The sequence below is a fragment of the Saimiri boliviensis genome, chromosome 11, assembly GCF_048565385.1.
Source record: "Saimiri boliviensis isolate mSaiBol1 chromosome 11, mSaiBol1.pri, whole genome shotgun sequence".
NCBI lineage: Eukaryota > Metazoa > Chordata > Mammalia > Primates > Cebidae > Saimiri > Saimiri boliviensis.
Genome location: NC_133459.1, coordinates 81,784,887 through 81,904,071, shown reverse-complemented (window position 1 = coordinate 81,904,071; position 119,185 = coordinate 81,784,887). Strand labels below are relative to the sequence as shown.

The 119,185-nt window shown below is 39.6% G+C and overlaps 3 protein-coding genes across 8 annotated transcripts; 1 reads left to right on the top strand and 2 right to left on the bottom strand.

Annotated features, from left to right (window-relative positions):
- Positions 1–299: 299 nt before the first annotated feature.
- Positions 300–17,643, bottom strand: DNASE2B (deoxyribonuclease 2 beta). 2 transcript variants are annotated; one of them, XM_010347024.2, is made up of 7 exons: positions 17,085–17,175; positions 16,582–16,754; positions 14,061–14,238; positions 10,256–10,337; positions 7,612–7,773; positions 6,028–6,225; positions 300–3,996 (listed from the first exon to the last, which is right to left on the bottom strand). In XM_010347024.2, exons 2-7 carry the CDS (start codon positions 16,689–16,691, stop codon positions 3,656–3,658), a joined length of 1,071 nt encoding a protein of 356 aa, XP_010345326.2. In that variant the 5' UTR covers positions 16,692–16,754; positions 17,085–17,175; the 3' UTR covers positions 300–3,655. The 2 variants fall into 2 exon arrangements, with proteins under 2 accessions (XP_010345326.2, XP_003921415.1); XM_003921366.3 differs by lacking the exon at positions 16,582–16,754 and having other exon boundaries at positions 302–3,996; positions 17,085–17,643.
- A 279-nt stretch (positions 17,644–17,922) lies between these two features.
- On the top strand, positions 17,923–65,665 carry LOC101040936 (uricase). Of its 2 annotated transcripts, none has more exons than XM_039473483.2 (8): positions 17,923–18,029; positions 30,679–30,897; positions 33,465–33,581; positions 33,681–33,759; positions 44,267–44,453; positions 46,505–46,628; positions 48,654–48,737; positions 52,324–65,665. In XM_039473483.2, the coding sequence occupies exons 1-8, from the start codon at positions 18,000–18,002 to the stop codon at positions 52,441–52,443; spliced, it is 960 nt and encodes a 319-aa protein (XP_039329417.2). In that variant the 5' UTR covers positions 17,923–17,999; the 3' UTR covers positions 52,444–65,665. The 2 variants fall into 2 exon arrangements, with proteins under 2 accessions (XP_039329417.2, XP_039329418.2); XM_039473484.2 differs by lacking the exon at positions 52,324–65,665 and adding an exon at positions 50,852–51,388.
- SAMD13 (sterile alpha motif domain containing 13) lies at positions 65,646–116,439 on the bottom strand. 4 transcript variants are annotated; one of them, XM_074381092.1, is made up of 5 exons: positions 116,366–116,439; positions 111,707–111,791; positions 86,916–87,027; positions 83,863–83,984; positions 66,790–66,912 (listed from the first exon to the last, which is right to left on the bottom strand). In XM_074381092.1, exons 1-5 carry the CDS (start codon positions 116,373–116,375, stop codon positions 66,885–66,887), a joined length of 357 nt encoding a protein of 118 aa, XP_074237193.1. In that variant the 5' UTR covers positions 116,376–116,439; the 3' UTR covers positions 66,790–66,884. The 4 variants fall into 4 exon arrangements, with proteins under 4 accessions (XP_003921416.1, XP_010345337.1, XP_074237193.1 ...); XM_074381093.1 differs by lacking the exon at positions 116,366–116,439 and adding an exon at positions 112,297–116,147; XM_003921367.3 differs by lacking the exon at positions 83,863–83,984 and having other exon boundaries at positions 65,646–66,912.
- Between the last annotated feature and the right edge of the window lie 2,746 nt (positions 116,440–119,185).

Genomic DNA, 119,185 nt, shown 5'->3' with positions numbered 1-119,185 from the left:
CAGTCTAGGCAAGAGTGTTTTTACACTAGACCTCAAAAGCATGAGCAACAAAAGCAAAAATAAACAAATAGGACTACATCAAACCGAAAAGCTTCTTCACAGCAAAGGAAACAAATCAGTAAAGTGAACAGACAGCCTGCAGAATAGAGGAAAATGTTGATGAATTATACACCTGACAAGGGGTTAATATCTAGAATTTGTAAGGAACTCAGCCCATTAGTAAAAAGCACAATCTGATTTAAAAATGGACAAAATACTTGAGTAGACATTTCTCCAAAGAAGGCATGCAAAGGGCCAGCAGGTACCTGAAAAAATGCTCAACATCATTGTATTAGTCTATTCTCATGCAGCTAGTAAAGACATACCAGAGACTGGGTAATTTATAAAGAAAAAGAGATTTAATTGAATCACAGTTCCATGTTGCTGGGGAGGTCTCAGAATGATGGCAAAAGACAAAGGAAGAACAAAGTGATGTTTCACATGGCAGCAGGCAGGAGAGTGTATGCAGGGGAGCTCCCATTTATGAAACCATGAGATCTCTTGAGACGTATTCACTGTCATGAGAACAGCACAGGAAAGACCCACCCTCATGATTCTATTACCTCCCACTGGGCCCCTCCCACAACACATGGGAATTATGGGAGCTACAATTCAAGATTTGGGTGGGGACACAGCCAAACCATATCAGTCACTAACCATCAGAAAAATGCAAATCAAAACCACAATGAGATATCATATTACCCCAGTTAGAATGGCTACTATCAAAAAGGTAAAAGATATTGCATACTGGTGAGGCTGTGGAGAAAGGGAAACCCTTATATGTTGTGGGTGGGAATGTAAATCAGTACAGCCATTATGGAAAACAGTATGGAAGTTCCTAAAAAAATTAAAAATAGATCTACCATATGATTCAGCAATCCCACTACTAGGTATACATCCAAAGAAAATGAAATTAGAATATCAAACAGACATCTGTATTCCCATGTTTATTACAGTACTATTCAAAAACAAAGATACGGAATCAACCTAAATGCCCATCAATGAAGAACGGATAAAAAGAAAGGTGGTATATATACACAGTGGAATACCATTTAGCTATAAAAAGGGATGAGATACTGTCATGTGCAACAACATGTATGAGCCTGGAGGACATTGCATTAAGTGAAATAAGTCATTCCAATGTTGGGGAGGGGGTTTGTTTTTGTTTTTGTTTTGAGACATGGTCTTGCTCTGTTGCCTAGGCTGGAGTCCAGTGGTGTTACCATAGCTCACTGCAGCCTCAACCACCTGGGCTCAAGGGATCCTCCTACCTCAGCTTCCTGAGTAGCTAGGACTACAGGCGCCCATGACCATGCCTGGTTAATTTCATTCCAGTATCTAAAATCATGATGTAGAACTTAAATTTCATTTATTAATGTCTCCCATATTCTCCTTTTTCCTAAAGTGAATCAATAAAATTATCCCCTATTTTCTAAAATGTATCAGTTTTCCCTTAATGATATTATTCCCAAAGATACTTCCTCAGTCTCCCTGCAGGTATCAGCATGACTGGGTAGCAGTCCTGGGCATATGCCTGAGAAAGATAACACTATTAGCCCTCCTTGGTTTATTGTGGTTGCTTTAGGTTCTACAACAAGGAGTTACCATCACCAAGATATACCAACATCCCTCCCATGGTAAGTATTTGGTATTCTTGACCTACTAGGACTGTTCAATTCCTTTCCAGCATTTTTTTCTGCCTCATGGAAGGTGTGGCCACTTCCCATTGCCCCTTCAGCAGGAATCACATCTGTAATGGGTGTCTCCAGTGGGCCAGCATGTTCTTTTTCTTTGTTACCTTCCTACACTCTTAATTTTATGAATCGAATTTTGATTCTCCTCTCTTCGGATTGTTTAGTTGAGCTTAGGATGAAGCCACTTTTCTAGAGGGTCTGAATGTACCTTTTAGGGAGGAAGGCTTCTACCTATTATGTATTTTTAGTCCAATAGAGTGTTTTTACTTTTGCTTTATTTTGCCTTTTCATTCATCTCTCTCTTTACCATTGGATCAAGTTTTGACCCTCTACTTTTAAAGTCAGGATCTTGTACTTTACAATTTTTCTCTTATATTATTGGGATTACTTATACTTTTTTGGCCTCAGATGCTCTCTCAGAGGCCAGATAATTGTTTTTCAGGCCTCCTTATATTTGCAGGCATGTTAGTTAGCTAGATTACATTCAACGTAGTTTATGCTTGCGTCTGACAGGAAAACCAACTTAGCTTTTCCTCTGTTTGTCATTGAACTAGTGCCATGAATTTTGATTGGTATAGAGATAACAAGATCGATAGCCTCAGAGGTGAGATGGACCTCTATGATACTAGGCAAGTCAATAAAACTCTGTAGGCCTCAGTTTCCTTGTCAGTAAAATGGGGATAATAACAGTTCCTACTACATAGAATTGTTATGAAAATTAAATAAGAATGTAATTAATTCTGAATTATATGGGTTGAATATTTATTACATAGTAAGTGTTCAGTAAGTGCTAGCTTTAATTATTGTGATTACTTTTTCTAGGTTGTAAGCTTCTTGAAACTGTGAACAATGCATATGTCAAATGTTATCAAGCAGCTAGTACTTAACACAAGTTTATTATTATCCATTTATGGGATAGTTACATTTAGTGATAAGGATGCCAGAAAAAGAAACACATTGAAATTAAGATTATTGCATTTGGCTGGGTGCAGTGGCTCATTCCTGTAATCCCAGCACTTTGGGAGGCCAACGTGGGAGGATTGCTTGAGCCCAGGAGTTCAAGACCAGCCTGGGCAACAAAGCAAGACCTCATCTCTATTATATATATATAAAAAAAGGCCTATTGCATTTGATTCTGGTTTCATTATGTTACACTTCTTTACTTCCTTCAAGTTGATGAGTTACATTTGTGCAGTTTTTTCTCTCCTAATGTGATTTTAACATTTTTCTTGAAAAATATTACTCGTTTCTGAAAGTTTTGTCTTTTTTTTTTTTTTTTTTTGCTGGAATTCAAACTCAAATTCCACCAGTATTTTTAAGTGTCGTCTATGTGCCTGGCTCTATGCTAGGTGCTTGATATACCTAGCTGTTATCTCCCTTTCATAGATGAAACAAAAACAAGGTTCAGAGAATCCAAGTGAATGGCTCAACATCATACAATTAGTAAGTAGCAGCTGAAAGAATGACAAATAATTCTTAACCATAAACCAGGGAGAGAGAACTTCAGAAGCAATATGACCAAATCATATACAAGAATATGCAGAAAGAGCTGTTTGTTTTCCTTCAAAAACAGGGTGGGGAAGAGATCAGGGAAGTCTTTGTGAAGGAGATGAAATTCAATCTACTAGGTGGCCAGTCAATCAATAAATAATTGTAGTTGACTAATGTGGAAACATATTGTTCCTTTTATTTCCTCTGTTCTCAGTTATGTATAGTAGTTTATGTTTATGGTATATAAGTGCAAAGTAAATAAATTACTATTAAATAAAAGATTAAATGGTAAACATGAGAGAAAAGTGTTCTATTTTGTGATATGCAGGTTATGAGTATATAAACAGGCTTTTAAAATATAAAGAAGGAATAATGGAAGAAGACCCATTGTCAAGGTTTTCAATGACAGTGCATGCGTCCTTTCACCAAGTTTAATTACAGCTTTCATAATATAATACTAATCCTTGAAATGCTTGGTAAATATGCCAATTCTGGGTGCAAATGAATCCTCCACTTCTGAAGGCTTGGTGTGGACTCCGATTTAGGTCTCCAATGCATGTCCAGTGATTTTTGGTGCCCTTTTGGGAAATACACCACTTGGCATGATCCTGATAAGAACTGAAATAACAGTGTCGTGATAACTTAATTGCTTTGATATTATAGACATGGTAAGGAAAGGAGCAGTTTGAAGGAAGCTCTTGTCTTTTTCGCTGCCAGGTTTCTGTTAACAAGTGTGTCTTCAGCCGTTGAGCCATCCAGGCTGCAAAGATGTCTAGGGTTTAGGAGGAGAAAGATAGTGAGGTTGGTATTTACACTTAGATTAGTCCCTGAAAATATATTCTGGAATGGAAATCATCATTCACCCCTGATATGTGGGTGTCACAAGCACAATAATAACAACACAATTGAGATAGTGGTAGAGAAAACATTTTGTAAATGCTGAAGTGATGTGCAAATGAAAGTTATAATCATCATTACTACGATGATGCTGGTGTTTGCAAACATCTTCTGTTCTATAAAACAAATTAAGCAATATAAGTCTTTGTTCTGGAAAGACCTTTGGAAAAAATTAGGCTAGAGAAGGAATCAGGGCCAGTTTCTAGGGATCTTTGTAAATCATGCCAAAATGTTTGGATTTTCCTGAAATCAATGGAGAGTTTTTAAAGAAATATTAGTAAAGAATTAATAGAAACTGGTTTATGATCATAAGTATCAGTTGAGAGGCAATGGGCAGGATGAATTGGGAAGGATGGATTAGAAACAAGAAAGGAAAAATATAAGGTTGTCACAATAACTGTGTCAATAAACACAGGTGTGACCCATGGCAGTGGCAGAGAGTTTGGAGAAGATACAATAAATGTGAGAGTTATTAAGGATCTGGAACTGACTGAATTTGATGGTTTGATAGAGGAGTGAGAAAAAGAAGAGACGGAGAATGACTATGTAGAAAAGGAAGAGATGGAGAGTGACTATGTAGACTAAAAGAAGAGATGGTTAACTATGTAAAATACAAGAAAAGGTAGGTTTGTGGGGGATGATGATAGGTGAGTTTGGCATGTTGAACTTCATGTGGCTGTACCACCTTCAAGTAGAAATATCCCACATGCTGTTAAATAACTCAGTCAGTATAGAGGTCTAGGGTAGAGATCTAGACTTAAGAATCATTTGAGGGCTTGCTGGAATTGCCCAGCATGGGTATGTAGAATGAGATAAAGAAAGATGGGGGCCACATGGCAACTCAGTCACCTAAAGAGTAGTCAGAGGAAGACCTGGCATAAGAAACTTAGAAGTGGGAGGAAGACTGGGGGTTGTGTATTCCCTAAAACTAGTGAAGGTGAGAGTTTCAAAACGGAAAGAATTTCAACAGTGCCACATTCTGCAAACAGTATCTCTGTCCTTTCAAGTTTGAGATCTCTAGTGCCTAACACAGGGCTTGGCTAGTAGTAGGCATTCAGTAAATTTTATTCAATATATGAAGGAAGGAAGCAAATAAGTAAGGAAAACAGTGAGGTCATCTAAGACAGCCATTGGTGCTTGGGGAGAGATTCAAGTGTCTACGGACAGAAGTAAGACTGCAGTGAAGGAACATTGAGCAACTGAAGGCCCTGATGAGTTTTTAAAAAAATCAATCTGAAAGAAAAGGAAAAATAGAGCTATAGATGCTTTAGAGTTGAGGGAGTGTTTTTAGGCATGTTCGTATGTTATGAGGAAGGAGCCTGGTAGTGGGAAAGCTAAAATGGAACAGGGAGAACAGACCTGGTATGCTGAGGCTGGGATAAGTTTCAGAGCACAGGGGGTGCATCGCTTCTTTGAGGATGGGGGGAAACCTTGCAGAAAGGAAGGAGAGCAGATAAGATTGTTGAAGAGGTGGGGGTGCCATATTGAAGTGGTTTCTCCCTAAGTGATTTTTGTTCTATTTCTGAAGGAGAAAAGGAAGCTGTAAGTGAGGGGGCAGAGTAGTATAAAGGGCTTGAGAGTAAGGAAGGCTTAAAATAACTGCTCAGGGAATGGAAGAAATGGAGATAGCTATGGCCTCATGCCGAGCAGAGGCTGGAGAATGTGAGTTTTCACTGGCCCTTGGCTGGATGATTGTGAGATACTTTTGTGGTTGGCTCAGTAACCTGGCTATTCAAATGTAACAGGCTAATGTTGAAACTCATCCTTGACTTTCCTTTTTCCTTTCCTCTTTGCTTCCTTTTTTCATCTCTCTTTCCTTGAATACTCAGAATATTTCTCTAAGCTATCCCTAATGAGTTCAACAGCAGAGTTATATAGCCTGTTGTTTGAGGATGGTCTTTCATACCGTCAAGAAAAGAATCAGACTTTGCAAAATGGAGGAATTTTTGTCTCTGGGCTGACTGAAGTGTGGTGAGGAGCCTGCCGGGACTCTCTGATGAGCTGGCCCTGGTACACAGCTGGGGCATGTGAACGAGCTCCTGGTGAAAGGTGGCCGGAATGAAACAGCTATAGACATTTGGATTGCAGACCAAGAGCTGAGAATCTGAATCAAGAAACAATAAAAAAAAAGTTGAGAATTAAGACACAAATGGAAATGCCTGCTGATATTATAGATCTTGTTGTGGATTAAAAAACAAAACAACACAAAAACAAAGGAATTTCTTTCTTTAAACCAATAGCCTTCAAATAACTTTTGGTTAAAATAACTGACACCTGTTAAGCACTTCTTAGTTTCTAGACATGGTTCTACAAGTTTTACATGGGTTTACTCATTTAATCCTCACAGCAACCATATTATCAAGTAAATCCTGTTGTTATCATTATCTTTACTTTGTAGATGAATTAACTGAAAATTTACATCATATACCCAAAATTATAAAGTTTGTAATTGATAAAATTGATATTCAAACCCAGGTAATCTAGCCTTGTAGACCATATATTTTTTCTTCTAAATGTACATATACATATACAAAAGCTGAGAATTCCATGTACCAATGCAACAGCTTCAAGAATAATCAGCTCCTCAGTGTGTATGCCTAATCTCTGTGATATTCAGCTCTCTAATCATTATATGATTTCAGTTAGTGAGACTAGAGCTTGACTTGGGTGAGGAGCTCAGTGATCCTTGCTGTAAGATGGAAATTTGATAAAAAATATTTTCTAAACCTCCTATATCTATAGGCAAGTTGCTTCTCACTACTATTTAGCTACTAACCTGTTCCTACTTCTCCTTTCCCACCACAGTTTGCCAAATCTAAGTATTTTTGGCTGAGCTTGAAATCTTAAAGGAAGATTATCTGGCTCAGAAGTGTCATGTTGGTAGCCTACAAGGAACATGTGGCCGGGAAAACTTAAAAAAAATAAGATTGAGCTCATATTTAGAAATCAGTTTTCGTCTCTCTCTTTCTCTCTCTCTCTCTCTCTCTCTCTCTCTCTCTCTCACACACACACACACACACACACACACACACACACACAAACACAGACACACACATACACCCTAGGTTTCTGGTACTTCATGAGAAATATGGAGATCTATAATCATTGGACTTGTATTTCTGTAGAGCCACAGCATGATGGAGCTGAGGCTTTGAGGGAAGCTAGGCGAGAATCAACACCTTAGTTTGTCACTATCCCCACTTCTCACGTAACATCTGTCTGTTTCACTCATATATGTTATCTACCAGCCACCTGAATACATTTGAAACTACTGCCCTGATCAAGTTCAGCAACTGCAGTGGTAGATTAAGAGCCAAAGCCCAGTAAGTGAGCCTGCCCAAGACTTCACCATGGCAAAGCCAGCATTAGGAATCTAGGTATCAGAGTATGAATAGATTAACAAATGAAGTGACACATTTATGAATATTATTTCCAAATGCTTTCTCCAACTTTGTTATCTCTTTTTTTTTCTCACACACTCTAGTTTTACCTATTGCCTTATACTGGTTGTACTTGAAAGTTATGCAGATGCCACTTTGTCCATTTCGTCTCCCTGTGGGTGGATAATCATAGCCTTCTTCCGGAATTGGAGGAAACTGAGGAATAGAATGAATCAGCCAGAACCCTTGGACTCTGTTCCACAGCAGTAAACCTACCAAAGATACATTTAACAAAGATAAATCAGAAAAACAAAGTTTCTTTTAAAATAGGGTTCAAAGTGGCAACATTTAAGCCCACTTGCGCTTCAGGCTGGTGTTTTATTAAGCTAATAATCACAAGGATCATGCTTATTTTTCAAAGATTTCAAATACAATTCTGGCACTTATCACATTGCCTGATTACTGATAAAAAGCCATCACAAAAAGGGAACCAAGGTAGCCATCCTATGAAAAGTTAAGAGGAAATTCATGTTGAAATCACAAGGAAAATTTGTTTTGGCAGAATACAAATTTGCTAAATTGGAATTTGACCTTGTTAAACTATACAGTCACCTGGCAAGATTTAGATAGTGTCTTCACTGCTAAGCAGCTACGCTGTTTTCAAAAGCCAACTAAAAAACAGAGTTGAAAGAGAAAATATCAAAGGAAGAAATGTACTTGCAATAATTTGTTAGAAGAAACTGCTGCCCATTTATTGGCAGAAGAGTCACCATTTCTACAAGCCCAATAAAAGAAGCAAAGAGAGAGAGAAAAGAAGGAAGCTACGCTAAAGCATCCTAGTTAATAACATTTGTAAAATCTCTAGAGCAAAATAAATAATATGAAAGCCAATAAGGAAGAAAATAGAAATATTTTTATAATTTTGTGACATGGCAAAAAGAACTCTGCAAAACAGATGTCTATGACTATTTCTGTGTTTATAAATTGATCAGGATAGGTTTGGTATGATAGCTAGACTTTCCAGTTTGCATGTGACTATGCAAACATAAGATTCACTCATGTTTGCCTAATTGTTAGAGTAAAAACCAAATGCCTTCTAGTTTTTTTTTTTTTTTTTTTTTTTTTTTTTTTTTTTTTTTTAGAGCATATTTTAAGAAAGCATACTGTTGTTCTTTGGGTGGAAATAGAATCAATACCTGTGTCAAGGTGGAAAATATTGAAAGTTTTGTTATGTAACAGAACTGGATGACCTTCAAGAGTTCTCCTCTGTGCAGAAAAATGTGTCAATTTGCTGGAATCCTATCCTCCTGGTACGAATGCCATAGGATATTAGGGCATCTGTTGGCCAAGAGAGCCTTTCCACTTGATCTTGCGCCCTCCTGCCCTTTACAGAGATTTCCCCAAACGCTTATGGCAGCTAGCAGGGTAGAGTAGAAATACTGTGGGAGATTGTTGGAGGAGAAGTTGAAGAATGTAGCATGTTATGAAAATTGTTGGGTTCCCTGTAAATATGGCATTCAGGAGAGCAACTTTGCTAAATAAAAAGTTTTCAATGTTCCTGACCTTTTTCAGCCATTACAAACTGTATTCTAAATCAGAGGCTGCAAACTGGCATCCCCTGAGCCAAATCCAGCCTATGAATACATTTTATTAGGCTTGCAGAATGTTTTTCAAACTTTGAATTTAGTGCCAACATTTAAAAACTGGGGAGATTTCCCACAAATATTAATTTACAACATCTCCTGGAAAATTGTGTCCCTATCAGGCAAGTTGAGTAGTAACCGCCTCCTTTCACTTGCTGACATCATTTGCCTGCTCCCTGAAGGCATTTGAATTTGGAACCTTCTGAATACTTGTTGCCATGGAAAGTTATTTATGACATATTAAATTGGAATAAGGTTGAAAAATAGTCATTACAGTAGTTTTGTAAAAATATTTTAAAATACGTATTTTAGAAAAAGCGGAGAGGATTAAATATGGTTTATCTAATTGGTATAAGGATTGTAGATTTTTTGTTTACCTGTATTTTGAATTTTTCTATAGTGTACAAACACATGTGCAAAGTTTATAAGTAGAAAAATTGTAAAAGTATAATTACTTTATATGGTAATTAAAATTACTATATATGGTAATATAAATAACATGATAAAAATTAATATAAAACTATTTAAACCAGTTTTTAAAAAATGTTTATTTCCAAGGAAACTATATATTAAGAAGAGTTCATTTTACTCTGTATAAATTATACCTCAATAACTCTGACTAAAATGTTTTTGTACATATATGCTATATGCACATATACATATATACAAATATATACATATATGTGTGTATGTATATGTATATATGTGTATGTATACCTATATATGCATATATGTATCTACGTAGATACATATACGTATATGTATATACATATGCACATATACATATATATACATATGTATATGTGCATATGTATATATAAATTGCTGGTGTTTGTGTGTCCTCAGTATCAGCACCTGGATTCCTGCTGCAAAGCATATATTTTAAAATATGTTAAGAAATAAAATGGGATTTCTAAAAATGAGGTTGCCAAGTCAAATCATACAATTATATTATAAGCTGTGATATAGAAATTATACATTTCAATGACTCAAATAAACTATTAAGAAGAAAAGCTATCTATTCAGTATGGAATATAAGAATATTCAAGATGAAATGTTTAACAAAATGTTAATGTCCAATAGGAAAAGAAACCAAGAATCGTTGTCATACCTTTGGTGTGTCCATACTTCCTGCTGTAATTCACAGATTTAGGGACTCCATCATTGTATATTAGATAGGCTGTGTTGTTACTCTGCAGGAATATATTAGGGTTATAATGGCATAAATCTTCCACTTACAAACTCTTACAACGTTTCTACCAGCTACCCAGCCTGCAATACATTGCTTTCATTAATACACTGAGAATTCATCTATTCCCCTAATAGGCAGCTTCCCCATCAATATGAAGCCTGTGACATGTAAGACAGGGGAAAGGAAGTTCATTTTTAACTATGCATGATTTTTACTCATGTGACAGGATCCCTATGCATTGTGATCTGTGTGTGAGGGCAATGTTCCTATTTCTCTTGGTTATTTTGGAACCGAGTTTCTGATTAAGCAACCAGTGTATAATGAAGGAGTACTGAATTATTTGTTCAGGAAATGAAGTAGGAACAACCAACCAAGGATTGCATCTGAGGTTTTTTCCATTGATATCATAGGCACAGTGCAGAACCGGCTGTCAGGATCTGATTTCCTCTGCCCACTTTGTGCTTCGCTTCACTGCTGGATAGTAGCTTTGTGTTTAATCAGGATTCCTCATTATCTGCTCTCCCTTCCTCTCATTATGGGAGGATTTTTCTGCAGTCCATTTTTCAGTGTCACTTCACCTTTCCAACTTGATATTTCCCTGCTTTAAAAAGTGGTGAAATTTACCGTGTGATATTGGATTTCCTCTGTTGAGGCAAAATATGAGTCAATTTTCAAACAGCCAAATCTTAGAGCCAAAATAAAGCTATTATTTCAATAGTCTCTATTTGTCATGTTTTAGAAACTTGCTAATATTTGTTCTGGATGGTTCCATTTAATTTGTGTGATGATACAATGGCTTTTATTGAAGCCAGTAATGTCTATATTAAAAAAATCTCAGTGACATAATTAAAAGCAGGAAAGGATAACCTATCTCCTTTAAAAAGGCCCTTGCTTTTTTCTTTGAAAACAAAGTCAATAAAGAAGTCTCACAGTTGCTTGATTATTTGATGTAATACAAAAATAATGTTAAATGCGCAACATAGTCTGTTGTAGCATTCTTGTCTACTGTGTTTAGGAATACCCTGAAAAGTAAGCTGTTTTCTTACCTTCATTTATCATAACTGATCATAGCTACTCAATGGCATTCATATCATCCTCTGGATAACCCTGAAGAGTTAGTTACTCTATGAGCGGGCATTGAATGTGGTAATGAGGACATTTGTGCACCTTTGGGGTACAACATGGAGGGATTCTGGGATGATCCAGTGAGGGATTTATTCTTTATGATAAATGAAGTTTATTATTCTAACTGCGTGTAGCAGCCAGTTGAGGTTAAGTGGGTTGTAGCATTAGTACGAAGAGAGGCTATTGATAAAGGGAAAGGACCATGGACTTAAGAATAGGTAGATGTAGGCATGTGCCTTTGAATAGCTTTATTCGTTTAACACATGTTTGGTATTGTTTTGACTATTGAGTATAGAACAAGAGGGGTGCAGTCTTTGCCTCCTGTCTAGCAGGAAATATAGAGAGACAGGTATAAGCAATATCGTTTGATAAATGTTTATGAAGGTGCATGGAAGATTCTTATTTTTAAAGGCAAGAGAAGGGGAACAATTCCAAGTGTAACCCAACTATTGGACTTGGTCACCTTGACATTTGAGATTTAAAACCAGTTCGTCTAATCTTGCATTTCACTCTCTGTGAGAAGTTCAGTTCCAGTTACAGGGTGGCGGAGTAATATTCTCACAGTCAGTTGTGGCACATAATTCTAGCTTCCAAAGAACATGGAGTCTCACTTGGATATCACCCACTGCTGCTGCTCTCTTCTTTTGGCTCTATGCCAATCAGGTGTGGAAATCATTCCCTTTACTGTCATTTCCCCCCCAGAACCAATCACTCAAGACATTGCATGTGAGCAGGTTTTACTAAAGATAAGAAATATTGAATGGTTTTACATCACCATGAGGCCTTACCCCAGTCTCTCTTCATGTTTCTCGTGCTTTTTAATTCACAGTTTCTTTCCATCCCTTTTTTGTTTAGCAGAGAAGTTTAACTACATCTCCCTGCTAGGGTGTGGGGCTACCTTTGCACCTCCAAAGATCATTATTGTATTCAGCCAAGCAAAGAGCTGTCTACTCCAACTAAGGTAATGACAGAGGCTTTACAGTGTCACTCTTTCCTTCTTCCTCCCCTAGCAGTCTCAGCATTTTTAGAGAAATTAAAAAGCAAATAGAGAAAAGTCATTATGTATTTTCATATGAAAGTTACACTGAGTGTGTCTGCCTTTCTTGCTTCCCCTTCTACCTTCCCCACCTCTTCCGTCTCTGCCACCCCAAAACAGCAAGACCAGCTCCTCCCCTTCTTCCTTCTCCTCAGCCAACTTAACAGGAAGATGACAAGGATGAAGACGTTTATGATGATCCATTTCCCTTAGCGATGAGTAAATATATTCTCTCTTCCTTAATGATTTTCTTTACAACATTTTCCTTTCTGTAGCTTACTTCATTGTAAGAATATAGTATATAAGATATATAACGTACAAAATATATGTTAATCAACTATTGATGTTATCAGTAAGGCATCCAATCAAACAGTAGGCTATTAGTAGATAAATTTTCAGGAAGTCAAAACTTCCACATAAATTTTTGACTGCATGAGGGCTGGTCCCCCAACCCCAGCATGGTTCAAGGGTCACCTGTCATTTGTTTATTCAAAGCGGGATTGTTGAGACAATTTTAAAAAGCATCTAGAAAAGTGCTTGGCACATCACATGTTCTCAAACAGCCTACAGATAAGTTTTAACTTTTGTAACTTGGCTCTGAAGGCTGGTCTTAATGGCGGGTAAATAACATGAATATTACCACACACAATGACAGTTCCCTGTACATTTTGAGTAAATACTTAGATACACACGTGCAGTAATGCTAGAGGCTAAAACAGTGTTGTTGTGGACATTAAATTACTTGACATATGTAAAGGCTTAGCATACAGTCCAGCATATCATAGGAACAGAGTCATGTTATATATTTACTTCTCTATAAGTTATTGTTAGGAAATGCATACATGAGTATAATTGGATGTTAATCATGCCTTGATTTTATTTGCCGCCCCTGGTTGGAAAGCAGTATCTTGAAACTAAGCAACAGATGGTGCTTGGAATGTTGGGAGCATGCCCACATTAAGCCAGCAGGCCTACTTACCTGTGTCTCTTTGACTGGTTAGCTCATTGCCTGATAAGGTCAAGATACAGCAGGGATAATCCAGGCAAGTTAGTTCTAGGGCCTTGAACTAGAGTCCTAGTTTTCAACATACCATTTTGAAAACAATGAAGTAAAAGGAATATCAAGTAGAATCCTTTACTGAGCTCACCACCACTGATCAACACCATGACATAAACAACCCATAACTCATGGCATGTTAATCACAGATCGGTATTGCCCTATAGCATCAGAGGCTCCTCTCCCTATCTCTACTAGATGAATAAGCAGACTGACAGACATTTTGGCAGCCAGAAGACTTCAATATACAATTAGTTCATACCTTGCCCAGGGATACCACTGGACATGGTGCCAAGTGAATTTGGCATTGCTGTAGACTATAATGACATGTTTCCTAAGGTCTTAGATTGACTCAGATAATTGTCTTGAGCTGGTTCTGAGCTAGCTTACTTCAAGGTGCTAGGATTGGGAGTTGGATGGGTGAACAGAAAAACTCTGTTGAAGGCTTTGGATTCAGCTCTACGCATTTTATATTATTCAAGTGAACAGTTAACCACATCACCTACCTTGGAGGCATATGCTTCATATAGCTGTTGTAATGTCCTTCCCAAAACACTCTTGGTGGTATTCATTAGTTGTTCACTCTTCCTCCAGCTTCTAGTTGTAGAGTCTAAGTACAGGTACTCTAACCCAGTCTCTTCACTTTCCTTGTTTTGTCTTTTAGGTAACTTATAAAAGGTAAACCTAACAGGCAAAATAATTATGAATTACTAACATTTATTGACTGCTTTCCTGTGGCAGTAGCTGTGTTACACACTTTAATATATCTCTCACATTTCATGGAAGGCCTCTAAGGAGAGGGATTTGCTCAAGTTCTCTGCCTCTTTCTTCACCCTTATCTTTGCTCCTCTCCAGAGAAGAAAATACAAATCTGATTGGATATATTCTAAGACCTTGGTTATCCTGGTGGGTGCAGTCCCTGAACTGGAAGTCCATATATATTGAGAGTGGCTTTCTCTGTTGCTTCCATGGTCCATATGGCTACAGTGGGGAGCAGGCCAAGACTCAGACCATGCAATTGGCTGACTGGGTATGAGATTTGGGTTTGGGCTTCAGAAGAGGTAGAAGGTACTTTGAGCCTCTGTTCTAAGCTGCATTCTTCAGCTCAGTTTATCAGAATACTCTTTCTTGGTGATTCAGGGCCAAAACCAAGTAATTAAGGAGGCCCTTTCCTTCCTTTACTATTTGTTTATCTCCCTTGGCTATCTCACAGGGAGGAGAGGTAGCTCCGCCAAGGTAGTATTAAGGCATTATTGGATTACCTAGCTCAGGGTTTCTCAGTGTGCTCTATTCACATTTTCAGCCTGATCATTCTTTGCTGTGGGAGCTGTCCTGTGCATTGTAGGATCCCTGCCCTCTACCTATTAGATGCCAGATGCACTGCCAAGTTGTGACAATCAAAGTTATCTCCAGGCATTATCAAAAGTCCTCTGAGGGCAAAATTACCCTTGGTTGAGAACCACCTATCTAGCCAAATGCTTTCTAATAGCATGAACCCCACCATTAACTCCTAAACATTCATAGTGCACCAACCATTGTAATATACACACTATTACCATACCACAGTGTCACAAGCCCGTAAAAGCCGCACACTCTTCACTTGGTCCCCTTTGGTCTTATACTTTATTTAAGTGAACTCTTTCCTGCCCTGCTATGCTTTCTTACTCACAGGGTCAGGTCATCACATGTGGCAAGAAACATGAAACTATTCTTTGGTGCTGACTTGATGGTCTCTTTCCTTGCCTTTCTCAGTAAATTTTAGCAGCTTGGCAACAAGTGCTTATATTTTCTCTAACAGACATTGCTAAGCAATATGTCCATTCACTTGTGGCAAAAATGATTTACCATATCAATCACAATTTGGTGACCCACCAGTGAAGGGTTTGTGAACTATCAGTGTGCCATGGCACACCAGTTGAGAGCTAGTACTTTTAAACATTTTTCCAGGGTGACTACCTCTAATTATGTACTCAAGAGTCATGAATCTGTTTCTAGCCCAGACCTCTCTGCTGAGGCCTAGAGAAACCCAAATACAAAGATGTTCCAGAAACCTCTAACTCTGTATTTTTGAAACCAAGTTTATAATATTTTGCTCCAAATCTGCTCATCCCACACTATTAGGGAACATATTGACAAAGTCCAAGAAACAGAAACCTAAAATTATTTCTTAACATCTCCCGTTCTCCTACCTGCTGCAGCCTGTCTACCACCAAGTCTTCTCAGCGTGTCCTTCTTTCTATTCCCACAACCATTTCTTTAATTGAGGTGCACACCTCTTCTCACCTATAATTCTGTGAAAATTCTCCTTGGCTCTGTGATTCTAGGCTGCTCCCCATCCAGCCAAGCCTCACAATACTGCCAGTGGGCTTTCTAAAGTGCAAATCTGACCATTCACACCCTTGCTTGAAGTTTTTCAGTAGCTCCCTTTCAACGTCAAGTTCAAACCTTGTAGCTCAGCACACCCTGGCCCTCCCCACCTCTCTAACCTCAACTCTGGTCAACTTCCTGTATTCTCCTGAAGTTCCAGAAATACCAAACTAGTAGCAATTCCCAACTTCCCATGTTGCTTCTTGCCTCTTTTCCTCCTCATTCATTGGCCTGAGATACCCTTGCATATCCATTCTTTTTCTAGCTACTTCGTAATTGTTCTTAAAACTTAGCTCAAAAACTATGTCTTCAGAGAAGCTTTCTAGGCTCTCTGCTCCCTAGTGTTCCACTTATGCCCTTACCACATAACTGTGAGGTCCTCAAGGGTAGGAACCATGTTTTGTCCACATTTTTATTTTCGAAACTCCACACAGAGCTTGGTTGAGCTCAGTAACTGCTGGAAGACAGACTAGTTGCCTTGAGTATATCAGTGTTCTCTCGCCTGAAGTTTACACAAAAAGCTTGACACCAACCGTAATGGCAAACTTAAATATCCCAATTAAAGAGTGAAAACGTGATTAAAGCTTTGGGAATACCCATGACTATAATGCAACACAGTATTTAATGTCTTTGACACTGTTCAACAGGCCAGTGACCTACCTCCCACTCACGGCAACAGCTGCCTGTGCTGCCAAACAAAACAAGGTTAGGCAAGCAGTGCTGTGTGCGACGGGTGCCCTTCTTCTCATAAGGAGACGTGCATGCTCCATTTTCAGAAAAAAGTCATCTGCCTTCTCTACTCTGTCAGTCTTTAAAAGGATGTTGGACGTGTTCTGTTAGGAAAAGCCACGATGTAATTAAAAGAAATTGCCAGCTGACAGAAGCTGTCAGCTCAATCCCATTTCTGTGGCTACCAGCCTTGCCCGGCTGAGAACAGTGAATCAGGCCCAACAGGGGCTGCTCAGCTCTTTCACAGGGGGAACTCCCTCACTCAGAAGCCTACCCCTGCCTGGGAGTTTGCCCCATTTGCACACTTTAACTTCCTTTATTTGTAAAGGAAGGAAAGAGAATGGACTTTCCCCTTAGGAACTTCTCAGTGAGCCAGGCTGACTCCCATACTGAGGCTGTTTGCATGCAGCAATCCTTTCATTTCATTTACCTACCAGTCCACAGCTTTCCCTTCTTCATTTCTGCATGAAATTGTTGCTGTCCCCAGCACCCCAAAGAGGCCAAGGAAGAGCAAAGCAAAAGATGTTCTTAGAAGTCTTGCCGTCATTTTCTGTTTCATTTATTTCATGCCACAGCAGAACACTTTCTTCATAGATTGTGGACACTTTCTTCATAGATTGTGGGATCTGAGTTTCAAGGTGCTCTCAGGCTGTGCTGGCTCTGACGTTTGATTCCATTTACCTGTTCTGTTCGCTGTTCGGGGCATTTTCAGAATGGGATGGATCCCATGTAATTGTGCGATTCTGTCACAACGTGTCAGCGTGACTCTGGATGCCTTTGTGCTGAATTGTTAACTGCTTTGCAAAGTCATCAGAAAGTTCTGCAGAAACAAAGGGAAATATAGTTAACTCTTTGGAGTGAACATTGTGTTGTATAAAATTCAGCGGGCAGGGGAACTTCATTTTAATAAATAGATATTAAATTAAACATATTTCATGTCTTCCCCTCCTGATTGACTCAGTGAATGAGAGCAAATGCAGGTGGTTCATACGTTAAACAGAAATGATAAAACCTTATGTCTTAGTAATAATTAGGATCTGACACTTATAATAAATTTCTTTCTTAAGGAACCAGTTGCTAAGCAGTACTTTAGAGGGTTTCTACAAAGTGACTGTAAATTTAACTGTATTTTACCAAAGATGTTTACATATTCTCTCTGCTTCCCTGGTTTTGGCCACTCAGTGTGCTTTACTTTAAGAGGCCTTGGTGTCCACTTAGCTGCTATGCAATAGGTAAACATATTGATCACCTACTCTTCAGGTTAATAAAAAGTGTTACAAACATCTATTTTGCCCAAACTATGCTTTCTCATTCTTGAAGCTGAATCTGAAGTGGAAAACCAAGAGAAAATGGCCCACTACCATAACAACTATAAAAAGGTCAGACCAATTTCTTTGTAAAGTAGGGAAGGAGTATATAGATATATGAAAATAATTTATTTAATGCCTACTTTTGAATCAATTATTAAAATTGCTATTATAATCAATAGCAGTTTACCTCATGCCTAGAAATAATGCTGCCCCTAATCTCTCTCTCTCTGATAATCACAATGATAACTATAATAGTTCCAGATCAGAGGATCCAGACCAGACTGAACCCTTGTAAATCAGATTACCTGTATGGTTGTACTAGAACTGTTCACAATTCTCAGGATTCCTAGAAAAGGGGAGGGCTTGTGTCTCTATTTCTCCTAAGACAGAGTTTTGGGAGGAGGATTCTGGACCACTTGCCCAGTTACCTGTGGAGCCTGCAAAAAAGGCAGAATTCTAGGCCTTATTGCAAACCTGCTACATCAGATTCTTCCAACTGGACTCAGGAATCTATATTTTTAATAAGCTTATGGGTGATGCTCGTGTACCCTACATTTTGAAACTCACTGCCATGAGGCCAAGACTATGCTGTATTTGGCAGGTTCACAGTTTTCTCTAGGGAGCAGACTAAATTGGTTAAATAAAGAAATATTTTCCTTACCCATTCCTCGATGGATATTATTATTATGATTATTTTTGAGACAAAGTTTCACTCTTATTACCCAGGCTGGAGTATACAGTACTCATCTTGGCTTTGGAATCCGTCCACCTTGGCCTCTCAAAGTGCTGGGATTACAACATGAACGACTGCACCTGGCCTCATTTTTTTTTATATATTTTCTTCTTGTGTTCAGAAAAAAAAAGGACTTCAGCAACCCCAACAGTTTTGTCAATTTTTTTTTTTTAATTACTAGCTGGGTGTAGTGGCTTATGCCTGTAATCCAGGCGTCCCCAAACTACGGCCCACAGGCCGCATGCGACCCCCTGAGGCCATTTATCCAGCCCCCTGCCACACTTCAGGAAGGGGCGCCTCTTTCATTGGTGGTCAGTGAGAGGAGCACAGTATGTGGCGGCCCTCCAACAGTCTGACGGACAGTGAACTGGCCCCCTGTGTAACAAGTTTGGGGATGCCTGCTGTAATCCCAACACTTTGGCATGCCAAGGCAGGAGGATTGCTTGAGCCCAGGAGTTCATGACCAGCCTGGGCAACATAGCAGGACCTTATCTCTCTACATACAATTAAAAAGAAATTAGCTGGGCATGGTGGCGCACATTTGTAGTCCCAGCTACTCAGGAGGCTGAGGTGGGAGGATTGCTTGAGCCCAGGAAGTTGAGCTGCAGTGAGCCATGGTGCTGCCACTGCACTTCAGCCTGGGTGACAGAGCAAGAATGTCTCAAAATATATATATATATATATATATATATATATGGGGTGTGTGTGTGTGTGTGTGTGTGTGTGTGTGTGTACAGAGAGAGAGAGACATTTACTCTTCTCTGCTAAAGTAAAAACAGGAGATGGAGTCTCACTCTGTCACCTAGGCTGGAATGCAGTGGCATGATCTCAGCTCATTGCAACCTCTGCCTCCCACATTCAAGCAATTCCCAAGTAGCTGGGATTACAGGTTTCCACCACCATGCCAGGCTAATTTTTGTATTTGTAGTAGAGATGGGGTTTTGCCATATTGACCAGGCTGGTCTCAAACTCCTGACCTAAGATAATCTGCCTGCCTCAGTTTCCCAAAGTGCCAGGATTACAGATGTGAGTCACTGCACCTGGCCAAAATAATTTTATTTATTTACTTATTTATTTATCTTGTGAGACTTTTTGGTATTAGAGCTAAAAACAGATACATACCAGGAATAGGATTCACTGATGTATTTACAGAATGTAAGCAACTTGTTTTCTGTCATGTAGGGCTAACGACAGTTTGTTGAATAAGATTTAAAATTATTCCTATTGTCTTCTCCTTATTACACGCTTAGCACAGTGTCTGGTAATAGTAAATGATTCATAAATGTTAGCTAAGATGATTCTTATTACAACCTGAGCTTCTCTTGTAAGGTGGTTGGGGGACATCTGTATTAGAATGATATTTGCTAAATCCAATTTTATTTCAAGGTCTGGAAAGACACCGTTAAGTTAGTTTCTTTGAGATGTCATTTTCAATAAACTTCCTTATCTCCCATTGTTGCTAACCTGATCATGATTGTCAGTCAACAACCTTTCTTATATAATTACTACTGTGTCTAACACTGTACCAGACTTTGAAGATCTTCAGGGATTTCAACATTACCTAAACCCCAGAGTCCAGCGTGTTTCAGTTTTTACTAAAAACAGCAAAGTAATTTGGAAAGAAACTTATGAATTTGGTGGATGAAGAAAATGCAAACTGTATAGAATGTTTTTCATAATATTATCTGCTTTTGAAGCCAAAGTAGTATAATAATATGTAAATACTGTAGTTCCTTCATAATCTGATTGCCTCTAAAAACAGTGGAAAATGCCCTCATTGTAACTTGGTCAAGTACTATATAGAGTACAAGTAAGAATTCTTAGCTAGGTAATGGCTTTTAATTTCATGATTGAAGTTTTGTAGTCACCCATTTATTCTGGAAAATCTCAATCTTGAGCTCGTCAAATAGTGCCTCTTCCACGTTCTCTTTATTATGTATTTCGAGAACATTTTATGTCTTGTTCATATATTCTAGCTCCTTGTATGTCAGCATTAATTCTTATGATTATTTATTTGGACTGTCTTCCAGTTCTCTAATTCTCTTTGGCAGCATTAATCTGTTACTTAATCTATCTCTTCCAAATAACTAATTCTTTTAAAAAATATTTTTTTAAATCTTTATTTATTTTATTTAATTTTTTAAATTTTTTTTTGAGATGGAGTTTCGCTTTTGTTACCCAGGCTGGAGTGCAATGGCGCGATCTCGGCTCACCGCAACCTCCGCCTCCTGGGTTCAGGAAATTCTCCTGCCTCAGCCTCCTGAGTAGCTGGGATTACAGGCATGCACCACCATGCCCAGCTGATTTTTTGTATTTTTAGTAGAGACGGGGTTTCACCATGTTGACCAGGATGGTCTCGATCTGTTGACTTCGTGATCCACCTGCCTCGGCCTCCCAAAGTGCTGGGATTACAGGCTTGAGCCACTGCGCCCAGTTAAAATCTTTATTTTTTATTTGTACATTGACAAATTATACTTATATATATTTTACTTCTTTTTGAGTTATGTTTAATATGTTTCTTAATTCACTTATTAATGCATTTTTACAAGTTCTATTGTTTATTTTTTCAAATTTACTTTGTCTTTCTTATGGTTTTGTTTCTTGTTCATACACCCAATCTTCTCTTCTATTTCTGTAAAAATATTAAATATATTATATTTTTATATCTTATTCAAATGTCTGAAGTCTTTGCAGATCAGGCTTTTCTATTTGTTATTTCTGAAGCTCTTTCTCATAATACCTTGGTATTGTGTGTACTTTAGATTTTCGGCAATGAGTTCAGATTCTGTTAGTATTTTGGGGGATTGAGATAAAGTTGTGTTTCTCAAGAACCTGTTCTCTACTGGTTCATCAAAGTTCAGTCATTCTGTGAGGATTCCTGGGAGTCAGGATGCTGGCTTTATTTATTTATTTCCAATAGCTTTTTGAAGTAGTATTTACATACCATAAAATTTAAATGTTAAAGTTCAGCTTATTTTTGCTCATATTTTTACAGGACTGTTGATGGATTGAGTAAAATCTAGAAATTGACATGCTGAAGGAAAAAGTTGATACACTTGTTGTGGGAGGATGGGGAAAGGATTTGAATTATTTTGATGAAAAAGAGTAAGACAAGCAAATGACTCAAGTATTTACAGACTAAAGAATCATTGTTGAGAAATGTGGTTAAAGGAAAACATAAATACAATAAGTGGAAGAGGACCAGAAAATTATGTTTGATTAATTCCTACTCATCCATTAGGTTGCTTTGAGGATGCCAATTTTTCCTGGAAGCCATCCTTGATCTCCCCCAATCTGGCTTAGGTGTCCCCACAATATATTCCCAGAGCTCACTGTATTTTCTCAATTAGAGTAATTACATGATGTGTTACTAATCACTTGCTTATCTTTCTGAGTCTCCCTCTAAAGAGCAGGGGTTGGAAAACTCCTGTGGACCAAATCTGTCTATTTTTTGTAAAGTTTTATTTGAATACATCCACACCCATTCATTTATGTATTAACATATAGATGATTTTATGCTACAGTGGCAGAGTTCAGTTGCAACAGAGATCCCACAGCCTAAAAAGCATACAAATTAACTTCTTGATTCTTTACAGAAGTTTGTTCTAGTCTATGAAGCCAGAACAGTGCCTGCCTTGTTTATACTGTTGCATCTCTAGCACATACCACAGTGCTTGTCACCTAGAAGGAGCTAAATAAATACAAGTGAATATATAGATTGAATGAAAAAGTTTTGAGATCCTGCTGTGATTGAGACAGAGGGAAAAAAACAAGAAAAAGTTTTCAGAGACATCTATTTTGGGGTTATATGGAAGTCAGAATGAATTTAATCAGAAAATATGTAAAAGTGAGTATGCAGTAGGTAAAAATCCCATTAGAAAGAATTTTATCATGATGTTTATAAGTCAGAGAGGCAGTTAAGCATAGAAAGAAGAATCAGCCAGACCCGGGGTCCACGGCTGGCTCTGCCTCTCACTTGCCATGTGGTTTCCATCAAATGATCAACATCAACCATACTGAGCTTCAGCTTCCTTTTCTTTTCTTTTTATTTATTTATTTATTTATTTATTTATTTATTTATTTATTTATTGAGCTGGAGTGTCTCTCTGTCGCCTAGGCTGGAGTGCAGTGGCATGATCTCGGCTCACTGCAACTTCAGCTTCCTTTTCTAAGGGTGGGGCATGTGATTTCTACCTTCATAGAGTGCTCTCGGGATTTAGTGAGACACTATGTGCACAGCCCCTGTCATAACTGAGTCTCATAAATGCTGGTGCCTTCTCACCTTGTTTCCTTTTCTTCCATAACAAAGTAACTTTCTTTTCCTTGCAGTAGACTGGAATCAGTCCTTTGGTGAGGTTTTAAATGACCCCAAGCCCATGTTATTTGTGTTTTCAATTCTCTTTATCAGATAAAAGTTTGTGTTCCACTCAAATGAGTGCCATGTTGTTGAAGGCATGAAGCCAAACTTCCATCTTGCCCCCAGGGGCAACCACCCTAAGATTTTCCTCCTGTTTCCAGCTTAAAACTTCCCACCATAAACACAGAATTAGTGTGAGTTCAGAATCCTCTGTAATTAAAAAAATAAAAGTGACTGAAGTGCTGGGAAAAGGGATGGTTTGGGCTGGAGTGGCTTTCAGTGTGTTGTGGTGAATTCTGTCTGGCATAGTGTCTTTTCCATCTCAGCAGGACTTTTTCTACTCTTATCAGTCTGCCTGTCATCTGTATGACTTTGGGTAGCTTATTTAACATCTCTGGGCTACTGTTTTTGTTCTTTTGGGTTTTTTTTGGAGATGAAGTCTCGCTCTGTTGGCCAGGCTGGAGTGCAATGGCGCAATCTCAGCTCACTGCAACCTCTGCCTCCTGATTCAAGCGATTCTCCTGCCTGAGACTCCCGAGTAGCTGTAATTACAGGTGTGAGACTGGGATTACACCATGCCCAGCCTCTCTGGGCTGGTTTATTTTCAAATAGATTCTCTCTACCAAATCACAGGGTTTGTGAAGAATAGACAAGAAAATATGGATCCCAGAGGTTGGAAATTTAAAAAATGATAAAGTGGTATATAAATGCAAGTTTCTCCAGCAGCATGGCCAATTCCCTGCTTTGTTGGAATCAGAATAAATGCTTCCTTTGTTTCCCTACTGAATGAAGGGGCCAGCCATCAAAGTGGGTGTAGTGTGTATGATGTAGTGGGAAGGAGCATGTCATCTGGGGAGATGTGGGCTGAGCTCTTATCCTGTCTCTGTCACCTGATAACTCTGTGTCCTTGGGATATTACCTAACCCTAATGTCTTTTTTGGTCAAAGTTGGATAATAAGACCTATTTTACAGGGCTTGTAAAGAAGTAGAAGAAATGCTATATGCTGATTTCTGACATATCAAACTCTTAATAAATGGTTGCTGCTATTTCTTTTATCTTCAAGACATACATTAGGAAACAGATATCTTTCAATGTATGAATTTCAGTAAAATATTCTTTCAGCTGCCTTTTTGGTGGTCTCCATCAATTCTTTATTGTGGGATCTTCTGCCCCTAATCCTAGAAGCTCCTGTGGGCTTTGTTCCAGATTCCCTGCCTTAAGGCTTTTGGTGCTGTGAAAGGCTGGCAAGAAAATTAGTATTTCTCCCTGCATTTAGCGATGAGTTTCTCTTTCTTGGTAATAGATGAAAGAATGAAAAGAAGACTCCCGTAAATGGAGTCTTCATTAGGTAACAGGTTACTGTTTCTGCCATAATTATGCAGATAAGTTGTTAGACTCCTCTGGAAACATCTGTTTGACAAATCTCTTTAGAGTCACTCTTTGAACATAACACATATCTTCCCCCATGATAGCAATAATAAGCCACTCTACAGGTTAAAGTAACATGCCATTCTCTACTGGATATCAATATTTTCCCATTAACATTTAGTACGTCCTAGGCAACCAAAAAGATATCAGCTATCACTAAGATTATTCACTATCATTGTTCTTATTATTGTGTATTGTTAAGATCTACCAAAGTGATATTAAGATTGTCCATATGAGTGCTCATTTTTCTCACATTACTTGAGCATTTTCTCTGAAGTCTTTTTGTTCATGAATTCCCAAAAAATAGCAGGCAAAGGAGAAACCTGGGAAAATAATTGGAGCAACTTCTCTACCACATTCCAAAGACAAAAGAGGCTGTCACCATGAATCATTTTTCCTTCTATTATGGCACACCGCAACTGAATTGATATTTATCTATATGTGATGGGTCCTACACAACTAGATTTTTGTATTTCTCTCTATTATGGAGGAGAGAGATGATGCTTATAGAAGCTCTTCTAAAACTTGAGAGAAAATTCTAGGTGTTTTAAAATTTAAATTTATAAGTTTCCCCTTTTCTTTCTGAATATTTTTCCAGTCATTTTTCTCTAATTAAAACTATATACATAAACACACATTTGATAAAGAGACACATATACTAAATAAAAATTTTTATTTAAGTATTGGAAAAGCTAAAATTAAACACAACAATTACCTTAAATATATGCCTTTGCCAGCAGAATTTGATGTTGAAGTATGGCATGCTAGAATCAAAAATATAAGATGATAGCTAAAAGAAGCCTCTAAAATGAGGCAGTTCTGTGAAAAAAAAAAAAAGAGTATGTGTCAAAGGTTTAAGTAATAATCTGCCGATATCTTATGATATAGAGGAGGTTTCACAAAGATTTTCATTTTCTGAGAATGATTTTGAGCTCACAAGCCACACAAGTCAACCTTATATCTTTTCTCTGTAAGAGCTCTTATAGGAAAATATGTGCTGATACAGGCTGAATGTCCCTATACCACTCCACCTCATCCTGTAACTTGAAAATATAAACTTGAAGCTCCATTGATGAGTGACTTAGAGCTGAAAACAATGTCTTTTCTGCCAAAATAAAAATGACCTAAATTTTCTGAACTAATCTGCAAAATGAGGAAGCTTGTTTCTTGGACAAATAATTTATGACAATTTTAAAAGCATTGCCAGGTGCTATGGGGAAATATAAAGATGACTTGATCTTGCCTTCAAGACATTGATATTGGGAATACTAAGACATCTACTCACATGAGAATAGTGATCTCAGCAGCTAGTAACTTCACCTTAAGTGCACTGGGAGTTCAAAGGCAAGAGGTATTATTTCCTCTTGGGGGCATTGGGAATACTTTATGGAGGAGGTCCAATGTGGGATAAGCTACGCTCTTTGGAGAGAGGGCATTCTAAGTGTGTTGGTTAGTGGTTAAAATTACAGAGACTTGAAGTCAAATCCTGATAGTGTGGCCAGAGAAATGTACTTATTTCTGCCTCAGTGCTTAACTAGAAAGTAGAGAAATTCATTTAGTACCTGGCACATGTACAAATATGTGAGTGTTACTATTAAAAGGAAGATGCATAAATACGCACAGTGCTAAAAAGTATGGCACATGGATGGAGAAGAATATTAGATTTATGTAAAGATTTGCCTTCAATGTGCATAAGCAGCTAGGATTCATATTTAAAATATGATTAGTGTTGACAGGGATTTGTAGCACAAAACAGTGTGCACCTGTATGGGATCCTTAGTCTTCTTTATCAAAAAGAGATGAAACTCCTGTGCCAATTAGTAGTGGGATCATACCTATGAATGCCACTATGCTCCAGCCTGGACAACATAGTGGGATCCTGTTTCTAAAAATGAAAAAAAAAAAAAGAGAGATAAACAAGGATGTCTCCCGACCACTTACTGATGGAAACGAATATGAAAAATCCTTTTTTTGTCAAATTGGCAGGTCAGATAATAATAATAGCTAACAGTTACTGACACTATGTGCTAGTCACTTTCAACCTCCCAATAATAGGAAATAGCTGCTGTCATTACCCTATTTTACAGATCAAAAGGGGAAGGAACAAAAAAATTAAGTAACTTACATAGGGCCATACAGCTAGCAGGTGGTGGAGGCAGAAGTTAAACTCAGGCAGTCAGCCATTAGAGCTCTTGGTTGGTGTGCACTCTAGTTATTCATCTCTATCAATAACTGGAAAGATCCTTTAACGCAAAATTTGATGTGATTATTTATCAGTGATAATTATAGCTAATAAGCACTTATTAATCAAGTAGTGATTATTGGTAAAACACTTTTCTAAGTGCTTTATGTTTTTTTCTCATGTCATCCTCACATCAATCCTTAGAGATGGACTCTACTATTATTCCCATTTTATACATGGAGAAATTTGCCTCTATACAGAGCTGATACGTGGCAGAACAAGGATTCTGCCTGGGCTGCCTGACTACAGAGCCCAAAGCCCATCCTTTCAGCCACCTGCCCACTCTGCAGAAGAGAACACCCTTTGTATTTTACTCTGTAAGATCTCTGCACCATTCCCTACATTCTACACAGGGTGGGGAAGGGGAGTCCAACACCTCCTTCTGATTTCTCTGATTGGACAACTGGGAGAGAATAGCCTTGGTTATGGTCCAGGCCATTATCTGCTCTTTGGGTGGAGGGACACTTTTGGGTGTCCCACGCCAGACTTGTTCCACCTGCTCCAGGCTCAGATGATTAGTTCCTTTCATATGGACTCATTGCCAGTAAATGTGATTACCCAACCTTTGCTCAAGGGCAAACCTCTGCTTTGCCCAGTCAGCGTCCTGCTAAGGAGCACTGACCTGTCCTGCACATATCTTGCATGATCTCTGGTCTGGGGTGACTGTGCTTCACTGGAAGGCTGTGTTATTAGCAATGTGAACACTTTGTGCTGCCTCACTGACTCTCTCTATATTCAATTTTGCCCTTCCTGGCTTTTTGTTCTTTGGCCAGCTGTGCCTGTGATCTCCAGGCTATGGTAATCACTTTCCCCACTTTCCCAGGAAAAGGACTTCCTAATTGGGGTCTGAGCTTAAGTGGCTCTTCCTGCATTTAAATCCTTTGTGTGTTTTCATTAACTATTCTGTGTCATCACACAAGCGGTGGAGGTGGTGGTGGCACCATCCATTCATTCATGACACATTTATTAAGCACTTACTTATGTTCCAGGCATTGTGCTGAGTGCCGAGGTTGCCGTGGTGACCAAGATCAAACTTGTTTCTGCTTTCATAGTCTACTGTTTTTGAATGAATGAGACACATAAAGAGGCAGTTGCAAAGTAATTTGATAAATATTCAGATAAGGCAATAACAAGTATTTTGAGAGCACCTAAAAAGGGCAACTACTCCAGACTTGAAGGGCTGGGGCAGATCCCGGGAGAAGTATCATCTGAGACCTGAAGGCTGTCTAGAAGAAGCTAGACAGGTGAAGAGGCTGGTGCTTGGGTAGAGAGGAGGAAGAAGTGTTCTAGAAGGAAGGAACAGAAAATCCAAAGGCCAACAGACAAAGCAGGTAACACTTGGCAGCCGTGATTAGCTCAGCATAGCTAAAGCAGAGTTTGCAATGGTGTGTGGCCAGATATGATGCTGGTGAGCTGGACAGAAATGAGGATATGAAGGGCAGCTATCATTTAATCTTTCTATGTACTGCAGGCGTTCCCAAATTTTTTACACAGGGGGCCAGTTCCCTGTCCCTCAGACTGTTGGAGGGCTGCCACATACTGTGCTCCTCTCACTGACCACCAATGAAAGAGGTGCCCCTTCCTGAAGTGCCGCGAGGGGCCAGATAAATGGCCTTAGGGGGCCGCATGCAGCCCACAGGCCGTAGTTTGGGGACGCCTGAGCTAAGGAGTAACATTTGTTGAGTCCTAGTATGTGTTGGGGATGATGGATAATCTCAGAGACTTTCATTCCAGACTCTAGCCTATACCACCCAAGGGCCCCAACACAGCCAAATGCCTTCCTCCTTCAGGTAGAGTCCCTTGTGGCTCAAGGTACACCAGAGTCTTCCATCTGTTACTGCCTGCAGTACTCTCCACTCTGAAAACTGGTGCCCTTAATCAGGGTCCCCTCTGCCACCTCTGCTGCTGCTGCTTCCACAGCCAGGCCTGACGTGGCCTCTATTGCTGGGGTTAATTTCAGTATACCACTAGCTACTGGGAACTGCCAGGCCTTTGACATTCACCAGCAGTTCCACAAGGTAGAGGTGTTTCTCTCCATTTGCACAGATGGGGAAACTTAGGCTCAGAAACATTAAATTACTTGTTGCAAGCCACAGAGCTCTAAGTGGCAGAGTTGGATTTGGGCTTGGTTTGATTCCAAAGCCACTACAACAACCACACAACAGTTTCTCTTTCCCCATCAGTCTTGCAGTTCTTACTGGGATCCCTTGAGTCTGCTCCTTTGGTTTTCTTATTGACCCTTTTCTTCAGGATGAGTCCCCAAATGTTGGGCCAGAGGTTTTTCAGAGGCCTCTCCAAGAGTTCTCCTTAACTAAGCTCTCACAGGAAAGAACTGAATTGAGACCTCTCAGCTCGCTAGGGGACGTTAAATAACCAACAATAGCCTGCCCTGCCCAGCTGTATGTCCAAGATTGGAGGCAGCCTCCAGCACGCCCCCACTCCTCCAGCCGCTTTAAGAAAAATACTTTCTGACGTTGGCTAGTATTCCTCAGTTCCCCTCAGAGGGTCTGGTGATTTTTTTATTCAAATAGATGTTTAGGCAGCTCTTGGTTTATCTGAATATCCTAAGTGTGATTTGCTGGTGAGGTTCCTTCTTTGTCTCTCTACCCAGACTCTCACTACATGCTGTTTTTTAATTCACTTTTATTTTTGTCACCTTCTTTCATTATCATTTTAATGTTCAATTTTGTGCTAAATAAAATAAGATTTTTCTATTCTTCTGCTCCCTCCCGCCTCTTTCCTCAAACAGCAGGAAAGCCCAGGGACAAATCTTGGGGATTCTACCAGTGGAGATGAATGTGTTCATGAGCTAAGGCTCCAGCTTCAGACAAGGGTAGTAATGAATCCATCACCAGGCTGCTATTAAGTATCTCTTCACTAAAAGCTTAGCTCTCCCTACAGCCAGACAGCCTCGGCTCTGCACTCCTGAAGGTAATCTGGACCCTGTCACTAATTACTCCTCTTCCTGGCAGCAAGTAGAAAAGGCAATTTTCAAATTGTTTCTATTGATCACAAAGCATTTTCTCCGGAATACCACTCTCTATAAAAAGGGCATGCAATTATTTCCAACTAATACAGTCAAGAAATTTTATAGAAGAAAAGCAGTTTGGCCAGGCGCGGTGGCTCAAGCCTGTAATCCCAGCACTTTGGGAGGTCGAGGCGGGTGGATCACGAGGTCGAGAGATCGAGACCATCCTGGTCAACATGGTGAAACCCCGTCTCTACTAAAAATACTAAAAATTAGCTGGGCATGGTGGCGTGTGCCTGTAATCCCAGCTACTCAGGAGGCTGAGGCAGGAGAATTGCCTGAGCCCAGGAGGCGGAGGTTGCGGTGAGCCGAGATCGCGCCATTGCACTCCAGCCTGGGTAACAAGAGCGAAACTCCGTCTCAAAAAAAAAAAAAAAAAAAAAAAAAAAAAGAAGAAGAAAAGCAGTTTGCATAGTGGTCATTCTACAATTTAGAATCAATACACTTGAGTGCAAATCCTGGCTCCGTCCTTTACTAGCCGTATGAACTAGGGCAGATCACTTAATATCTTTGAAACTCACTTTCTCCTGCCGTAAAATGGGAATATAGTTCCCATTTTACACTGGGATTATAAGGACTTTACAGTACTGTTGCAAGAATTAGGTTAGTGGGGATTAAATAAAGCAGAGCAAGTTAGTATAGTTTTGACCCAGGAGGTCCTATTAATGTATTTATTATTATTATCAAGAAAGCCTTCTACCTGTCAGTCTTCAGAACAATCTGATATATTTTCATTTGCTTCTTGGGATTCTCTCTTTTCCATACAAGTTCTCATTCTTTTTCAAAAGTAGAATGAGATACTGCTTCCATATATACTCTGAATCTCATCTTTTATAATTGTCTAATAAAATTCCGGCTTAAATAAATTACACCTAACTTTTGGCATTCATTTAGCCTTCTTCAATAAGATGCCTGTGTTTCCATTGCAGAATGATGAGGTGGAGTTTGTCCAAACTGGCTATGGGAAGGATATGATAAAAGTTCTCCGTATTCAGAGAGATGGAAAATATCACAGCATTAAAGAGGTGGCAACTTCAGTGCAACTTACTCTGAGTTCCAAAAAAGATTACCTGCATGGAGACAATTCAGATATCATCCCTACAGACACTATCAAGAACACAGTTCATGTCTTGGCAAAGTTTAAAGGAGTATGTATCATTCTTCTTAGATGCTGCCTGTCTTGCAGAATTTGCTATAAAACAACATGAGACGTTACTTGCTTATTTCAAGTTCCCTTTGCATTTTAACCTATTGTTACATTTAAGTCATTTTTTGAAATGTTTTTTTCTATCCTAAAGGTCTCAGGATTGAAGAAAACTGCTGAAAAAAAAAAAAAAAGAAAACAACAACAAACCTCACATCTTTCTTGCCTTGGCTCTCATCTCACTACAGTCCTTTAGGTAGAGAATCTTATTGGACAAAGTACATGTTATCTCTAAATAGAATCAAAGGAAAATCAAGGTCCTGAAAGAATTTTAAAATAGAATTTTACACATTTTTAACATGAATTTCTGAGTCTTACCATTTATTTTTAATTTTTTTTGAAATGGTGTACATTTATAGAAAAAAATCATTTCACTTATTAATACAGATGAAGATCTTGAGTATAAGATATATTTATTTATTTATTTATTTTGAGATGATTTATTTATTTGTTTGTTTATTTTGAGATGGCGTTTCGCTGGTTACCCAGGCTGGAGTGCAATGGCGTGGTCTCGGCTCACCGCAACCTCCGCCTCCTGGGTTCAGGCAATTCTCCTGCCTCAGCCTCCTGAGTAGCTGGGATTACAGGCACGCGCCACCATGCCCAGCTAATTTTTTGTATTTTTAGTAGAGACGGGGTTTCACCATGTTGACCAGGATGGTCTGGATCTCTTGACCTTGTGATCCACCCGCCTTGGCCTCCCAAAGTGGGATTACAGGCTTGAGCCACCGCGCCTGGCTGATACATTTATTTTTATTATTAAAATATATTTTCCAAATGTTAATGCCATTCTAACTTTCTCAACTCTCTTACCATTTACTGTTGATATATAGTGGTTAAATGGACTTTTCAAGTGAGATTTAGGTCTGCTAGAACTGATATTTTAGCATGTCCACATCTGGTTTCTTCAAGTGTGAGTGAAGCTGTGTGAGACCACCCAGATTTCTGGGCAATTCAAGGTGATTTTTTTTTTTAATTGCCAAGAAGTCTAAAAAGACAAGAAATTTAGACTGGAAAGCTTCTTTTCTCATGTTTTTTCATGAAAAACATGAGAAAAGAAGCATACCCATGATTCATTAAATGAACAAACATTGCAAAATAATTTCTGCAAGTCCAATTTCCACCCTGAACTTTTCTCTTGCTAATCAGAATGACCCAGCAAACATAGAGAGGGCTATGGAAAAAGGAATTGCACTCTTTAAAAAAATCATTTGAAAGTAGACCTGTACTGTGATGTGGACAAGGGTCAGGTACAACAGATTCATGTATTTCCTGTACTGTTAGGAGTTTGCACAAAAGTGAAAAATGGACCTGAATGTTAAAATCCACTTAAAATCATTCATTATGGATAGAGTGATCATATAACTTCTTATCCAAACCAGGACACTTGAGTTCAAAATAAGATGTTATTCATAATTATTCTGGGCCAACAAGTGTAAAACAGAACTATACTGGGGAAGGCTGTACAAACAGTTTAATTATAGGCAAAGCCATTAATAATTTGCAGACTGTCCTAAGACCATAAATATTGCCTAGGGATTAATATGGAAACTGCATTATGTGGCTGGACAGCTGGGATCAACAGAAGGCCTGTATGCAAGGCCAGAAAGGTGAGGTGGCTCTTCATGAACAATTTTCCTTGGGAAACTCGGAAGCCCATTTGCAAATCTCATAGAGTTCAGAGTGTTATGGTGCGCTGTGGTTGGTACAAGTGATGACTGAGCTCACTGTGAAAAGAATCTGAATGTTAAGTTACTTTTTGCTCATCCACTGACACATCCTCTCCTGCAAGATGGGTGTCTTTTAAAAACAGGAGTCTCACCTGGTGATGGTGATTATTAACTTCATTTGTGAGCTATAGTAAAAATGTTACTATAGTTTTTTTAAAGATAAACACCTTTATCACTTGAGACAGACTCTTTCTATTCTGTGCTTGTCTCATTCTAAAAAGCAATTCATCAGGAAAGACAATGTCATGAGTAATATCAAAGGACAAAATTATAATAAATTTCGTTATAGATTGAATTGGTTTTTATTTACTATTAGGGGCAGCTTCCATTCCATGAAAAAGAATAAGAGCTCCTACTAGGCAAGAACAAAACATTGGGTTTTTGTAAGGTGGGAACCAGAAACAGAACAATGTGGGGGGCGGGGGGGGGAACCCCAGAAACAAACAAAAAAACCTGATTGGTTAACATCAGGTTTCAGGTTACTTTTTTGGTAAGAGTTAAAGCAGAGGGGACTTCCTTACTAGACTGATTCAGGTAGACTGGAATCTCCTGTTTTCAGAAAAAACTGGTCTATTTTGGTATCTATCTACTTCCTTAAAGCTTCAGTTCGATTATATGGCATTTAGCCTAAGCGACTCCATTTTGGTCTGGTCTGCTGGGGCCTAATGCAGGAGCTTAGTCCAAAGCAATGACTTCCCATAATTTCATTTAATAGTATTTATAAATTATTTTTAAATGAGACAGTTATTTCTGGTTTGAAGCATTTTGTTTCTTTCTACAGATTGAAAGCATAGAAGCCTTTGCTGTGAATATTTGTGAGCATTTTCTTTCTTCTTTTAACCATGTCATCCGAACTCAAGTCTATGTGGAAGAAATCCCTTGGAAGCGGCTTGAAAAGGTTAACTCACTTATTTGTGCTCTCAGTTTAATTAATGAAATTGGCTTTATGGCAAGTACTGAATTTTTCCTAGAAATAATTTGTTTCCCTAATTTTCAGAATGGAGTTAAGCATGTCCATGCATTTATTCACACTCCCACTGGAACACACTTCTGTGAGGTTGAACAGCTGAGAAGTGGTAAGAAACTATTTTTTCATGCTTTGATTCTATAGTAGCAACTTCAGGGGGGGTTTGTTTTCTTTTTTCTTCCTTTCTTCTAAACAACACTGTTTATTAACTTGGAGGAAAACTGCAGAGAATTTTTAAGGCTTTTAAATCTGAGATAGAAATGAATATTGTGCCTTGAATTGCATTAAAGAATTATCTACTTTTTGTCTTAAAAGTTTAAAAATGAAGACTGGGCGCGGTGGCTCACACCTGTAATCCCAGCATTTAGGGAGGCTGAGGCGGGTGGATCGCCTGAGGTCAGGAGTTCAAGACTAGCCTGACCAACATAGTGAAACACCATCTCTACTAAAAATACAAAAAATTGGCTGGGCGTGGTGGCAGGCGCCTATAATCCCAGCTACTTGGGAGGTTGCCCCATTGCACTCCAGCCTGGGCAACAAAAGTGAGACTCCACCTCAAAAAAAAAAAAAAAAAAAAAAGGCCAGGCTGAAAAGATCCCAAATCTCTGAATTTTCTGACCACTAGTGTTTGTACCATACCATGTCACAATTGTAGTAACCTTTATAGGAAATATTTACTAAATAGTCAAGTTTTTCTGAAATTTTATTTGTGTAATAAAACCACTAATATTATGATTTCCATAAAATGCATCTAATTTAAGATAGCAATGATAGTTATATAATCCTATTTGCTAAGAAATTTCAAAATTAGGCCAGGCTCGGTGGCTCACGCCCGTAATCTCAGCATTTTGGGAGGCTGAGGTGGATGGATCAAGAAATCAGGAGTTCAAGAGCAGCCTGGCCAGCATGGTAAAACCCCATCTCTACTAAAGATACAAAAAATTAGCTGGGTGTGGTGCCACGTGCCCTACTCCACAGGCTGAGGCAGGAGAATCGCTTGAACCTGGGAGGCGGAGGTTGCAGTGAGCCGAGATCACACCATTGCACTCTAGCCTGGGTGATACGGTGAGACTCTGTCTCAGAAAAAAAAAAATTTCAAAATTAATTCTGAAACATAAATATAATAGAGGTGTTATTAGTACTGATAACTGAACTTAGCAGGTACTAAAATTTCCACAGCTTGTATTCCAGAGATTTGTTGAACATGCCAGAGCAGAGTTCAATAACTGGCTAAGAGTTAAGCTAGAGGACCTCCAAGAACCATGGAGCCAAAGCTGGCAATTATGTCTTTATTCCAGTAGAAAATAAACTTTAATGATTGCTATAAAATGTAAGGGTGGACTCTTAACTTCTCCTGTGTTCCTTCCCTCTTTCCCTTTCCTCTTCCCTTTTTTTCTTTGCTGTTATTTTTTCTCCTCTTGCCTTCCCCTCCTCTCCCTCCCCTTCCCTGCCTTCCTTTACTAGCTCTCTTTAGTAAGAATTTGAAGTGGCATCCAATAAATACCAGGCATTATAAAGTTAATAAAGTATAATGCCCCTTCTCATTCTGAGTTCTTCTGGCTAGAAAGTTCTAGTGTATTCACTATTTTAAAATATTTTCCACTATCTGAATTAAAGTCTAGACATAGCTAGGACCTTCTCAATGTTTGATTAACAGTTATAAAAGTAATGTTATATAAAAGAGACTAAACAGTTGTCGTTTTTGATTGGAAAGATGATCTTTATCGTCCAGGTATGTAGTCATGTGCTATATTAGCTTTCTGAGCTATTTGTTAAGTTAAATTGGAACGAACTTCTTTCTTTTCTTCCTTCCTTTCTGTCTCTCTGGTTCCTTCTTTCTTTCCCTCTTCTTTCTCTTCCTCCCTCCCTTCTTCCTTCATTCCTTTCTTCCTTCCCTCTTGCCTTAGATATATGGCTTTGGAGGAGAAAGGAAGAAAAGTTTCCTGACTCAGTGTTCTCCTACCCACGCTCATTAACATCCCTCGTAAAATTAGAAACTCAAAATCAGTGCTGTCCAACTGAAATATAATGCAAGCCATATATGTAATTTTATTTTTTTTTAAATAACCGCATTAGAAAAGCAAAAGGAAATTAGGGAAATTAATTTTAATAATATATTTTATTTAAACATATCAAAAATATTTCAGTATGTAATAAGTATAAAAATTACTAATGGAATATTTTACATCTTTTTTTACAAAACTGTCTTTAAAATTCTGTATATTTATAGCTCATTTCAAGTTATACTAGCCATAATTCAAGTGCTCAGTTGCCACATATGGTTTAGTGCCTACTGTATTGATCAACACAGCTCAAAACTGCTTTTTGGTGACTTTTGGGATGCTTAGCACATTTTTCAATTATGTAAAATAATAACAGCAGCTAGGATTAGGTCTCAAGAGAGCTAATTAACAATGAGAGCATTTATGAAAAATGCTTATGTCATTCATTCATATACTATTCATTCAGCAATTAGACTTTGAGGACATATTATGTATGTAAAGGGCCGTAGATAAAGAGAGGAATAAGGTGTTCCCTGACCCTACCGAGTTTACAGTAGATTAATAATAGGAGACAGATTGATTGCAATATAAGAGGCTAAAGACTACGATGAAGGAATTAAAGGCATGCTATGGGAACCGAGAGGTGCAAGAAACTCTTTCCAGAGCAATCTGTCTGGAAGGCTTGACAGGGGAGGAAAAATATTCCAACTGACTTTTGAAAACTGATTCAGAATATGCTGGGTATTGAAGATGGAAAGGGAATTATAGGCAGAAGGAACAGGATACATATGAGTACGATTCATGAGGAGTAGAAGAGGGGAAGTGAAATACTTTGAGCACTTGCCTCATGCTGAAGACTGTGTTGGGGAAGTAATTTATTTAACTGTGGAAACAACAAAGCATTTGAGGGACAGTAACAAGTTCGGTGGGTCTGATTTCTAGAATGTAAGAAGTGGAGATGAAGATAAAGAAGTTAATGGTTTGGGCTGGAATCTGAAGGGCCTCATGTGCTATACACAAGTTTAGTGTAAGATGGAGGCAGTTTTGCACAGCGTTAAGCAAGAGGCCTTGAGGTCAGAATGTATCGTATTTGAATTTGAGCTCCACTACTTAATAACTTTGTGATTGAGAACGAGCTTACTTATACTACATTGGAGGGTTTTAATTTGTAAAATGAGGATACCAGTGCCCGCTTCAACAATTGTCTAGAGAAAGGATTATAAATCGTTCTTTTATAAAGACACATGCACACATATGTTCATTGCAGCACTGTTTACAATAGCAAAGACCTGGAACCAACCCAAATGCCCATCAATGATAGACTGGACAAGGAAAATGTGGCACATATACACCATGGGATACTATGCAGCCATAAAAAACAATGAGTTCACGTCCTTTGTAGGGACATGGATGAATCTGGAAACCATTATTCTCAGCAAACTGACACAAGAACAGAAAATCAGACACCACATGTTCTCACTCATCAGTGGGAGTTGAACAATGAGAACACATGGACACAGGGGAGCATCACACACTGGGGTCTGTTGAGGGGGCTAGGGTGAGAGCAGGGGGTGGGGAGGTTGGGGAGGGATAACATGGGGAGAAATGCCAGATATAGGTGATTGGGGGATGGAGGCAGCAAACCACATTGCCACGTATGCACCTATGCAACAATCCCACATAATCTGCACATGTACCTCAGAACCTAAAGTACAAAAAACAAACAAACAAAAAAATTGTCCAGAGAAACAAAGGAAATAAATGCTAAATTTATTTTATTAAAACATTTAGCATAGTACTTGGCACATCGGAAGCTCTCCTTAAATACTAGCTATAATTATTGTTTAGAATGGCAACAGAGAACCAGAGAAGGTCTCTAATGGTCAGATTAGCAGGTACATGTTTTTGTTCAGAAATTCTGACCAAGGTGTGGTGACAGGCTAGAGAAACAGGCAGTAGTGAGACATTTGGAGATTTCTTGCAAAGATGACGTGATTGGGTCTAAACGTAGTAGAAATAGAGATGGAGAGACTGAGAGGTTGTGGGAAGCATTATGTGAGACATTTTTGAAGGGTAATCAGTAGGTCTTAGTGGTTGAATAGGGATGGAAGATTGGAAAGAAAGAGGAGTTAAAGTTGGCCCTAAAGTGGGAGGACTGGGCAACTGACTAAAGAGATTGCACACAGGGGAAGTTTTCAGGTGGGACGCTGGTGAATGTGGGAATATGTAATGGAGATAGATTTGGGGCCCATCAGCAGATTGGTGGTAGGTGAAGCCATAGGGAAGAAGGAAACCATTCCAAAAGAAAACATACCAGCTGAGAAGAGTTTGAAAGAGAAGATGGTCTGGGGAAAATTCCCCATTGTAAGGGTTGGGCAGTTTAAAAAGTGAGACAAGAACTTTTAGAGAGATAGAAGGAAGACGAGGGATGATAGTGTCATGGAAACAGAAGAAAAGACATTTTAAGAAATTAGGGATTTCTGAGTTACTGACGTACCTAGATGCATAATAAATAGACCCATATGCAGTGGCTCAGCACTGGAAGTTTACTTCTTTTTGTAAAAGTCTAGTTCAGTGTCTTTATGTGGGGCTTTGGGTGTCAGAGGGATGCTGTGTTCCATGAAGTTCTTCAGGAACCCAGGTTGATGGTTTTACATTTTTAATCCTTACTTTTTGGTGTCACCTTGAGAGTAGATCTCCATACCAGACAACCAAGGAAAGAGCTTGGAGGAGCAAAAGGAGGGGCAAAGCCCCTGAAGCATAAGCTCCTGGCCTGGAAACAGCATGGATCATTTCTACTAGAGAAAGCTCAGGCACATAGCCACACCTCACTGCAAAGGATACTGTGAAATGTTGTCTAGCTGAGTGCCAGGAGGAAGAGCAAGTAGATTTGGCCTCTGCCATAGGAGAGTTAAGAAGTTGTGGTTATGAGAGGACTGATGAGAAACTACATAGTCAGCAAATAGGCATCATTGGTAACTTCCCAGAATACTTTCAGCAGAGCCATGGAGATGGAAGAGAAATGGCCAAGTATAGGGCTCTGCTGATCACAAAAGGAAAACGGACTTCTCTTTATATCCTGTTCTTTCTGGGAATGACCAGGAGTTGCTATCAGCTTGAATTCTAATCACCTGGCTGCGGCTTAGAAAAACTAGCCACCATAATCAGGTTAAAACGTTTTCTTTCTGCAGAAGACTACAAAGCTTCAGGGTACTGAGATCATTGTGGCAGTGTTCCCAGAAGCTCCAGCTTGACTCATCTAGAATCCAGCCCCCTGCTCTCCCACTGATTTCGTGCAGGGCTGGCAAGGATTGGGATAGGGGAAGAGACATCTGTTGCGTTAAGTGTATATAGGATGTGTGTGCCCATATGTATGGGTGTGAGTATCTTTCAGAGTTGTGTATGTGAAGATGACATTTCTACTGTGTCCCTCTTTGGAGAGTAGGAATGTTTGCTCTTTTGGTAGCAAAGTTTAATTCTTTATTTGCTTATTATCCAAGAGCTGAAACTGTAGGAATTATAATGTGAGAAAATGTTATGATCATTGTCATAAGAAACGCCCTTGTATAGGCTTAACTAAAGAAAATAGTTATTATATTACACACACACACCACTCAAATTCACATGGTGAAGGCTGTTGTTAGAAAAGGAACACCTGAGTAGTGCCTTTGCTGGGGGACTTGCTAGGATGTTAAGACTTCTGCCCCTTCAAACACATGTGCTTAATCACGCGTTCAGTCATGCCACCTCCAAAAGGACTCTTACCAGCTGCAGGTGTGACTGGGTTTCTCCCAATGGACTCTATTCATTCTTACGTAGCAACTGAACAAACGTTTCTAGAACTCCTACTGAACCTAAAACACCACTTTAAACCCTGGGAATTGCTCCCGTTACATGGTTTCTTCTTAGTGGATCTTTTACAGCTACATAACTAGGCTGTATTTTAGTCGTTTCAAAGCCGGCTGATTTCATGGAAGAATCTGGAAGAGAGAAAGAAATTTGTTCACCCAAAGGAATGAGGGCTGGTGTTATATTTGTGGCTTCTCAAGCCCTGAGAAAAGAAGTAGGCCCTACGTGTATGATGCAGGTTGTTGGTTTAGGTATCATATGGAATTGAATCTTTGGAACTCTTTCTGTCATGTATCAGTGAGGAACTACAAGCTTAATGGAGCTTTGAAGTCATTGGTATGATTGAGTCACTAATTTGAACTAAATCAACCCCCAAACCTCTGCACTATTTGAATTATAAGTCACAGTTTTTTAGCATCAGATTTCTCCCACTTGACACTAATTATGAAATTCAGCTGAAGCATTGCTAAATAGAGGAATGGAAGATGGAGAAGAGACCTCAAATGCTAGATTGTGTCTTCTGGTAGTGAAAAATACTTCCTATACAACTATTGACATGAAGGCTAGTAAGGGTAGGGGAATAGTTGTAAGGAAGGCAGCCGATGAAATCTGTCCTGAAGGAGAACAGATTTAAGAGGTGACAAGATGGGCAGATAGAAGAAGTAAGATGGAAGAAGTGGAAGATCCAGGACAGAGATGGCTACTGCCAAAACATCTGTTGTGTCCTTTCGATGTCAAGACTAAAGTGCTTTTCAGTTCCTCTGTAAGAAAATTTCCTGGCAGACTTGTGGTCTTTTAAAATCTTCCTGATCATCACCTCGTTGTACAAAAGCCCAATTAATTTCCTACCATCTGGATGATGTCGTCTCTTTCCATCCAGAATTGCAGAGAGAGCTTTCACTCTCCCTGCATGAGCTAAATAAACTCTCCAAGGCAAATATTTAATTAATCTTTACTTTTTCTGGCACTTTACAAGTTCAAGATTTTCTACTAGAATGATTTAATATGGTTTTAAAATATCCCCCTTTCAGCTATTTGTGTCCTTTTTGGAGGTGTTAAATGTGGAAGCAATTATCTTCTTATGACAAGATCTGATCTTTTTCTTGGCTCAATAAAGCTTTGTGCCTTGTGACACCTGATGCGTAGGTAAGGAATTGGGCTTATTTTCTATTAATTTGCAGTGAGGTACTTTCCCTTAGATAGCTAAAAGGTAGGATGTATGCGTCTCTGAGAGATAAGCCACAATTTGCTAAGTGTGTAGGAGGACACTAAAAGCTAGAAAAGATTATGTTCTAGCAAAGTGAAATGTGAAAAATCTTTCTTTTGCATTACTCCATAACCATGGCAGAAAAAAACAAAAAAGCTGATTAAGTGATTTCATGGGGCGTAACCTAGAAAAGGATGGTCTTTTTGAATTACTTCTTGTTAGTCTAAATGGGAATCTTTTTTACGGTGCGTGAGGCATCATATTTTTAGTTGATGGGCCCATGATTTTGAAAGCCTTAGGTTCTTACCGATGTTCAGAAAGCTGGGGCACTGCCAACAGAGAAGATAAAATAAGCTCTCTGATTTCATCTAGCATGTCTAATGTGTGCCAGGGAAAAATTCTTTTAACATTCAGAGAGAATAGTTTTTGTTGTTGTTGTTGTTTTATAGAATGATGAGAGCACCAAAGTAGATGGTTTGTGTTCTGCCAAAACTGTGGCAATAGTTAATTGTCTTGGGGAACATGAGACATTTTATCTGTGTGAAACTGGTGCCAAAACACATTTTTAAAATGCAACTGCTTTCTCCATTTTAAATTCCAGTGAGAAAGCAGATCATTTCACAGTGGCCTAGTAGGACTGACACTCCCGTAAGGTCAATAAATTCCAGGGCTGGAGATGGATAGGATGGCACATTAGAAGTAGTTTTCAGAACCCAGTGAGACTTTGCGAAACATGGGAAATATTTGCAAGTGGTTGAAGTTAATACAAAAGTCAATTATGGCAAAATCATCATCATCATGTTTGTAGAGCATTTCCTGTAGGTCAGCCATTCTACTAAGTCCTTTATGTGCATTCTCTTAGACATGTAGCAGCTCTAGGAAATAGGTATGATTATCGTCTCCATTTTACAGATGGCAAAATCAAGGTAGAGAGAGGTTAAATTATTCCCTCAGGAACATAGAGCTTATAAAAATGGGGGTTGAGGATGCAGGGAGAGCACTGGGATTTGAGTTCCGGGAATCTGAGTCCCAAAGCTGTAGATTCAACCACTAGGCAACATTATGTCTAGGAATCCTTTTATGATTAACACCATTGAAGAAACCAAAGTTTGATGTGCTTACATGGATGCCAGCAGTCAAGGCCCGATGAATAAAAAGAAAATAATGTAGGTAAAGTTTGCCTTTGGTTCTTTTTCACCTTCTTTTAATTCTCCTGCAAGGGTTTCTACTACCCATTTTAGCCCTACTCCTGATTGCAAACCCATGTTTTATTTCTATAGGATTTTTTTTTCTAGAAAGGCTTACCATGGGAAGTAGTTTATCATAGTATATTACGAAGGCTTAGGGAGTCACTCCTATAAAGGATGTATTTTTGGCTTTCAATAGGAAATTTTTAAGGAGTATAAAGTTTTTTAGATACACAGAAGCCAACTCTAAAAGTGATTATTCAATCTCCATTTCAGACCAATGGAGAGGGTATTTTTCAGGGCTTGGGCTCTATCTGAGGTCCTCAAAGCACACTGTGGATAGGAGGTGCAACCTTGTCTCCTAGAAAGGCTGCTTATGGAACACAAATGGGGAAAGGGTCAAAGGAAGGTAGAAATATTGCATAGATGGTAAGTGATCCAAAACGCAGGAAGAAAAGCATGAGATCTCATAATGTGATGCTGAGTTTAAATTCTGCTTCTGACAGTTTCTAGCCATGTGACTATGGGCAAAAGCCCACCTGCATTAAAATATCTGCTTTCTAGAGTTTTGAGGACTAACTAAGATAAAGACCGAAAACTACAGCAACCAAAGGCATGTCTACAGACAGGAGGTTCTTAGCCAAGGTTAACACCCTTCCTTTCACCCCCTGCCACACCGTGTGTGAGTTGGAGGGGACCAGGAAGGGAAATGGGAAAGATTGATAGGGCTGAGCTGTCTAGAAAAGAAAGATACTAAGTTGTGAGATACTTATTCCTTGACATGAATCAATTTGGTTAAACTCATTCATTCATTCAACAGATACTTATTGATTACTTCTGTAGTTCTGCTGGGTTTGAGGCTTACGCTCACTGCATGTAGCAATGCTGATTTTGTGGGATCATGACTTTATACATTTAAAATCTGATAAACCCAGCCAACCGAAGGCAGCAAGGCATTGCTGGTATCTTTCTCTTGCTCCTTCTTCAGCTATAGCTTCCAATAAGTGCTTCAGAAAGTTGAACAAGAATAATTTCCTGTTTTTGCTGTATTATTCTGGAATGCTCTGCATAGAATATCTTCTTTAATCAGGACATATTTAATCAGCAGATCTACCACTAATCACTGGCTATTGTTCTCTCTGGTAGGTGTACACTAAAGTATAGAAAATACAGAAATACAGACTTTATTTACCTACTTTTGAAATTCCACAGCTCCCAAGTTAACTGTAGCGATAGAAACCACATAGGTGATGTAAACCATTGGATTTTAAAGAACTTCATTGGATTTTAATTGAAGATCATGAATTATATTCTTGTTCTTCAGCTAAGACTGTGTGGTGATACCTGACCCCTCTAACCCTTGATTTTTAGACTAAACAGACCAAGGAAGATAGATATTGGTCAGAACTAATGAAGAGACTGAAAAGAGGTGACCTTAAGAATCATGCCACGGCACTTTGCTATTAGGGTTTGCCAAGTGCTCCCTGAATGTCCCCAGTCCTTCCAGCCTGTGCAGAGAAATAAGGTCATGGTAATGTTAATGCTGTTCTGTTTTAGATGATGCCTGTCACCCTTCCACCTCCCCCATTACCTTATAAACAGGCAGCAGAGACAGAAGGAGAGCCATATCATCCCTTCCATGGTTTTCAACTCCCCTCTCTCCCCCAGGTACTTATGAACCAACTTTGTCCCATCTCCTTCAGCAGAAAAAACAAAAGCCTTTATGCATATCAACTAGGCAGATCTATCCCTTGTGAGTCACCAGCTTCATCTTCACAGTCTTATTTAGGCTCAGGCAGGCCCACGCTGCTACCCATTTATGAAGTTGCCTGGTTTTGCTGAGCTGATAACCGTAAGGGAACTAGGATGCCATCAGGGCCTAGTGGAGATTGGGATCTTCAGCTACCGTAGATGATCAGCATGAGGACTACCCCCAGTAAAGGAGTCACAGTAGCAGGTGGAGGTATGGCTCTTAAGGAGTTTATTAACAAATTGCAGGATGATCACCTGCTGGAGGAGATGAAGCTCAAAATACAATACGGTGACTTGGCTGAGAAGACACTCCCACATGTACTTGAGAGAAAGGTATTCATTTCTGTGGCCTTCGATACAGTACGGAAGTTATTCTTAGACCTTTAGTTTTTCTAGGGCACAACTGGGCAGGGAGTCATGGAATCCAGATGGAAAGAAAGGGACACTGTCCTCCTCACTTGGACTTCAGAGGAAATAGGATGACCAAAATCATGGGGGTGGTGTAGTTTTTGTGCACAATGTGTCACGTTTTAATCACCAGGATCCTCTGTACTAATCAGCAACAAGGCACTGTTTTGTTTATGACCTAATCCACTCCTGACCTTCTACTTGAAACAGGACCCCCAGTTATTCATTCTGGAATCAAAGACCTCAAGGTCTTGAAAACAACCCAGTCTGGATTCGAAGGTTTCATCAAGGACCAGTTCACCACCCTCCCCGAGGTGAAGGACCGATGCTTCGCCACTCAAGTGTACTGCAAGTGGCGCTACCGCCAGTGCAGGGATGTGGACTTCGAGGCTACCTGGTATGAACGTGCGCAAGTAGTATCTGCCCTTGTCCCAGGGGCACAGACTTCATAGAGTCTTAGATCTGAAAGGGAAACTTAGAGGCCATTCAACTCAACCTCCCCTCCCACTATTCAGAAATCTCTTCTGTTTATTCAGTTTATTAAGTTGGTGGTTATCAAACATGGATGTGCATCAGAATCACACAGAATCGAAAAATGAAGCTTGCTGGACCCACCCCCAGAGATTCTGATTCTGAGGTGGGGCCCAAGAATGTGCATTTCTTACAAACTCCCAGGGGATGCAGATACCACTAGACTGGGGACCACACTTAAAGAAACACTGCATCAGATGAAAAGAATATCTGGCCTTACTACCAACTTGTTCCCATTTGTCAGGGACTTTCCTGATTTTAATACTGAAAGTCCCACGTCTCAAGAAACCTCTTGTTCCAGCAAGCTGGGATAATTGGTCAATCTAGGCTAAACTGAAAATGACATGATGTTCATAAAAGCATTTTATAAGTTGTAAATGCTTTAAAAATACTTTCAACTGAAATAACAAACTGAGATAGATTCTCCAAAGATAATTTTATTTAGGAACACACAAGGAATCTGCAAATTTGTGGGCTACAGCAACCATAGGTGTATCCTAAGAGGTTGAGGCAAGGGGAAGCTTTTAAAAGCAAAAGGAAAAAGTGTACATTATTTGTTTTGAGACAAAGAGAACACTGACCAAAATCATGGGGGTGGTGTAGTTTTTGTGTACAATGTGTCACGTTTTAATCACCAGGATCCTCTGTGCTAATCAGCAACAAGGCAGTAGTTAACGCCAGCTCATTAGTGGAGACTGTGTCAAGCAAGTGTTCTTGTACATCCTGCTAGCTGTCTTTGTGACTCACGTTGCAAGCCGCAGCTTGAAAAGTCCTTGGCAAAATTCTTGTTACAAGCATATATACCTAAGAGCCCTTCAGAGAGTCTTTACAATAGTTCTTACAGCCATGTGTGTGTGAGAGCCCTCCCTCAGCTTCCTGGCTTTATTTATTTATTTCATTGGAGTCTGACACAAGTGACTCCATTTTGATTCTGACAACTCACAACATAAAGGTATGATTATTATTATAATAACCTGACATGGAGTAATTAGGCCTCTGAACTTTTAGAACCTGCCTTTTGATTAAGTATCTCCTTCCTTTGCTAAAGCTCTGTTAGCAATTTCTACCTTACCATAAGCTAGAATCTGCATGCATACCCTTCCCCCACCACCCACTCCCACAGCGCTCCCTCCCACTGGTGTAGTTTTTCTCTGCTTCTTTTATTATGTGATAGGTTTTTAAATGCATGACGAGAATGTCACCTCAGTCCTCTTTCCTTTTTATTTCAAGTACTCTCCATGAGCAGCAGCCTGATGTATTTATGTTGAAAAGTGCATGAAATTAAACATGCCAGAGGCAGGATAGTACTGTAGGCTGGGCCTCCTACTAAAAAGAGAGACTTAGAGCAGATCATGCAACTTTTAAGCTCAAATTTTTCATCTCTAATTGGGGATAATAATAGTACCTACTTCAGCTATATTGAGAGAATTCAATGACATCATCGCATAAAATGCTTAGCACATAAAAATCTGTCTAACCTAAAAACACAGAGTCTGGCACAGAGTAAACCCCTAAATGTTAACAATTCAAGGAACTAGCCAAGCAGAGCAGCAAGATGGTGAGAATATTTGGGAGGTCTTCTTCATAGGTTCTTCAAACATGACGGGAAATTTACCCTGAAGTGCCCGTTGGGCCCTGATGCCGAACTATGAAGACAGTCTAGTGATGCTCAGCATGTTTATTGAATGGGTGTGTGTGTGGGGTGTGTGTGTGTGTGTGTGTGTGTGTGTGTGTGTGTGTGTGTAGGGGAATGGGAAGTGAGGTGTTTTGTTTTTGGCATTATAAGATACTAATCTCTTCTAAAAACATGAATAAAATTGTTTTCTGGGGACAGACAGATCACTGTTTCTTTGCTTTCTAACACATTCCTAAAATTCCATCGTTTCAGGATCCTCAGTGACCTTCTCTGTGTTTTAGGGGCACCATTCGGAACCTTGTCCTAGAGAAATTTGCTGGGCCCTATGACAAAGGCGAGTACTCACCCTCTGTGCAGAAGACCCTCTATGATATCCAGGTGCTCTCCCTGAGTCGAGTTCCTGAGGTATGTTGTGTCAGTTGCAATTCTGAGGATTGGGAGAATGTGTGTCTCCTGTCGGCTCTGAGAAAGAATTGAGAGTTAAAATAAGAAAGTGGAAGACACATGAAAAATGACATCTGTTGTTGTTCAAAAGCTTGTTATAGCAAGTGAGAAGAGAGCACAAAATGGAAAAATCTGTCTAACCTGAAAACACAAGCCACTGTTGTAGTCCTTGAGTTTTGCTGAAAATTCTTTGAGTCCCTTCAACCTGCCACTGATTTAAGCCTCATATTGAGGACACTTGAATGCCTTGAGGGAGAGGGGTAATTATACAAAGGTTCTGTGTTTCAGGAGAACCAGAGAATGAAAGATAGATGTAGAGAGATTTCATCCATCCATCCATCCATCTATCCATCTGTCCATACACCCACTTCCCCACCCATTCATTCATCCATTTACTGAATGGTGATTATGTCTCTGGCAGCACACAAAGGATACAAAGATAAATTAGACATAGTCACTACCTTCAAAGAGCTCATCGTTCAGTGAACAAACGAAATAAGTAAACTAACAATACAATAGAGAAAAGAGTATTATGAAAGTACAGAGCAAAGCACCTAACTCAGGTATGGGAGATGGGTTCAGCCAGGTTTTCTAGAGGGAAGGGTGTTTTATTTGAGTCTAGAGGTTATCTGGGTTTACTCTCAAGGTTGAGGCAGCAGGATAGGTATGGAGACAAGAGATAGCATGATACAGTCATTTACTGTTGGGTCTGCCACATGTGAATGAATATATTTGAATGAATTATAGTCTTTCCATGTGCCTAGAGATGAGGCAGGAGCCACAGCAGCCAGTCAAGAGGGCCTTTGCAGGCTTATTTATAGAGTCTGTACCTTATCCTGAAGGCTTCTGGGAGCCACTGAGGGGTTTAAGCAGGATGTTTTGTGCCAGATTTGGACTCTAGAAAAATCACTCCTACAGAAATGTGATGAATTAAAAGGCTGATGGACCACAGGCAAGGAGATATGTTGGGATCTATTTCAGAGTCTTGCAAGGAGAGTCTGGGCCATGGTGGGGCTGGAAGGGAGGAATACCACCCTTAGACCTGGGCAAGTGGGACTCCGGCCATGGCTCAGCACTTCAGAGGCCCTCTTCAGACCTTCCTCTGGCTAGGCCTCCCTCCATTGGGTGAAGAGTCAGTGGGGCCACAGCAACATACCCTGCAGAGGCCCATGCATTCTCCAGAATTTCCTGTCCAAATAGCCCTGAGACTACTTCTGGAACCTGGGCAAATGGCTTCTTGAGGTCTGTCTTCCAGAGGGCGGATCATGCTATTGGTGTTCACTTTTAGGCCTGAGAGTAGGCAAAGAAGCAGATGTTTGCAGGAGGTATGGGTGGTGCTCAACATGCAAGCTGGAGTGTCTACCTATGTGAGTCCAAGAGAGACGGTGGGATGGGCCTAGGCGAGGGTCTGGCTCTTCCCATGCTGCCATGCTCTGGCATGGTACTCCAACGAGTCAGAGAATTTTAAATTAATACCTGGCTTTCCAGGTTGTTATGAAGGGTATATTTGTCAAGTTAGAAGAGTAAAACATATCACTTAAAAAATTTTAGCCTGATTTATGTAAGTTTAAAATCTTTATACATTTGGTATGTGGATCTCCAATTATTACTGCAAGGCCTGTAAATGTTAGGTGCTGGCCTGGAAAGGAGGGAGTGGAATGAGGAGGAATTTAGCAAGTTGACTGGCTAGTAACTGGAGGCCAGTTGGATGTCAAAGAGGTCTCTCAGATTTCTGACTCAAGGAGCCCTTTCTTTTCAGAAAAACACATTTTGTACACTGAGGGGGAGAAGAGTGAGTCCACCATCTAATCACAGAGCTAGCAGGAAAGAACAGTGTCGAGCAGTGGAGGAACATCAGCGGGTGTCTCCAAATCGGAGAGAGAACCTGAGTAATAGGCACAAGGGTAGGGGAGGGCGAGGGAGGCTGGAGCGACAGACATGGAGGCTTGCAACTCCTGATGTGATGCATACCACTGTGGCTTCCAGATAGACGATATGGAGATCAGCCTGCCAAACATTCACTACTTCAACATAGATATGTCCAAAATGGGTCTGATCAACAAGGAAGAGGTAAGAGAACTTTAAATATATTTAAAGCACATATCTGACCCACCCACTTCTGCCTCCCTTTTACAAACCTGGGATGATAATGTCACTGAAAAAAACTCTTAGCAACTGTTGCTTTGGGGAATATTTATAGTTGCCAGTGACTAGAGCCCTCTTCAGTTCTGGGACTTTCATTGCCTGAGGTTGGAGTGCCCTTGAAGTAGATGAATGCTTATATAAGGTTGGAAGCTGTAGAGAGGAAAAGACACAGAAGGAACAGTGTGTGCCCAAAGAAACGGCTCTGAGATCTGCTTCTCAGAAAAGCGCCTCACAACTTCATTATTCTTCCATCATGAGGCAATGAGGAGAAAAAGAAGATTCTATTTTTATTTTCTTCCATCATTCCTACCTTTTGATTAAGTAGTCAATTCAGTGGCATGAAATATACACAGGAAAAGATGAAAGAGTATTTTTGTTTCTAATTGCAATTACAGAAGGTAAAACAAGGAAATTAATTTTTTGAAAAGAACAGTTTGTCTTGGAAAAAGCATTTCTCCTAACTGTTTTTTTAAACCATGGCAGAAGGTTAAACCACTCATCATGTCTGACTAGACAGCCTAAAATCCTTACTGGTGGCCTGGTGTGGTCAGTTCTTGGGAGATCAGAATCATTCTTCCCTCTTGGACTACATTCAAAATGATAAGATTTCTCGGTTTGCTTCAGCTTCCCACACACTTCTATACTCTAGAAAACATTATATTGAATATCTTCTTTCAGTATGTGTTGGGGACCGAGATAGGGAAGGATCTATCTATTAGCATCCTCTGCTCCCATAGACTCATATCCTTTGGTGGATAAAGGCTAATGAATGGGTCTTCAGAAAGTCCCACATTCTGCACCTGGTACCCCAGGAGCCTCACAATCCTTCAGGCCAGGTACCTCCTTTCTGTTTTGCAAGTAATGTGGGTGGCCTCTGGCAGGCTTTGACCACCATCAGCTGCAGGTGGAGGCTGGGGAGTCACATCTGGAAACAAAAGTCATACTTAGGTACCCAGCATAGGTGATCTAGAGTTCTGAGTTGCTTAGGAGAGCAACCTTGGTCCCATATGCTGTTCATCCAGCCACAAGGAGAGGCAGCACTATTTACTTTAGAGGAAGGGAAGGATATGGCTACTAGAATGTCATTAATTAGAACATAAAGCCTTTTAAAGCCTTCTAAAGGGCAGAAGAGGGACCTGAAAGTATCCTGGCTAAGTCCATCAGAGGCAAAACAAACAGACCCTAACCAGAAAAAAGGGTCAGGTGCCATGGCTGGAGTAGTGCTTAGCTCAGGACCCCAGGCAGAGAGAGGAGGTCTCCGGAGGCCCCCTCACACCTCAGGTTTGCACTAGTCCCAGCGTGCTGGCAGGCTGCAGCCACAGGGTTCTTCCCTCTAGGAAGTCAGATTCACGGCTCCCTCATGGAGCCCAGCTGGGGACTTGAAGGCAGGAAGGCCTGAGTTCCTTTGGATCAGGTCTCTGCATAAAAAGGCACCTGAGTGGCTGAACAAGCTGTCCTTGTGTCTGTACTTTGAGAATGGCTGGGGCCACTCTTGGACTCTCACCCAGCAGGTGTGTACAAGGTGAACATAGCATATGAGAAACAGGAAGTGGGACACATTGGAACCAGCAGAGAAGTGACAAATGACAGGGCGGGAAGGTGGAAGAGCTCTAAAAGCACGGCTGTCTGGAGCCATTTAGAATTCAGTGAACAGCCTTGCAGACCCCAGACACGTCTGAGGGCATGGTGATCCTACAGCACTGGCCAATGACTCATGGCCAAAGTGAGTCACCAAGAAAAGGTCAATTGTGTTCAATACATTGCATTTAAAAAGCAGAGATACGGAATGCATTTTAGAAATATTTCTATCTTGATGAGTAACATTTTTCAAAACCTTTTAAATTTTCTAGAAAATTGACTCATCTCTCAACTATTGCCAGAATAATAAGGCATTACCATGCTTGAAGTATCTTTACTGGAGGACATACAGATTTTCCTGTTTAGCAAGTTGTTGTTTTTGTTATTTTAATAATTGATTCTTAGAAAGGAGGAGAGAACTATTTTAATGTCTCTTAAGTTACCATGTAGTTTTTCTACAGGTCTTGCTGCCATTAGACAATCCATATGGCAAAATTACTGGTACAGTCAAGAGGAAGTTGTCTTCAAGACTGTGACATTGTGGCCACCAATAGGAGTCCACTCTCAGCTGAGGAATTCCTTATGTCATTTGTGATGCTGGAGATTATAGCACGTAGCCATGCAAAATTTCACACTGTATATTGATTTGTAGTGTTCACTTTCCTCCAATGCGAACCAATTTATTTCTTCTACACCTAGCTCAGCAAGGCATTCTGTGGATTACCTTATTAGTAATTATAACATGCTTTATGGCTAGAGTTTACTTTTAAAATGCTGAGCAGTATTACAACAGTTATACATCAGTATTTCTTTTTGGTTGTCTTATGCCTTCCTAGCTTCGAGAAGCTTTAGAATCAATTCATTAAGAAGATAATCATGAATTACTGGGTGTGTCACATCAATTAATTTGTGTACAGCTTTAAAAAACAAATATCGTTTTCATCCTACTGATGCTCCTAAGTAATGCAGAAAAGGAAATAAAATTATATTGAAAAATATCACCCTTGTTACTTCATTTGACTGAATATTTGGATTTTAAGAATGCTCTAGCATATCACTGATGATTTATTTCCACTCTAATAGTGCTTCTGTGATCTTAATGTATTGATTTTAAACTTTTTCAATCCTTAGATAATATTTAGTACATATAAGGGTACTGAGAAAGAGTATAAATTGTTTTTCTTTGAATAATACATCCCTTATGTGCACGAAATGTCACATTTAATCAATGTTAAGCCAATATACAGATGGGTAGATGCACGCATAGAAAGAAGACTAGAGAGTATATAAGTGAAAATATCAGCAATGATGATTTCGGGACGATGGGATTATGAGTGTTTTTTATGTACCTTTCTGAGTCTTCCAAATATGAACAATTATTTCTTTTACAATCAGAGAAACAAATATAGTTGATGATTTAAAGATGCATACAGATTTGAGGGCTGACTATATCAATTGACTAACACTACCACTGTATACATATAATAAAGCTTCACAAATTATAACTTTAGAAACCCATGATGGAAACCTGTCCACATGAACATTCTAGATAACCTTTTCCATTAAAAAAATCATTATTTAAAAAAATAAAATAAAATCTCCATTTTTAAGAAATGTGTACATATGAGCCCTTAGTATTATTTGTTAATACAGCTTCATTCATGTTTATAATACCACTACTTAAGGTTGCATCGTATAGTGGTTGATTGCACAAACTCATTTAAATCCTGGCTCCACCTCTCAGTAAGTCTTAAGACAAGTTGCCTCATCTGTAAAATGGAAGTGAAAAGAGAATCTACCTCACAGGTCTTTTGAGGATTAAATGGGTTAATGCTTGTCAAGTGCTATGGTAGTATTTGTCCTGACACATAGACATTTATATATACATGTTTGTTGAATGTAATAAATGCGCTGCCTTTTCATTTGTTATTAGGACCACATAGAAAAGCCATCATTGGCCTCTAGGTCAGGCAAGAGATGGGAGGTGTTGAGAGCAGCAAACCCTGCAAGATGCTGGAGGCCATTCACAAGCGAGTGCCTGCGTGGAAATTAACGTGGGATAAGAACAATGAAATCATTTGATGAGGAAAGTGTTGTGCTATACTGAATACTCATGTCACAAAATGTGCTTCTACATCATGTAACTTACCTGGCCAAATGACTGTACATTTTATTCCTCTGCGAATTTGTTAATTCTGTTCCAAGAGGAAAGAGACTAACATGACTTTTCAAAAACAAAAAACAAAACAAAACAAAAACCCCAACTTAATTAGACCTTTCTTACTTGATGTTCTCATATTCTTGTAAGTTTTAGGAACACTGGCTTTGCTTCAGAGAAACCCATGTTAGAGCGGCATCTTTAGACAGAAATTGTGGCCCATTTGTATATAGGTGCATTTTGCTTCTCCTGAGCTCTTAGCACATTTAGTGCAATAGATTGCAAATGAGGTATTGGATATTATATCCCAGGTATGTGGCAGGAAAGCCTGTAGCATTTGAAATTTTCAAGGAGCAAGTTCCTGTGTTGTGAAGGATGTTTCCCTGTTAGAATTGTGAATGATGGTGCTGAAAACCAGGTTTGGGTTTCACCTGTTCCTTTCAGTTTGGCAGACGGGCAGGCAGACTTGAACTGTAAACACCTGTGAGGTAATTTGTTTTAAAAAACACTTCATAATTTTGCTAGGAAGGCTCCAGGGGTTCAGTTCCAGTTCTCTGAGAAGTGGAGCTGCCCTTACAACTCATTCTCTCTCTCTCTCTCTTGCTCTCGCTCTCACTCTCGCTCTCGCTCTCGCTCGCTCTCTCTCTCGCTCTCTGCTTACCCCAACCCTATCTCAAGTGTTTTCATGGAGGAATCGTGCAGGTGGTTCCAAGCCCACGTGCTACCGGGAGGCCGTTTCCATGGCATTCAATGGAGCAGGCTGTCATGTGGGGCTTGTGGTTTTGGCAGCCAAGATTCTGCCTAAAATTTGTTCCATATTCTTTAAATTTCATCTCATAATTTTCATAGTGACAGACTCAGAAAATATATCTCATTCGTTTTCCTTTTCCTTTTTAGAGTCAGACTTAAGTTCATGCCATTCCTTATTTTTAGAAACCAATGTTATCTTCTCTTCTTTTTACCCCAATATAGAAACATAATAAGTCTGTTGAGACAGCATTTTACTGATTTGTCATTGAAACAGAATTTACCTTCTTCAATCACCTGCAGATTTTAACTAGAGAAATTTGAACTTTTTCATAACCTCTTTATACTTTGTCCAGAAAGAGCATTTCCTCTCCTCTAGACTCTGAGCTGCGTGGAGTTGGCCTTTTGCAGTCACCTTTGCTAGACCTTTACAACGTCTGCTTTCCTGCCGGCGTCCATGTGGAAGCCAAAACTTCTTCCCAAAGAGAGAGACTTGAAGCCTTCTAACCAGACATACAGGACCCTTCTGGCTTCCACATACTTGAAACTTCATCTCTGTATTTTTCACAGTCTTAGCACTCTTCTCTCTTAGAGCTCAGCTACCTCTCATTCTTCCATTTGCCCAGGCTCCCTCTCAGAAATTCTTAATTTTTTGGAGCTTATCAAGACCCTGTTGAGAATATAATGTCTCTGGACCTTCTTCCCAGAAAAATGCTCATTCATGTCTCTACAGGTGCCTCCACCTCTGCTAAGGAAGTAGTTCACACATTATCTTTAAAATATAAAGGATTCCAACAGAAATTTGCCACATGAGGAATATATTCAACCAAACTTAGAAGGTATACTACTCCCTTTACATAAAAAAAAATAAATAAAAAGTAAAAAAAACTAGCCAGAAAAAAAGACAAGGATCCCAGGTGTGTTAGTTTCCTGAGGCTGCCATAACAAATTACCACGAACTTGGTGGTACAAAACAATAGAGATTTATTCCCTCAGAGTTCTGCAGTCCAGAGTCCAAAGTCAAGGTGTGTGCAGTGTCGTGCCACCTCCAGAGCCTCCAGGGGAGATTCTGTTTTCCCTCCTCCAGCTTCTCATGCCTTCAGGGGTTCCTTGACTTACAGCTGCATCACTCTAGTCTCTGCCGTCACGGCCACATTGCCTCTTCCTCCTTCTGTCTGTCAGGTCTTCGCTGTATGACTCTTATAAGGACACTTGTCACTGGATTTGGGGCCCACCTGGATAACCCAGGGTGATCTCTTCATCTCAAGATCCTTAATGACATCTGCAAAGATCTTTGTTCCACATAAGGTCAAGTTTGCAAGTTCTGACAATGAAGACATGGACTTCTGTTTTGAGGGCCAATACTTGTGTATCCAACCCATTGTAATACACCAATACTTGGTGTATTCAACCCAATACACCAAGTAAGGTGTCAGTGAGCTTCTTACGGGTAGCTCTTCTGGTGTATGTGGATCTTAGCTATACATAAACTACTGTCTTCTTCAAATCTGGGAGATAGACCATCCCCCTCCCAGTTTGATTGATTGTCTCACAGATGCTTATAAAAGGTTAAAGAGCATGGACTTGGGATGCAGACAGTGCTAAGGTTTAGACTGGGCCTCACCAATTTCTAGCTGTGTGACCTTGAACAAGTACTCTCTAAGCTTAAGCTCTCTTGTTTAAGAAATGGGAATAATAATAACACCTATCTCACAGTGCACAGGGTAACCAAGCATTAACTGAGATCATGCATGAGCTAGAATGCCTTTGGCAGCAAGTAACTGAATACCTAAGAATGTCTTAAACAGAAAGGACATTGTGCTTGCTTAAGAAGCTTAAGAAATAGGCTATCACAGGATGGAATTGCCAATTCTGTGATGGCATCAGGCCTCAGGCTTGTTCCACCCTTCACCCTGCTATCCTCAATATATCACCATGTTTTCTCTGTGGCCATAAAATGGGGGATAAAGCTCTTGTTAAAGATGCTGTGGTGCCTCTGCATGACAACCTCAGAGTCTTCCTGCATTTTTCACGGGGAAGCTGACTCTGATACCAGGAGTGGTTCCGGGAAGGAGACTCTAAAACGGGCTTTTGGAGCTGGATCACCCACTGGCTCACTGGCAGTGAGCCTTTGTAATGCTGCAACCACGTAATTGTTGAAACTGTCTGCAGAGGTGAATTGGGATAAGATACTGGAGAAAGGAATACACTGGCAGGGGCAAAAGTCTCAAATGCTTGAGAGGTGTGAGGGAAATGGTTATTATAAGCACTTTGGAATTTGGATGGTTGTCACTGGGGACCATTAATACATTAAGAAAGGCAATGAAAAGTAGAGGATGATTAATATAAAGTAGAGCATGAATGCAAGAGGGCCTCCTTGGCAACACATGTAGACAGTATACGTCTAGATAGCAGAAAAAGCCTAGGCTCAGATCCAGGTCTTAATTATAAGAATAGCAGAGCTCCAAGGAAAATTGAATTCTCCACCCTTAATAGCTCTGTCACACTAAGGTCAGGGTCCTGACTGATGCACTTGAAATCTTGCATCCTCAGCTTTCCCTGAATTTTCTGGCCTGCAGTACTGGCCTGTTTCTCCCTGTTAAAAGCTAGCAGTGCCCCTCTTGCTTGAAGACAATGCAGAAGCTTCTGTCTACAAAGAAACACATGCCCCCTTGGGATCTATCCCCACCTCCTGACCACCAGATCTATAAATAGAGTAAGTCAAACTGTACACCAGCCAGAAACATGATGGGCTTGCTAAGGAAGGAAGGAGACCACAGGCCAAAAGAGTGGCAAAGGCCCAGCCAATATATGTAAAAGCTGGAATATTATACATGGGTGCTGGATCAAACTCATCCAATTTTCAAATCAAGAAGCAAGAAGAGAAGCAGTTTCCACTCACATGAATGGACAGTTGTGTACATTTATGGTCTTGCCCCAGGATGACATTAAATTTTCTAGCCTTTGTATATGGGACCAGGACTATCAGGACATTCCACAGGACATCACATTTGTCCATTAAACCCATGAGATCATATTAATTGGACTGGATGACCAAGAAGTGACACTTATACTCTGAAGAATGGTAGATAAGCTGATCAAAGTCCTACTACATTAGTGATATTTCTAGCAGTCTGGTGGACGAGGACAGGGATTGGTGAAATCTGTCCCACCACTTGTTTTTGTAAATAAGGTTTTATTGGAACACAGCCATACTTATTTGCTTATATATTGTCTGTGGTTGTTTTTATGTTATAATGGCAGAGTTAGCAGTTGAAACAAAGACAATTTGGTCCACAAAGTCTAAAATACTTGCTCTTTGACCCTTTGTAGGAAAAGTTTGCTGATCCAGGGTCTAGGGTATTATACGACATCCCCTCCAAAATAAAGAACATATTACTGCATCTCAAGCTTTCTACCACTAAGAAGAAAGCACGGTGCTATGTATTCTCTTTGGTTTTGGAAGACTCATATTCCACACATAGTAATACTGCTCCAGCACATTTACTGGGTGGCAAGGAAGGCTTCCAGCTTTGCATGGGGCCCACCAAAGTAAAAAGCACTACAGTAGGTCCAGACTGGGTACAAATATTCCTTCTGCTTGAACCATGTGAATCAGCAAATACTATGCTATTAGAGAGGTCTCTGATTTGGGAAGATGCTGTGTGGGAATGTGAGTGGACTAAAACACACAAGTATTTATTCTCTCAGTCAGCAATAACAACCAACATAGAACACGTCTGTGACCAAATGTTTGGGAATTTCTCTCCACCAACAAGCAAGCAATCAATTCTGCAGCAGGCACCCTTTAGGTGTCCTCTAATTCAGTTCTGTTCTTACTCTGTCTGCTTAGATACAGCATCAGATCCCGCAGGTGAAGGAGTCAATGCCCAAGACTGCCACCCGTCACCCCACTCCATGCAGCCTTAAGACAGCAATCTCAAGCTCCAGGTTGTTAGACCTATGCTTCTGACTAACTGGCTGTAAATCAGGGATCCCACACTCCCCTCCTTGGGTTAGATTAATTTGCTAGAACAGTTCCTGAAACTCGGGGAAACACCTGCTTACATTCACCAATCTATTATAAAGGATATTACAGAGGATACAATTGAAAAGATGCATATGGTTAGGTATGGGGGAAGGGTCACGGAGCTTCCATGCCTCCCCTGCTGGGTGTGCCATCCTCTAAGAACCTCCATGGGCTCAGCTATTTGAAAGCTTTTTGAAACATGCCCTTTTGAGTTTTTATGAGGCTTCATTACACAGGATTGATTGATTACATCATTGGCCATTGGTAATCAACTTAACCTTCTGTCCCTTTTTCTTTCCCAGTGGTTGAGAGTGGGCTGAAAGTCCCCACCCTCTAATCAAGCCTTGGTCTTTCCAGTGACTAGCCCCTATCCTTAAGCTACCTAGGGACTGCTTTCCATCAGTCAGTTATTAGCATACAAAAAGACATCACTTTAGAGATTCTAAGGATTTGAGGAGTTGTATGCCAGGAAATTGGGTGAAAACCAAATATATGTTTTACAGTCTTACAGGGGCTTATGCCAAGACCCAATGGGAAAATTCCAACATAAACTCCCAGGGTTCTGGAGCTAGGCTATGCTATTTGTAGCGGAGAATCATTCACCATTTGAAAAATAGCTGATGTGTTGCTAACTGGGTTTCAGTAAAAACTTAAGTCTGACCATGGAACATCAACAGACTTTGTGGCCAGAGACACCCATCATGAGCTGGTTTGTATCAAACCCACCAACTATTAAGGTCTGGCAGGCCCAGCAGCAATCCATGGCAAGATGGAAATGACAGCTCCAGGAGCAGGTAGAAGTAGGAATAAAGGGCACAAGAAAGGCACATGAGCCGGTAACCCAGATCCCTATGTTATCCACTGCTGTTTCTTCAGCACCTCTCACACTATGGCCATTAGGGAGAGGGTGGTTCTTATGACAGTGTTGAAAGAAAACCTTCCCAAGGAATACAGTTTTAGGAAATACACCAGTCATCGGCTTTGTGTGTAATGTGTTTCCAGGTAATAACGTATACAAACTTATGGGCAGTGGCAATTGGCTTGGTTGGTTGGTTAGACACTTAGAATGAGAAAGATTAGGAGATTGGTGAGAGGAAAGGAGCTTGTAAATGGGCCTGTGCAGGTGGACATGAAACGTGAAGATTTTTGCTTTGCATCTTAATGTCCACTGAAGAGCATCAGCCATGGACAAGACACTGAACAATCAAGCAGACAATGGCTTTGCCAGTGGATGTCGGTCACCCTTTGTCACTGGCAGTCCCAGCGCTGGCACAAGGAACTCATGAATAGCCATGGTGTCAGGAAAAGCCTGGGATCTGGCTTTCCATGACTAATAATAACTATTGCTAACACATATCCGAACTTCCAGCAGTAGAGACCAATATTGAGTGAGACCTTGATATGGCACCTACTAGGCAGCAAGTTAAATATATTGGACCCCTTTTATTTTAAAAAGGCCAGTGATTAATCTTGACTAAAACGAACACATATTTTGGGTGACTTTGCCTTTCCTGCCAGACCACAGTGTCTTAGTCAGCACCACTAACCAAGGGCTTACAGAATTCCACATACCGTCACTCAGACCTAGGGACAAAGAGACCCTCTTTAAAGTAAAAGAAATGTGACAAGCTGTAACTGATCATATAATCCTGTAACATACTGTACTATCCCAAAGCTGCTGGCCTGGGAGAGTGATGGAATAATCTCTTAAAGGCACAACTGTGATGTCAGCTTGGAGATAATACTCTGTGATGTTGGGCTGCTGTCCTCCAGGATGCAGGTGCATCGCCTAAATACTTAACTCTTATATTGTGTTATGTCCACCATAGGTATAACATGTAGATCTGGTAACCAAGATGTAGAAATAGAAATAGTCCCACTTGCTATCATTCCCAGTGATCTACCATGGAAATCTGTGCTTCCCCTACCCCCTCAACGCTAAGCTCTGATTGTGTAGAGGGCCTATTCCTGGGGGATTCATCTACCAGGGAACACAGTGAGAGTGATTTAAACTTAAAGCTATAAGGGTATGCAATCAGCCAACTTGACAATTCTCAAGATAAAACAGCTGTTCCCAGCTCACTGCACAGAGAGAACCATAATCAACCAAAACTTCAGAACATTTATGAAAGGGAAATGACGTTGTAGAATGTGACAGTGCTGTGAGTTTTAACTGAATGGTGGAGGGGGCCAATGACACATATAACTCAGATCATTGCATTTTTAGAAAATCATGGAAATTGAGTGCTGAAATAAACCTCTAATTGGACATGTTTATTTTAGTGGCAACTGAATCAAGAGAGGTTAAGACTTGTACAAGATATTGCCGATATATCAATGGCAGATCTGGGAACAAAACCCAGGTCTTCTGACCCCAAGTCCAGGATTCCTGCATCTGCCACTATGGATGCATAGCTGCACAGTTTTCCTTTTTAACTATGTACAGATTAGGCCAATGTTAACTTACTTTGCATTCTGTATACATACCACATAGAAGGCTGATGAATAACCTACAGACATTCTGGTGGAAAAAAGTCACCTTAGCATTAAAAATTCATAATAGAAATTTGCCCAAATAGATAATTTAGCAAACTGGTGTCAACCTAATTGGCTGAAGTTATGAATGCAGCTGCACTCAGTCGTTTTTCAGTTTTATTTAAAATTTTTTTTCTGTTTATGACCCACATATACCTTCATTAAAATCACAATAGTATCATAGGCCTCTGTTTCCTTAGCCTCAGAAAACTATTTTGAATGTCATTGAACACTCATTTTGGATTGGGGACAGGATCCATTAAGAATTCCCCAATGCTTCAAACCAACTTCTTAAGTATTTGGGGACCAATAAAAACTTATATGCATTTTGCTTAGCACATTACCCCTAACTCAGCATAACAATTTTTCAAGGAGCTTAAATAATGCAACTTTTGTTTTGTTTTGTTTTGTTTTTTGTTGTTTTTTGTTGTTGTTGTTGTTTTCTTATGTGCCCTTTTGAAAACAAAGCATCTGGTACCACCCAATATCCATTTTCATCCACCTTTAAAAATAATTTTGTTTTTAGCAGTATTAGGATGCATCCAATGAGCAGTATTTAGGCTCAGCATACAATAATTCTGTGACAGTACTGAGCTTGAAGTGGAATGAGATCATAGTAACAAAACCTTATTTTTAGTGTACTTTTAATGTAATACAAACAACTGTATAGTGTACTCTCATTCAATCCTCCATCAAATTATGAGACTGGTCCTATAGAAGAACGGCCAGCCTCTCCAAAGTATCCACCCTCCTGTCCTTGTTTATCTGGATACTTGGCTTCCTGAAATCAAGACTCCAGTTCCAGCCTCCCCTGCAGCGAGGTATCACCAAATGACTAAGTTCTTGTTAAAGGGATATCAGGGAAAGTGCCATGTGCAGTTTCTCATATGAAGTGTCCTTCTTTACCTCTTTCTCTTGGCTAGAATGCAATCGTGATAACTGAAGCCCCAGCAGCCACCTCGGACTACATGGAAAACTATGTGTCGAGGATGGTGGAGCCACACAAGAGGGCTGAGACCAAAACGTTACGGAACAGCTCTGCCATCCCTGAACTGCTTACCTTCAAACTCATATGCATAAAAGAGAATTTCTGTCTTAAGTCACTGTTATTTTTTTCAACTGAAACTAATCCTGAATGATGCACTTGAACTACATTGTTCTAATTGAGATGTGCAGTAAATATGAAATGCACGTTGGATTTCAGAGGCAAATGAAAAGATTTTATAAAATATCAATAATATTTATACTGATTATATGTTAAAATGATAATATTTAAGCCAATATATATTGGCTTAAAATCATATTATTTTAATCATTTTTTTCCGGGTCACCTTTTCAAATGTGACTACTAGAAAATTTTAATTCATGTAAGTGGCTCACATTCTGTTTCTTTTTTTCTTTTTTTTTGAGACGGAGTTTCGCTCTTGTTACCCAGGCTGGAGTGCAATGGCGCGATCTCGGCTCACCGCAACCTCCTCCTCCTGGGTTCAGGCAATTCTCCTGCCTCAGCCTCCTGAGTAGCTGGGATTACAACCACACGCCACCATGCCCAGCTAATTTTTTTTTTTGTATTGTTAGTAGATACGGGGTTTCACCATGTTGACCAAGATGGTCTCGATCTCTTGACCTCGTGATCCACCCGCCTTGGCCTCCCAAAGTGCTGGGATTACAGGCTTGAGCCACCGCGCCCGGCCTGCTCACATTCTGTTTCTATTGAGCATTGCTAGGCTGATGCTGCTCTACTCTGTTCCTGCATCTGAACTAGAGAATAGATGAGGTTCCTGAGGCTCAGAGGAGCTGTACGACTTACCCAAGTTCCCATGTCCTGTACATGCCAGGACCGGATTCAAGCTCAGGTCTATCTGGTGCAACTTCAGTGACTTCACAACTACCTACTGTGTACCTCAACTGGTGTCGGGTTCCATATAGCAGACAGAATACTATCCCAAACACTAATTATTATAGGCAGAAACTGCTGGTGGCTTGCAGTTTTACTGACTTCCGCTCAAAATGTGTTTACAAGCTGATGAATTCTATAGTATCATTCTCAAACGCATATTCCCCAGCACATAAAAATAGAGTGTAATCCATTGAAAAGGGCTATGAAATACAATTTGCTGAATGCTTCTGCTGCCTTTGATGCAGAAAGAAGACATTTAATTTGGAAAACTTTGCCATAGGTATCCAGTGAGAGCGCTGGAGGCCCTCATGGCAAAACTTTCCTTGGCTGCTTTACCTCACTTTGCTGAACGCTTAATTAAGGCCTCTAACCTGTGTGACCAAAGATGCCCCATGGGTGGTGCCTAGGTAAGAGCATAAACTATTTTGCAGGATATTTTCCTTTATTGGCTGAACCAGGCATCCTCTGCAAGTAACGAGTATGTTCAGTATTATTTACACTTCTACTCACCATTTCCCACGTCTTTAAAAAAGGTGGCAGGTTGGCTCGTATACTTGTTCTGAGGAAAAGGGACACAGTTTCTATTTGAAAAGGCCTGGCATCTCCAGCTTTCTTGCTTTCTCCCTAAAGACAGTTGTAGACAGGAACACCCTAACTTAACTGAGGTGAACGGACGTCAGCTTGCTTTAGCCACCAGATCCTCCATTATTCTGCTTCAGTGCTGGCTAGACACAACTTTTCCTTGGGGTTCTCCAAGGGATTCTAAGACATAAGACAGCCACACTCACCAAATGAACTTGGATGCAATCATTTTAATCTTCTTCTTGCTCTATAGTATTGCCACAATTGGCCAGAAATGGTACCCAGACTCTTTAATTGCCTATGAAGGTACAGCATGAAGCTAACAAGCTGTTCATTAATGCATCCATTGCCTGCTCTCTCATTCCTATGGCTTCTGTTCTTGGTTTAGCAGCAGAATTAACAAGTTTTCTCCTAAGAGGCATATCTGTCCTGCAGCAATCAGCACTTTGAACATTTAACTTTATCTTCCAAATCATTCCAGAAAACACTTAATGGCTGTGGGCTGAGACCTGACCCCTGCAGATCCCATTTACAAGGACTGTCAAAGACAGATGAATCACCACCAGTTAAGTCTTTTCTGCATTTGGCTTCCAAATATGGAAGTGGCTGGGCAACTGTGGGTCATTAGACTTTTGCAAATTAAATTCCCCCAAAGATATTTTCACTAATGCAACCGAAGGACAGTGTGTGCCCCTGACTGCAGATGCTAATCTCGGAGGGACAAAAAGCTGTATTCACATGGGGTATTTGCTAAGGACAGAATGAAAAGCCTGCTACCACCTGGCCTCTTTTTCTTCATATTCATCATGCCCACTAGGTATAAAAAATGATGCTCAAATTTGCTGCACATTCCAATACATTATGTTAGCTTGTTTTCTTTTCAATTGAATATATTTGCAATTTTTAATTCCTGAATGAACTCACTCTAAGGAGGCTTACTGTTTTTCTGTATTTTCTTTTAGATTGGGTTGGGTATGTGTTTGGGGCCATGTCTAAAACTGATGTCTCAATTGCCTTCAGGGGCCTGTTAATGTAAAAATGTGAAGTTGCTGGTTTTAAGACATTAGGGAATGGAGGAGTAACATTGGAGTTTTCGGCCTCACTAGAAGTGTGTAAATGTAGTTTTAAAAACACACACATACTGCACTGGCCAAAGGAAAACATGTTGTTTTACAGTCCACTGAAAAGTGGCCAGTTTGTGACCTCATCTTTAAATCAATTCACTCAATCTTCTTTATGGTGTCTGAATTAGAGGTTCAAATGTGGGGGCAGCGGGGAATGGCACTTATTTTCTTAAATTGCTTCTGATTCTGATATCTTGTCTGCTTCTCCAGTTGAGATTAGTCACATTCAACATTAGCCAATTTTCATATAAATCTTCACCGTTAAATATATTGCCAACAGGGCACGCTCACATCCATGAGGTGCTTCCCCACACAGCACACGTATCCGCTACTCATTGCAGATCCAGATCACATTAACAGAAATCCAGTATGATCTGAAAAGGAATCAGATGTCTCTGGTTTTTACAGCTGTCTGGAGACAAAGGCTGCCTACCTGCTGAATTTCAAGTACTTCCAGCTTCTCTTTTTGGCCTATTTTGATCACATTGGTTTTCCCCTAAATAGAGGGAGATGAAGTCACTTTGAGCTAGTGCCAAGGCGAGCAGGCCTGCCTGTCCTAGGCCTTTATGCTGAGTGTAGGGAAGGCAGACTATCTTTAAATTGCTAATTTTGCCTGAATGCTCTCATCAGAGGCTGAGGAATGATTTTATACTTTCTGTTTGCTCTTCAGTTCCCCTCCCCGCCAAGTATCAGAGAGCAGTCCAAATCTGTGGTTTAGTTGACTTAGTTGAACCCAAGTTCAAATCTCGAGAAAAATACAGCCAAAGACAAACTTCTGGTGTCGTTTGCTATAAGTGTTTACAGTGGTAACAGCAAGTTGTCTCTTAATATCCCTTTTCCTTTATCTACAGAATAATGGGACCTTGAATTTTAGTTGGGCTCATGGTTTCCAATAAAAAGATGAAGTATTTCAAGTAATGTGATTGACTTCCAGTCCACAAGATATGAGAGGAAATACTATGTACTATTTCTTGGAAGTATCCTTAAAGCAAGATCTGTTCCTTTCTCCTTTTCTTCTCTCCACTGGTTGGAATTCAAGTGACGATGGCAAAAAAAAAACAGCAGCTGTTTGGGCTATGAGAAGATTCTGGGAATGTATGTCATGCATCATGGATGAAAGCAGTAGAAGGAAACTGTCTGACCATTGTGTAGGGCACCACCTCTGGTTCCCCTATCTGGACATTTACATGAGAGGGAAGTTGGTGTCTACCTTGTTTATTAATAAACTTTCTTTGGTTGCTTTACTCACTTTGCTGAAAGCTTAAGGCCTCTAACCCCTGTGACCAAAGATGCCCAAAGGTGCGGGTGGGAGAGACAGTTTCCGTCGCTCACAGCCAAACCTGTTCCGAACAACTATGGAAGGTATTCCGTGGGTGCACAGAAGCAGGGCTCGGAAATACCTCACACTAACCCTTTAGGGTAGAGAGGGGTCAAACATCATCATGATTATACTGCAGGAAACTCCTTCACAGAGGTTTTAATCAGGATTCTCATTCCATCTTCCTTCTTCTTGATCCAGGAATCCCTTCTTTTCTATCCAGGTCTCAGCTGCAGCGCTCACCTTTTGTCTCCATCACTCCTCACAACACTTAACTATATTTTGCCTTTTACTTGTGTTTTTGGTCTTAGGTAGACTGTGGGAACTTAGAGATTTTAAAAAATGTCTCTTTTGTAACCACTTTTCCCACTTTACAGTGAAAACAAAGCATTACTGAAATTTCAGATACTCTGTATGCTCTATAATTGAATTAATTTGGAATGCATTTTTAAACCCCACCTACTATCTATACCACTTCCTATGTTTTTTTCACTGTCATCTTCAGACTTTCTGTTCTTTCAAGAAATTATCTCCAGAGGGGACTGAATTATGATATTTTCTAAAATAGAAACTCTTAACTTGAGGAGGAGGAAGAGGGAAATTATGAGTCCACCAACTCTTCCCAAGTTTTGTATGTGGAAATGTGAGCTTTTGTCTGGAGAGGAAGTCAGTAGCTTTTATTAGAATTAAAAACATGACCCCCACTGGCCTATAGCAAACAAAAAAGAAATCTTTGGCTAAAATAATACCTAAAATTGGGGATGAAAGAAGAAATGAGATTTACTTGAATGAGTTACTTTATAAAGAAATTAAATCCACATATAGATTTATATAATTTCTACTTCTAAAGTTTTTCCCCTCCCAAACGCTTAATTTTCTCTCCCTAGTTTCCAGAAATCCTTAATCCTTAATCCCAACTGAAGAAGCAGCCAAACAGAAAAGATCAAAGATACACTGGCGACAAACTGAAGCAATGCTTTATTGCAACCACAAAGCACCAATTCAACGAGGCGTTGACACACAGAGATTGAACAAATGTCTCTTTGAACAGAGATGTAGCAAGCCCACTTTTTCCAAGTTCTTAAAAACAAGTACTTAAACCAGGAACTGAACAAAGCATAGGACAATTTAAAAATTACACCATCATAAAGGAATATATATAAAAATATTCTGTGCTAGTAACAAGGCTTTTTGACCTATAACTCTCAGCAAATTGCTTCAGAAACAAATTATTATAAATAAAACCATGAAGTTAAAAAAATGCTTTCTTCAAAAACAAAGAACTAATTTAAAAGAAAATCTATGCAGAAAATACCATTACCCCATTTGAAAGCTAGCTGGATATGGATGGATACCCTCAGTACACAATGGAGCTTCTCTTTTCAGAGCTACGAGTCTGCTCCTGAAGGGGCCATGATGCATGTTCATTTCAAACATGGCAGCGTATCCCAATAAAACCTTAATAAGGTCAAGTGGAGAACCCTCTATAAAAAAGGGTGTCGGCAATTCCATCCAAGTAACACAAGCTCTAATTGCAGAGGAATTCAAGGGGGACAGCAATCCCTTTCTTCTATCTCCCCCTCCCCAAATGTTCTTGTTTTTACTCTTCGTAAGTCTGTAACCAAAAGATAGTCATTCAATTAAATTCTTTTTTAAAGGATTTTGGGAAAGCAATCTGTAAAGAGATGACGAAAATCCTTATGTTGAAAGCCTTTCTGGGGAGGAGTGTCTAATCTTGTCAAAGATCATTCTATTTAACACATTCCATGAGGAAAACCACCCTGTGCACATCTCGTCCTTGCTCCTCCTGGCTGATGTCAGGTCAGCTGATGAATTGCCTAGTCTATCCAATAGGATAACGTTTCATTTGATTGAAATTCTTTACATATACACATGTATGTATTCTGTTTACAAAGTTTCATCACATGAAACTAAATTATGTCATTATGTATTTTTTGAGGTCTAAGACCCCAATTTGACTGTACTATGAAGAGTTGTTCTTTAAATGCTTTGTCTGCAGAGGTTTTACATGATATTCGTAGATTTTCAGAGCAGGCCCCAATTTTAACTGAAGTCCTGTCAACACATCATTTCTTGTCATCAATAGCAGGGATTTTCCATCAATTTCCTATAATAGAAGCAGAGGGTAAAGCCAACATGTGAGTCCAAAAGCTCAAGGTTAATGAAGAGAAAAGGAAGTTCAGAAGTAAAAGTCATACCAATTGTGCCAAAACTAAAAACATTATGTTTGTAGTAGTGCCAAAATGGAAAAAATGCAACCTTCTATTTTTACCTTACATCTTTCAGCTTCATTTTGGCATTCAACACAATCCATAGCTGATCTTGCTTTCAAGCTCCTATCACAAACATCACATCTCAAAAAACAGATAGCAAGCTTACAGCATGTATCCTTAAGGATCAAAGATGTTGTTTCTGAAAGGAATAATGACACTTTCCATTTTTAAAATCATTAAAGTTTATGCAGAATTTTCTGTGAAGTTAATTTCTAAAACAACTCTAAATTAGAATGGGCAGAGATGATCATCTCTAATTCACAGGCAAGCCAATGATCAAGCAAGAAGTTCACTTGCCTAAGATCGTGAAGTTAGGAAAGGGGTGAATAGAATTTGAACTCTCATATACCTGCAGCCAAAGCCAATGTTATTTTCATAATTCCCCTCTGCTTCTCTTGATACTTAAATATATGTATTTTAGATGGTCCTATGGGGACTAGAGTCAGGTTTCCTGGAGTCTAGACAATTGCAACAATGGGGATTAGAAAAATGACTCACACTTTGGGAGACTTTCCTGCCCTTTAAAGGCGGAACCATCCACCTCAACTCAAAATCAACCTCTCCAAGATGAGTTCCCCTACCACACTCCCTCTCAATGGATCCTCAAACTTCCAAATAAGGTAGTGAGGGGTAGGGCCCTGCCAGCTGAAAATCCCTTCCCTGTTCTGCTCAGAGTCCATTCCCTGCACCCTTAGGCACACAGAGTCAGGTACACTGCACTCCAGGTATTCTGGAGAAACTGCAAAGCTTTGGGGTGAAATAAAAACAGGCTTCTCACAAAAGGATGAGGATCCCATACATACAAAGTGGTTTGACACTTTTGGAAAGGAAGCACTTAGAAAAATGCTGAATACCACATTATTTTTGTTATTTTTTGCTGTGGGAACCTTACGTCTCTCAAGAACATGAACTGGTTCTTAGGTGACTTGGGTTCAAGAGATAAACCAGCTGTGTATAGTCGGTGAGTTGTGACATTTCTGTTCATGGTTTTACCCACATACTTCCGCACCTACCACTTCCACTGACCGACAGACGTGGGGACACCATGTGTAGCTGCAACTACATAAAACGAGACTCCCTCCCACATTATCCCAGGGTGGCTCCTCCAACTCTCATGTGCCTTGCTTGCCAGGCTGGGAAGAAAATGTGCTTTGAATGCCTAAGAGTGTGGGAGAAATAGCAGCAGGCTAGGCGGCTGAAGAAACACCCACTTTGTGACCTTAGGCAAGTCCCTTCTCTTCTGTTTCTTCCTTGGTAAGATTTCTGACAAGATTCTATGAGAAATTGCTCTTGCAAACGCTCCCTGAGCTATGAGTTATACAATCACTTGTCATCATCCCTTCCATCATTCTCGACAGGACCAGGTCCTCATTTTACTTGTCAGCCACCTAACATGAACCAGAGCAGAACAAGGAATTACTTCTACCTGGTCTATGGTGGTTTTGAGTCTGGGAAATCTTTCTTCTGTCAGCTACTGGAACACAAAATATCTCACATTAGTTTGTGAGAGACTGTAACACATAAAAAAGCAGTTGATTGACAGGACAAGAAGAGAAAATTTCCTTAAGGACACAGGAATTGACCCAACAATCCTAAAGTACTTTTCTTCCTATTTAGGCAACTAGTAATCCTAGAGATTGCCGATTAGTGAAACCTGCAGGTCTGAGAGTTGGCGTAGGAGCCTCTGGCCCCTGGAAAGCACAGTAGCTGTGCTGAAGACACTGTGAGGTCACAGAGACTAATTTAGGGGTGACCTTAAAACTGACGCTGTGTCTTGCACATGGGCTCAGAATGTTTTACTGAACGGCAAAGCCCTTCCTGCCCTCCATCTTGCCTCAGCTGTTGTGTGCTCACACTTCACTTACTACATGTTTAAATAGGCATCAGGAAGAGATGACACCTGCTTTCATTTCTATACACCAAGAAAACTTCCTCAACTAACTCAAAGTGAATTACACACACACAAAAAAAATCTTTGCTGGCAAAAAGTCCTTTGACAACTCAGCATTTCTGTCAAAAGCCAAGCATGCCTGTGAAAAATGCTGAAATTTGAATTTTACTTAAGAGAAAATGGAAAAATCATGTTTCTGCTCCAATCTGATTTTCCCTTTGTTCAGTAGACACACTGCAGTTCACCTCGGACGAGGGCTGGTAAAAGAAAGCTCCATCTGGAAATCCTTGTTTTAGAAATGTTGTAATAAATATAGTTAATTCATACATACAACCAAACATTCCCCTTAAATCCTGACTAGAGCAGCTCAAAGGAATGAGAGTGGAATAGAGCATAACAGAAATGAGGCTTATGGTCAGGCAAACTGCCGTCTGAATCCTGTCTCCACAAACTACTATGTGGCCCTGGGTGGCAGACTTAACTGCCCTGCACCTCAGTTTCCCCACCTGTAGGATGGAAATAAACCCGTGAAGGACTTTAGAGATTAGAAATGATGGATGCAAAGCACCGTGCACGGTGCCTGTCATGTAGGAGGTTCACAGTGACTACTACGTGGAAATGGATAGGCTTTGAAAGAAATAGGATGTGTTCTGATTCCAAATCCACCTTCTGCTTCCTTTCTACAAGTGTGCTGTTTGCCAGGAAGATGTAGGCATATTCCTGTTTAGGCTCAGACAACGTACTGAGATTAAAAAGTTCAAAGACTACATAAAACAATCGTTTCATAAAAATTGCACACATAGGCAAGTTCCTTGATTAAGAAAACTAATAATTTGTTACATAACTTCCATGGGATGCAAGTGAAATCCAAATTCTGCCAACGGCATGCTGTACTACAATGAGCTTGGGACTGGAAACTGGAGCGGTTCTAATGCAGACCCTATCCGGAACTTTCCATAAGGAATAACTCTTCTGGAACCCAGTCTGTGTATTAATATAAATGAATGAGTTGGAGTGCGACCAACTCCACCTAAATAAAACAAAACAAACGCAAGATTTTGCATGTACATTATGATGCAATCCAAAACAAAAGATATTTCACATCTTGGGAATTGTGTTAGCTGATAATCATTTGTTAGTGTCAGTAAAACTTTTACACTGGTTGTGTCTTCATGTAAAAGTAACCTTCAGGTCCCTGTTGGGCAATAAAAAAATGTTTACATCTTTACTAAGTTCCAGCAAGTACTCATGCATGAAAGTAAAGTCTAGAGATGATAGTTTAAATTTCCAATGAGGGCAAGGGGCTAGATTTAAAAATAAATGAGTAGGATTCATAGATATTATAGCTCACTAGCTAAGCATGTGCTTTAGACTAAGACACTACTTTATTGCTTATTAGTGGGGCCTGGGGCACATTACTGAATTTTTCTAAGCCTTATTTTCTTATCTATATGATGGGGGAAAGTGACTACTGTATTTCACTGCTGAAAGTATTATTGAGGTAACTTTTGTGAAAATTCCTGACATGCACTGACCACTCAATAAATGCTAGCTATTTAAAAAAGCATATAAAAGTTGGGCATGGTGGTCTATGCCTGTAGTCCCAGCTACTTGAGAGGCTGAGGTGGAAGGATTGCTTGAGTCCAGCAATTCAAGGCCAGCCTGGGCACACAACATAGTGAGACCCTGTCTCTACAAAATTAAAATTAAAAAAAAAAACATTAAAAAATTGAAAAGCATATAAAGATCTTAACCCATGTACTTTTCACTCATTCTCTCTGCCAGCATTAATCTATACATAGGTAACTCTGAATTGAACCTATTTGTGATATGGTCCGTGGGAAATGTATAGAAAGAAAGAATGGGTGGGAACAAGAGAAAAGAGCCTAGGAAGAGACAAAGAGTACCCATCAAGAAAGGCAACAAGGCAATTGCAAGGTAGGGCAAAAGCAAAAACAGTTAAGAGAAGTCAGTGGGATTTATGACTCTGCACTGACTGGGAAGGCCGTATTTGTGGAGGTGGTCTCTACTGTCTCAGATGGTACGTAAGGGAAAGGAGGCTTAATTTAAAATCAGAAGACTGGGGAAGGATGCTCTGCCCTGCTACTTACTAGGTTCATATGTCAACATCTGTCACATTATTCCCCTCCTCCGTGAAATGAGAGGTTTGAACTAAGCTGAACTCTGTCCATCCCGGTTCAACATATTCTCAAATCCAATTCAGTCTTCCATAAGCATCAAAACACTCTGTTAAAGAATACAGTGGCAACTTCTTACCAGTGATGTGGAGGAATCTCATGAAACAGTCTTTCTCTTTCAACTTCATTCCTTCCCCTCACATTTTCTAGCACTTTCTTTGTAACAACTCTCTTGCCATTTACTGACTGGCTACAAGTGGCGATCAGTCTGAAGTTTCTCATTCCACTGCTTATTAAGGGTACAAATGTCTCAAAGGTAGAGGTACTCGCTCTGGAGCCCAGAGACACAAAAGTGGAAAATCCTGTATCCAATATGGGAGTCACATCAAAGATGGAGTGGACTCTCCTGGCTTAACCCACATGGCCAGTGGAAAAATCATCTCCTGAGAAGAGGTCTTCATCTTCAAGGACATTCTGAAAGACACGGTGTGGCCTCTCAAAGCATAGTTCCTCCTCCAAATGTTTTTTGTCTCTGCCATCTCCTCTGTCTTCCCTTTTGGTTCGGTTCCTTCTGGGTGTGTCACACTCATTTCATTTCCTGACATCAGACAAGACCTCATGGGCCTCTGCTACTTGTTTGAATTTCTTCTCAGATGCCTCCTTGTTCTCTGGGTTCCTGCCTGCGTGTACCTGTAGATCCAGCTGGCGATAAACTTTCTTATCAGAGGAGGAAGCATTTTGAGGCATACCTAGTACTTGTAGTAATTCACCATGTTTCTTTAAACAGCCTTTCCCCACCAAGACAGGGTTAATTTTCTGAAGATTTTCTATATGAGGTTGGAAAAGAAGATGGTGAACTATTCAAGTTTACACCAAGGCCTTTTGAATACTATCACATGGCTCTTGGGATGAAGTATCTTCTGGAGAGACATTCCTCTTTGGTGTATGGATCCTTCTCACACTCTCACCCCTGCCCCACCCGCTGTCAGCAGCTCCTTGTGGGTGGAGTGACTATGAGCTCAACATTCTCAGCCAATGGCTCTCAGCTGATGGCTGTGCTTGCCTTGCCTTCCTTTTGGTGGGAAATTTAAAGTGGATAATATATACTTTGGGGAGGCTTCACTTTATTGAAAAATCAACACTGAGCAGTTTATTCAGAGAGAAACTATTTGTGTGGCTCAAAAGTCTCTATTTCATTTACCGAAGTAACAGTCACAGCGAAACGGCTTTTGCACTGAAATCAGACACAAAATCCATTTTGGTTCACTGTAAGGGCTAATGCTTTCGGTGACTTCATGAGTATTTCCTAGTGTTATTTTATATTTGCTGCTGGCACAAAGTGAGTGATAAAGGGTCTGTATTACAAAACAAAATCTTTTTTTTTTTTTTTTTTTTTTTTTTGAGACGGAGTTTCGCTCTTGTTACCCAGGCTGGAGTGCAATGGCGCGATCTCGGCTCACCGCAACCTCCGCCTCCTGGGCTCAGGCAATTCTCCTGCCTCAGCCTCCTGAGTAGCTGGGATTACAGGCACGCGCCACCACGCCCAGCTACTTTTTTGTATTTTTAGTAGAGACGGGGTTTCACCATGTTGACCAGGAAGGTCTCGATCTCTTGACCTTATGATCCACCCGCCTCGGCCTCCCAAAGTGCTGGGATTACAGGCTTGAGCCACCGCGCCCGGCCACAAAACAAAATCTTAAGCACATTTCTAATGAAGGAAAATAAGTAAAACTCATTTCATCAAATGAGAAAACTGGGTCATAAGAGATTAAACTAGGCAGATTTTTTTAAATTATAGATTAAAAGCCCAGCATGCATTAGCTCTGTGTGTGTGTGTGTGTGTGTGTGTGTGTGTCGCCCAGGCTGGAGTGCAGTGGCGCCATCTCGGCTCACTGCAACCTCCGCCTCCTGGGTTCAAGTGATTCTCCTGCCTCAGCCTCCCAAGTAGCTGAGACTACAGGCATGTGCCACCCTGGCTAATTTTTTGTATTTTTAGTAGAGACGGGGTTTCACCATGTTAGCCAAGATGCTCTGGATCTCTTGAGCTGGTGATCCACCCACCTCGGCTTCCCAAAGTGCTGGGATTACAGGTGTGAGCCACCGCATCCAGACAGCTATTTTTTTTTCTTTTTTCTTTTCTTTTCTTTTTTTTTTTTTTTTGAGACAGAGTCTTATTCTGTCACTAGGTCTGGCGTGCAAAGGTGCAGTCTTGGCTCACTGAACCTCCACCTCCCAGGTTCAAGTGATTCTCCTGCCTTAGCCTCCCAGTAGCTGGGATTACAGGCATGCGTCACCACACCCAGCTAATTTTTTGTATTTTTAGTAGAGATTGGGTTTCACTATGTTGGCCAGGCTGGTCTCCAATGCCTCACCTTGTGATCCACCCACCTCAGCCTCCCAGAGTGCCATGATTACAGGTGTAAGGCACCGCACCCAGCCAGCTATTTTTCCTAATGCTCTCCTTCTCCCCACCCTACCCGCAACAGGCCCCAGTGTGTGTTGTTCCCCTCCTTGTGTCCATGTGTTCTCATTGTTCAGCTCCCACTTAGAAGTGAGAACATGCAGTGTTTGGTTTCCTGTTCCTGTGTTAATTTGCTGAGGATAATGGCTTCCAGCTCCATCCATGTCCTGCAGACGACATGGTCTCCTTCCTTTTTATGGTGGCACAGTATTCCATGGTGTATATGTACCACATTTTCCTTATCCAGGCTATCATCATTGATGGGCATTTGGGTTAATTCCACGTCTTTGCTATTGTGAATAGTGCTGCAATGAACAAACATGTGCATGTATCTTTGTAATGGAATGATTTATATTCCTTTGGGTATATATCCAGTAATGGGATTGGTGGGTCAAATGGTATTTCTGATTCTAGATCTCTGAGGAATTTCCACACTGTCTTCCACAATGGTTGAACTAATTTACATTCACACCAACAGTGTAAAGGCATTCCCCTTTCCCCACAACCTTGCCAGCATCTGTTGTTTCTTGACCTTTTAATAAATGCCATTCTGACTGGTGTAAGACGGTATTTCATTGCGGTTTTGATTTGCATTTCTCGAATAATCTGTGATGTTAAGCTTTTTTTCATGTTTGCTGCTGCACTAATGTCTTCTTTTGAGAAGTGTGTTTTCATGTCCTTTGCCTACTTTTTAATGGGGTTGTTTATTTCTTATAAATTTGTTTAAGTTCCTTGTAGATTTTTGATATTAGACCTTTGTCAGATGGGCAGATAGCAAAAATTTTTTCCCATTCTGTAGGTTACCTGTTTGCTCTGATGATAGTTTCTTTTACTGTGCAGAAGCTCTTTAGTATAGTTAAATCCCACTTGTCAATTTTTGCTCTTGTTGCAATTGTTTTTGATGTTTTTGTCATGAAATATTTGCCTGTGCCTTTGTCCTGAATGGTACTGTCTAGATTTTCTTCTAGGGTTTTTGTAGTTTTGGGTTTTACATTTAAGTCTTTAATCCATCTTGAGTTAATTTTTGTATAAGGTATAAGGAAAGGGTCCAGTTTCAATTTTCTGCATATGCTTAGCCAGTCCTCCGAGCACCATTTATTAAATAGAGAATCCTTTCTCCATTGCTTGTTTTTGTCAAGTTTGTCAAAGGTCAGATGGTTGTAGATGTGTGGCCTTATTTCTGAGTTCTCCATTCTGTTCCATTGGTCTGGGCATCTGTTTTTATACCAGTACCACGTTGTTTTGATTACAGTAGCCTTGTAGTATAGTTTGAAATCAGGTAGTATGATGCCTCCAGTTTTGTTCTGTTTTGCTTAGAATTGTCTTGGCTCTCTGAGCAATTTTTTTTGATTCTATATGAATTTTAGAACAGTTTCTTCTAATTCACTGAAGGATATTTTAATGTTAGCCTTTTCAAAATTTATCTCTGGACTTCAGAACTAAACTGAGCAGCAGCATCAAAACAGCAAATGCTTTTAAAAAAGGAAGCTGCTGGTTGCTCTTTTTTGCAGGACACACAACTACAGATTTCCCAGGCTTCTTTAAAACATAGTGTGGCCATGTGACTCAGCTCTGGCCAATGAGATGTGAAGAGATGATGCATACCTCTTTCAGGTCGTAAGACTACGTGCGCAGGCTTCTCCTTGCTCTTTTTCCTTATGCTAACTTATGTCAATGCCTAGATGATCTTGAAAGCTATTCAACTGATAACAGTGCCTCCTTTGCCTGGGTCTTTGAATTACAGTAAAGCAGAAAATCCCTACCAGCTACCTTGGACTATTTGTATGAGCAAGAAATAAACTTCTACTATAATTAAGCCATTATACACTACTTGTCATATCTGTTAGTCTGTTTTAATACACCAACCATTTCTACAGTTTCCCCTTCACTTTTACCACCTATTCATATCACATCATCAACTAAAAGAGTCCCTTCTCTGCAACATTGAAAGCCCAATATCCTGTTCTGTCTCTCACTCCTCACTCTCATTCAACCCACTTTTTCATGTCAACTTCACTTTTTCCAGGGTTATCAGTCCCTTTCCGACTCCTTTTTGGTATCAAGTCTGAACTTAGTGATTGACCAGGGAGCCATTCTTTTATTAGTCCTCTAAAATAGCCCTCTTAGCTTTTTGCTGTATCTATCCCACACATCCCTCATCCAGGATGAGTCCAGCAATTCAGCTTCTCTCACTCCTCTATCTAGTGGAGCTGGGGAAAAAAAACCAAGAAACCATGACGACAAAACACTACACATTTGCAGTGTACCAATCTCAGCTGGCCAGTAGAATACCTCAACAGTTCTTTTGTTATCCTTGGTCATCTCCCTCTTCCATTCCCCTTGGTGGCCATTCTTGACCTTCACTGCTCTCCTCCAGTTCTTTATTAAATCTCTACAAATCCCCATCTACCACAAGCAGAGGAAGTTGACTCTTGTTTAGCAAAGGAAAGAGAGGTTTTCAGGAACTCCTTTAATGTCCATGAAGATAAAGTGTATTAGTCAGGGTTCCCCAGAGAAACAGAACCAATGAGATGACCAAGCTGCATGCTGGGAAAACAGGAAAGCTAGTGGTGTAATTCAGTTCAAGTCCGAAGGACTGAGAACGGGGGGGTGAGGTGGCACTGATGATGTAAGCCCAGTCAGAGTCTGAAGGCCTGAGAACCAGAAGCTCTGATTTCCAAGAGCAGGAGATGATGGATGTCTCAGGTCAAACAGAGGGATTCACCCTTTCCCCACATTTTTGTTCTATTAGGGCTATGATGGGATTAGCTGATGCTCATCCACATCAGTTAGGGCCATCTTCTTTATCCAGCCTATTGATTCAAATACTATTCTTCTTCACAAACACCCTCACAGACACACCCCTAAATAATGCTTTACCAGCCATCTGGGCATCTCTTAGCCCAGTCAAGATGACACCTTAAATTAACCATCACATAGGACAATCTTATTTATGCTGTACACAGCTTCACCTATGTCCCCAACTTAGAAGAATGCTGTCTTGCCCAGTGCTAATTCCTTAATATTTTTAAAAATAAAATATTTGAATATTTTATTGACCAAATTCAATCATCATGTTTATTATGGCTGGCATTACATTTTAAAAACTTTATTGGGATAAAATTAATATAACATGAAATATGCCATTTTACCCATTTTAAGTATACAGTAGCATTGATTACATTTATAGTCTTATGCAATTATTGCTGCTATTTTAAAAACACTTCCACCACCCCAAAAAGAAATTCTCCATCCATTACTTAGTAACTCCCCCTTCCCTCTAGCTTCTGGTAACCTCTACTCTTCATTGTATCTCTACGAATTTGCCTATTTTAGATATTTCATGTACATGGAATTATGTAATATTTGTCTGGCGTATTTCATTTACATGTTTTCAAGGTTTATTTATGTTGTAGCACATATCAGAACTTCATTCCTTTTTATGGTTGAATAATATTCCATTATATGTATACAGCACATTTTAAAAATCAGTTCATTTGGTCATGAACACTTAGGATGTTTCCACCTTTGGTTATTGTAAACAATGCTATAATGACCACTGCACAAGTACAAGTATCTCTTCAATTCCCTCTTTTCATTTTTTGGGGGTGGAATTGCTGGATCAAATAGTAATGCTATGCTTAAATTTTTAAGAGTCTCCCAAATTATTTTCCACAACAGATGCACCATTTTATAGTTCTACCAGCAATTTACAAAGGTTCCAATTTCTCCACACCTTTGCTCTTCCATAATCTCTTGATCTCATCGCTTTATGTGTCCTATATATTCACTGCAAAGTATAAGTATCTGTTTAATTCCCTCTTTTCAATTCTTTTGGGTGGAATTGCTAGGTCACAGAGTAATGCTATGCTTAACTTTCTGAGAATATGCCAAATTATTTTCCACAACAGATGCACCATTTTATAGTTCCACCAGCAATGTACAAATGTTCCAATTTCTCCACATCCTTTTTCCTCCATATTCTTTTGATCTCGTCCCTTTCTATATCCTCAGGGAGTTTGCTTCATTTAACTTTCCTCAATTTATTCCAATTTTAATCTGTCCAATTCTTTTGGCTACTTTCCTGGATTTGAGTAAGTCTGGATGTCTTCTCTCTTAGAAAAGAGCCCTCATGCCTACATGACACTCTAGCTGCTGCTTCTCCCCTACTGGCCTGCCTCCCACTCACTTCTCAACTTGGAGAAAAAGTTCCTCCCTAGCTAATGTGTGTGCACCCTGACAGGCTGCTGTGGCTGCTGGTATGCATGAGCAACCAAAGATCCTGCTGCCACTGCCCCAGTGTAACTCTTTTGCCAGCACCCCTCATCAGAGTGTTGTGGCCAGCAGACAGGAAATACTTTGATCCCTCCAGTAAAGCAGGTTGCTAATCACAAGGGGCCAGAGAACAAAGCTGGTAGCCTGGTACCAGCCTCGCCGAGTTACAGCATGCAGCCCAGAAGTGCCAAGCTGAGCCTTGTCCTCCTAAAATCTTGCAGAAATAAAGCCAGACACCTTATACCACAATCAAACCCCCAAGGGCATTAAGGAAGAGAAAGGCAAAAAAATCACACCCAAAGGACAGCAACTTCAAAGACCGAAGAAATATGAGCCCACAAGAAAAAAACAGAAACAAAAAAACTAATGCAATTACTCTGGCAACTCAAAAGCCAGAGTGTCTTCTTATCTCCAGATGACTGCACTAGTTCCCCAATAATAACTAAAATGGCTGAAATGACAGACATAGAATTCAGCATATAGATAGGAACAAAGATCATTGAGATTCTGGAGGAAGTTAAAACAGAATCTAAGGAATTTAAGGTTTATAATAAAATGATATGGTAACTGAAAGATGAAATGGCCATTTTAAGAAAGAATCAAACTGATCTGGCAGAGTTGAAAAACTTACTTCAAGAATCTCATATTATAATCTCAGCAGAAGAGATCAAGCTGAGGAAAGATTCTCAGTGCTTGAAGAATGGCTGATAGGGTTTGATTGTGTTCCCACCCAAATCTCATCTTGAATTCCCATGTGTTGTAGGAAGGGCCCAGTGGGAGGTAATTGAGTCATGGGGGCAGGTCTTTCCCATGCTGTTCTTGTGATAGTGAGTAAGTCTCAGGAGATCTAATGGTTTTAAAAAGAGGAGATTCCCTGCACAAGCTCTCTCTATTTTTGCCTGCTACCATCCACATAAGATGTGACTTGCTCCTCCTTACCTTCTGCCATGATTGTAAGGCCTCCTCAGCCATGTGGACCTGTAAGTTCAATTAAACCTCTTTCTTTTGTAAATTGCCCAATCTTGGATATGTTTTTATCAGCAGTGTGAAAATGGACTAATACAGTAAATTGGTACCAGTAGAGTGCGGCGCTGCTGAAAAGATATGCGAAAATGTAGAAGCGACTTTGGAACTGGGTAACAGGCAGAGGGTGGAACAATTTGGAGGGCTCAGAAGAAGACAGGAAAATGTGGGAAATTTTGGAATTTCCTAGAGACTTGTTGAATGACTTTGACAAAAATGTTGATAGTGATATGAACAATAAGGTCCAGGCTGAAGTGGTCTCAGATGGAGATGAGGAACTTGTTGGGAACTGGAGGAAAGGTGACTCTTGTTATGATTTAGCAAAGAGATTTCAAACTGTACTACATGGCTACAATAACCAAAATAGCATGGTACACATAGATCAATGTAACAGAATAGAAAACATGGGAATAAAGCTGTGCATCTATAACCATCTAATCTTCGACAAAGTGACAAAAACAAGCAATGGGGAAAGGACTCCCCATTCAATAAATGGTGCTGGGATAGCCATATGCAGAAGATTGAAACTGGACCCCTTACACTATATATAAAAATCAGCTCAAGATGGTTTAGAGACTTAAATGTAAAACTTGAAAGTATAAAAACCCTGGAAGATAAACTAGGAAATACCATTCAGACATAGGCCTTGGTGAAGATTTTATGATGAACATGCTAAAAACCAATTGCAACAAAAACAAAAATTGACAAATAGGACCTAATTAAACGAAAGAGTTTCTGCACAGCAAAAAAACTATCAACAGGGCACACAGACAGTCTACAAAATGGAAGAAAATATTTGCAAACTATGTATTCAACAAAGGTTTAATATCCAGAATATATAAGAAACTTAAACAAATTAACAAGCAAAAAAACAAACAACCCCGTTAAATATTATGAAAAGGACATGAACAGACACTTCTCAGAAGACACTTCTTAAAGACATACATATGGCTAATAGGCATATGAAAAAATGCTCAATAACATTAACCATTAGAGAAATACAAATCAAAACAACCTTGAGATACCATCTTGCACAAGTCAGAATGGCTACTATTTTAAAAAAAAATAGATGCTGTAGATGCTGAGAAAAGTGAATTCCCACCACAGTAGCGGTGGGAATGTAAATTAGTTCAGCCATTGTGGAGAGCAGTTTGGTGATTTCTCAAAGAACTTAAAACAGAACTACAGCCGGACGCAGTGGCTCAAGCCTGTAATCCCAGCACTTTGGGAGGCCGAGGCGGGTGGATCACGAGGTCGAGAGATCGAGACCATCCTGGTCAACATGGTGAAACCCCGTCTCTACTAAAAATACAAAAAACTAGCTGGGCGTGGTGGCACGTGCCTGTAATCCCAGCTACTTCGGTGGCTGAGGCAGGAGAATTGCTTGAGCCCAGGAGGCGGAGGTTGCCGTGAGCCGAGATCGCGCCATTGTACTCCAGCCTGGGTAACAAGAGCGAAACTCCGTCTCAAAAAAAAAAAAAAAAAAAAAAAACAGAACTACCATCCAACCTGGCAATCCCGTTACTGGGTATATTCCCAAAAGAATATAAGTTGTTCTACCATAAAGACACATGAACCTGTACGTTCACTGCAGCACTATTTACAATAGGAAAAACATAAAATCAACCTAAGTGCCCATCAACAGTAGACTGGATGAAGAAAATGTGGTACACATACACCATGGAATACTACATAGCCATTAAAAAAGAATAAGATCATGTCCTGTGCAGCAACATGGATAGAGCTGGAGGTCATTATCCTACATGAACTAATGCAGGAACAGAAAACCAAATACCTTATGTTCTGATAAGTGGAGGCTAAATATTAAGTACATATGGACATGAAGAAGGGAAAAATAGACACTGGGGCCTATGTGAGGGTGGAGGGTGGGAGGAGAGTAAAGATGAAAAATTGCCTATTGGATGCTATGCTTATTACTTGGGTGATGAAATAATTTGTACACCAAACCTCTGTGACACCCAGTTTACCTATATAACAAATTTGCACATGTACTCATGAATCTAAAATAAACTTTAAAAAACTTTTCCTTATCAGTTTTCCATTTTCTTGGCTACTTTCTTATTGTTAGCATTATCCATTTACTTGTGATTTCACCTCTTTTCTAAATTTTTATGGGCTGAAAAGATACATCAGCAGACTTCCCCTGTTCATTATGCTGTAACATATTTTAAGCATTTCAATAGCCTTCAATTGTTGAAAACTATCAGGCATCAAAGCACCTCAAATATTTTCAAGTACTTGGTATTATTGCTGATGAAGTAAATCAAGTTATTCTCAATTTTTGAGGTTGTAATTGGTCTAATTCAAAGCCAGATTGGCCATGAAAGCTAATCAAGTTTAAGTTTCAACTTAACAAGTTTGTAACCATAATTTTATAATTTTTTTTGACCAAGGAGGGCTGTTAGAATTGTATAAACTTTAGGCTCCACAAAACCTATATTTATCTCTGTAATTAGAAATCTCCATCTAGATTTACTACAACTGAATTCAGTTTGGCTGTGCTTTGAACACGATGCTCAGGGTTGTTCTGACTGGCCTCCCCACTCTACAATTCCATTTTGAGGTAGTTAGTATTACTTGGCAACATGTAACCATAAGAAATTTTATTTATTTTTTATCAAGTCAGTGACTCCAGAAACTTAACAAAAGGTAGCAATAAGCCATCTGAAAAGAGATGTCAATCTTTGCATTTCAAATGAATGACTTAAGCACCAGCTGGACATTTCAAAGTAAAACTACTATTCTTATTCACATGGGTTGAGAAAAGTGAAGAGATAATAGAGTAAGATTAATTTGTCACCTTGAGTTGCATATTATTGTGTCATGATTACCTCAGAGATACATATTATTCTAGAAATAAAATCATGAATGTTGCTTGTAAGTTTGAGAAATCTGAATAATATGAACTATACGACATTGATTGAATGGCAGATGCCTGTCTTCCTTCTTCTTCATATATGTTCTAAGTATGTGAATCAAACAGACAAAGACATAGAAATGAAGTGACTACACCACAACAGGCAGAGCTGTCTTGCAATTATGACTTGCATTTAGGGTCCAATTTGAGTGGTGACGTTACTTACTAGACTGTAGAGTTCCTTAAATGACAACTAAATGCATTGCCCATCGATGGCTTTACAACAGAGAACGCTGCTCATGTAGCCTTTAGAGTTTGACAAAGTAAACTGCTCATTTAGCCTTTAGAGTTTGACAAAGTAAACTTTATCTTAAATGTTCTCTGTCAGGAAGGGAGAGATGCTTTTGAACAAGATTAGTCAAAATAGTCTCTTAAAAACCAAAGCTCTTATCAAAGTAAAATTCCTGAGGTACCTTAGACTCCTGAAAGCTAAGCAGCCCATATCCATGGGAAAATGCCATTTAAAAAAGAAAAATCTATTCACAAGAGCTCAACTGTGTCTCAAGTGATTTTGTGCCCTGTGTTGTGCCTGAAAGCATACTTCTTGAGGACCAATTCCAAGATGACATATCTTGACACTTAAAGCAGTAGCTTGAGTAGTAATCTGCTTTTTTAACTCAGTATTCTGTTTAATTCACTTTATAGAAATCTTGAGTCCTAGAATGGCAAATTCTCCAGGACCATCCAGTAACCGTAAGTCAACTGGAAGAAAACATGTCAGAAGTCATGACTTTCACTCATTCACTTCACCACAGCCTAAAATGTTTGTCTGCTAGAAGGCACTTGGGAAAATAGCCACCACACTGCAGTGTCTGTGGGAAAGAGAGATGGTACTGACAAGGCTGTAATCACTGCCCTCTCCAGGGCTGCCATTGCCTGCTACTCTCATAGGCTGGTGAACCCTCTGGAGTGCTAGCTGAATGAGTCCGGTGGGCCAGACTCCCCACACGGTGAACAACTGCAATCCTGATGACACAAAACACATGCCAACTCAAGGAGCAGCAACATCGCTGTCCAAAACATACATGCTGTTGACACTGGGTTATTTGTGATGGGCTAGGCAGGGACTTAGGCCTTCACTCTTGATAATTACTTTGACTGGTAATTGTGACTAACACAGAAGGCTCCAAAGAGGACTGCCAGAAGAAAATCTGATGAAGATAATTGCAGCAGAGGAAAACTTAATGGAGATCATTGTTCTGTGGCAGCGGGCTGCCTGCACAGGGACAGGGAGGTTAGGTAAAGAGCATCAGCATAAGCCAGATGCTTCTCTATACCATAGAAACACAGGACAAATCTTGCCCTCTGACAAATCTTGCTCAGTGGCCTCATATCTTCCAAGAGGTCATGTTGCTAGAAAGCCACGTCAGAGTCTGGTTGCTGCAGCCACACAATTTCCAGTACTGTGCTATGAGACCATACCACAAAGACAGATACTCTCCTGGAAGTCAGACCATCTGATGGCAGACATGTTTGCCATAATATCAGTATTTTAGTCAGTTCAGGCTGCCAGAACAAGATACTGTACACTGGGCAGCATAAACGACAGCTATTTCTCACAGTTCTAGAAGCTGAAAGTCCAAGACAGGGGTGCCTGCATGGCTGGGTTCTTGGTGAGGGCTCTCTTCCTGTCTTATAGAGATGGTCTTCTTGCTGTATCCTCACACCTGAGAGTAAGCTCTCTGGTGTCTTGTTCTTTTCTTATAAGGGCACTGATCCCATCATGGGGCCCCATCCTCATGACCTCATCTAAACCTAGTTATCTTCCAAAGATCCCACCTCCTAATATCCTCACACTGTGGGTTAGGTTTTCAACATAAGAGTTTTGAGGGGACACAAACATTCAGCCCACAATAGTCAGCCATGAAACAATAAGCTTCCCACATCACGGGCAACCGTGCTACCCTTTCGGGACTTGCCCTTTTCAAAGGTGGTTTAGGGGATGCTCTCCATCCCTGCCCTGCTTCTGTCAAGTTGCAGGGCAAAGCTTTCCTGTGGAGAGTTTTAGGAAGCAACTGTTCTAATTGTTTCTCAGCTGCTGTTATCTAGAAGATGTACCTTGGAAGGGTCATGTGCTTGGGCTGGAGATGGCCTGCAGTCTTCCCATCAGGATGATGAGTGGGTGCTAACCGACTGGGTTCATTGCCAGGAAGACTCCAGAGGTAAAATGCTGATGGCCTCTGTAGTGTGGTGATGGAAGAAGCAAGTTAACATGGCAGAGGATCCAATCCTCAGTTCTCATGAATACACAGCAGTGACTTATCTTACCAGCCAAAGCCTGGCCCTCCCTGCCCTCTACCTCCTTTAATGGGAAAAGGAGAAACAAGATTTGAATCACTGCCAGAGTCAAATTCAAGGCAGACAGACTCTTTCCCCACCCAATCACCCTTCCATGAAAATGAAGAAACTCAAGCTTCTGGACCATGCTTGCAAAACTCTGATCCTTTGAGAATTCATTTCTCAGGTTTCTGAGTTGGCAGACTGAACATAGCAGCAAGGCAATGCTTACTTCTCCCTTGAAGGATTTCTGAATGAAATGCTTTAGAAGAGTTTATTCCCATTATGCTTCCCAGTGTCCATGGTGCCAGAATGAGGTCATCCATGAGAGAAAGGGCCTGCTCATGGGCCAGGCTCAGAGCTGGCAGTCCAGTTTCTGAGGTATCTCACAGGATCTGGAAAGTCTAGAGACCATTGGGTGCCCTCAGTCTGGGATGTCTGCCTCCAAGGAGTCTCAGCAAAAGCTCAACCTGCAAAGGGCTTTTGGTCAGCTGGGAATCTGGCCAAGAGACCTTTTAGCTAAGTATGTTTTTGATAATCATTTACAGTATCACTTAAATTTAATTTTAGAAGAGAGCTATTCAATTGCAGTGACACAAATGGACATTGTACCAGTGAAAAACAAAATATGTTCCAGCTGATCAGCAGCCTTCCTTCCACTTTCCAACTTGAGCAGTTCTTTTCCATCACAATCATTCATTAAAGTTTTTCAAACATAAAGAAAACTCATCAGAGTTTTAGAGTAAATACCCATATTCTGAACACCTAGATGCTACAATTAACATTTCTTGTACTTGCTTTATCACATACATGTCCATGAAGTCACCCTTCTACTTAATTGCCAACCCATATTTTTGATGCATTTTAAATTGAGGTGTATCTATCAGTATTCTTCCTCCCCCACATCAAGGGCAACTGTGCTACCCTTTCGGGACTTGCCCTTTTCAAAGGTGGTTTAGGGATGCTCTCCATCCCTGCCTGCTTCTGTCAAGTTGCAGGGCAAGGCTTTCCTGACGAGAGTTGAAGGAAGTGGCTGTTCAAATTTGTTCTCAGTTATGCCTGTGTAAAGCAAGCAGTCACCCATGCATACCTGTAACCTGAGCCTGTATCAAGATACAGAATGTTATTATCACCCTGAAAGTTCCCTCATACGCCTTCTGAGACATTCTCCATCCCCACCCAGCCAGAGGCAGCTGATTGTTTTTTACCACTGATGCATTTTTCTGTCCTGAAACTTTATCTAAATGGAACCATTCAGTATGAACTCAGCTATGTAACGTTTCTCTCATTCAGTATTACGTTTTTGAGACTCATCCAAATGGTCGTACATAACAGTAGTTCATTCTCTTTTATTACGTGGAGTATTTCCATTGTATGAATATGCCACAGTTTGTATATTCATTACCCTATGGATGTAGGCCTAGGCTTCAAAGTTTTGACCATTGTGATAAAGCTATTAAGAACAATTTTGTACAAATTGTTTTATAGACATGTGTTTTCATGTCCCTTAGGTAAATACCCAGGAGTGAAATTGCTGCATTATGGGGTAGATGTCTGAATGTTTATTTCACATTCTCACCAACGATGAAAGAGTTCCAGTTGCTCCACACCCTCGTGAACATTTAGTGTTATCCATCTTTCTCATTTTAGCTTTTCTGGTGGATGAATAGTAATTTGAGCTGCTATTTTAGCAAGTTTTCTAAATTAGAAAAAAATACATATCTACAAAGATCAAGTCTGAAGTAAATATGGCTTGAAGGAAATCTAGAAATTGGCATGTGCAATATTAGAAAAGTTGACCTTATCCAAATCAGGCCATACAACTAATCGCTTAAGAGAATAAAAATGGCTGAAGGGATATGAAACAAGCAGCGAGACACATTTTTCAGTTTTTGCTTCTCCCGACAATATTATGATACTTGAAAAGAAAATGTAATGCTTAGAAAACTGCAGCCTTCATTGCTAGAGAAATAGGAACTCTGTGTTTACCCACAGAACTGGCCTGGTGTGAACCACACTGTGCTGTCCCCATTTCCTCCTCAGGTCAAAGCCCCTTGAGGACCACCCCTGCAGACCTGGCATAGCCTGCAGCATGGAGCTGTGAATCACCTAGACCATTGGGACGAGTTCCTGCCCCTTCCTCCCTCTTTCTGATACCAACCCTGGACCTAAGGGAAAGGAAATCCCGTTTTTTGAGCATTAACATTGTGCCAGAACCTATGACAAATTGTGCATAAATTGTCCTTTAATCCTCACAACAACATCCCTATAAAGTTATTGATAGTCTGATGCTATAGATGTGAAACGAAGACTCAGAGAGAAGTAGCAATGTGCCTAGGGTCACAGAGAGGTAGAAGAACCAGGATTCAACTTACAATCTGGTGCTTTTTCTGCTCTACTTTGCCAAGCACCCAGAAAGCAAATTGCAGAGGGCTTAATAGTTCACTGGGTGCCAAGGCCAGTAGAAGAAGGCACTGTGTGTCTCTTGGTCAGGTTTGTCCCTGCCTTTGCTTTCTCTTCTGTTTCTGCACTCTTCTAGTGTGTTTGTATTGAAGGCAGGGCTGATTTACTCTACCCCCGAGTCTTTCAGAGGACAGATGTTAATGAACTTTAGCCTTCCTCTCCACAGCTGCCACTGTCTCCGGCTTTGAGTTTTCCCCTAGCATGAAGGGATAATTCACCTGATACACCCATTCTCCTTCCCCTCAGTTTCTCAGCACTTCATTGATGCCTCCCTGCTCTTTGGTCCTCTTCCTCCTTCTGTCCACTGTTGGGAAAGGAGGTAACTGTGGGTTCATCACATGTTCGTCATGTGTTTCTCTAGACCAAGTTACCTGTTCCTGAAAAGCACTAGCTTGCTCCTCAAATCCCACGGTTCGGAAATAATTGACGACATCCATCACAGCCCAGTCTGCAGGATCAGGTGGTCTCCCACTTTCCATGGAACTGCAAAACACAAATCCAGACAGTTTTCATGGCAGTGCCTGCACAAGGGTGTGGCCAGGCTCACAACTGGGTCTTCTGGGGCAGGCCTCTCATGTTCCTTGGGTTCAGATGATGATTACTCTCACTGGCTTAGTCACTGCTAATAAACCATTTGAGCTTTAATGTAAATTATTTTCTCTGGTTTTTAATCCAGAGACATTGAGAGTGGTCCAGTGACTGCTGGCAGCCCGCAGTATGACATTCATACTTCTGAGTTCAGAACACCTGGCCTTTTACAGTATGACCTCAGCATACCTCTCTCTCTTCCTGTTTTCTTAACACCTTCCCTAGCCCCCATCCCCACGCATCTAGGGATAAACCATTCCACAATAGGCCAAGTCCTTTCATAGATCTGAGCCTCTGTACATCCTGTCCCAGCCACTTACAATGCCCCCTCACCTGTCTTTACTGAACAAAACCCTATCATTTCTATCGGTACAAAAACTACCTCCTCTTTGAGGCATTTTTTGGCTCTTCCAAGGGAGTATTTTAGTCATAACCTGCTTTGAGTTCTAGAACTTCATTCAGACTCCCATTGTAGCACCTTCCACACTGGATTAGACCCTCCCACGAGAGTGGGAGATGCAGGTTGGAGATACGCATTTGAGCCTGGACCACTTCCATTTTACTATTCCTAGTATCAAGCATGTACTTAGAAACGTAATCCATATTGTTCAAATAAATACACAGATGACAATCAAGCATTTGTCTGAGAGAGTCTATGGGGAACACTCCTCAATGTATTCAGAGAGGAGGGAACAAAGAATTAGAAGAAAGAAAGAATGGTATTGACCTGCAGTTACTGGGACTCTGCCTCATTTCTGAATTGTTGTATCTGTCTATCTTTCTCTACACTTCATCTAGGATGATTTTCTCAGAGTGTGCATCCAATCATACAGCCTAACTTTGCTTTGGAGGTCCTTCAGGACAAAGCCTCTTCCCAACTCTCCAATAGAATACGCTGGAGAGCAAAACAGAGACCACTCTTTTTCTTATGGGCCTTACAGTCCTTTGGGGAGTGGACATTGATCAATAGTCATGCAAGTAAATGTGCAGCTTTGAGTTATGCTAAATGCTAAGAAGGACAAGCACCATGTACTATGACAGTTTAAGGGATAGGGGAAGCTTTCTGGTGGGAGTTTCTTTTCAGGTACGATCTAAAAAGCAGCTAGAAGTTAACTGTATAAAGAAGTCACATGAAGATTATTCTAGGCCCTGTGGCAGGAACAAGGGAGCCATGCAGGCCTTGGAGGCCACACCAAAAATTCTGGATTTTTGCTAAGAGCAATGAGAAGCTCTTATGTAAAGGGGGCAACCTGATCAGATTCACATTTTGAAAAAGGATGCTGGACAGGAGCCAGTGAGGAAGAAGCCAGTGAGAAATCTGCTGCAGTCATGCAAGCCAGAGATCATGCTAACTTAGACTAGGATGGTGGCTATGGAAAACGAGAGGAGTGTGTGGATTTAAAAGATAGTTAATGAATAAAATCAGTGTAATGTAGTGCTGGACCAGACGTAGAGAATGGAGTGAGTAGAAGTGTCATGGAGCTGGCTGGGTGGTGGTAACTTTACTGAGATGGCACTCCCAGGAGATGCTGAACATACTAAATTTGGAGTACTGTCTATATCCAAGCGGAGATTTAATGTGAGATATAAGTCTAGAGCACAAAGCAGAAGAGTGGGCTAGGTACACCTGTGGGAGACAGAGGCATTTATACAGTAACTAAAATCTTGAGAGAGGATAAGAGGAGAGCTGGGCCTAGAACTAAGTTTGAGAGGTTCAGTATTTAGTGGAAATTGAAAATATCCAGGCTTTTAATGGGAAAAAAAAATTGGCTAGATTTTGAGGGATTCCTGAAGATCTTTAAAGGTGTAAGAGTCAACGATCCAGCCACCTAATTCTCCAGCACAATGTTTTGCCCAAAGCAGGAACCTAAAATATTTGATTTAAGAAAACCAAACCAACTTCTGTACTAGTTAAAGGGAGTCACTGATCAATGGCACATGTGATCATTCATTTCTCAACAGCACTTAATTTAAAAACATTTAAAGCCAATACTCTAAATGTTTTCTCTTTTGGGCTGAAAGATGGTGAATCTATAACCACTGCATGCTTGTATACACACGTACCCATATGCGCACGTGCACACATACAATCTTCCTACCATTTAACAGGCAATATACATTGGGAAGAAAAACTATTTTTCACCCTAACATTACTAAATATTAACTATGTGTTTTTAAATCAATGGTAAATTTTTAAAAAAATTATCTATGTGCTGGAGTTTTCCATAACGCTAGCAACATAAGCAATCAGCAACTGGTACTGGGTGTCCTCTTCAAGGCACCATTTTCCTTCCCTCTCTCCTAAGGTGTCCTTGAAGAATATTTGGAAAGGAGTTCATTGTTCCAAGGAATCTTCTCAGTTTACTAATTAGCTGACTTCTAGTAGTAAGCACAGAGTCCTATGGAACACACTTTTAAGTGCCCCAGAAAACATCTGAATTCACTCTCCTCATGGTTGACTTCAGTTAGTTGCCTTTCCTCACCAAGAACAGTTATCAAAGACCTTCACATGTACCCCTAAACTTAAATTTTTTTAAAAAATTTAAAGAATAGTTATTCCATTGTAATAATAAAATATGCTACATTGTAATTTTAGGATGGGAGGCTTTCCTGATTTTTATTATGGTGGGATGCAACATCATGACTCCCATAATTCTGAAATATTCTTGAGTATAGCAGTGCTACAGAGAATAAAGGCTTGTAAAACTGCTGGCAGTGACCATGAATAGGAGCAACGTGGAACCGGGCACTCTCTCATATGGAGGGTAAGGGAACTCACTGAGAAGAAACAAAGAGTTAGAAACTAACCAATACATTTAATGATTGATCTGTCTATGTTTAAAAGCCTGATAGCCCCCCTAAAGTCAAAATAATGCGGGGAAAAATCACATTAGACTATTGATATCCTGAGAAGAAAAACCTGTCTTCATCTCTATAGGCCCAGCACCTAGCACAGTTTGACTGGTGCACAGTTGATACACAGCAAAAATATTACAATAGACTAACAACCTGAGAGCGCTTACAGCTTACAATCTGTTTTTACACATTACTCAATATCAGCCTCCTGCCTCTTTGTGAACTGGCTATTGTAACCTGCTTTTAGGAAACGAAGGCTCACAAAGGTTAAGAAATGCACCCCAAATCGCATGGCAGATAAAGCTAGGATTGGATTCCAGATATGTTTGACTCCAAGTCTTTGCTTTTTTTCCAACATACTTATTCATTGACATGACAGATATTTATTGAAAGCCTGTCTTCTCAGTATTGTGCTAGATGCAGGGTTACAAGGACCTGTCCCTGCATAGTCCCTGCCCTCAAGGAGCCAGCAATCTGGTGAGGGAAAGCAGATGTGGAAACAGTCAGCTCTGAGGAATACTCAAATCGAGGGGTGAACGAAGTGCTGTTGAGGACCTATGTCAGGGAGGACCGGTTAGTTCACTATTCCTAGAACACTTGAAGATTTTCAATGGCAGTTTAAAAAGGCATTTATTGCCCTCAACACACTCTGAGCAGGGCCCCAGAGAGGGGATGCCTTGCAGAGGTCCATCTGCGCAGGCACGCACCGTCACTTCTTGTTTGCTTGTGTTACGCAACATGGATGATTTCACTGGGCTCTTCCAGTGGTTTCAGCAACAGTTTTAAGGAGAAAGCTGGTGATGATTCAAAACAACACAACAAGGGTAGGCCAAGCGGAAGGGTGTGCGGGGCAGGAGCCAGAGTGCCAAAGCCAGAGAACATCTGACATGGGAAGATTTTGGAGGATAGATTTAAGCAGCACCTTTCTCTGCTAGGAATGCAATGTTTTCCCAAGGACTGATATTTTGTCCAAACTGAGACACTTAACTTTAGTTATTTCCTTATAAATGGACCATTCTCGCCACATCTTTTTTATGACCTATGCATGTCAAATTCCAGAGGGAATTTAAATGTCACTGTTTAAAATACCTGCCAGGTGGTGATTCCATTGTGGCTGCTGATTTTGCACTGATAAGATGAGATGGCAGATACAAAAGTGCCATTTTCATTTGATATTTATTATTCACTATTGTCAGAGCAAAACGTTTCTTAGAATATAATACATGTTAATGTGATAAATTTATGAGTATTTTCCAGGCACAGAATCTTTAAAATATATTTTTATATATAGCTTTATTATTAAAAATTAGCAAGAAATCTCAGCACTTAATTAAATTATCCATGTTTTCATTTAGCCCAGTCACCTTTTAGTACTTTGTGCATATGGTTAGGTACATCAAGTATTGATAAAAATCATATCATGTGTGAATAATTCACACTAGGTAATGATTATTCCCTAATTAAACAATCACCTCATTTTTAAAGAGAGCTGGAGAGATACAACCATGGGGACAGAAAAGCAATAATAACAAATTTGGCAGATACATGCAGATCAACTGAGCCTTTATGATGAGGGTTTCATGTTGGCACATCATAATTTTAAGTCTGGCAGCAAAAGTTTCCATTTCCCTTTGTAAGAAGGCAGGCAGAATGTAGTTGAAACTGTTTTTCTAAATCTAGCATATGTACATTTTATGGTACTTATGACATTACAGATGCTGAGAGTTGGCCAGGTCAAAAGGATACTCTGGGTAAATGCAAGCCACATATAATATCACAACCCCATTATATTCATCAATTGTATTTCCACTTCAAAGTTCAAAGCAAAAGTTACTTTAGAGACTGGTTATCTTATCATGATAATATATTTGTCACATTACTTTTTTAATAAAGCTAATCCTGAATGTTACTTATTTTTACACTCAGCAATGCAATCTAATTTTGTGCTGCCTGGATATTTATAACTTAAAAATGAAATTAACCTGCTCTTTGCTCATGTCTTAAAACAACCTCTGGCTAAAAGCAATTTAATTCTGATTTGAATAAATTAGTATTGATCTCTTTGCCTATGAAAAACCCAAGGATGAAGCAACCAAATGAGCGTTCATGTTATTTCCACTCCTTCCTCTCTTTCCCTTCATGCTAACAAGCAGGGATCTGGCTAAATGGCAGGCCCAAAAAGAAAAGGGATGATTCAAAGATTCTGGACAGAACAGTTTTCATTTTTAATTATTCAGATAAATAAGAGTTGAGTGGCTTAGTTGCAGCACATTAAAGTGATGAAAGTATTGAAAAGGCAAATAATTCATCAAACCTTCTGTATAATCCAAATTCTTTTTTTTTTTTTTTTTTTTTGAGACGGAGTTTCGCTCTTGTTACCCAGGCTGGAGTGCAATGGCGCGATCTCGGCTCACCGCAACCTCCGCCTCCTGGGTTCAGGCAATTCTTCTGCCTCAGCCTCCTGAGTAGCTGGGATTACAGGCACGGGCCACCATGCCCAGCTAGTTTTTTGTATTTTTAGTAGAGACGGGGTTTCACCATGTTGACCAGGATGGTCTCGATCTCTCGACCTCGTGATCCACCCGCCTCGGCCTCCCAAAGTGCTGGGATTACAAATCCAAATTCTTTAACTTAGACCTTAGATGCTTGACTCAAACCTAACTGGGCAACACCCTAGACTTTCCCATACCCGTGGCTTTGCTTATGCCAGTCAAACCCTTTCTGTTCAACTTTTAGGGATTAGTCCTGTTCATGATAAAGAGACTAGTTTAATTTCCCCTTAATTAATTTTAACCTGCCTACTATGAGCCGGGCATTTACTAAGCATTGGAAACTCATAGTCTAATGAAGAGGATAATCTCAGGTCAGCTGTGAGATGAAGAGGGTCATGATGTTTTGTTTCCTGCTCTACTTCAAAATGTGGTTAAGGAGCAGGGGAAATAGATGGGTGAAGGAAGGATGGAAAGTCAGCATGGCAATGTGAGTCACGCTGTGCTAGGTGTGTGAATGAGAGGCTTTGGAGCCCTCAGTCACCAGTAAGACTAGGAGCAGGTGCCCCAGACAGACAGAGCATCTTCCTGCACAGTTTATTTCCTTTGTATAGGTATCTTACCTCAAGCTAACGGCTTTCCTCGGAAATCATACATCATTCTGTCCTTGGCACACCTCTGCCTAGAATGTCTTCCCAACCCATCTTTCTGAAAACAAAGGATCTTGTAAACAGCCCCTTTCCCACCTGTTGTTAACTTTCTAGTACAAATAAAATGCTCTAGTGTAAATAAGAACACTCCTTTTTGGGGGGTTGGGGGTGGGAGACAGAGTCCCACTGTCACCCAGGCTGGAGTGCAGTGGCACGATCTTGACTCACTGCAACCTCCATCTCCCAGGTTCAAGTGATTCTCCTCCCTCAGCCTCTGAAGTAGCTGGGACTACAGGCATGTGCCACCATGCCTGGCTAATTTTTTGTATTTTTAGTAGAGACAGGGTTTCACCATGTTAGCCAGGATGGTCTGCATCAACTGACCTCGTGATCCACCCACCTCAGCCTCCCAAAGTGCTGGGATTACAGGCATGAGCCACTGTGCCTAGCCAAGAACACTCTTTTTAAGCAGGATCAATGAATGCTTTTTACTCACTATCAGATACAATTCATGCCAAACACAAACATATAAATATTTCATATCCTACTCGTTAGTACTAAACACAACAGTCTAGAGACTACCTGAAGAACTTTCCCTCCCTGCTCTGAGCCACAGCACAATGGTCTCTGTTCCAAAGGATTTGGGTGTGGCTTCACTGCTTAGACAAACTGAGTATTCCTTCTGCAGGGATCTCACTAGCGAGAAACTATATAAGAAACAGCAGCCCTTGAGGGCTGACAATGTATAAAAGATACATAGTCAATGTCTGTGAATTCTGCTGGCATTGATTGAAACTCCTTTTGTTTTCACATTTAAAAACATATGATGTCTTAATATGCTTAGGTGACTATAGTTTTATGCATTTTACTCTTTGAAATGTACACTTCAAGGCAGTTTTTTGGGAAAAAATAGTATAACTCAAAATAATAAACAGACTCCATCATTAACCTATTATAATTTAATTGAAGGGAATAATCAAAGAGTTATTTATCATGAGACCATATATCAGAATGAACAGATAACTATACCATATCAAGAAATGAATTTTAGCTTCAGGACAAACAATAAAATAGTACCATTTACAAGTATCACTATTAATTCCCATATATTATCAATAGTCCAGAAACCATTCAACAAAGAAACAGTGAACTTGAACAACACTGTAGACCAAGTGAATCTAACAGATATATACAGAATATTCAACCCAACAACTGCGGAATATACATTTCTTTTCAAGCATACATGGTGCATTCTCCAGGACGGATCACGTATTAGGTTACAAAACAATTCTTAACAAATATAAAAATAATAAAATCATACTAAATATCTTTCTTGACAGCAGTGAAATGAAACTAGAAATCAATAGCAGAAGGAAAACTGAAAAATACATGGAAATTAAAGAACACAACTTTAAATAACCAATAGGTCGAATAAATCAAAAATGAAATTGGGACGTATCTTGAGATTAATGAAAACAAAAATACAACGTATCAAAACTTATGCAATGAAACCGAAGCAGTACTAAGAGGGAAGATTATAGTCACAAATACTTACATTAAAAAAAGAAAGGTATCAAACAACCTAACTTTATACCTTAAGAAATTAGACCAAAAAATAAAATAGAGAATAGAAAAACAGTAGGAAAAAAATCAACTAAAACTTGGGCTTTTGAAAAGATAAACAAAATTGCTAGGCTTAGAAATAGGAGAGTGAGGACTCAAATAAAACCAGAAATGAAAAAGACATTATAACTGATGCTACAGATGAAAAAGGTCACACAGACTACTATAAACAGTTATAGGTCTACAAAGTGGATAATCTAGAAGAAATGGATAGGTTCCTAGAAGCATGCAACCCACCAGACTGAATCATGAAGAAATGGAAAATCCAAGCAGACCTATCTAATAAGGAGATTAAATCAGTAGTCAAAAACCTTCCATAAAATAAAAGCCCAGGATTAGATGGCTTCATTGGAGAATTTTTCCAAACATTTAAGGAAGAATTAATGCCAATCCTCAAACTCTTCCACATAGTTAAAGAGGAGGAACACTTCTGAACTTGTTTCTTGAGGCAGTATTACTCTCAAACCAAGTCAGATAAAGACACACAAGAAAAGTAAAGTATAGGCCAATATCCTGGATGAACCTAGATGTAAAAATCCTCTACAAAATACCAGCAAACAGAATTCAACAGTATGTTAAAAAGATCATTCACCATGACCCAGTGCGATTTATTCCTAGGATGGTTCAACATACAAAAATCAATTAATGTGACATAACACATTTACAGAATGAAGGATAAAAATCACAAAATCATCTAAGATAAAAAAGTGTTTGATAAAATTTAATATCCTTTCATGATTAAAAAAAAATCTACAAAGTAGGAATAGAGGGAAATTAACCTTATAAAGGCTATCTATGCAAAGGCTATAGCTAAAATCATACTCAAAGGTGAAAAACTGAAAACTTTTCCATTGAGATCAGGAACAAGGCAAGGATGCCCATTCTTGCCACTTCTATTCAACATAGTACTGGAAATCCTAGCCAGAGCAATTAGGCAAGACAAAGAAATAAACAGTCTCCAAATTGAAAAGGAAGAAGTAAAACTGTCCTTACATTTACAAATGATAGGATTTTATATAGAGAAAACCCTAAAGACTCCACAAAAAAACTTGTGAGAACTAATAAACAAATTTTGCAAAGTTGCAGGATACATAAATCAATATACAAAAATCAGTTGCATTTCTATACAATATTAATAAACTATCTGCAAAGAAAATTAGGAAAACAATACCATTTACAATAACATTATACTCTAGGAATAACCTTAACTAAGGAAGTGAAAGATTTACATACTAAAACCTATAAAACTTTGATGAAAGTAATTAAAGGAGACACAAACAAATGCAAAGACAACTCAAGTTCATCGATGGAAGGTTTAATATTGTTACAGTTTCCATACTACCCAAAGCAATCCACAGATTCAATGCAATCCTCATCAAAATCCTAATGGTATTTTTATAGAAATAAAAAAAATTCTACTATCCATATGGAACCAGAAAAGATCCTGAATAGCCAAAACAGTCTTGAGAAAGAACAAGGCTGGAAGCAACACACTTCCTGATTTCAAAATATATTACAAAGTGACAGTAATTTAAACAGTATGGCAATGGCATAAAGACTGACATAGATCAATGGAACAGAACATAGAGCCCAGAAATACATCCATGGATATATGGTCAAATGATCTTTGACTGAAATGCCAAGAATACAAAATGGGGAAAGAAGAGTCTGTTCAACTAATGGCACTGGAAAAACTGGATATCCACGTCCAAAAGAATAAAATTGGATTATCTCTTACTATACACAAAATATTAACTCAAGATAAAGACTTAAACATAAGACTTGAAACTGTAAAATTTCTAGATGAAAACATGGGAAAATCTTCAAGACATTAGTTTTGGCAATAGTTTCATGGATGTGATAGCAAAAGCATAGGCAACAAAAGCAAAAATAGACGAGCAGAGCTAAATAAAACTAAGAAGCTTCTATACAACCAGGGAAATAACAGAATGAAAAGGAAACCTATGGAATGAGAGAAAATACTTGCAAACTATGTATCTAATAAGAGGCTAATTCCTAAAATATATAAGGAATACTTATAATTCTATAGGAAAAAAACTAATAACTCAATTTTTAAAATGGTCAAAGGACATAACAGATATCTCTCAAAAGAAGACACACAAATGGCCAATATGCATGTATATGAAAAGATTCTCAATATCACCAATCATCAAGGGAATGCAAATCAATGCCATGTGAGATATCATCTCACATCTCTTAGCATGCTATTATCAGAACAACAAAGAAATTTTGGCAAGGATGTGGATAAATCGTAACCTTTATATACTGTTGGTGGAAATGACAGAAATGCAGAATGGGGAAGCTGCTACAGAACCGCAGATTCCTCAAGAAGTTAAAGATAGAACTACTATGTGATCTAGCAATCCCACTTCAGAGTATGTATCCAAAGGAATAGAAATCAGGAACTCAAAGAGATATCAGCACTCCCATATTTACTGCAACACTATTCGCCAAAGCCAAGATATGGAAACAACAGTTCATTGAAAGATTAATGGATTTTTAAAATACAGTGTAATAGCTGGGCTTGGTGACTCATACCAATAATTCCAACTGCTTGGGAGGCTGAAATGGGAGGAGCCCTTGAACCAGGAATTTTAGACCAGCCTGGGCAACATAGGAAGACCCATCTCAAAAAAGAAATGCAGTATATACATACAATGGCATACTATTTAACCTTAAAAAAGAAGGAAATCCTTACATTTGCAACAAAATAAATGAACCTTGAGAACATTATGCTAAGTGAAATAAGCCAGTCAAAGGACAAATATTGCATGATTCCACTTATATGAGGTATCTAAAATAAACTCATAGAAGCAAATAATAGAATGGTGGTTGGCAGAGGCTAAGGGAAGGGGGAAAGGGGAAGTTGATAATCAACAGATATAATTTCAGCCTACAAGACAAATACGTTTTAGAGATCTGCTGTACATTATGCCTACAAATAACAATACTGTATAGTACACTTAAAAAATCTGTTAAGAGCGTAGATCTCATAGGAAATGTTCTTACCACATTAAAAAAGAAAGAGAGAAAAAAGAAAAAAAGAGAAAGAGAAAGAAAAAAAGAGAGAAAGAGAAAAATAATGAATCACAGCACATTCTAACTTATGTGTATCTGCAAAAAGGTTTACAGTATCAGATCCTGGCTAGAAAAGTCACTTTTCAGGTTTGAATTATGCTCAGTTTGTTCCTTTCTTTTCATTTTCTGACAGACTGTTAAGAGATATTTAATAATTAACCAGTTAAAATGTCTTGGGAGTTAAGACTTTCCCTGGCTTTTAGGATACAACATTTTACCATCATGATCATTGTTACACCCCCTCCCACCCCTTCCACATTGCTGTTTTTTGGGAAGAAGAGCATTCCAGGAACCATCACATCATTGCATTCTGGTAGGGTCAGGACAGTGAGGTTGTGGGGACTGGGAACAGTGGACAGAACAGACAAGAGTGGGTCTGATGGAAACATGGCTCAGAAACTACGTAGCAAGCTAAATAAAATCCCGTCGTTGCTTTCAAAGAAGACATATCTGAGGCTTGATAATTATTTATGCTCTATACTACAAGAGGACAGAATAAGTAGTGAATAAACAAAAGCTGTTTTTTTAAAATAAACAAATGTAAAGATTTTTAAATTTAGCACACAGTTACTTCAGTCGCAGTTATAGGCATGCAGTTACTTCAATCAGTTTCCCATTCCTTTTTTCATGAGAAGCCAGAACGGGCTTCCAGGCAACGATCAAGTACCCTGTAAGGTTTTTTGTTGTTGTTGAATTCTAGATGTGATGCTTCTCATGGAGGTGGGAGACCTGACTGACCTGTAGGTTGCTGTACATGTATGCATGGTTGAACTTTATTATTATCATTATTTTTTGAGATGGAGTCTTGTTCTGTTGCCCAGGCTGGAGTGCAGTGGCATGATCTTGGCTCACTGCAACCTCTGCCTCCTGAATTCAGGCAATTTCCCTGCTTCAGCCTCCCAAGTAGCTGGGATTTCAGGCACGTGCCACCACACCCAGCTAATTTTTGTATTTTTAGTAGAGACAGAGTTTCACCATGTTGGTCAGGCTGGTCTCGAACTCCTGACCTCATGATCCGCCCATCTTGGCCTCCCAAAGTGCTAAGATTTCAGGTGTGAGCCCCCACCCCGCCAAATGGTTTAACTTTTTTTTAATGAGCTAAGTAATAGAAGCCATTGTTATTATTGTTGTACAAAGTTTTCTTTCCTACAATGTTTAAACAAGTTTTTAAAATTCTACAATGAAGTCAGAGTTTTGAAACTCTAGCAATAATATAATAATTTCTAAATCTACCTTAATATTTTACTTCTGTCATTCACTTTCTAATCCTCTAATTCACATGAGCAAAATGGTAATTTACTGAACATAATACATAGCTTAACAGGTATATAATTAGGTTTCAGAGAGGACTATTTCAAAAGCAATTATTTTACAGTTAGTTCAAAACCCTACAACATTCATTACCAAAAAAAAAAAAAAAAAAGGCATCACATTACTAATTATAACATGAATGTTAGTTCCAAAAACTTTTTTTAAATGCTTTTGCTTCAAAACAAAACAACACACTGAACATAAAGGCAGAGGAATATGGTGAAGACACACGTGTAAGAAAATAAGTAGCATTAATAAGAAATTGTTTGCTTTGAAAGTCCTTGCTAAGCTTCATCACTGAGAACTTTCTACTGCAGTAGGGCTTCTCCACTGAGGGGCTCAGGAGCATGGTGATGGTAGGGAAATAAACTGCTTCCTGTTTAAAAGAAACTTACTATATGCATCTGTCATGTGGGAACATCGGTTCCTCCTCCCATCCTAGGATAAAATGAAAAAGGGGAGAAAAAGACATTTTTCATCTCAAAAAGGGAGTAAGAAAGACTAAGCAAATGGCCAAAAAAAAAAAAAAGAAAAATTGAACTTTCATGATTTGAACAGATATGCACATACATGTTAAATACACGGATTTTTAAAATTTAGTAAAAATTCTAACATGAATCTAACATGGCCAAACATAGATCAATGATAAGTGTGTCACGGACCCCAAGTTTGTAATTAATCCCAAATCTGTGCATCTGAAATTCACAAAGAGAACGCTATGGTCTCATTTGTTCAATAAAAGCTTACTTGTGTGTTTTGAATATATGTATACATTTTTGTGTATTCCCCCATATATGTGTACATTCTTTAGCACATGTGAATACACATTTATAGTCTTGTTATTATGTATACATATGAATACACAGAGTTTGCATACAAAAACTGTCAAAAAGGATATCTCAAGTATTCGGGTGGCTCCATCTTAGTTATTTAGGTAGCTATTTTTAATAATGAAATAACTACCCATGAACCTACTAGGCAAAATGAAATCTGGAATCTTAATAATAACCATATCTATCTACATGATTCAGAGCTCCCCATTCATGCTCTCCTCACCTGAGTTAATCACCATCCTCAATCTCATGTTCTTATAACCTTTCCCCTGATGCAAGAATTTATTTTGTGTATATACGTGTGCTTTTCAATATGGTAGCAGCTAGTACCATGTGGCTACTGAGCATTTAAAATTTAATTGAGGAGCCGGGCGCGGTGGCTCAAGCCTGTAATCCCAGCACTTTGGGAGGCCGAGGCAGGTGGATCACGAGGTCGAGAGATCAAGACCATCCTGGTCAACATGGTGAAACCCCGTCTCTACTAAAAATACAAAAAATTAGCTGGGCATGGTAGTGCATGCCTGTAATCCCAGCTACTCAGGAGGCTGAGGCAGGAGAATTGCCTGAACCCAGGAGGCGGAGGTTGCGGTGAGCCGAGATCGCGCCATTGCACTCCAGCCTCAGTAACAAGAGCGAAACTCCCTCTCAAAAAAAAAAAAAAAAAAAAAAAATTGAGATCACGCTTGGAGTTGACTAGGGTGCTGCCCCGATCTGCCTGCTCCCTCCCTGCGGGCGTGTCGGTGATAGCATCCGGCGCGGTGCAGAGGCGACTTGGCTGCAAAGGGGACCCAGCTCGAGATGTCATGATTGTATATCTAGAAGACCCCATCGTCTCAGCCCAAAATCTCCTGATACTGACAAACAACTTCAGCAAAGTTTCAGGATACAAAATCAACGTGCAAAAATCACAAGCATTCCTATACACCGGTAATAGACTTCAAGAGAGCCAAATCAAGAATGAACTGCCGTTTGCAATTGCCACAAAGAGAATGAAATACCTAGGTATACACCTAACAAGGAACGTAAAGGACCTCTTCAGAGAGAACTACAAGCCACTGCTTGACAAAATAAGAGAGGACACAAACAGATGGAGAAACATTCCATGTTCATGGTTAGGAAGGATCAACATTATGAAAATGGCCATACTGCCCAAAGTAATTTACAAATTCAATGCTATTCCCATCAAGCTACCAATGACCTTCTTCACAGAACTGGAAAATCCACCTTAAACTTCATATGGAACTAAAAGAGAGCCCGCATAGCCAAGTCAATTCTAAGCAAAAAGAACAAAGTAGGAGGCATCACACTACCGGACTTCAAACTATACTACAAGGCTACAGGAATCAAAACAGCATGGTACTGGTACCAAAACAGAGATATAGACCAATGGAACAGAACAGAGGCCTCAGAGGAAATACAACATATCTGCAACATATCTTCAACATATCTTCGACAAACCTGACAAAAACAAGCAATGGGGAAAGGATTCCCTGTTTAATAAATGGTGTTGGGAAAACTGGGTAGCCATGTGCAGAAAGCAGAAACAGGACCCCTTCCTGACACCATAGACTAAAATTAACTCCAGATGATTAAAGACTTAAACATCAGTCCTAACACCATAAAAACCCTGGAAGAAAATCTAGGCAAAATCAGTCAGGACATAGGCATAGGCAAGTATTTCATGACCAAAACGCCAAAAGCATTGGCAACAAAAGCCAAAATAGACAAATGGGACCTAATCAAACTCCACAGCTTCTGCACGGCAAAAGAAACGTTCATTAGAGTGATTTGACAACCAACAGAATGGGAAAAAATTTTTGCAGTCTACCCATCCGACAAGGGGCTGATATCCAGAATTTACAAAGAACTAAAACAGATCTACAAGAAAAAAACAAACAAGCACATTCAAAAATGGGCGAAGGATATGAAAAGACACTTTACAAAAGAAGACATACAGGAGGCCAACAAACATATGAAAAAATGCTCATCATCACTGGTCATTAGAGAAATGCAAATCAAAACCACATTGAGATACCATCTCACACCAGTTAGAATGGCAATCGTGAAAAAATCTGGAGACAACAGATGCTGGAGAGGATGTGGAGAAATAGGACCACTTTTACACTGTTGGTGGGAGTGTAAATTAATTCAACCATTGTGGAAGACAGTGTGGCGATTTCTCAATGACCTAAAAATAGAAATCCCATTTGACCCAGCAATCCCATTACTGGGTATATATCCAAAGGATTATAAATCATTCTCTATAAGGACACATGCACACGAATGTGCATTGCAGCACTGTTTACAATAGCAAAGACCTGGAACCAACCCAAATGCCCATCGATGATAGACTGGACAGGGAAAATGTGGTACATATACACCATGGAATATTATGCAGCCATCAAAAACAATGAGTTCACGTCCTTTGCAGGGACATGGATGAACCTGGAAACCATCATTCTCAGCAAACTGACACAAGAGCAGAAACTCAAACACCGCATGTTCTCACTCATAGGCACGTGTTGAACAATGAGAACACATGGACACAGGGAGGGGAGCACTACACGCTGGGGTCCGTTGGGGGAAAATGGGGGAGGGACGGGGAGGTGGGGAGGTGGGAAGAGATAGCATGGGGAGAAATGACAGATACAGGTGAGGGGAAGGAAGGCAGCAAACCACACTGCCATGTGTGTACCTATGCAACAATCTTGCATGTTCTTCACATGTACCCCAAACCTAAAATGCAACAAAATAATAAAAAATACATTAAAAAAAATTTAATTGAGGAACTAAGTTTTAAATTTAATTTAGTTTAAATGTAAAAACTTGAAGTGATACAAAATGTGTTTATGTTAAACACATTGTTTTGTTTTGCCTACATTGTGCTCAAACTGTTCCAACCTACAGGGTACTGTTGTTAAAGTTCTCATGGCAGGTCCATCCATGTGTCCTCTCTGGTAGTACGTCCCCCATCTAATTGGTGTTAGAAATTCATTCAGTTCAAATAACTTTTTCTTCTTGATGCAGGTAACACTGTAATGTGTTTGTTGAACGCTTGTGGACAGCACAAGTTATGAGGATCCCTTTGTATCTTGTTAGTGGTAATTAAATTTACATTTTTGTTATTTTAATTATTATATAATTAAATATTTTTAGTTAAAAATAAGCATAGACAAATTTTAAAATCTGAAAAGAAATCAGAATTGAGAGGAGATACAGAAATTAATAACAGACAATAAAGAAAAAAAGGGACCAAAAGAAGGTATGTTGGAAATTTCATGATGAATAACAATTGCAATTTGTTAGAACATAGCAAGAGAAAAAAATGCTGTTTGTTATGTAAAAAAAGTAAAGATAATATGATTTAAAACAGAATCTGAGCTTATAACTTTGTTTAGCTATAAATGGCTTAGATCTTTACATAGATAAAAGACCAATTTTTCAATGGACATACAGTTATTTCAGTTATAGAAGTTTTGCTAAAATACTATCAGAAAAGACTAAACAGGTATGTAACAAAAGGAAAAGATTTTCCAATCAAGCCACCAAACAATAGCCTGAAGAATAAAAGGTCTTTCTAACAAAACCCAGAACCAATTCATTCAAAATAGAAAAAGCCATTAATTAAAACTTCAGTTTTAGATGAAAGTACAACATAAAGACATTGCCTACTTAATACTTGAGGTATGTTTTCTCTCAAAAGACTTCCTAATTTATAAAGAAACATCAATTTATAACTTGAAAAACTAAATTCATGGTTTAGATATTTTCTAAACTTTTATCTCTGTCAAAGAATTTTAGTTAGATATACAAAACTTAAATTCTATCCAGATGGATGGTGCTTCAGCAATGTTGGCTAAAAAAAAAAAACACTGAATTTTAAAAATCGGAATTTATTGTAACTTTAAAACAAAAGACCAGTGTTTTCTTACTCCTTCATTCCATTGTATGGTACTATGTTCTGTTTTCTGAAGCAAACTCGAAAAACGTTACAGATGCTATTGTTGAATTGTTCAGCGTAGCAAATGCTATGGATGAATGCTAGTTAATGGAATTGTTAAAATAGAAGACAATGAACGTAATAATCTGTGTTCTTTATCAATGTTTGTTGATTAAGTAATGGAAAAGATTTACAAAGATTTGCCATACTGTTCAAGATTTTGTTGACACAAAAGAAATGCGTGTTAAATATTATTATTATTATTATTATTTTTAGACAGAGTCTTGCTCTGTTGCCCAGGCTGGAGTGCTGTGACATGATCTCAGCTGACTGTAACCTCTGCCTCCCAGGTTCAAATGATTCTCCTGCCTCAGCCTCCCAACTAGCTGGGATTGCAGATGCCTGCCACCATGCCCAGCTAATTTTTGTATTTTTAGTAGAGACGGCGTTTCACCATGTTGGCCAGGCTGGTCTCGAACTTCTGACCTCAAGTGATCTGCCCACCTCAGCCTCCCAAAATGCTGGGATTACAGGCATTAACCACCATGCCTGGCCAAATATTCAAAAATTAAAGACAAAAATGACTGAGTAACTTCGATAGCACACAGCATATGAAAAAGCTAAATTTGAAGTTCTAAGGAAAGGAAAAGCTGTTATGTGACCTAGTTAAAGAGGAACAAAAGTTTAGACTAAAATTGCAACTTTTCAGAGTGCAATATAATATACAATAATAATTTCATACATTTTCTAACATGAATAAACTTCAAGAAAATTTGCATATTTAAATTGATAAACATTGTTGCTTATCAATTTATGCAAAACCCCTTTGAATTCCATGTCAGTAACATTGAGTTGACACGTGTTAGTAAACTGACTTAACTTGAACAGATGTAGCTTTGAAGTCAATATGCTTTTGCTTCCAAGTCAAATCAAGACAGATCAGTTTTGTCAATGTGGATGCAAATATTACAAGAAAATAATTTCTCACTTAATTCAGTTATTGAAAAACTTTTTTTTTTTTTTGAGATGGAGTTTCGCTCTTGTTACCCAGGCTGGAGTGCAATGGCGTGATCTCGGCTCACCGCAACCTCCGCCTCCTGGGTTCAGGCAATTCTCCTGCCTCAGCCTCCTGAGTAGCTGGGACTACAGGTGTGCGCCACCATGCCCAGATAATTTTTTTTTTTGGTATTTTTAGTAGAGACAGGGTTTCACCGTGCTGACCAGAATGGTCTCGATCTCTTGAGCTCGTGATCCACCCGCCTCGGCCTCCCAAAGTGCTGGGATTACAGGCGTGAGTCACCGTGCCCGGCCTGAAAAACTTTTAAATATGTTTGGAATTACTTAGGTATGTGATCCTACCTTTCTAACTGTAAATTTTAGGAAATATAAACGCAGATTAAATATGTCCAATGAAAATATTATATCCAAAATGAGAGCTACTAGAAGTTAAGCTTGTCCAACCTGTGGCCCACAGGTTCCATGCAGCCCAGGATGGCTTTGACTGTGGCCCAACACAAATTTGCAAACTTTTTAAAAACATGATTTTTTTTTTCTTTTTGCTTATCAGCTATTGTTAGTGGTAGTGTATTTTATCTGTGGCCCAAGACAATTCTTCCAGTGTGGCCCAGAGAAGCCAAAAGATTGAACCCCCCTGCTGTGAGTGTAAAGTACACAACGGATTCAGGAAATTTAGTTTAAAAATGTAAAATATTTAATAGATAATGTCATGTTGATTACATGTTAAAATGATATAATTTAAATAAAATATATTAAAATTTATTTTACCTATTTATGACACCTAGAAAATTGAAAGTTACAAATGTGGCTCAGATTTTATTTCTGTTGGGCAGCACTAACTGATATGTATATTCAGAAATTGAATTGTTAATTTGTAAAATATTCAATTAACACTAGAAAATAATATCAAATTGTTCTGCAAAGCTGCCCTACCAGTTAATATTCCTACTAGCATTGTATCCTATCCATATCTTCGCTAACTGGTATTGCCACATTTTAAAATTTTTGCCAAGTGAATGGGTATGTCATTATGATCTTAATCTGCATTTTCTTGGTCACTAACAGTACTAAACATCTCTTCATATGTTAATTGGCCATATATTTTTCCTCTGCTATGGAATGTTTGCTCATATTTTGGCCATTTTTCTTTGGTATTTTTCTGTTTGTGCTTTTCTTATTGATTTGTTGGTTATTACTGTTGAAGACCCTGAATATAAAATTAAATATAAGATTCACTTACTCTTCCATTTAGAATGTGTTCATGTGGAATCAGCCTTGGTGACTGTCATGCCAAAATCATATTGACTCATAATATACAGAATAACAGAGATCTGAACAAGGGTCCACATTAGAGATCTAAGAATTTTGTGGGCCGAGGCTGGGAGACTTTAGCAGGAATAAATGAATTTAGGAAGGAAGGGAGGAGAGGAGTCCAGCATGATGTTTCTTTAAAATTCTCAAGGTAGCATTTCAACAAGTGTGAAATGAGAAGACCTGACATATGCATCTCAATTATCCTTTTTTTATCTCTTGTAGCAATGACACACAAGAACCAGGATCTAGCCTTGGAATAAGCCTGCCTCAAGACTGCCTAAAACGAAACCCATTCCAGTTTATGGGACCGAGTGAGGATAGTTATAGAACAAAAGTTGTATGAAGAAAAAAAAAGTTATCTTGGAGTTGGAAGAGCTGGGTTCAAACTTCAGGCTTGCCACTTTCTCATGCCATTTTTAAGTATTCACTTCTTGAGCTCCTGTTTACTTACTTAAAAAAAAAAAGGCTGCAATATATAAAGTTTATCACTGCTGTGTCACTCTATAATTTATAACTACTTCCTTTTGATCCTCACAACTCTCTATTTCTATTTTACATTCAAGAGAACTGAGGCAGAGAGAAATCAGTGATTTATTTATTGAATATTCTTCTACTATTTAAGAAACAAAAGCAAGGTAAAATCCAAGTGTTCTAAACTTGAGACTTGCCATTGCAATGTCGTGTTTAATTCCCTCTGGTCTCCAATTTGGGCTAGAAGTGTTGCTTCTTTCCTAAAGGAAGAAAAATTTTCTTTCTCAACCAATAAAAGAGCTTTTTTTTTTAATTAAAAAAATTTCAGACTTACAGAAAAGTTGCAAGAATAGTATAAAAATCTCATATGCGTTTTGCCCAGATTCTCCAAAATGTTAATATTTTACCTCTCTTCTTCTCTGCCCTTCTCTTCTATATGTAAAGAAAGAAAGCAGAAGCTTCAAATTGGAATATTCAAAACTCCATGATCTTTTAAGAGTTTCAAGCAGAAATAACCAGTACAAATATGTAAGCTCGTTTCTGATGCCTAGAAGCCACCCTGTCACACATTACTCAGGTGGGGGTTAGCCCACGGTTCTAAACTGAGGCAAATTTTTCCCCTTGGGGAACATTTGGCAATGTCTGGAGACATTTTTGATTGTCAAGGCTGGAGAGGCGTACTGCTGTCATCTAGTTGGTAGAAGCTGGGGATGCTGACAAACATCTTACAATGTATATGGCAGCCCCCTCCACAATATAGCCTTAAGACTCTATGTTTTATCTCTTTCTGGAGTCTGCATTATAATCTAACTCTGCCCTATTTAGTGTTAGCCAGTAGTAACCTGTGGCTATATAAATTAAATGGAACTTCTACCTCCAATCAAGATGGAGTAATGGGGGCCATATTTACTCTTCTGACTAAAACAATTTAAAAAAGAGAGAGATGAAAACTACATTGTCTGAAATGAAAAATGCATTGGTGGAATTGACAACAACCTGACATTTTAGAAGAAATGATTAGTGAACACAAATGCAAAGCAATAGAAGCTATCAAAAATGAAATGCAGAGAAAATGACTTTCAAAAATGAACTGATCATCAATGAATTATAGGACAAATCCACCTAAAACTGGAGTACCCAAAGAAAAAGGGAGAGACCAAAAACATCTGAAAACTAATGGCTGACAGTTTTCAAAACTTGATGAAAACTAGGCCCATGCACAGATCCAAGAAACCAAACAAACACAAAGCACAAGAAACATGAAGGAAACCACACCAAGTCTCATGACCAAATTGCTTAACACACCAATGAAAAAGAGAATATCTTAAAAGCATACAGAAAAAAAGACACATACATACAGAAGAACGTAGATATGAAAAAGACTTAGATGAGGAACAAAGGGATGCCTGTTTTCACTTTTTTCTTTATTTTTTTCTTATTTTCTTATTATTATTATCATTATTATTTTGAGACAGAGTCTCTCTCTGTCACCCAGGCTGGAGTGCAGTGGCACAATCTTGACTCACTTCAACCTCTGCCTCCCCAGTTCAAGGGGTTCTCCTGCCTCAGCCTCCTGAGTAGCTGGGATTATAGGCACGCACCACCACACCTGGCTAATTTCTCTCTCCCTCTCTCTCTTTTTTTGTGCGTGTGTATGTGTTTTTAGTAGAGATGGGGTTTTCACATGTTGGCCAGGCTGGTCTCAAACTCCTAATCTTAAGTGATCTGCCCACTTTGGCCTCCCAGCACCCAGCTCACCACTTTTTCCAACTTTTCACTGGAGGTTCTTCTCAAGAGTAATAAAGAAGAATAAAGAAATACAAGGCATTCAGATTGGGAAGGAAGAAGTAAAACTGTCTTTATTCACAAGATATAATTGTCTATGTTACAAAATATGGTGTAATCTACTAAAAAGCTACTGGAAGTAAGTGAGTTTAGCAAGGTTGTGGCATATAAAATCAATATAAAATCAATTGTATTTATATATAATAAGAAAATTGAAAATTCAAATTAAAATATCAGTATCACTTAAAATAGCATCAAAAAACATGAAATATTAGGGATGCATCTGGCAAAAAGGTGCAAGATCTGCATAGTGAAAACTGCACATCATTGCTGAGGAAAATTAAAGAAGACCTAAGCAAATGGAGAAAAATACTGTGTTCATTTGTTGGAAGACACAATATTGTTAAAATGCTAACTGTCTCCAAACTGATATATAGTTCAATGTAATGCCAGTCAAAATGTCAACAGGTTTTAAAAAAGAATTTGGTAGAAACTGATGAGCTAATTCTAAAATTCATGTACAGAGGCAAAACAACCTTGAAAAAGAACAAAGTTAGGTGGCTAAACACTACCTGATTTCAAGTTATATTTATCAAAACAGTGTTGTATTGGCAGAAACATATGCAAAAAGATCAATGGAATAAAGAGTCCAGAAATAAACCCACACATATATGATCAATTATTTGTCAACAAAGCTGCAGAAGTGTTTGAACAGAGGTGGAAAGATTGGATATCCATAGGCAAAAATCCATCACCACTACTACCACCACATAAAGCATTTCAACTCTTCAAACCCTTATTTCACACCATAAACGAAAATTAACTCAAAAATCATAGTCCTAAACCCTGAAACCTAAAACGATAAAACTTCTAAAAGAAAACATAGAAGAAAATAATAGTAGCCTTGCATTAGGCCAGTGATTCTTAAATATGACACCAAATGCACTATTCATAAAAGAAAAAAAAATGGATTAAACTAGACTTCATTGAAATTTACAAACTTTCAAACTTTGAAAGATACTATGGAGAGAATGAAAGGACAGGTCACACATTCAAAGAAAATATTTTCTAATAATATATATGATAAAGGACATATTCAGAATATATAAAAACCCTCTACACAATAAATATGGAAAAAACTAACCCAATAAAACTATGAGCAAAAGACTTAACAGTTCATCTAGGAAGATACATGAATGGCAAATAAGCACAGGAAAAGATGCTCAACATCATTAGTCATGAGGGAAATTAAAATTAAAACATAAAACACCTGATATAATGTCTAATATGAAAATGATCACACTAAGCTCATGAGGATGTGGAGCAACTGGAACACTTCACACACTGCTGGTGAGGAAAATGCGACAACCAGTTCAGAAAATAGTTTGGCAGTTTCTTAAAAAGTTAAACAGACATCCACCATAGAGCCCAGCCAATTCCATTCCCAAGTAATTATGAATGAGAATGAAAGCATATGTCCACACAGAGACCTGTACAAAAATGATCAAAGCAGCTTTATTTATAGTACCTAAGAAATAGAAACAATCCAAATGTCTATCATCATTTGGATGATAGTAAACAAATTGTTGCAGATCCAAACTATGAAATATTACTCAGTAATAAAAAAGTAATGAGGTACTGATATACACAATAATGTGGATAAATCCCAAATTTATGCTGAGTGACAGAGAGTATGTATGTGTGTGTGTATACACATTCATTAATATAAAATTCTATTAAAAGCAAAATAATTTATAATGACAGCATAACAGTGGTTGCCAGCAGATACAGGGGCAGAAAAGGAGAGGAGGGAGAGATTACAAAAGGTCGTAAGGTAATTTTAGAAGTGATGGAAATGTTCATTATCTTAATTGTGGTAGTAGTTTCAAGAGGGGATAAAAATATCAATACTTCCCATATTTTATACTTTACACACATGCAATTTATTATGCAAATTTATTTATTATACTTCAGTAAAGCTGTTAATTTTAAAACTAATTACAACTAAGTAGAATTAAAAGTTCAGTTTCTTACTTATACTAGTCACATTTTATGTTCTTAGCCACATGTGGCTAGTGGCTACCATTTTAGACAGCCAAAATACAGAACATTTCCATCACTGTTGAAAGTACTGTTGGATAACACTGATCTAACTCATGCTTAAAACAGCATCTGTTTCTTTCACTTCTCCTCCACCTACCTACCCCAAACTTCAGGGATGGTAATAAACATTGCAGTATGGCGCTGATATATAAATTACCCAAGAACTTTGAAAAACAGATTTTATTAAGTTAGTTTTAATGTAACTTTGCTGTGAAGCAAAATATACCTTCTATTCATAAACATATAGCACACTGTTTCCTCATTTAGATATCACAGCTTCTATGGATTATATTTAATTAGTTTCCTCCAAAGCTCAAGTTGATGGCAACTTTAAACTAAATGATATGGAAAGAAATGAAACAGATAACTCCTTCTTGGAACTTACTTTCTCCTTGTAATCAAAGTAGTTATTGCTTTGCTATAACTCCTGAGAATATACATTTTTATATACTCATAAATATCAAAATATTATGTTACATAATGCAATTGAATTTTCCTATTTAAAAGAATCAAGTATATAACTCTTACACAACACATAAACACAAGTTTCAAATGTGAGAAAAGACATTAAAATAAACACCATGTATGCACTGAAATGTTTCACATTCATTAAACAGTTCATAAAATTAGGACGGAGAAGTTGTTAAACTAGAATTCTTACTGAAGCTTTTTCCCTTCCTGCATTATAGCTCTTAGTTTTCAGTTAGAGGTGATTGTATTTCAGAAAAAAACTCGAACTCTATTTTCTGCCCCCATTCTGTGTTGTCTATGGAAGAGTCTCTGCTTGGAGGTTTTGTTTCAACATACAGAATGCAGGGCTGAAATCCTCAACCATCCTTGTTCCAAAGCCTAATACACAAACCTTTTATATATATTTTGATGTCTGAGTCATCTCTGTCTTAGAAATGGAATACAGAAAAAGGTAACTGGGGTAGGGGGGAGAAGGGAGAATGGTGGCCAGTGTAGACAAACCAAGGCGACCCCCAAACTGTGTATTGTAGCAGATAAGCAAGAAGTACGAAAATAGAAACCAAGTCCCTCTGTTGTTTGCAGAAGCAGAACTCAGAAGCCAGCTTCACTTACTTTTTTACACCGACAGAGCCATTTTCCTTGTTTTCCATGTCAACAGATAGCATGGGAAGGCTGCAGGGTTCCTTTACTTCAGCAACTAATCAATAAGGGAGAAAAGCTTGTGTTTAATTCTTAGAAAGTGAGAGAAGAATATATATTCTGAATCGGAAACATAATGGTCCCTTTTACAGCTTCACACCAGTTCACGTCTGTTTGTTTAAATCTCCAGTTCCCTCGGCGATTGGAGAGATGTGATTAAACCTAAAGAACTGGAGACAGACTGGGGTGCTTTCATCTGTACTGGCACTCCCTGCCTTGACAATAAGCATTTGCAAATGAAATTGAATCCTCGTTCAAAACAAGTGCTGTGTGAACTGGCACAGCTTCTTCTGGGTGCCTAGCTCTCACTTAAGACACTGCAACTCATAAATGAGTCAAAGTAGAGAAAAACAATCCCCCTTTTTCTGCCCCCCTCCCATTATGGGCTGTGATTTGTTTTTTCTTATTGTATTTGTTTTTTGTCCACTCCCCCTTGCTCCTAGATTGTTTCATTGCAATGCAGAAGGACACTTAAAAGCTTTTGTCAGCAAGTATTCCCCTACCTCACATTCTCAACGAAAGCCTCAAAACCCCGTCTGTGAGATGGCCATGCTGTGGTAAAGCAGGAAGCTCACAAAAAATGCCAGATAGCCCTTAGCACAGAAAGGTGGTGCTGGTGTGTGTGTGTGTGTGTGTGTGTGTGTGTGTGTGTGTAAGAAAGAGTAGGTAGCTCATTAGATGTATGAAAAATCATCAAAACATTTAAGGAGATATTGTAGCATCCATCACTCTGTCTTTTTGTTTAGTAGGATGAGGGCTGTGAAAAATTAAAAGCCTTCCTCAATTAATATGCAATTAGCAAAATGAAAAAGCTACGAACAAAACTGCTTTAAGAAAAAAAGAAAAAGGAAGAAACAGTCCCGAAACGTGTTTGCTCTTACTCAGCTGAAGCCATAAATTAAATACATTTCCACTCAAATCACTTTATACTTCGGCACTCCTTCTCTAGGGATTACTCTTACATGGCAAGTGCATCATTTAGTATATTCGCAAGATTTTATCACTGTGAGAGAAGTAGATGATTAACAAATAAAACTGTAAGTGTGGGATAATCTTCACTCCTGAAACACACACATACACACAAACTTCCAGTTGCTAAACCACTTAGATCATTGATAGAGAAATCCAACATTTAATATACATATAGATATTAGCATACATTCACACACCGTTACAGAGTACACAGGAAGATAGTGCTGCTGCTCCACGCTAACAGAATATGATTTCACTTCAGTTGGAAACTGTTACACATTCACCATTTTCTAAGCATCTCAGAAAAAAACAAAACACTCACAATGATACTCTGCAACATCACACTACATTGTCTTATTATTATTACTATTATTTTCTTTTTTTGTGGAAGAGTAAAAAGAAAACCTACCTATAAGCAACTAAAAAATATCATTTTTTATAGGCTTATCAAGAACAGCCAAAGAAACCCCAATGTTTTCTTTCACAAAGTAGGCTGGCAAAGGAATTCAATAAGGAGGTACAATTTGACACAGTGAAATAAAACCAGGCTGGCTCTCAGCCAACATGACGTTAGGAATCACACACAAGCTGCACCAACTGCCTTCTGGTTCATGGCTGACTTTTTAAAGCTACAGTGTGCCTGTTCACTTTTGCTAACTACCTTCAGCACAATTAGTGCAAGTGAATGAATCAGGAGTCCAAAACCTGCAGAATTCTCCCTGCACCTGTCTGGTACAAAGAAAAACAAGCGGTCTCAAGAGCTTCTTATTTTCTCCCTCCCCTTCACTGTTGCTGCATGATAGGTCTTAGCTGTTGTTCTGAGCATGAATGTCATGTTTGAAACTATTTCTTTTTCTCCCCTTAGGGAAAAGTCAGAGTGAGAATCCAGTTGTTATGGGCTATAATCAGAGAACACTCAGAAGCTGCAGTCCCCGTTTTACTCTTTTTTTCCCAATAGAGATTCCTAGACAAAGTTCCCAGGGCTGGCTTTTAAGTAATCCCTTTGTGAGAATGAGGAAAGCACTGCTCAGCAGCAAATCCTTTTACTCCATTATGCAGGAAGTAACATATTTCAGAGAGGATGCAAAATAGATGACCAGATCTCCTGAATATGCCCACATTCTTTTATTTTGGCATTTATCCTGCCAAATGAAGCCAGCAAAATTCAAATGGAAACAAATAAAACCTTATTCTACAAAACAAAAACAATTAGTTCTGGGAGGTTTAACTCTGTTTATCCTAGTTGCAAAAAAAGCGTAACTCGAGAAATTCAACCATCACTTACAATCTATGAGTACCTGGTACTACATTAGTTACATATGAATAGAAAGATATTATACCCACCCCAAAATTCAGTCTCTCCTGCCATCATTCTAAATACCAAATCAGAAAACTGGGAGGTGGAGCAGAGAGGCTGGGCAAGATCTTTTGTTTAAGTTATACTGGTCATTCTCACAGTTCCCTTGCTTGGCTTAAACCACTTCTCCAGGGGAACAATCTCATCCCATGAATGTTCTACACATACACAGAAAACATACATGGTTGGCTCTTCATTTGGACACTTTTAGGTCAAGATGGTCAACAAAACCACTCAAGATAGGGCAGAGAACACAGGTTCCCCAGAAAGATCCTGGAAAAAGTTATCTGTTGCTATAATACCCTGTAGAATTCGAGTAGAATCTGAGGAGAAAACTGCCTGCCTCCTTTTTAAAAATAATTTTTAAAGACACTAGGAGATCAACTTTGATTTAAGTTTGGAACCTGAATTTCAAGGTCAAAAATTTGTCCTTAATCCAGGAATGATATTAGAAATTTTCGACTTCCTTGAAGATCACTGCCTAGAAAGAGTTCAAATATTTGCCATTGCTCCCTTGAAAAGGCAAACAAACAACAGTAATCTAGGAACCAATTGTAAATGTTTAAATATTTTTGAGCGCTATCTTCTGAGCATGGATCAGGCATGTGGATTTTTCACCAGTGCTGATCTCAAATGATGGACTCTTATAGAGATGAAGAGCTCTTTCACCAACAGATTCCATAATGCTTTTGGACTTGATCTGAAATTCCTGAACAATATATTCTCCCAGTAAATCCAAATTGGAAGCAGGCTGGACTGGGAGTTCTGTGTGCAGGGGAGCGGGGGTTGTCCTGACCCTGCTGCTCAGAACAAAAGCATATTCAGCTCTCCACTCTCGAAGAGGAAAAAGCAAAGAAACTGTAGCTACACCCAGCTCTTCCTTAGACACGGCCACAGGAGAAAGGATTCTCTGAAGTTTTTCCAAGCATCTCTTCCTACATATACAAAGGGATATCCCCTCCCATCTGGCCTGCTGTGATCAAAAGTTTGCCTGTGACACAAGAGCAGTTTCAGAAGATGTTGTAGGAAGTTTATCCCGTTTTATAAAAAGTAAGCCACAAAGACACTCTAAATTATGTCAACAGGAGGTTTCACTTACCAGCTAGTTTCTTTGGTAGTAAACTGTCACTTGTGAATACACACACACACACACACACACACACACACACACACTAGTACTCACACACTCCCTCCAACAAACTGTTTGACATCAATCCTTTGCTGATAAAAAAAAGACGTGTGTGTAGTGTGTAGTATAGTATGGTGTGTAATGTGTGTGATGTGCGCACTATGTGGTGTACTTTGTGTGTGGGTGTGGTAGGTATGTGGGGGGTGTGTGTATGTGGTGTGTGGGAGTGAGAGAGGCAACCAAACAAGACCTGCTGATCCAGCACATTATGGGATATGCTGAGATAACTTTGGAGATCCTGAAATCTCCAAATTACATGCCGAAATAACTTTGGCGTCAAGATTCTGGAGCAGAACTTTAGACCCACTTGGGAATGAGCTCGGGTAGCGGGAGGGGAGGCGGTCTGGAAGCTGCTGACTTTGATTGGCTTCTTTTCTAGATCAGCTTTCATCCCCCAGGCAAAAAGGACTCGCCTAGGGAGTCCAAAAGGAGCCGCCGGTCCCGGCCTCCCGGGATCCGACCCCAGGCGCGTCGAGCCTGAAGCCGCCCGAGGGCAGAGCCGACCTCACCGCGCAGGGAACGGCGTCTCAGGGGCAAAGTGAGAACTGGCCTGGAGATGGGACGGTGGGGACTGAAGACGCCAGGCTGCCCCCGGGACCAGCAGCGCCGGCCGAGAGCCACAAGACCCTGCGGCACCGGCGACAGAGCGGGGAAAGTTTCTGGCTGAGACTTTCACGGAGAGACGGTTCGCCGGCGTTCAGTGTGGGGGCTCCGGGGGAAGCCGGTCTTTGGAAAGTGGAGTGTGGAGGTGCGGCGCTCGCGGGGCACCCCGCCGAGTCGTGCCACCACCCCGTGCAGCTCCCCGAGCCCTGCCGGCAGCCCCAGGCGAGCCCCGGCTCTCCGTGGGGCAGGGCTCGCTTCTGCCCCCAGTTCCACGCCAGGGTGAGAGCCCACGCCCGTGGGTGCAGGAGCTGCAGGAGCACCGGACACACGGCCGAGATGAGGGAGGGCAGGGCGGTTTCCACTGCGGCATTCTTCGTTTGTTTTTCTCATCCTGGAGAGAGTAGAGGACGGGCGCCTTCCCAAGCCCTGGCCGCACAAGCGGATCACTTACCTCCCCGCATGGCCGCGCCGGGAGGTTTGCCCCGCGCGGAGCTCGGCGGCCGCCACGCGCAAAGCCCCGGTGCAGCCGGCCGGACGCGCGCGGCACGCCGGGAGTTGTAGTCCACCCCGGGTCGGCGGGGGTCGGAGGGGCGGAAGCCCCCGGGAAGAGGGACGGCCAGTACTAGAAAGGACAGGAACCTGGGCAGGACCTTGTGAATGCAAGGGAGGATGTTTGCAAAAACTTAAAACTTCGAGGGTGCTGGGGGAAGGGGAACCCTACTCGAGAGATTTTTTAAGTGAGAAAATACTATTTTCTTCCTGTCTTACTCGCTTATGACAACCTCAATGAAGTTTTAAGCTGGACTCTGGCAGTAATGTTAAGTAGAGATTTTCCTGGCCAACATCAATATTACTTAGGGCTCTATTCTCCCTTCACCTTGAACACACATGTGCCATTCTCTGCTTGGATGCACACAGAATATTCTTGCTCACAGAGTAATTCAGTTGAAGCCCTGAACATGTAAAAGGAGGGTGACTAATTAGTTGCACCTTACACGTGCAGGGTGCTTTATAGCTTTCTTTACAAGGCACTTTGTACTTGATTGGTTCATTATATAAGAACACTAAAGCAACCCTGAGAGTTAGAGAAAAGCTAAAGATGCAGGGAGTTTTGTGTATCTGCATCTGCAGAGGTTGGAGCTATCCTGTGTATTCATTTCTTTTTCCAGCCTCTCTTAGCAGCTGGGAAGAGAGACTGGAGAGAAGGAGGGCTGGGGACGGATGTGGACATGGTGGAAGAAAAGGACCCTGCAGTGAAGGACTTCCTTGAAATGGCTAACAAGTAAATCTTTAAGGAAACAAGTAAAACCAAAAGAAGGACTCATGGGTTAGAATGGAAGGAGAAGGAAAAGGCAGATGGGATAGGGATAGACACTGAAGATTGCGAACAGGCTAGAAGCAAAGAAAGCAAAAACAAACAGGGTTTTTAGAAGCCAGAGACCTTGGATTCCTGGTGTTGTAATTTCTGATCTACCTCTGTGAACTTAGGTAAATTCTTTAATCTCCCCAAAACTCTTTTGCCTCATCCGTAAAGTTAAAAAAAAAAAAAAGTTCTGACTTTATGATGTGGCTGTGCATAGTAAAAGAGACAGGAAGCACATAGTATAGTTCTGGGCATATGATAGTAGTGTTAGCTACTATTATTATCTGCAGAAATTCCCTTTGTGTAAGTATCAAAAAATAAATTGGAGTGGAAGTACCAATTAGGAGGCAATACTGTGACAATACTTTAAGTTACTGACAAGGATAGCTTGAACTACATTGATAGAAAGGCAACTATGTTGCCATGAGATAGAGAAAATGGACAGAGAGTGCATTCAATCGGATGTATGGAAGGAAGAATGAATCAAATTGGTTGTTATTTCTAGATTTAAGTAGATGATGTTGCCATTCTCATAAATAGATACAACTGATGGAATAACAGGTTTTGGAGGAAGAGGACTACTGGCCTTCCTCATTTTATTGTGCTTTGCTTTATTGTGATTCACAGACAGTGTGGTTTTTTTGTTTGTTTATTTCACAAATTAAAGGTTTTTGGCAACCCTGTGTTGAGCAAGTCTTCAGTGCAAGTTTCCAGCAGTATGTGCTCGTTTCATGTCCCTGTCACATTTGGGGCATTCTTGTTATATTTTGAACTTTTTCATTTTTCTTGTATCTGGTATGGTGATCTGTGATCATTGATCTTTGATGTTATGATTGCAATTATTTTAGGGTGCCACAGACGATGCCCATTAATCTACAAATGTTGTGTGTGTTCTGACTGCTCCATCTACCAGCTGTTCTCTGCCTCTCTCCATCTCCTGGGCCTCCCTATCCCTGAGACACAACAATATTGAAATTTGGCCGATTGATATGCTCACAGTGGCCTCTTAAGTGTTCAAGTGAAAAAAAGTCATACTTCTCTCACTTCAAATCAAAGCTAGAAATGATAAACTTAGTGAGGAAGGCATGTCAGAAACCCAGATAGGCCAAAAGCTAGGCGTCTTGTGCCAAACACTTAGCCAAATTGTGAATGCAAACAAAAAGTTCTTGAAGGAAATTAAAAGTGCTATCCTAGTGCATACCTGAATTATAAGAAAGTGAAACAGCCTTATTCCTGATATGCAGAAAATTTTAGTGGTTTGCATAGAGGATCAAATCAGCCCCAACATTCCTTTAAGCCTAGTCTGGAGGAAGGCCCTAACTCAAGGCTGAGAGAGGTAAGGAAACTGTAGAAAAGTTTGAAGCTAGCAGAGTTTGGTTCACGACGTTTAAGAAAAGAAGCATAACATAACAGTACAAGGTGAAGAAGCGAGGGCTGATGGAGAAGCTGTAACAAGTTATCCAGAAGATCTAGCAAAGATAGATGGAGGCGGCTACAATAAACAGCACTTTATCAATGTAGACTTAATAGCCTTCTATTGGAAGAAGATGCCGTCCAAGACTTCTCTAACCAAAGAGAAGTCAAAGCCTGACTTCAGAGCTTCAAAGGACAGACTTATTAGGGGCTAATGCACCCAGTGACCTTAAGTTTAAGCCAATTTTCATTACCCTTATGAAAATTCTAGGGCCCTCAAGAATTATGCTAAATTAACTTTATTTGTGCTTTATAGATGAAACAAAAAGGCCTGGGTGACAGCCTATCTGTTTACAACATAGTTTTCTGAATATTTTAAGCCTGCTGTTGAGAACTACTACTCAGAAAAAAAGACTTTTTTTTTTTTTTTTTCAAAATATTAGTGCTCCCTGACAGTGCACCTGCTCAGCCAAGAACTCTGATGGAGATGTATAA

What these genes read in the sequence shown, in the direction of transcription:
- LOC101040936 (XM_039473483.2), top strand. Translation starts at nt 18,000, where the DNA reads ATGGCCCACTACCATAACAACTATAAAAAG. An exon ending in TCTTGGCAAAGTTTAAAGGA is followed by an intron (nt 30,898 to 33,464) that starts GTATGTATCATT and finishes TTCTTTCTACAG; the next exon opens with ATTGAAAGCATAGAAGCCTT. An exon ending in GTCTGATCAACAAGGAAGAG is followed by an intron (nt 48,738 to 52,323) that starts GTAAGAGAACTT and finishes ATTTGTTATTAG; the next exon opens with GACCACATAGAAAAGCCATC.
- DNASE2B (XM_003921366.3), bottom strand. Translation starts at nt 17,209, where the DNA reads ATGAAACAGAAAATGACGGCAAGACTTCTAAGAACATCTTTTGCTTTG. An exon ending in GAAGTATGGACACACCAAAG is followed by an intron (nt 7,774 to 10,255) that starts GTATGACAACGA and finishes TATCTTTGGTAG; the next exon opens with GTTTACTGCTGTGGAACAGA. An exon ending in CAACCAGTATAAGGCAATAG is followed by an intron (nt 6,226 to 7,611) that starts GTAAAACTAGAG and finishes TTCTTGATTCAG; the next exon opens with ATTCTCAGCTCTTGGTCTGC.
- SAMD13 (XM_074381092.1), bottom strand. An exon ending in GGCTCTGTCGGTGTAAAAAA is followed by an intron (nt 87,028 to 111,706) that starts GTAAGTGAAGCT and finishes TGTGTTTTGCAG; the next exon opens with TTCCATGGAAAGTGGGAGAC. An exon ending in AAGCACATGACCCTTCCAAG is followed by an intron (nt 66,913 to 83,862) that starts GTACATCTTCTA and finishes CTTCTATTATAG; the next exon opens with GAAATTGATGGAAAATCCCT.